General features: G+C 47.1%; 1 protein-coding gene across 3 annotated transcripts; it reads left to right on the plus strand.

Annotated features, from left to right (window-relative positions):
* Positions 1–42,440: 42,440 nt before the first annotated feature.
* RNF170 (ring finger protein 170) lies at positions 42,441–105,648 on the plus strand. Of its 3 annotated transcripts, none has more exons than XM_075338500.1 (7): positions 42,441–42,616; positions 53,178–53,336; positions 64,556–64,631; positions 68,056–68,164; positions 68,267–68,340; positions 104,884–104,991; positions 105,106–105,648. In XM_075338500.1, the coding sequence occupies exons 2-7, from the start codon at positions 53,200–53,202 to the stop codon at positions 105,373–105,375; spliced, it is 774 nt and encodes a 257-aa protein (XP_075194615.1). In that variant the 5' UTR covers positions 42,441–42,616; positions 53,178–53,199; the 3' UTR covers positions 105,376–105,648. The 3 variants fall into 3 exon arrangements, with proteins under 3 accessions (XP_075194615.1, XP_075194609.1, XP_075194624.1); XM_075338494.1 differs by having other exon boundaries at positions 42,441–42,565; XM_075338509.1 differs by lacking the exon at positions 42,441–42,616 and adding an exon at positions 42,625–44,417.
* The last annotated feature ends 38,531 nt before the right edge of the window (positions 105,649–144,179 follow it).

A 144,179-nucleotide genomic window follows, 5' to 3' on the forward strand; every position in this document is an offset into this window, starting at 1 on the left:
GTGGGCCGTGTGTGTGTGTGTGTGTGGGCCGTGTGTGTGTGTGTGTGGGCCGTGTGTGTGTGTGTGGGCCGTGTGTGTGTGTGTGTGGGCCGTGTGTGTGTGTGTGGGCCGTGTGTGTGTGTGTGGGCCGTGTGTGTGTGTGTGGGCCGTGTGTGTGTGTGTGGGCCGTGTGTGTGTGGGCCGTGTGTGTGTGTGTGGGCCGTGTGTGTGTGGGCCGTGTGTGTGGGCCGTGTGTGTGTGTGTGTGGGCCGTGTGTGTGTGGGCCGTGTGTGTGGGCCGTGTGTGTGTGTGTGTGGGCCGTGTGTGTGTGTGTGTGGGCCGTGTGTGTGTGTGGGCCGTGTGTGTGTGTGTCGGCTGTGTGTGTGTGGGCTGTGTGTGTGTGTGTGTGGGCCGTGTGTGTGTGTGTGGGCCGTGTGTGTGTGTGTGGGCCGTGTGTGTGTGTGGGGGCCGTGTGTGTGTGTGTGTGGGGGCCGTGTGTGTGTGTGTGGGGGCCGTGTGTGTGTGTGGGGGCCGTGTGTGTGTGTGTGGGGGCCGTGTGTGTGTGTGTGGGCGGGGGCCGTGTGTGTGTGTGTGGGCCGTGTGTGTGGGCCGTGTGTGTGTGTGTGTGTGTGGGGGGGGGGGCGTGTGTGTGTGGGGGAGGGGGCCGTGTGTGTGTGTGTGGGGGCTGTGTGTGTGTGTGTGGGGGGGCCGTGTCTGTGTGTGTGGGGGCCGTGTGTGTGTGTGTGTGTGGGGCCGTGTCTGTGTGTGTGGGGGCCGTGTCTGTGTGTGTGGGGGCCGTGTGTGTGTGTGTGGGGCCGTGTGTGTGTGTGTGTGTGTGGGGCCGTGTGTGTGTGTGGCCGTGTGTGTGTGTGTGTGGGGCCGTGTGTGTGTGTGGGGCCGTGTGTGTGTGTGGGGCCGTGTGTGTGTGTGTGTGTGTGTGTGGGGCCGTGTGTGTGTGGGGCCGTGTGTGTGTGGGGCCGTGTGTGTGTGTGTGTGTGGGGCCGTGTGTGTGTGTGTGTGTGTGTGTGTGTGTGTGTGTGGGGCCGTGTGTGTGTGTGTGGGGCCGTGTTTGTGTGTGTGTGTGTGTGGGGCCGTGTGTGTGTGTGTGTGTGTGTGTGTGGGGCCGTGTGTGTGTGTGTGTGGGGCCGTGTGTGTGTGTGTGAGGCCGTGTGTGTGTGTGGGGCCGTGTGTGTGTGTGGGGCCGTGTGTGTGTGTGTGGGGCCGTGTGTGTGTTGGGTGGGGCTCGCAGGAAGAGAGGCTGCACGTTGGGAGGGGGGGCTGCACGTTGGGTGGGGGGGAGCTTGCAGGGGGAGAGAGGCTGCACGTTGGGGGTGGGGGGGAGCTTGCAGGGGGAAAGAGGCTGCACATTGGGGGGGGGGAGGATGCAGGGGGAGAGAGGCTGCACGTTGGGGGGGAGCTTGCAGGGGCAAAGAGGCTGCACGTTGGGGGGGTTTGGTTACAGGGGGAAAGAGGCTGCACGTTGTGGGGGGGAGGTTGCAGGGGGAAAGAGGCTGCACGTTGGGGGGGGGGGAGCTTGCAGGGGGAAAGAGGCTGCACGTTGGGGGGGGGAGCTTGCAGGGGGAGAGAGGCTGCATGTTGGGGGGGGGGAGCTTGCAGGGGGAAAGAGGCTGCACGTTGGGGGGGGGGAGCTTGCAGGGGCAAAGAGGCTGCACGTTGGGGGGGGAGCTTGCAGGGGGAAAGAGGCTGCACGTTGGGGGGGGAGCTTGCAGGGGGAGAGAGGCTGCACGTTGGGGGGGGAGCTTGCAGGGGGAAAGAGGCTGCACGTTGGGGGGGGGAGCTTGCAGGGGGAGAGAGTCTGCATGTTGGGGGGGGGAGCTTGCAGGGGGAAAGAGGCTGCACGTTGGGGGGGGAGCTTGCAGGGGCAAAGAGGCTGCACGTTGGGGGGGGGAGCTTGCAGGGGCAAAGAGGCTGCACGTTGGGGGGGGGGAGCTTGCAGGGGGAAAGAGGCTGCACGTTGGGGGGGGGAGCTTGCAGGGGGAGAGAGGCTGCACGTTGGGGGGGGAGCTTGCAGGGGGAGAGAGGCTGCACGTTGGGGGGGGAGCTTGCAGGGGGAGAGAGGCTGCACGTTGGGGGGGGAGCTTGCAGGGGGAGAGAGGCTGCACGTTGGGGGGGGGCAGCTTGCAGGGGGAGAGAGGCTGCACGTTGGGGGGGGAGCTTGCAGGGGGAGAGAGGCTGCACGTTGGGGGGGGGGCAGCTTGCAGGGGGAGAGAGGCTGCACGTTGGGGGGGGGGCTTGCAGGGGGAGAGAGGCTGCACGTTGGGGGGGGGGAGCTTGCAGGGGTAGAGAGGCTGCACGTTGGGGGGGGGGGAGCTTGCAGGGGTAGAGAGGCTGCACGTTGGGGGGGGGGAGCTTGCAGGGGTAGAGATGCTGCACGTTGGGGGGGGAGCTTGCAGGGGGAGAGAGGCTGCACGTTGGGGGGGGGGAGCTTGCAGGGGGAGAGAGGCTGCACGTTGGGGGGGGGGTGCTTGCAGGGGGAGAGAGGCTGCACGTTGGGGGGGGGAGCTTGCAGGGGGAGAGAGGCTGCACGTGGGGGGCTCGTGCTGGGCAGGGGGCCGTGTTGCACTTTGTGGGAGGTGTGCTATTAATCTTCTCCCTTTGTTTTTCTAATACAGTTTGTGACTACTGGCATCTGGGTGTAATTGCCCCCCGTCGTCCCACCTTAGAGACTGAGAGAACAGTGTGGTCTAATGCACATCCTCCTCCTGTGTCCTCCAATGTATTCAACAAGAGGATTTTTATGGTAAATGGAGAAATACAATTTTTACACCTAAAACGCACAGGACTTCGATACAAAAGATTTTTTTTCTTTCATTGTTGCCAATGTCCAACATGGCTTTATTCTACGTATTAATTTGTAAAGTTGATTGTTACAGTATATATTTGTATCCCCGACCTACTGTTTCCCCCTCCCTAATTACCCTGTAGACTGTAAGCCCCCGAGAGCAGGGTCTGCGCCCCTCTGTACCCGTCTGTCAGTGTTATATATTTGCATCCCCGACCTTCTGTCTCCTCCCCTTTACCCTGTAGACTGTGAGCCCCCGAGGGCAGGGTCCGCTCCCCTCTGTACCCGTCTGTCAGTGTTATATATTTGTATCCCTGACCTTCTGTCTCCTCCCCTTTACCCTGTAGACTGTGAGCCCCCGAGGGCAGGGTCCGCTCCCCTCTGTACCCGTCTGTGAGGATTGGTCTATTCACTGTAATTTATATCTGTATTTTGTGTGTTACCCGTTCCCATGTACAGCATGGAATAAATGTTCTCTATAAAAATAAAACTGTATAAATATATTTTTCCTTTTTGTTTTTTTTTTTTTAAATTGATATCCTTATTTTAGTAAAACTGTTCTAGAAGTTTGGGCTGAATGTTCATTTCTATAATGATAAAGCTCGGTGTGACATTAGTGAGCAGTCACTGCCGGTCGGGCTGCGGTCACAGTGTTGTAGGTAGTTTCCAAAACATCTCAGTCCTCACATGTAGACCCACAGTAAACTGATCAGATCTCGCTGACAATTTATTTTCTGTCTTTAGCAGACCCCTGATCCTCTCTCACGCCCCCCATTTATTAGGCCCCAGTCCTGTTTCACAGTGTTTCCCTCCATTGGTGGCAACATAACTCCATGAGGCTCACACCGCCTGATTCCGGTCATATGGGGCGAAACTTTTTTTTTTTATTTTTAATTTAAAGGGACGTAAGTTGCTTTTTGCTGAGCGTCTGAAGCTGTTGCCACCGCTGTTCCATAGGACAGGCTCTGGCAGAGGTGACACTACGTATTTTACAGGGGGTAACAGTACAGTACAGGGGTAACAATACTTCTTAGAAATTTTGAGAAGTATTTTTAGCCGCTGAGGAGAACATCATAATTTGCAGCAACTCAAAATGATAGTACATACAGTAGATGGGTATCTATAAGGCCCCTTTCAGATGTCCGTGTTTAAACAGGTGCAAGCCACACGTACCAGTATGGTTGTCCGTGTGGTACCGGTAAAAAAAAACAAAGTAAGATACTGAAATGAATGTTTTGGTTTGGGTTTTTTTTCTGTTTTTTTTTTTTTTTTTTTCTGTTTAATGTGGAAAGCCTGAAAAATTAAAGATATAGGAAGATAAATAGAGCTTATAGAATAGTGTTCTAGAGATAGTTAGCTTGACCAGCATTTTTACACCATTTTTATTTTTTAATTTAAAAAAAAAAGTGGGGTCCCCCCAACTTTCATGTCCAGCACAGGAACAGCAGCAGCTGTAGGCTGAAATCCTCAGCTCTTTGCAGTACCTTGGCTGGTTATGAAAAATAGAGGGGATCCCACGCTTATTTTTTACATTTTTAGATTAAAAAAAATTACGTGTGGTCCCCTCCATTTTTACTAAAAAAAAAACAGCCATGGTACAGCAGACAACTGGGGGATGATATTCTTAGGGTGGAAAGGGCCATGGTTATTTGGCCCTTTCCAGCCTAACAATAGCAGCCCACAGACGCCCGAGAAGTGGCACATCAATTAGATGCAGCAATTGTGGTGCTGGACCTGGCTCTTCCCATTGCTTTGGTGCAATGGCAAACTGGGTAATATTTGTGGGGTTGATGCCAGCTCCAGCATACACCCCTACTACTAATCCAGTAGATGAAAGGAGAATAACAAACTGTATTTGAACAAAAAACCTTCGACTCAGACCTCATTCACCAATTTATTTGATTTTTATAAATAAAAAACAGTTCTACCGTAATCTATGGTGAGGTCCCACGACATTCCCCAAAAGCAAACCTGGAAAGACATAAGAGAAAATCATTCAATAAATAAAGACAAAAGACATCCTCTTTTCCAATTTATTTCTCTATCAAAGCCCTAATTCTGGTCTGCCGAAAGCCAATTGGGGGCGGTCACGTCAATCCTATACTGCTGTCACACTCAATGGAGAACCGAACATTCCTCATTGGTTGTGAGAGTACACACACACACACACACACACACACACACACACACACTGCTGTGGATGCTTCTGTTTGATGACCTTCATCTCATAAGGTGAGCTCAGGTTATTCAGGTCAGCAGTATGTGTGCAGGCGCGGCAGTGATGTCACAGGTTAATCAGAGTTCACAATGAACTCAGATGAGATCCTGATGACACCCGCGCTACTGTGGGTGTCGCGGCAGTAACGTCATGGGTTTATCGGAGTTCCCAATGAACTTTGAAGAACCCGTGAAGTCACTGTCGCTACACCCGCGGTAGCGCAGGTGTCGTCAGAATATCAGAGTTCCTTGGATACTCACCTGTCCCCAGCGATGCTGTCCCTGGCACTGATGTCTATGGTGCTGCTGCTTCCAGGTCCTCCGTTGAGTGCATATTCATTGAGTATAATGAGCGTGGATCGGAAGCAAGTGACAGCAGGGCTGGAGACAAGTAAGTATAAAAATTCATTTTATTTCAGAGACACGTGTTTTCTCCGGTTCTTGTCACACGGATCACATCAGTGTGACACCCGTGCTGCCTGAGAAAAAAAAACAATGTCTGCGTGCAGGGAAATGTGGGGCAACACGGTCCATGTAAAAACATGCATGTGTGAGGAACACTATAGAATAACATGAGTACGTGTGGCATCCGTGTTAAAAATGGATGTCACACATACTTGAAACATATGGATAAAAATTCCCCGTTTTCCCAATCGGTGCGGGTTCCAGTGATCGGACACTGATCAGCAGGTGATCACCTTGCCCATGGATAGGTGATGACTTGTTTTCACTAAACAATCCCTTTAAGGTGTGTAAACAATCCCTACAATTATTTGTCCAACAGCTCTCTCTTGACTATCACATACAGGAGTGCTCGGCCAAATGTTCGTGTTCTCTCTCTGAGAGCTGATGTCGCCTCCCCTGGGGGTGGATTATCTTTCAAGAGATCAAAAGCATCAACAAGTGGAATTCAAACACGCCGATTCCTTCACTCCCTTTACATCCATTCTTGAGGTAAGGGGTGCTTCACACACAGCGAGCTCGCTGCCGAGATCGCTGCTGAGTCACGGTTTTTGTGACGCAGCAGTGACCTCATTAGCGATCTCGCTGTGTGTGACACTGAGCAGCGATCTGGCCCCTGCTGCGAGATCGCTGCTCGTTACACACAGCCCTGGTTCATTTTCTTCAAAGCCGCTCTCCTGCTGTGACACACAGATCGCTGTGTGTGACAGCAAGAGAGCGACAAATGAAGCGAGCAGGGAGCAGGAGCCGGCGTCTGACAGCTGAGGTAAGCTGTATCCAAGATAAACATCGGGTAACCAAGGTGGTTACCCGATATTTACCTTAGTTACCAGCATCTGCAGCTCTCACGCTGCCTGTGCTGCCGGCTCCGGCTCTCTGCACATGTAGCTGCTGTACACATCGGGTTAATTAACCCGATGTGTACTGTAGCTATGGTAGGAGAGCAAGGAGCCAGCGCTCAGTGTGCGCGGCTCCCTGCTCCCTGCACACACAGCTGTGCGCTGGTAACTAATGTAAACATCGGGTAACCATACCCGATGTTTACCTTAGTTACCAGTCTCCGCAGCTTCCAGACGGCAGCTCCGTGCAAGCGCAGCGTCGCTTGCACGTCGCTGCTGGCTGGGGGCTGTTCACTGGTCGCTGGTGAGATCTGCCTGTTTGACAGCTCACCAGCGACCATGTAGCGATGCAGCAGCGATCCTGACCAGGTCAGATCGCTGGTCGGATCGCTGCTGCATCGCTAAGTGTGAAGGTACCCTTATAGACAGTGCTGTGAGCTCAGAAATCATGAACCTCACTGCAGCAACTCCGATCTAGTCACCTCTAGTGAGATAGAATGGAGTTACTGTACAGGGGACGTTCCTTACAGACAGTGCTGTGAGATCAGAAACCATAAGCCTCACTGCAGCAACTCTGATCTAGTCACCTCTAGTGAGATAGAATGGAGTTACTGTACAGGGGACGTTCCTTACAGACAGTGCTGTGAGATCAGAAATCATGAACCTTAGTGCAACAACTGATCTAGTCATCTCTGTGCTGGGCAGTGTTGTAACTAGAATTTGATGGGCCCCAGTGCAAAATTAGGACCTGCCCCCCCCCAACACAGATACACTGGGTACAGGATAATGACACCGACACTCGGGGCATGGGATAATGACGCTGACACTCAGGGTACGGGATAATGAAGTTAAGGCTATGTGCGCACGTTGCGTAAAAACATGCAGTTACGCTGCGCTTTGTAGCGCAGCGTAACTGCATGCGTCCTGCGGCCCCTGCACAGTCTATGGAGATTGTGCAGGGGCCGTGCGCACGTGGCGTCTAAGAGCGCAGCGCTTCGGCTACTGCCGAAGCGCTGCGCAAAAAGAAGTGACATGTCACTTCTTTCCTGCGCTTTGCCGGCAGCTCCTGCTCTGTCTATGGCAGGAGCTGCAGGCAGAGCGCATGGAATCGGCGCTCACTACGGACATTTCTGCAGCGATCTAAAGCGCACATGTGCTCTTCAGATCGCTGCAGAAATTTCTGCAGGGCTTGTACGCAACGTGCGCACATAGCCTAACACTTGGCTCTTTCCCTCAGCACTCAGGTTTCCCATGATCTGAAATCCCTCTTTCTAGCATCATCCAGCTTTCCTATGTTCTGATATCCATCTTGTCCTCAGCACCCAGCTTCCCTAGGCTCTGCTATACATCTTTCCCTCAGCACCCAGCTTTCCCATATCATAGCATCGTAAAGCTGGGTGCTGCGGGTAAGAGCCTCTTTCCCATAGTCCTCTATGTATAAGGTAGCTCTTATAGCCCTCCAATTATTATACTACAACTCCCATAGTCCTCCATGTATTATAATTCACTCCATAGTCCTCCATATATTATACTGCACCCCATAGTCCTCCATATATTATAATGCACCCCCATAGTCCTCCATGTTTTATAATGCACCCCCATAGTCCATGGATAAGGTAGCCCTCATAGGCCTTCATATATTATAATGCAGCCCCCATAGTCCTGCATGTATTATAATGCACCCCACAGCTCACCATGTATTATAATGCAGATCTCATAGGCCTCCATGTATAATAATGCAGCCCCCATAATCCTCAATATATTATAATAGTAGCTGTCATATACCGTCCCCCAGGCCCACCCACCCAGTTCCTTGACCACTTTTCAGCCTGGCTGCCGCACTTCATGTCCTCAGAATTACCAACCCTCATCCTAGGAGACTTTAACATACCCATGACCAGCCCCTCCTCCCCATCTGCATCCCAGCTTCTATCTCTCACCACCTCCCTTGGCCTCTCACAGCTCTCATCTTCTGAGACACATGAAGATGGTAATACTCTTGACCTGGTCTTTATCTGCCTCTGCTCAATCTCTGACTTTGACAACTCACCTCTTCCCCTCTCTGACCACAACATCCTCTCCTTCAAGCTCACAAACCCTCGTCCACCCCAGTACACTCCCACCTATCACACATTCAGAAACCTATAGGCCATTGACTTTCAGACCCTTACAGACTCTTTACACTCATCACTGTCCCCTATCTCCTCACTTTCCTGTCCTGATCTGGCTGTAAAACATTACAATGACACACTCAGAAATACCCTAGACCAAGTAGCACCCCTCACCCTCAGAACCTCCAAACACAGAGTAAAACAGCCTTGGCTCACTTCCCAAACTCGATTTCTCCAGTGATGCTCTAGGAGTGCCAAACGCATATGGAGGAAAACCCGCACACCAGAAAACTTCATCCACTACAAGTTCATCTTAAGGACCTACAACTCTTCCCTTCACCTCGCCAAACAGACCTACTTCACCACCCTTATTTCCTCACTATCCAACAATCCAAAAAAGCTCTTTGACACCTTTCACTCCCTCCTCAGTCCCAAAGTACATACCCCCATCACAGACCTTCATGCTGATGACCTGGCCTCATATTTCACAGATAAAATAGAAAACATCCGCCAGGAGATCAGCTCCCAGCTACCAAGCGTTGTGAATCCCATCCCTCCATATATCCCATCAAGCTCACTTTCCACATTTGACCCAGTCACAGAGGAGGAAGTCTCCAGGCTCCTCTCTTCTTCTCATCCTACCACTTGCCCTACTGATCCCTTTCCCTCACACCTACTCCAGTCCCTCTCTCTGGTTGTCTCCACTCACCTAACTAAAATCTTCAATCTCTCTCTCTCTTCGGGTATCTTCCCCTCCTCCCTCAAACACTCTATTATTACTCCATTATTAAAAAAAAACCTTCCCTTGATCCGTCCTGCACAAGCAACTACAGACCAGTCTCCAATCTCCCCTTCATCTTCAAACTCTTGAAGAGCCTGGTCTACTCTCGCCTCACCCGCTACCTGTCCTCTCACTCTCCTCTAGATCCTTTACAGTCTGGCTTCCGCCCTTTACACTCAACAGAAACTGCCCTTGTCAAAGTGACCAATGACCTATTGACTGCAAAACGTAATGGTGACCACTCTCTGCTTATCCTTCTTGACCTCTCTGCCGCCTTCGACACTGTTGACCACCATCTCCTTCTCTCTATGCTCCATTCTATCGGCCTAAAGGACACTGTGCTCTCGTGGTTCTCTAACTATCTTTCTCGCCGTTCATTCAATGTATCATTTGCTGGCTCCACATCTTCTCCTCTTCCTCTCACTGTTGGGGTCCCTCAAGGTGCAGTCCTCGGCTCTCTTCTTTTCTCCCTCTACACTGCCCCAATTGGAATGACCATCAGCAGATTTGGTTTTCAGTACCATCTTTATGCTGATGACACACAGCTATACACCTCATCCCCTGAGCTCACCCAAGCTGTACTACAGAACAGAAGTGACTGCCTGACTGCAGTTTGCAATGTCATGTCTGCTCTCTATCTCAAACTTAACCTTTCCAAAACTGCCCGCTCCTGCCGCTTGCACCTCAAGAACATCTCTAGAATCCGCCCCTTTCTCACAATGGAAATGACAAAAACACTCACCGTGGCCCTGATCCACTCTCGCCTTGACTACTGTAACTCTCTATTAATTGGTCTCCCCCTAACTAGACTCTCTCCTCTACAGTCCATCCTTAATGCAGCAGCCAGGGTCACCTATCTGGCTAATCGCTACTCGGATGCCTCTGCTCTGTGCCAGTCATTGCACTGGCTGCCCATATATCACAGGATCCAATTCAAACTGCTTGTTCTCACCCACAAAGCTCTCCATAGTGCGGCACCCCCTACATCTCCACCCTCCTCTCTGTCTATCACCACAAAGCTCTCCACAGTGCGGCACCCCCCTACATCTCCACCCTCCTCTCTGTCTGTCTCTGTCTCACCCCACCCGTTCTCTACGCTCTGAAAACGACTTTCGACTAACATCAACACTAATCCGAACCTCCCACTCCCGGATCCAAGACTTCTTCCGAGCTGCACCAATCCTCTGGAACGCTCTACCCTAAGAAGTTAGGATGAATCATAACTTACTCTGCTTCAGACGCTCCCTAAAAACACATCTTTTTAGGGCGGCCTATCACACTTCCTAATCTAATCCAATTCACACAGTGCCTATACAACTTCTCACAACATAACCCCACGTCAAACTCCATGACACCCAAATGCATCTCAAGATTCAGGCCCACTGGTCCAGGAAGCCATTATCAATCCCCCATTTCCTTGAAATTGCTGGATTCACATTGTAAATAAGCACTTGTACCTTGCCCCCCCATCTCATTGTAGATTGTAAGTTCTCACGAGCAGGGTTGTCTTTTTTTCCCCCTCTAAATATTGTATTTTCTATTACTGTTACTTGTTTGTATATGATCCTCCTGAATTGTAAAGCGCTGCGGAATATGTTGGCGCTATAGAAATAAAGATTATTATTATTATTAATATTATTAATACAGCTCACATAGTACTCCATGTATTACTGTATAATGCACTCCCTATAGTCATTCATGTATTATAATGCAGCCCTCAAAGTCCTCTATATATTATACTGAACCCCATAGTCCTGCATATATTGCACCCCATAGCCATCTATGTAAAATTCACCCCATAGTACTCCATATATTATACTGCACCACATAGTTCTCCATGTATTATACTGCACCACATAGTTCTCCATGTATTATACTGCACCCCATAGTACTACATATATTATACTGCACCTCACAGTCCTGCGTATATTATACTGCACCCCATAGTTTTCCATATATTATAATGCACCCCCATAGTCCTATATGTATTATAATGCAGTCACCATAGTCCTTCATACACTGTGTGCAGAATTATTAGGCAAGTTGTATTTCAGAGGATTTTTTTCATTACTGATCAACAACTGTTCTCAATCACCCAAAAGACTCATAAATATCAAAGCTTAATATTTTTGGCAGTTGGAGTGGGTATTTTTAGATTTGGCTATCTTAGGCTATGTGTCCACGCTGCGGAAAATGCACGGATTTTGCCGCGGATTTCTCGCGGAAAAGCTGCGGATTTCCCGAAAATCTGCAGCACTGGCACTTCCCAGCCATTTCTATGGCATTTTGGAAATGCTGTGTCCATGCTGCGGATTTTTCCACAGCGGATTTCGTGCGGATTTTGGTCCGGAAAAATCTGCAACATGTCAATTATTGTTGCGGATTTTCATCCGGATTTTGGCTTTAGGCTATGTGTCCACGGTAGAATGTACCTGCGGATTTTTCTGCATGAAAATCCGCGACTTTCGCGGCAAATCCGCACCCGCGGATTTGCCGCGGATTTACCGCGGATTTGCCGCGGATTTTGATGCGGATTTTTTTCCCCCATTCTATACCCAAAATCCGCACCAAATCTGCAACAAACAATTGACATGCTGCAGATTTTTCCGGATCAAAATCCGCGGCAAATCCGCAGCGGAAAAATCCGCAGCATGGACACAGCATTTCCAAAATGCCATTGAAATGGCTTGGAAGTGCCGCTGCTGCAGATTTTCGGGAAATCCACGGCAAAGTCCGCGGTAAATCCGCAGCGTGGGCACATAGCCTTAAAATTGTGAAAAAAAAAATCCGCACCAAAATCCGCATCAAATCCGCGGCAATTACGCGGTAAATCCGCGGCAAATACGCACCTTTGAAAAGGTGCGGATTTTGCGGGAAAGCTGCGGATTTTGATGCAGAAAAATCCGCAGCTACATTCTCTCGTGGACACATAGCCTTAGGAGGATATCTGTCTGTGCGGGTAACTATTACTGTGCAGAATTATTAGGCAACTTAATAAAAACCAAATCTATTTCCATCTCACTTGTTTATTTTCACAAGGTAAGCCAATATAACTACACAAAATTTAGAAATAAACATTTCTGACATGCAAAAAAAAACAACACAAAAAATTAGTGACCAATATAGCCCCCTTTCTTTATGATGACACTTAACAGCCTACCATCCATAGATTATGTCATTGCTTGATCTGTTTACACTCAACATTGCGTGCAGCAGCCGCCACAGCCTCCAGACACCACAGCCTCCAGCCACCACAGCCTCCAGACACTGCTCCCAGAGGTGGACTGTTTTCTCTCCCTGTAGATCTCACATTTTATGAGGGACCACAGATTCTCTATGAGGTTCAGATCAGGTGAACAAGGGGGCCATGTCATTATTTTTTCATCTTTTAGACCTTTACTGGCCAGCCACGCTGTGGAGTAGTTGGATGCATGTGATGGAGCATTGTCCTGCATGAAAATCATGTTTTTCTTGAACGATACTGATTTCTTCCTGTACCACTGCTTGAAGAAGTTGTCTTCCAGAAACTGGAGGTAGGTCTGGGAGTTGAGCTTCACTCCATTCTCAACCCGAAAAGGTCACACAAGTTGATCTTTGCTGATCCCACCCCATACCAGTGTCCACCTCCACCTTGCTGGCGTCTGAGTCGGAGTGGAGCTCTCTGCCCTTTACTGATCCAGCCTCTGGCCCATCCATCTGCCCATCAAGAGTCACTCTCATTTCATCAGTCCATAAAACCTTTGAAAAATCAATCTTAAGATATTTCTTGGCCCAGCCTTGACGTTTTATCTTATGTTTCTTGGTCAGAGGTGGTGGTTTTTCAGCCCTCCTTACCTTGGCCATGTCCCTGAGTATGGCACACCTTGTGCTTTTTGATACTCCAGTAACGTTGCAGCTGTGAAATATGGCCAAACTGGTGGCAAATGGCATCTTGGCAGCTTCACGCTTGATTTTCCTCAATTCATGGGCAGTTATTTTGTGCCTTTTTGTCCCGGAACGCTTCTTGCGACCCTGTTGGCTATTTGACATGAAACGCTTGATTGTTCGGTGATCACGCTTCAAAAGGTTTGGCAATTTCAAGACTGCTGCATCCCTCTGCAAGACATTTCACAATTTTAGACTTTTCAGAGCCCGTCAAATATCTCTTCTGACCCATTTTGTCAAAGGAAAGGAAGCTGCCTAATAATTAAGCACACGTTATATAGGGTGTTGATTTCATTACACCACACCTCATTACAGAGATGCACATCACCTCATTTACTTAATTGGCAGTTGGCTTCCACTATACAGCTTGGAGTAGGACAACATGTAGAAAAAGTATCATGTGATCAAAATACTAATTTGCCTAATAATTCTGCACACAGTGTATTGTATTATTCACCCCATAGTCCTTAATGTATTCTAATGCAGCCCTATTGTCCATGTATAAGGTAACGCCATTAGTCCTCATATAATGCAGCCCCCATAATCCTATATCTATTATAACGCATCCCCATAGTCCTTCATATTGTATTATGCAGCCCCATAGTTCTCCATGTATAATGCACCCTCGCATTCCATGTATAAGGTGTCCTTCATATTGTATTATGCAGCCCTATAATCTTCCATATACAGTGCCTACAAGTAGTATTCAACCCCCTGCAGATTTAGCAGGTTTACACATTCGGAATTAACTTGGCATTGTGACATTTGGACTGTAGATCAGCCTGAAAGTGTGAAATGCACTGCAGCAAAAAAGAATGTTATTTCTTTTTTTATTTTTTTTTTTAAATTGTGAAAAGTTTATTCAGAGGGTCATTTATTATTCAACCCCTCAAACCACCAGAATTCTGTTTGGTTCCCCTAAAGTATTAAGAAGTATTTCAGGCACAAAGAACAATGAGCTTCACATGTTTGGATTAATTATCTCTTTTTTCAGCCTTTTTTGACTAATTAAGACCCTCCCCAAACTTGTGAACAGCACTCATACTTGGTCAACATGGGAAAGACAAAGGAGCATTCCAAGGCCATCAGAGACAAGATCGTGGAGGGTCACAAGGCTGGCAAGGGGTACAAAACCCTTTCCAAGGAGTTGGGCCTACCTGTCTCCACTGTTGGGAGCATCATCCGGAAGTGGAAGGCTTATGGAACTACTGTTAGCCTTCCACGGCCTGGACAGCCTTTAAAAGTTTCCACCCGTGCCGAGGCCAGGCTTGTCCGAAGAGTCAAGGCTAACCCAAGGACAACAAGGAAGGAGCTCCGGGAAGATCTCATGGCAATGGGGACATTGGTTTCAGTCAATACATAAGTAACGCACTCCACCGCAATGGTCTCCGTTCCAGACGAGCCCGTAAGGTACCTTTGCATTCAAAGTGTCATGTCAAGGCTCGTCTACAGTTTGCTCATGATCACTTGGAGGACTCTGAGACAGACTGGTTCAAGGTTCTCTGGTCTGATGAGACCAAGATCGAGATCTTTGGTGCCAACCACACACGTGACGTTTGGAGACTGGATGGCACTGCATACGACCCCAAGAATACCATCCCTACAGTCAAGCATGGTGGTGGCAGCATCATGCTGTGGGGCTGTTTCTCAGCCAAGGGGCCTGGCCATCTGGTCCGTATCCATGGGAAGATGGATAGCACGGCCTACCTGGAGATTTTGGCCAAGAACCTCCGCTCCTCCATCAAGGATCTTAAGATGGGTTGTCATTTCATCTTCCAACAAGACAACGACCCAAAGCACACAGCCAAGAAAACCAAGGCCTGGTTCAACAGGGAAAAATCAAGGTGTTGCAGTGGCCTAGTCAGTCTCCTGACCTTAACCCAATTGAAAACTTGTGGAAGGAGCTCAAGATTAAAGTCCACATGAGACACCCAAAGAACCTAGATAACTTGGAGAAGATCTGCATGGAGGAGTGGGCCAAGATAACTCCAGAGACCTGTGCCGGCCTGATCAGGTCTTATAAAAGACGATTATTAGCTGTAATTGCAAACAAGGGTTATTCCACAAAATATTAAACCTAGGGTTTGAATAATAATTGACCCACACTTTTATGTTGAAAATTTATTAAAATTTAACTGAGCAACATAACTTGTTGGTTTGTAAGATTTATGCATCTGTTAATAAATCCTGCTCTTGTTTGAAGTTTGCAGGCTCTAACTTACCGTATATGCCGGCGTATAAGACGACTGGGCGTATAAGACGACCCCCAACTTCTGCCCTAAAAATATAGAATTTGGGATATACTCACTGTATAAGACTACCCCCGTTCAGTATGCTTCAGTATGCTAAGAGCAGGGGGCCGCACTGTGTGAGGAGGTGTTTTTTTTACTGTCCAGTATAACCAATAGGATTAGTGCAGGGGCCAGCATGTAAGCTCTTCATTAATGTCCCTGCATGGATGCGAGGGGAATCTGGCGTTACTGCACTAATCCTTGGTTATACTGGACAGTGAAAAAAAACCCACCTCCTCACACAGTGCGGCCCCCTGCTATATATACGCTATATATCCGCTGTATATATACCAGTATATATGCTGTATGATATACCAGTACGGGGCCGGGCTGTGTATCGCGTTTCCATAACGACGAGGCAGGAACTTCCCTGCTAGAGCGCTGACGTCAAGGCAGAGCTGCTTGCCTCTGATTGGCCAGCGCTCTGCCATTCAGCAGCGGTGACAGGAAGTTCCTCCCTCGTCGCTATGGAGGCAGAATCCAAGCGTGGAACGGAGTGGAGCGGCGCACTACAGCACCCAGGTATATATCCGGCGTATAAGACGACCCCCCACTGTAGTTAAGGGGGTAAAAAGTCGTCTTATACGCCAGTATATACGGTATTTGCATCTTATCAAACCTGCTAAATCTGCAGGGGGTTGAATACTACTTGTAGGCACTGTATAATGCACCCCTAAAGTCCATGTATAAGGTAACCCATTTAGTCCTCCATATAATGCAACCCCCTAAGTCCTATATGTATTAAAATGCACCCCATAGTCCTTCATATTGGATTATGCAGCTCCATAGTCCTCCATGTATAATGCACCCCTATATTCCATGTAAAAGGGATCCTTCATATAGTATTATGCACCCCTTATATTCCTCCATATAGTATTATGCTCCCCTTATATTCCTTCATATAGTTTAGTACACGCCTTATATTCCTCCATATAGTAGTATGCACCCCTTATATTCCGCCATATACTAGTATGCAGCCCCCATATAGTGCACCACCATATTGTGTGCCCCAATATAATATTGTGCGCCAACATATAGTTATATGCAGCCCCATATACTATTTTGCAACCCCCATATATGCTTCCCCATAGTCCTCTGGAATTCCTGATTAAATACACAAATATACTCACTTCTCATTCAGCCACTGCCCCAGTCTCCTCAGCATGTGTCTACTGTTATGCCACTCTGACATTTTAGCACATCAGTGCGCAGTAGTGACGTCACTGCTAGAGATGAGCGATGTTCGAGGTTCGCCAATTTCATGTTCGAGTGATTTTTGCTAAAAGCTCGACAGTTCGAGTTACGTTCGAGAACGGTTCGATCACCAAAAAGCCTAGCTAGTTACTAGCTGGCTTTTCACTGTAATAGTGTGAGTCACTCTGTGATTCACACTATTATCAAATTTCAGCGTATAGTGTGCGGGGGGGACGGGGTTTAGATCTGTGCTGCTGCAAAGTGCTGAGAGAATGCCGATCATCATTTTTTAATTTTTTTTTCCCCTAACCGCGCGTGCAGTGGGGCGTTCCAGGCTGTCAGCAAATCACAGACACACACACAGCTAAGTGGATTTTTGACAGACAAGCAAGGGCATGTGTCATAGGCTGTGCATGTCTGTGCATGTCACATGTCCTTAACCTATAAGATACGGCCATTTTCCCCTTCGCCGCTATTATCTGTCTTCTGCGTGTGGGTGACAGTCACCGCTCACGCTGCTGCTGTGTGCGCTATAGAGATACAGTGCAATCTACACAGCGCTTTAGGGATTAGGGACTGCTGGTTATTTCAGCCCTTTTCACGGCTGATTTACAGGCATTCATAGCCATAGCTGCTAAGCATGTGCGTGCAAATGCGGTGTAGGGCTTTAGATAACAGCGTCTGGCTACCTCAGCTCAGGCAATTCCTTGCTGCATTTTTTCATTAGCGGGGATAGAAAGTGAGGCTTCCTTTGCTGTCCTGCTCCCCAGAGCACCCGTGCATTCTACCCACATGCACATTTTTGCCACGCTATTTTATTTGCCCAAAGAGCTGACACTTTTTGTGCCATCCTAAAAGTGTCTGGAATACTACCTTAGTGTTCCTTTGCTGTCTTGCTACCTACAGCACCCGTGCATTATACCCACCTGCCCATTTTTGCCATGCTATTTTATTTGCCCTAAGAGCTGACACTTTTTGTGACATCCTAAAAGTGTCTGAGATAGTACCTTAGGGCGGCTTTGCACACTACGACATCGCAGGTGCGATGTCGGTGGGGTCAAATTGAAAGTGACGCACATCCGGCATCGCATGCGACATCGTAGTGTGTAAAGCCTAGATGATACGATTAACAAGCGCAAAATCGTCGTAATCGTATCATCGGTGCAGCGTCGGCGTAATCCATAATTACGCAGACGCGACGGTCCGATGTTGTTCCTCGTTCCTGCGGCAGCACACATCGCTGTGTGTGAAGCCGCAGGAGCGAGGAACATCTCCTACCGGCGTCACCGCGGCTTCCGTAGGATATGCGGAAGGAAGGAGGTGGGCAGGATGTTTACATCCTGCTCATCTTCGCCCCTCCGCCACTATTGGCCGCCTGCCGTGTGACGTCGCTATGACGCCGCATGACCTGCCCCCTTAGGAAGGAGGCGGGTCGCCGGCCAGAGCGACGGTCGCAGGGCGGGTGAGTGCGTGTGAAGCTGGCGTAGCGATAATTTTCGCTACGCCAGCTATCACATGATATCGTACCTGCGACGGGGGCGGGGACTATCGCGTGCGACATCGCAGCATCGGCTTGCGATGTCGCAACGTGCAAAGCCCGCCTTAGTGTTCCTTTGCTGTCCTGCTACCCACAGCACCCGTGCATTATACCCACCTGCCCATTTTTGCCACGCTATTTTATTTGACCAAAGAGCTGACACTTTTTGTGCCATCCTAAAAGTGTCTGGAATACTAAGTTAGTGTCCCTTTGCTGTCCTGCTACCCACAGCACCCGGGCATTCTACCCAACTGCCCATTTTTCCCACACAATTCTAATTGCAAACTGTGCTGCCACTGTTAGGGGCATATTAAAATTGTCTGGGATAGTCAGTGTTGGTTTTTCAGCTGTCAATAAAGCTAGACCACCTCTGCAATCTACAGCACCTCTCCATTTTTGCTACCACATTTTAAGTGTCCAATCTTTTCGCTAACAAAATGAGTGGCAAAAGGACAGATGCTGGTGGAAAGGGGAACAGGCGTGTTGGAAAAGGAAAAAAAGTTTTGTGTCCGTGGGGTAGGTGGGAAAGCTACATTAACATCTGCTGAAGAAATGCCATCTTCCAGCAAAAGTAAGATGTCTACTACTTTCCGTGGACAATCAGATGTGCTTCCTTTTTTACGGAACCGAACAACTGTAACAAAGGTAGATGATGCACAAAAAAAGAACAAGCTTGAGTGGATCTCAAGTGCTCCAACAAGTGGCCTCTCCTCCATCTCAACTTCAACATCCAAAAAACAACAGTCCTCTGAGTTGTCATCCCAATCGCACTTGCTTTCTCCCAGCTCTCAAGTCTCCACCCGCCCTGAAGAGTATGGTGTAACAGAGATGGCTGAGTCTGCAGAGCTGTTCAGTCACTCTATAGCCTGGGAATCAGAGGTCTGTTGCCAAGCTACAGTGAGTACAGACCAGGAAATGGTCAAATGGTCTGCAGTGATGCCCAGAAGCTTTGTGAGTCTGATTCAGGCCTTGATGACCAAGTTTCTGAGCATAATGTAGACCCTCATTCCCAAACTGTAACACCTGTTGGTAGAGACAATGAGGAACATACTGATGACGATGAGACGCAGATACCAGATTGGGATGACAACTTAACTTGATAATGAAGTTCTAGATCCCACTTACTGTGAACCCACAGTCAGGCACTCGAGGAGGACACCAGAGGCGGTGGAGGATGCAACTGATGACGAAGTTACCTTGCGCCTTCCTGGACAGAGTCGGAGAACTGGAAGCACGTCAACAACTGCATCCTCAGCCTTCCACCTCTTTAACCGCAACAGCCAGTTTGCTTGGCAGGTTGTCAGTTGGTTTGGAAGGGGAAACAAGTGCTGGTGTAGAGCTCTCTCAGACATCGAGAGCACCAACTTTGGATGAAGGCAACATCATGTCTCCACCTGCACTTTCCTCACAGACCTGCAGTTTTCCAGGGACACCCTACTCACCACCGTCTCCACACAGCAGCCAGATCTCGGTCCCTCAGATGTGGACAAATAAAAGGCCATTTCCTCCGAGCCATGACAAAGCTAAGAGGTTGACTTTCACCCTCTGTAAGCTCTTGGCTACCGAAATGCTGCCTTTCCGCCTAGTGGACACAGAGGATTTTCAAGACCTTATGTCAGTCGCAGTGCCCCAGTGCCAGATGACCAGTCGCCACTACTTCTCCAAGAAAGGTATGCCTGCGCTACACCAGCATGTCGCACACAACATCGCCGCTTCCTTGAGAAACTCTGTGTGTGACAGGGTGCATTTCCCCACCGATACTTGGACCAGTAAGCATGGACAGGGGCGTTACATGTCGCTGACTGGGCACTGGGTAACTATGGTGAGAGATGGTGAGGGGTCTGCTGAACAAGTCTTGCCGTCCTCACGACTTGTGCGTCAATCCTCTATATGTCGAAGTTCCTCCACTGCTTCTGCCTCCTCAACCTCATCTGGGTCCTCCACCTCTGCCCAAAGCCTGTGTGGTCAGGCCACCCGCGTTGTAACTGTGCACAAGGAATCCCACACACCTCCTTACTATGCTGGCAGCAGAGCTCAACGGCATCAGGTGGTCTTTACGTTGAACTGTCTGGGAAATAAGAGTCACACAGCTGAGGAGTTGTGGTCAGCTCTGCACTCCGAGTTTCGTAAATGGTTGTCTCCACTCAACCTGCAGCCAGGTAAGGCCATGTGCGACAATGCTGCAAACCTGGGTGCGGCCCCTCGCCGGGGCAAGGTGACACACGTGCCTTGTATGGCTCACGTTTTGAACCTTGTTGTCCAGCAATTTTTCACCCACTATCCCGACCTAGATGGGCTTCTGCACAGGGCACGGTCACTCTCTGCTCACTTCTGCCGTTCAACCGCCGCAGCTGACCGACTTGCATCGCTGCAGAGGTCTTTCGGCCTGCTGGTTCATCGCCTGAAATGCGATGTGACGACACGCTGGAATTCGACTCTCCATATGTTACAGCGACTGTGGCAGCACCGCCGAGCCCTGGTGCAATACGTTATGACGTATAGCCTGGGCCAACGAGATGCAGAGGTGGGGCAGATCACGCTGATGGAGTGGTCTCAGATCAAGGACGTATGCACCCTTCTGCACAGCTTCGACATGGCGACGAATATGTTTAGCGCTGACAATGCCATTATTAGCATGACAACGGAAGGGCTAACAAGATCTACAAGGACCAGACGTTCATCATCACCAAGGCGGCAGGCATGGGACAGTGGGGGAGAGGGATTAACAAGGGCGCATGGTAGCAGCCAAACTGTTTAGGAAGGGGCAGGAGCCCATGAAGAAATGGAGGACGAACTGTCGATGGGCATGGAAGACTCAGCTGATGAGGGAGACCTTGGTCAAATATCGGTTGTTCGAGGTTGGGAGGATATGTCAGAGGAAGGCAGCATGGTTATCACCTCGCCGCCACCAACACAGCAAGGACTTGGTCCGCAGGGATGCGCAAGACACATGAGTGCCTTCTTGCTGCACTACCTTCAACATGACCCTCGGATTGTCCGAATTAGAAGTAATGATGACTACTGGCTTGCCACACTCTTAGATCCCCGGTACAAGTCCAAGTTTTGCAAAATAATTCCAGCCATAGAAAGGGATGCACGTATGCAGGAGTATCAGCAGAAGCTGTTACTCGATCTTAGCTCGGCTTTTCCACCAAACAACCGAGCAGGTGCAGGGAGTGAATCTCCCAGTTGTAACTTGACAAACATGAGACGGTCTCGTCATCAACAGTCTACCCGTACCAGCAGCACCGTATCTGGTGGTAATAGCAGTTTTATTGAATTGTTTCATAATTTTTTAGACCCTCCTTTGCAAGGCCACCAGAGACAAGAAGTCTGACACATAGTCAACGGCTGGAGAGGATGATACAGGAGTATCTCCAAATGAACATCGATGCCATGACTTTGCAAATGTAGCCTTGCTCATTTTGGGCTTCAAATCTTGAAAAATGGCCAGAGCTCTCCACTTACGCCTTGGAGATCTTGTCGTGTCCCGTGGCCAGCGTTGTCTCTGAATGTGTCTTCAGTGCTGCTGGGTGTGTGCTGACAGATAAGCGCACGCGTCTGTCCAGTGACAATGTGGACAGACTAACGTTCATCAAGATGAACAAGTCATGGATCAGCAAGGACTTTGCTACTCCGGTGTCATCCTGGGGAGAGTAAAGGCTTGTGGATTTGGATTGTGCTTGATGCAAGTCAACATGTGAAGTTTACAACTGGGGCACAAGTGATGCCACTGATGTGGTGTCTGTGGGGCCCAATTTTTGGAAAAAAGGGAGACTCCGCTTGGAGTCCCCTTGCTGTGTTTTTAAAAATGATCCAAGATGAACAAGTCATGGTTCAGCAAGGACTTTGCTACCTACCCCGGTGTCATCCTGAAGACAGTTAAGGCTGGCGTATTTTTGAATGTGCTTGATGCAAATCAACAGGTCAAGTTTGCAACTGGGGCACAAGTGATGCCACTGAAGGGGTGTGTGTGGCCCAATTTTTGGAAAAAAGGGAGACTCTGCTTAGAGTCCCCTTGCTGTGTTTTACATGATTTTAGAAGGGCGTGCCATGCCTATATCTGTGTCTCCTCCTCTTTTTCCTCGTCCAGCTGTTTTGTTTTCGCATGAGTATATGTCCTTGTCACTTTCCCATGTGTTTGTGGTATGTTGTGAGTTGTTTGTCACCTTTTGGACACCTTTGAAGGTGTTTTCTATGTGTTTTTATGTGTTTGCCTCCCATTGTTTTCAATGGGGTTCGAGAGGTTCGTCAAACGGTTCGTCGAACGGCGCCTCGAACGGAGCCTTCAGAGGCTTGCTCATCTCTAGTAACCGCAGTCCTCCATGCTGACACATCAGTGTCTCACAGACACATAGTAGTAGAATGATTAGAAATAGAGTGTTCTGCTCCTCCTCGCATTGTTCCTTTCAATTGTATTGGCATCTGTGATGGTGATGCCGATATAAATGAAAGTACGATCGTCGGCAGGAGGTCCACGGGGCCACAGTGACTCACGGGCCCAATCTAGACAGCTCACTAGTGAATCATCTAGAGTAGAGTGGCAAAAATGAGGTGCTCAAAATATCCACTCTGATCTAGACGGCTCACTGCTGAATCACCTAGAACAGAGTGGCTAAAATGAGGTCCTCAAAAAATCCACTCTGATATAGACGGCTCACTACTGAAGCAGCTAGAACGGAGTGGCTTTTTTGAGGTCCTCAAAAAATCCACTACGACACAATGTGGATATTATGAGGACTTTCAGCTGCGCACTGTTACGCTTTTTGCTTTGAGGCTCCTCCCACTCTTCGAAAAAATCCATTGCAGTCACCTCAGTACCAAATGTACCTAATGTAGTGGCTAAAATGAGGTCCTCAAAAAATCCACTCTGATATAGACGGCTCACTACTGAAGCAGCTAGAACGGAGTGGCTAAAATGAGGTCCTTAAAAAATCCACTACGACACAATGTGGATATTATGAGGACTTTCAGCTGCGCTCTGTTACGCTTTTTGCTTTGAGGCTCCTCCCACTCTTCGAAAAAATCCATTGCAGTCACCTCAGTACCAAATGTACATAATGTAGTGGCTAAAATGAGGTCCTCAAAAAATCCACTCTGATATAGACGGCTCACTACTGAAGCAGCTAGAACGGAGTGGCTTTTTTGAGGTCCTCAAAAAATCCACTACGACACAATGTGGATATTATGAGGACTTTCAGCTGCGCACTGTTACGGTTTTTGCTTTGAGGCTCCTCCCACTCTTCGAAAAAATCCATTGCAGTCACCTCAGTACCAAATGTACCTAATGTAGTGGCTAAAATGAGGTCCTCAAAAAATCCACTCTGATATAGACGGCGCACTACTGAAGCAGCTAGAACGGAGTGGCTTTTTTGAGGTCCTCAAAAAATCCACTACGACACAATGTGGATATTATGAGGACTTTCAGCTGCGCACTGTTACGCTTTTTGCTTTGAGGCTCCTCCCACTCTTTGAAAAAATCCATTGCAGTCACCTCAGTACCAAATGTACATAATGTAGTGGCTAAAATGAGGTCCTCAAAAAATCCACTCTGATATAGACGGCTCACTACTGAAGCAGCTAGAACGGAGTGGCTTTTTTGAGGTCCTCAAAAAATCCACTACGACACAATGTGGATATTATGAGGACTTTCAGCTGCGCACTGTTACGCTTTTTGCTTTGAGGCTCCTCCCACTCTTCGAAAAAATCCATTGCAGTCAACTCAGTACCAAATGTACATAATGTAGTGGCTAAAATGAGGTCCTCAAAAAATCCACTCTTATATAGACGGCTCACTACTGAAGCAGCTAGAACGGAGTGGCTTTTTTGAGGTCCTCAAAAAATCCACTACGACACAATGTGGATATTATGAGGACTTTCAGCTGCGCACTGTTACGCTTTTTGCTTTGAGGCTCCTCCCACTCTTCGAAAAAATCCATTGCAGTCACCTCAGTACCAAATGTACATAATGTAGTGGCTAAAATGAGGTCCTCAAAAAATCCACTCTGATATAGACGGCTCACTACTGAAGCAGCTAGAATGGAGTGGCGAAAATGAGGTCCTCAAAAAATCCACTACGACACAATGTGGATATTATGAGGACTTTCAGCTGCGCACTGTTACGCTTTTTGCTTTGAGGCTCCTCCTACTCTTCGAAAAAATCCATTGCAGTCAACTCAGTACCAAATGTACATAATGTAGTGGCTAAAATGAGGTCCTCAAAAAATCCACTCTGATATAGACGGCTCACTAATGAAGCAGCTAGAACGGAGTGGCTAAAATGAGGTCCTCAAAAAATCCACTCTGATATAGACGGCTCACTACTGAAGCAGCTAGAACGGAGTGGCTAAAATGAGGTCCTCAAAAAATCCACTACGACACAATGTGGATATTATGAGGACTTTCAGCTGCGCACTGTTACGGTTTTTGCTTTGAGGCTCCTCCCACTCTTCGAAAAAATCCATTGCAGTCACCTCAGTACCAAATGTACCTAATGTAGTGGCAAAAATGAGGTCCTCAAAAAATCCACTCTGATATAGACGGCTCACTACTGAAGCAGCTAGAACGGAGTGGCTAAAATGAGGTCCTCAAAAAATCCACTACGACACAATGTGGATATTATGAGGACTTTCAGCTGCGCACTGTTACGCTTTTTGCGTTGAGGCTCCTCCCACTCTTCGAAAAAATCCATTGCAGTCAACTCAGTACCAAATGTACATAATGTAGTGGCTAAAATGAGGTCCTCAAAAAATCCACTCTGATATAGACGGCTCACTACTGAAGCAGCTAGAACGGAGTGGCTAAAATGAGGTCCTCAAAAAATCCACTCTGATATAGACGGCTCACTACTGAAGCAGCTAGAACGGAGTGGCTAAAATGAGGTCCTCAAAAAATCCACTACGACACAATGTGGATATTATGAGGACTTTCAGCTGCACACTGTTACGGTTTTTGCTTTGAGGCTCCTCCCACTCTTCGAAAAAATCCATTGCAGTCACCTCAGTACCAAATGTACCTAATGTAGTGGCAAAAATGAGGTCCTCAAAAAATCCACTCTGATATAGACGGCTCACTACTGAAGCAGCTAGAACGGAGTGGCTAAAATGAGGTCCTCAAAAAATCCACTACGACACAATGTGGATATTATGAGGACTTTCAGCTGCGCACTGTTACGCTTTTTGCTTTGAGGCTCCTCCCACTCTTCGAAAAAATCCATTGCAGTCACCTCAGTACCAAATGTACCTAATGTAGTGGCTAAAATGAGGTCCTCAAAAAATCCACTCTGATATAGACGGCTCACTACTGAAGCAGCTAGAACGGAGTGGCTTTTTTGAGGTCCTCAAAAAATCCACTACGACACAATGTGGATATTATGAGGACTTTCAGCTGCGCTCTGTTACGCTTTTTGCTTTGAGGCTCCTCCCACTCTTCGAAAAAATCCATTGCAGTCACCTCAGTACCAAATGTACCTAATGTAGTGGCTAAAATGAGGTCCTCAAAAAATCCACTCTGATATAGACGTGCTCACTACTGAAGCAGCTAGAACGGAGTGGCTTTTTTGAGGTCCTCAAAAAATCCACTACGACACAATGTGGATATTATGAGGACTTTCAGCTGCGCTCTGTTACGCTTTTTGCTTTGAGGCTCCTCCCACTCTTCGAAAAAATCCATTGCAGTCACCTCAGTACCAAATGTACCTAATGTAGTGGCTAAAATGAGGTCCTCAAAAAATCCACTCTGATATAGACGGCTCACTACTGAAGCAGCTAGAACGGAGTGGCTTTTTTGAGGTCCTCAAAAAATCCACTACGACACAATGTGGATATTATGAGGACTTTCAGCTGCGCTCTGTTACGCTTTTTGCTTTGAGGCTCCTCCCACTCTTCGAAAAAATCCATTGCAGTCACCTCAGTACCAAATGTACATAATGTAGTGGCTAAAATGAGGTCCTCAAAAAATCCACTCTGATATAGACGGCTCACTACTGAAGCAGCTAGAACGGAGTGGCTAAAATGAGGTCCTCAAAAAATCCACTACGACACAATGTGGATATTATGAGGACTTTCAGCTGCGCACTGTTACGCTTTTTGCTTTGAGGCTCCTCCCACTCTTCGAAAAAATCCATTGCAGTCAACTCAGTACCAAATGTACATAATGTAGTGGCTAAAATGAGGTCCTCAAAAAATCCACTCTGATATAGACGGCTCACTACTGAAGCAGCTAGAACGGAGTGGCTTTTTTGAGGTCCTCAAAAAATCCACTACGACACAATGTGGATATTATGAGGACTTTCAGCTGCGCTCTGTTACGCTTTTTGCTTTGAGGCTCCTCCCACTCTTCGAAAAAATCCATTGCAGTCACCTCAGTACCAAATGTACATCATGTAGTGGCTAAAATGAGGTCCTCAAAAAATCCACTCTGATATAGACGGCTCACTACTGAAGCAGCTAGAACGGAGTGGCTTTTTTGAGGTCCTCAAAAAATCCACTACGACACAATGTGGATATTATGAGGACTTTCAGCTGCGCACTGTTACGCTTTTTGCTTTGAGGCTCCTCACACTCTTCGAAAAAATCCATTGCAGTCACCTCAGTACCAAATGTACATAATCTAGTGGCTAAAATGAGGTCCTCAAAAAATCCACTCTGATATAGACGGCTCACTACTGAAGCAGCTAGAACGGAGTGGCTAAAATGAGGTCCTCAAAAAATCCACTACGACACAATGTGGATATTATGAGGGCTTTCAGCTGCGCACTGTTACGCTTTTTGCTTTGAGGCTCCTCCCACTCTTCGAAAAAATCCATTGCAGTCAACTCAGTACCAAATGTACATAATGTAGTGGCTAAAATGAGGTCCTCAAAAAATCCACTCTGATATAGACGGCTCACTACTGAAGCAGCTAGAACGGAGTGGCTTTTTTGAGGTCCTCAAAAAATCCAATACGACACAATGTGGATATTATGAGGACTTTCAGCTGCGCTCTGTTATGCTTTTTGCTTTGAGGCTCCTCCCACTCTTCGAAAAAATCCATTGCAGTCACCTCAGTACCAAATGTACATAATGTAGTGGCTAAAATAAGGTCCTCAAAAAATCCACTCTGATATAGACGGCTCACTACTGAAGCAGCTAGAACGGAGTGGCTAAAATGAGGTCCTCAAAAAATCCACTACGACACAATGTGGATATTATGAGGACTTTCAGCTACGCACTGTTACGCTTTTTGCTTTGAGGCTCCTCCCACTCTTCGAAAAAATCCATTGCAGTCAACTCAGTACCAAATGTACATAATGTAGTGGCTAAAATGAGGTCCTCAAAAAATCCACTCTGATATAGACGGCTCACTACTGAAGCAGCTAGAACGGAGTGGCTAAAATGAGGTCCTCAAAAAATCCACTACGACACAATGTGGATATTATGAGGACTTTCAGCTGCGCTCTGTTACGCTTTTTGCTTTGAGGCTCCTCCCACTCTTCGAAAAAATCCATTGCAGTCACCTCAGTACCAAATGTACATAATGTAGTGGCTAAAATGAGGTCCTCAAAAAATCCACTCTGATATAGACGGCTCACTACTGAAGCAGCTAGAACGGAGTGGCTAAAATGAGGTCCTCAAAAAATCCACTACGACACAATGTGGATATTATGAGGGCTTTCAGCTGCGCACTGTTACGCTTTTTGCTTTTAGGCTCCTCCCACTCTTCGAAAAAATCCATTGCAGTCAACTCAGTACCAAATGTACATAATGTAGTGGCTAAAATGAGGTCCTCAAAAAATCCACTCTGATATAGACGGCTCACTACTGAAGCAGCTAGAACGGAGTGGCTTTTTTGAGGTCCTCAAAAAATCCACTACGACACAATGTGGATATTATGAGGACTTTCAGCTGCGCACTGTTACGCTTTTTGCTTTGAGGCTCCTCCCACTCTTCGAAAAAATCCATTGCAGTCACCTCAGTACCAAATGTACATAATGTAGTGGCTAAAATGAGGTCCTCAAAAAATCCACTCTGATATAGACGGCTCACTACTGAAGCAGCTAGAATGGAGTGGCTAAAATGAGGTCCTCAAAAAATCCACTACGACACAATGTGGATATTATGAGGACTTTCAGCTGCGCACTGTTACGCTTTTTGCTTTGAGGCTCCTCCTACTCTTCGAAAAAATCCATTGCAGTCAACTCAGTACCAAATGTACATAATGTAGTGGCTAAAATGAGGTCCCCAAAAAATCCACTCTGATATAGACGGCTCACTACTGAAGCAGCTAGAACGGAGTGGCTTTTTTGAGGTCCTCAAAAAATCCACTACGACACAATGTGGATATTATGAGGACTTTCAGCTGCGCTCTGTTACGCTTTTTGCTTTGAGGCTCCTCACACTCTTCGAAAAAATCCATTGCAGTCACCTCAGTACCAAATGTACATAATCTAGTGGCTAAAATGAGGTCCTCAAAAAATCCACTCTGATATAGACGGCTCACTACTGAAGCAGCTAGAACGGAGTGGCTAAAATGAGGTCCTCAAAAAATCCACTACGACACAATGTGGATATTATGAGGGCTTTCAGCTGCGCACTGTTACGCTTTTTGCTTTGAGGCTCCTCCCACTCTTCGAAAAAATCCATTGCAGTCAACTCAGTACCAAATGTACATAATGTAGTGGCTAAAATGAGGTCCTCAAAAAATCCACTCTGATATAGACGGCTCACTACTGAAGCAGCTAGAACGGAGTGGCTTTTTTGAGGTCCTCAAAAAATCCACTACGACACAATGTGGATATTATGAGGACTTTCAGCTGCGCACTGTTACGCTTTTTGCTTTGAGGCTCCTCCCACTCTTCGAAAAAATCCATTGCAGTCACCTCAGTACCAAATGTACATAATGTAGTGGCTAAAATGAGGTCCTCAAAAAATCCACTCTGATATAGACGGCTCACTACTGAAGCAGCTAGAATGGAGTGGCTAAAATGAGGTCCTCAAAAAATCCACTACGACACAATGTGGATATTATGAGGACTTTCAGCTGCGCACTGTTACGCTTTTTGCTTTGAGGCTCCTCCTACTCTTCGAAAAAATCCATTGCAGTCAACTCAGTACCAAATGTACATAATGTAGTGGCTAAAATGAGGTCCTCAAAAAATCCACTCTGATATAGACGGCTCACTACTGAAGCAGCTAGAACGGAGTGGCTAAAATGAGGTCCTCAAAAAATCCACTCTGATATAGACGGCTCACTACTGAAGCAGCTAGAACGAAGTGGCTAAAATGAGGTCCTCAAAAAATCCACTACGACACAATGTGGATATTATGAGTACTTTCAGCTGCGCACTGTTACGGTTTTTGCTTTGAGGCTCCTCCCACTCTTCGAAAAAATCCATTGCAGTCACCTCAGTACCAAATGTACCTAATGTAGTGGCAAAAATGAGGTCCTCAAAAAATCCACTCTGATATAGACGGCTCACTACTGAAGCAGCTAGAACGGAGTGGCTAAAATGAGGTCCTCAAAAAATCCACTACGACACAATGTGTGAAATTATAAGCACTTTCTCGGCTGCGCTCTGTTACGTTTTTCGCCGTGAGGCTCCTCCCACTATTCAAAAAACTGAATTTCAGTCACCTCAGTACCAAATGTACATAATGAAGGCTACAGAGAGATCCTCAAAAAATCCACTCTGATCCAATATGGTAAGTTATGAAGACTGTCAGCTGCGCGGTTCCGTTTTTCCTTGTGAGGCTCCGCCCACTCTTTCAATGTCAGTCATGCGGTCACGACTTGTGGAAATACGGTAAAATTAAAATTCCAGCAAAACTGAACAATCAGCGCTGTGTGGAATTATTTATATTGTAAAAAATAATAATAAAATGTAAGTTATAATAATAATGAAAATAAAAATTTGCAATTTGGAAAAAAATAATAAATATAACAGTGTGAGCATCTAATAAATAAAAACATGAAATCATTCCAATTATAAATCTGATTCCACCCCCCGCTGTAGAAACTGAACTGTGCTGTATGGAGAAAAGATCACAGAGATCATCAAAAAATCAACTCTGATCTAGCCACCTCACTGGTGAAGCAGCTAGAACGGAGTGGATAAAGTGAGGTGACCAAAAACATGTGACTACAGCGAGGCCTCAAGAAATCAACTCTGATCTAGTCACTTCAGCAGTGAGCCGGCTAGATCAGAGTGGAAAAAATGAGGCCTCAAAAAATCAACTCCGATATAGCCGGCTCACTACTGAAGCAGCTAGAACGGAGTGGCTAAAATGAGGTCCTTAAAAAATCCACTACGACACAATGTGGATATTATGAGGACTTTCAGCTGCGCTCTGTTACGCTTTTTGCTTTGAGGCTCCTCCCACTCTTCGAAAAAATCCATTGCAGTTACCTCAGTACCAAATGTACATAATGTAGTGGCTAAAATGAGGTCCTCAAAAAATCCACTCTGATATAGACGGCTCACTACTGAAGCAGCTAGAACGGAGTGGCTTTTTTGAGGTCCTCAAAAAATCCACTACGACACAATGTGGATATTATGAGGACTTTCAGCTGCGCACTGTTACGGTTTTTGCTTTGAGGCTCCTCCCACTCTTCGAAAAAATCCATTGCAGTCACCTCAGTACCAAATGTACCTAATGTAGTGGCTAAAATGAGGTCCTCAAAAAATCCACTCTGATATAGACGGCTCACTACTGAAGCAGCTAGAACGGAGTGGCTTTTTTGAGGTCCTCAAAAAATCCACTACGACACAATGTGGATATTATGAGGGCTTTCAGCTGCGCACTGTTACGCTTTTTGCTTTGAGGCTCCTCCCACTCTTCGAAAAAATCCATTGCAGTCAACTCAGTACCAAATGTACATAATGTAGTGGCTAAAATGAGGTCCTCAAAAAATCCACTCTGATATAGACGGCTCACTACTGAAGCAGCTAGAACGGAGTGGCTTTTTTGAGGTCCTCAAAAAATCCACTACGACACAATGTGGATATTATGAGGACTTTCAGCTGCGCATTGTTACGCTTTTTGCTTTGAGGCTCCTCCCACTCTTCGAAAAAATCCATTGCAGTCACCTCAGTACCAAATGTACATAATGTAGTGGCTAAAATGAGGTCCTCAAAAAATCCACTCTGATATAGACGGCTCACTACTGAAGCAGCTAGAACGGAGTGGCTTTTTTGAGGTCCTCAAAAAATCCACTACGACACAATGTGGATATTATGAGGACTTTCAGCTGCGCACTGTTACGGTTTTTGCTTTGAGGCTCCTCCCACTCTTCGAAAAAATCCATTGCAGTCACCTCAGTACCAAATGTACCTAATCTAGTGGCTAAAATGAGGTCCTCAAAAAATCCACTCTGATATAGACGGCTCACTACTGAAGCAGCTAGAACGGAGTGGCTAAAATGAGGTCCTCAAAAAATCCACTACGACACAATGTGGATATTATGAGGGCTTTCAGCTGCGCACTGTTACGCTTTTTGCTTTGAGGCTCCTCCCACTCTTCGAAAAAATCCATTGCAGTCAACTCAGTACCAAATGTACATAATGAAGTGGCTAAAATGAGGTCCCCAAAAAATCCACTCTGATATAGACGGCTCACTACTGAAGCAGCTAGAACGGAGTGGCTTTTTTGAGGTCCTCAAAAAATCCACTACGACACAATGTGGATATTATGAGGACTTTCAGCTGCGCACTGTTACGCTTTTTGCTTTGAGGCTCCTCCCACTCTTCGAAAAAATCCATTGCAGTCACCTCAGTACCAAATGTACATAATGTAGTGGCTAAAATGAGGTCCTCAAAAAATCCACTCTGATATAGACGGCTCACTACTGAAGCAGCTAGAATGGAGTGGCGAAAATGAGGTCCTCAAAAAATCCACTACGACACAATGTGGATATTATGAGGACTTTCAGCTGCGCACTGTTACGCTTTTTGCTTTGAGGCTCCTCCTACTCTTCGAAAAAATCCATTGCAGTCAACTCAGTACCAAATGTACATAATGTAGTGGCTAAAATGAGGTCCTCAAAAACTCCACTCTGATATAGACGGCTCACTAATGAAGCAGCTAGAACGGAGTGGCTAAAATGAGGTCCTCAAAAAATCCACTCTGATATAGACGGCTCACTACTGAAGCAGCTAGAACGGAGTGGCTAAAATGAGGTCCTCAAAAAATCCACTACGACACAATGTGGATATTATGAGGACTTTCAGCTGCGCACTGTTACGGTTTTTGCTTTGAGGCTCCTCCCACTCTTCGAAAAAATCCATTGCAGTCACCTCAGTACCAAATGTACCTAATGTAGTGGCAAAAATGAGGTCCTCAAAAAATCCACTCTGATATAGACGGCTCACTACTGAAGCAGCTAGAACGGAGTGGCTAAAATGAGGTCCTCAAAAAATCCACTACGACACAATGTGGATATTATGAGGACTTTCAGCTGCGCACTGTTACGCTTTTTGCGTTGAGGCTCCTCCCACTCTTCGAAAAAATCCATTGCAGTCAACTCAGTACCAAATGTACATAATGTAGTGGCTAAAATGAGGTCCTCAAAAAATCCACTCTGATATAGACGGCTCACTACTGAAGCAGCTAGAACGGAGTGGCTAAAATGAGGTCCTCAAAAAATCCACTCTGATATAGACGGCTCACTACTGAAGCAGCTAGAACGGAGTGGCTAAAATGAGGTCCTCAAAAAATCCACTACGACACAATGTGGATATTATGAGGACTTTCAGCTGCGCACTGTTACGGTTTTTGCTTTGAGGCTCCTCCCACTCTTCGAAAAAATCCATTGCAGTCACCTCAGTACCAAATGTACCTAATGTAGTGGCAAAAATGAGGTCCTCAAAAAATCCACTCTGATATAGACGGCTCACTACTGAAGCAGCTAGAACGGAGTGGCTAAAATGAGGTCCTCAAAAAATCCACTACGACACAATGTGGATATTATGAGGACTTTCAGCTGCGCACTGTTACGCTTTTTGCTTTGAGGCTCCTCCCACTCTTCGAAAAAATCCATTGCAGTCACCTCAGTACCAAATGTACCTAATGTAGTGGCTAAAATGAGGTCCTCAAAAAATCCACTCTGATATAGACGGCTCACTACTGAAGCAGCTAGAACGGAGTGGCTTTTTTGAGGTCCTCAAAAAATCCACTACGACACAATGTGGATATTATGAGGACTTTCAGCTGCGCTCTGTTACGCTTTTTGCTTTGAGGCTCCTCCCACTCTTCGAAAAAATCCATTGCAGTCACCTCAGTACCAAATGTACCTAATGTAGTGGCTAAAATGAGGTCCTCAAAAAATCCACTCTGATATAGACGTGCTCACTACTGAAGCAGCTAGAACGGAGTGGCTTTTTTGAGGTCCTCAAAAAATCCACTACGACACAATGTGGATATTATGAGGACTTTCAGCTGCGCTCTGTTACGCTTTTTGCTTTGAGGCTCCTCCCACTCTTCGAAAAAATCCATTGCAGTCACCTCAGTACCAAATGTACCTAATGTAGTGGCTAAAATGAGGTCCTCAAAAAATCCACTCTGATATAGACGGCTCACTACTGAAGCAGCTAGAACGGAGTGGCTTTTTTGAGGTCCTCAAAAAATCCACTACGACACAATGTGGATATTATGAGGACTTTCAGCTGCGCTCTGTTACGCTTTTTGCTTTGAGGCTCCTCCCACTCTTCGAAAAAATCCATTGCAGTCACCTCAGTACCAAATGTACATAATGTAGTGGCTAAAATGAGGTCCTCAAAAAATCCACTCTGATATAGACGGCTCATTACTGAAGCAGCTAGAACGGAGTGGCTAAAATGAGGTCCTCAAAAAATCCACTACGACACAATGTGGATATTATGAGGACTTTCAGCTGCGCACTGTTACGCTTTTTGCTTTGAGGCTCCTCCCACTCTTCGAAAAAATCCATTGCAGTCAACTCAGTACCAAATGTACATAATGTAGTGGCTAAAATGAGGTCCTCAAAAAATCCACTCTGATATAGACGGCTCACTACTGAAGCAGCTAGAACGGAGTGGCTTTTTTGAGGTCCTCAAAAAATCCACTACGACACAATGTGGATATTATGAGGACTTTCAGCTGCGCTCTGTTACGCTTTTTGCTTTGAGGCTCCTCCCACTCTTCGAAAAAATCCATTGCAGTCACCTCAGTACCAAATGTACATAATGTAGTGGCTAAAATGAGGTCCTCAAAAAATCCACTCTGATATAGACGGCTCACTACTGAAGCAGCTAGAACGGAGTGGCTTTTTTGAGGTCCTCAAAAAATCCACTACGACACAATGTGGATATTATGAGGACTTTCAGCTGCGCACTGTTACGCTTTTTGCTTTGAGGCTCCTCACACTCTTCGAAAAAATCCATTGCAGTCACCTCAGTACCAAATGTACATAATCTAGTGGCTAAAATGAGGTCCTCAAAAAATCCACTCTGATATAGACGGCTCACTACTGAAGCAGCTAGAACGGAGTGGCTAAAATGAGGTCCTCAAAAAATCCACTACGACACAATGTGGATATTATGAGGGCTTTCAGCTGCGCACTGTTACGCTTTTTGCTTTGAGGCTCCTCCCACTCTTCGAAAAAATCCATTGCAGTCAACTCAGTACCAAATGTACATAATGTAGTGGCTAAAATGAGGTCCTCAAAAAATCCACTCTGATATAGACGGCTCACTACTGAAGCAGCTAGAACGGAGTGGCTTTTTTGAGGTCCTCAAAAAATCCACTACGACACAATGTGGATATTATGAGGACTTTCAGCTGCGCTCTGTTACGCTTTTTGCTTTGAGGCTCCTCCCACTCTTCGAAAAAATCCATTGCAGTCACCTCAGTACCAAATGTACATAATGTAGTGGCTAAAATAAGGTCCTCAAAAAATCCACTCTGATATAGACGGCTCACTACTGAAGCAGCTAGAACGGAGTGGCTAAAATGAGGTCCTCAAAAAATCCACTACGACACAATGTGGATATTATGAGGACTTTCAGCTACGCACTGTTACGCTTTTTGCTTTGAGGCTCCTCCCACTCTTCGAAAAAATCCATTGCAGTCAACTCAGTACCAAATGTACATAATGTAGTGGCTAAAATGAGGTCCTCAAAAAATCCACTCTGATATAGACGGCTCACTACTGAAGCAGCTAGAACGGAGTGGCTAAAATGAGGTCCTCAAAAAATCCACTACGACACAATGTGGATATTATGAGGACTTTCAGCTGCGCTCTGTTACGCTTTTTGCTTTGAGGCTCCTCCCACTCTTCGAAAAAATCCATTGCAGTCACCTCAGTACCAAATGTACATAATGTAGTGGCTAAAATGAGGTCCTCAAAAAATCCACTCTGATATAGACGGCTCACTACTGAAGCAGCTAGAACGGAGTGGCTAAAATGAGGTCCTCAAAAAATCCACTACGACACAATGTGGATATTATGAGGGCTTTCAGCTGCGCACTGTTACGCTTTTTGCTTTGAGGCTCCTCCCACTCTTCGAAAAAATCCATTGCAGTCAACTCAGTACCAAATGTACATAATGTAGTGGCTAAAATGAGGTCCTCAAAAAATCCACTCTGATATAGACGGCTCACTACTGAAGCAGCTAGAACGGAGTGGCTTTTTTGAGGTCCTCAAAAAATCCACTACGACACAATGTGGATATTATGAGGACTTTCAGCTGCGCACTGTTACGCTTTTTGCTTTGAGGCTCCTCCCACTCTTCGAAAAAATCCATTGCAGTCACCTCAGTACCAAATGTACATAATGTAGTGGCTAAAATGAGGTCCTCAAAAAATCCACTCTGATATAGACGGCTCACTACTGAAGCAGCTAGAATGGAGTGGCTAAAATGAGGTCCTCAAAAAATCCACTACGACACAATGTGGATATTATGAGGACTTTCAGCTGCGCACTGTTACGCTTTTTGCTTTGAGGCTCCTCCTACTCTTCGAAAAAATCCATTGCAGTCAACTCAGTACCAAATGTACATAATGTAGTGGCTAAAATGAGGTCCCCAAAAAATCCACTCTGATATAGACGGCTCACTACTGAAGCAGCTAGAACGGAGTGGCTTTTTTGAGGTCCTCAAAAAATCCACTACGACACAATGTGGATATTATGAGGACTTTCAGCTGCGCTCTGTTACGCTTTTTGCTTTGAGGCTCCTCACACTCTTCGAAAAAATCCATTGCAGTCACCTCAGTACCAAATGTACATAATCTAGTGGCTAAAATGAGGTCCTCAAAAAATCCACTCTGATATAGACGGCTCACTACTGAAGCAGCTAGAACGGAGTGGCTAAAATGAGGTCCTCAAAAAATCCACTACGACACAATGTGGATTTTATGAGGGCTTTCAGCTGCGCACTGTTACGCTTTTTGCTTTGAGGCTCCTCCCACTCTTCGAAAAAATCCATTGCAGTCAACTCAGTACCAAATGTACATAATGTAGTGGCTAAAATGAGGTCCTCAAAAAATCCACTCTGATATAGACGGCTCACTACTGAAGCAGCTAGAACGGAGTGGCTTTTTTGAGGTCCTCAAAAAATCCACTACGACACAATGTGGATATTATGAGGACTTTCAGCTGCGCACTGTTACGCTTTTTGCTTTGAGGCTCCTCCCACTCTTCGAAAAAATCCATTGCAGTCACCTCAGTACCAAATGTACATAATGTAGTGGCTAAAATGAGGTCCTCAAAAAATCCACTCTGATATAGACGGCTCACTACTGAAGCAGCTAGAATGGAGTGGCTAAAATGAGGTCCTCAAAAAATCCACTACGACACAATGTGGATATTATGAGGACTTTCAGCTGCGCACTGTTACGCTTTTTGCTTTGAGGCTCCTCCTACTCTTCGAAAAAATCCATTGCAGTCAACTCAGTATCAAATGTACATAATGTAGTGGCTAAAATGAGGTCCTCAAAAAATCCACTCTGATATAGACGGCTCACTACTGAAGCAGCTAGAACGGAGTGGCTAAAATGAGGTCCTCAAAAAATCCACTCTGATATAGACGGCTCACTACTGAAGCAGCTAGAACGAAGTGGCTAAAATGAGGTCCTCAAAAAATCCACTACGACACAATGTGGATATTATGAGGACTTTCAGCTGCGCTCTGTTACGCTTTTTGCTTTGAGGCTCCTCACACTCTTCGAAAAAATCCATTGCAGTCACCTCAGTACCAAATGTACATAATCTAGTGGCTAAAATGAGGTCCTCAAAAAATCCACTCTGATATAGACGGCTCACTACTGAAGCAGCTAGAACGGAGTGGCTAAAATGAGGTCCTCAAAAAATCCACTACGACACAATGTGGATATTATGAGGGCTTTCAGCTGCGCACTGTTACGCTTTTTGCTTTGAGGCTCCTCCCACTCTTCGAAAAAATCCATTGCAGTCAACTCAGTACCAAATGTACATAATGTAGTGGCTAAAATGAGGTCCTCAAAAAATCCACTCTGATATAGACGGCTCACTACTGAAGCAGCTAGAACGGAGTGGCTTTTTTGAGGTCCTCAAAAAATCCACTACGACACAATGTGGATATTATGAGGACTTTCAGCTGCGCACTGTTACGCTTTTTGCTTTGAGGCTCCTCCCACTCTTCGAAAAAATCCATTGCAGTCACCTCAGTACCAAATGTACATAATGTAGTGGCTAAAATGAGGTCCTCAAAAAATCCACTCTGATATAGACGGCTCACTACTGAAGCAGCTAGAATGGAGTGGCTAAAATGAGGTCCTCAAAAAATCCACTACGACACAATGTGGATATTATGAGGACTTTCAGCTGCGCACTGTTACGCTTTTTGCTTTGAGGCTCCTCCTACTCTTCGAAAAAATCCATTGCAGTCAACTCAGTACCAAATGTACATAATGTAGTGGCTAAAATGAGGTCCTCAAAAAATCCACTCTGATATAGACGGCTCACTACTGAAGCAGCTAGAACGGAGTGGCTAAAATGAGGTCCTCAAAAAATCCACTCTGATATAGACGGCTCACTACTGAAGCAGCTAGAACGAAGTGGCTAAAATGAGGTCCTCAAAAAATCCACTACGACACAATGTGGATATTATGAGGACTTTCAGCTGCGCACTGTTACGGTTTTTGCTTTGAGGCTCCTCCCACTCTTCGAAAAAATCCATTGCAGTCACCTCAGTACCAAATGTACCTAATGTAGTGGCAAAAATGAGGTCCTCAAAAAATCCACTCTGATATAGACGGCTCACTACTGAAGCAGCTAGAACGGAGTGGCTAAAATGAGGTCCTCAAAAAATCCACTACGACACAATGTGGATATTATGAGGACTTTCAGCTGCGCACTGTTACGCTTTTTGCTTTGAGGCTCCTCCTACTCTTCGAAAAAATCCATTGCAGTCAACTGAGTACCAAATGTACATAATGTAGTGGCTAAAATGAGGTCCTCAAAAAATCCACTCTGATATAGACGGCTCACTACTGAAGCAGCTAGAACGGAGTGGCTAAAATGAGGTCCTCAAAAAATCCACTCTGATATAGACGGCTCACTACTGAAGCAGCTAGAACGAAGTGGCTAAAATGAGGTCCTCAAAAAATCCACTACGACACAATGTGGATATTATGAGGACTTTCAGCTGCGCACTGTTACGGTTTTTGCTTTGAGGCTCCTCCCACTCTTCGAAAAAATCCATTGCAGTCACCTCAGTACCAAATGTACCTAATGTAGTGGCAAAAATGAGGTCCTCAAAAAATCCACTCTGATATAGACGGCTCACTACTGAAGCAGCTAGAACGGAGTGGCTAAAATGAGGTCCTCAAAAAATCCACTACGACACAATGTGGATATTATGAGGACTTTCAGCTGCGCACTGTTACGCTTTTTGCTTTGAGGCTCCTCCTACTCTTCGAAAAAATCCATTGCAGTCAACTCAGTACCAAATGTACATAATGTAGTGGCTAAAATGAGGTCCTCAAAAAATCCACTCTGATATAGACGGCTCACTACTGAAGCAGCTAGAACGGAGTGGCTAAAATGAGGTCCTCAAAAAATCCACTCTGATATAGACGGCTCACTACTGAAGCAGCTAGAACGAAGTGGCTAAAATGAGGTCCTCAAAAAATCCACTACGACACAATGTGGATATTATGAGGACTTTCAGCTGCGCACTGTTACGGTTTTTGCTTTGAGGCTCCTCCCACTCTTCGAAAAAATCCATTGCAGTCACCTCAGTACCAAATGTACCTAATGTAGTGGCAAAAATGAGGTCCTCAAAAAATCCACTCTGATATAGACGGCTCACTACTGAAGCAGCTAGAACGGAGTGGCTAAAATGAGGTCCTCAAAAAATCCACTACGACACAATGTGGATATTATGAGGACTTTCAGCTGCGCACTGTTACGGTTTTTGCTTTGAGGCTCCTCCCACTCTTCGAAAAAATCCATTGCAGTCACCTCAGTACCAAATGTACCTAATGTAGTGGCAAAAATGAGGTCCTCAAAAAATCCACTCTGATATAGACGGCTCACTACTGAAGCAGCTAGAACGGAGTGGCTAAAATGAGGTCCTCAAAAAATCCACTACGACACAATGTGGATATTATGAGGACTTTCAGCTGCGCACTGTTACGCTTTTTGCTTTGAGGCTCCTCCTACTCTTCGAAAAAATCCATTGCAGTCAACTGAGTACCAAATGTACATAATGTAGTGGCTAAAATGAGGTCCTCAAAAAATCCACTCTGATATAGACGGCTCACTACTGAAGCAGCTAGAACGGAGTGGCTAAAATGAGGTCCTCAAAAAATCCACTCTGATATAGACGGCTCACTACTGAAGCAGCTAGAACGAAGTGGCTAAAATGAGGTCCTCAAAAAATCCACTACGACACAATGTGGATATTATGAGGACTTTCAGCTGCGCACTGTTACGGTTTTTGCTTTGAGGCTCCTCCCACTCTTCGAAAAAATCCATTGCAGTCACCTCAGTACCAAATGTACCTAATGTAGTGGCAAAAATGAGGTCCTCAAAAAATCCACTCTGATATAGACGGCTCACTACTGAAGCAGCTAGAACGGAGTGGCTAAAATGAGGTCCTCAAAAAATCCACTACGACACAATGTGGATATTATGAGGACTTTCAGCTGCGCACTGTTACGCTTTTTGCTTTGAGGCTCCTCCTACTCTTCGAAAAAATCCATTGCAGTCAACTCAGTACCAAATGTACATAATGTAGTGGCTAAAATGAGGTCCTCAAAAAATCCACTCTGATATAGACGGCTCACTACTGAAGCAGCTAGAACGGAGTGGCTAAAATGAGGTCCTCAAAAAATCCACTCTGATATAGACGGCTCACTACTGAAGCAGCTAGAACGAAGTGGCTAAAATGAGGTCCTCAAAAAATCCACTACGACACAATGTGGATATTATGAGGACTTTCAGCTGCGCACTGTTACGGTTTTTGCTTTGAGGCTCCTCCCACTCTTCGAAAAAATCCATTGCAGTCACCTCAGTACCAAATGTACCTAATGTAGTGGCAAAAATGAGGTCCTCAAAAAATCCACTCTGATATAGACGGCTCACTACTGAAGCAGCTAGAACGGAGTGGCTAAAATGAGGTCCTCAAAAAATCCACTACGACACAATGTGGATATTATGAGGACTTTCAGCTGCGCACTGTTACGCTTTTTGCTTTGAGGCTCCTCCTACTCTTCGAAAAAATCCATTGCAGTCACCTCAGTACCAAATGTACATAATGTAGTGGCTAAAATGAGGTCCTCAAAAAATCCACTCTGATATAGACGGCTCACTACTGAAGCAGCTAGAACGGAGTGGCTAAAATGAGGTCCTCAAAAAATCCACTCTGATATAGACGGCTCACTACTGAAGCAGCTAGAACGGAGTGGCTAAAATGAGGTCCTCAAAAAATCCACTACGACACAATGTGGATATTATGAGGACTTTCAGCTGCGCTCTGTTATGCTTTTTGCTTTGAGGCTCCTCCCACTCTTCGAAAAAATCCATTGCAGTCAACTCAGTACCAAATGTACATAATGTAGTGGCTAAAATGAGGTCCTCAAAAAATCCACTCTGATATAGACGGCTCACTACTGAAGCAGCTAGAACGGAGTGGCTAAAATGAGGTCCTCAAAAAATCCACTACGACACAATGTGGATATTATAAGCACTTTCTCGGCTGCGCACTGTTACGTTTTTCGCCGTGAGGCTCCTCCCACTATTCAAAAAACTGAATTTCAGTCACCTCAGTACCAAATGTACATAATGAAGGCTACAGAGAGATCCTCAAAAAATCCACTCTGATCCAATATGGTAAGTTATGAAGACTGTCAGCTGCGCGGTTCCGTTTTTCCTTGTGAGGCTCCGCCCACTCTTTCAATGTCAGTCATGCGGCCACGACTTGTGGAAATACGGTAAAATTAAAATTCCAGCAAAACTGAACAATCAGCGCTGTGTGGAATTATTTATATTGTAAAAAATAATAATAAAATGTAAGTTATAATAATAATGAAAATAAAAATTTGCCCTTTGGAAAAAAATAATAAATATAACAGTGTGAGCATCTAATAAATAAAAACATGAAATCATTCCAATTATAAATCTGATTCCACCCCCCGCTGTAGAAACTGAACTGTGCTGTATGGAGAAAAGATCACAGAGATCATCAAAAAATCAACTCTGATCTAGCCACCTCACTGGTGAAGCAGCTAGAACGGAGTGGATAAAGTGAGGTGACCAAAAACATGTGACTGCAGCGAGGCCTCAAGAAATCAACTCTGATCTAGTCACTTCAGCAGTGAGCCGGCTAGATCAGAGTGGAAAAAATGAGGACCACAAAAAACCCACTCTGATCTAGACACTTCAGCAGTGAGCCGGCTAGATCAGAGTGGAAAAAATGAGGACCACAAAAAACCCACTCTGATCTAGACACTTCAGCAGTGAGCCGGCTAGATCAGAGTGGAAAAAATGAGGACCACAAAAAACCCACTCTGATCTAGACACTTCAGCAGTGAGCCGGCTAGATCAGAGTGGAAAAAATGAGGACCACAAAAAACCCACTCTGATCTAGACACTTCAGCAGTGAGCCGGCTAGATCAGAGTGGAAAAAATGAGGACCACAAAAAACCCACTCTGATCTAGACACTTCAGCAGTGAGCCGGCTAGATCAGAGTGGAAAAAATGAGGACCACAAAAAACCCACTCTGATCTAGACGCAACCCTGTAGCGCGCGCCGGCCAGGACCGTGCAGGCTGCCGCAGGAAGTGATGGCGTGGTGCTTCCTGCTCGGGACCCTCCTCCAGGAAGTCAGGCGTCTGTGCCAGTAACTGAAAAATGGGGACGTGAGCGCTGCTGCTGCTGCCGCCAGTGCCGAGTGGTTTCCCGACCATTTCCCTGACTCCGGGGCGCGCTCCTGCAGTTCTCTCAGCAGGTACCCCACAGTGACAGCCCCTGCTGGACTGTGTCCATGAGACGTGTGCAGGTAATGGCATGGCTGCTGTGTGCTCCATGCCGCTCCACATACACAGAAGTATGGACCGTACCACAGAAGCATCTGCTGCCATTTGTTTTCCTCATGTCTAATGGATTCCCCCCCATAGCCTCACTGTAAAATTGCAACATAAGCTTTACTCAGTCTCACAGGTCCAGCACCACTGCTCTGGTTTTATCAGCAGGTTACAATGGTAGCAGTATGAATGACTGCAACACGTGACCGCTGCAGCCGATCACTGGCTCCTACATTGGCATCCCAGCAGGAGCTGTTGATAATTTGATTTCATAAGTGAATAGCGCACATGACAATAAGCAGCTTTGTGATATATCTTATCAGAGAATCTGCTTTCTCGGCCAGAATTGATCAGCCATTACCAATATTCTTACTTCTGAGGTAAAATCTGTATTCAGTGCAGACTTTCCCATTACTGAGCGGAGATGGTGCCAGAAGCAGCACACACATGCGGCTAGTGCCCCTGCAATGATGGCCCCAGAGCTCTATACAACTTCATAAGCACCAGCTGTCGGCTCCTATCTCCAGAATGGGAGAATCTGCTATTTACTGACGAGTTTACCTGGGAATTGGGAATGATGAGTCTTGGAGGAGAAATTGGATTCTTTATATATCTTACAAAGTTTCTTATTTTCACATGTGCTATTGATTTTTGACATAAAAATTAAATGTTGATTACTCTTTAACCTGGCATACATTATATCATATCAAATTTAATAGAACTCTGTAACCCCCCAAACTCTCAATACTGTGAAATTGCACACTTTAGAGTGGCCTTTTACTGTGGCCAGCCTAAGGCACACCTGTGCAATATCATTCTGTCTAATCAGCTTCCTGATATGCCACACCTGTGGCAAAGAAGTGCTCCATAAGGCCTCTTTCACGCGTCCGTGAAAAATATCCACGTTTTGTGCGCACATGTAAAAGGTGCGTATGGCCCTTCGTGTGCCGTGATTTTGGCACATGAGTGTTCTCCGTGTGCTATCCGTGATAATACACGGAGAAGAGGAACTTTCTGCTCACCTGTCCCTGGCGCTGCTGTCCGTGGTGCTGATGTCTTCTGCTCTGCGGTCTCCGGACCTGCTGACTCCCCGCTGCTGCTGCTTCCAGTCTTCAGTGCAGTGAATATGCGTTGAGTATAATGATCAGGGGTCGGAAGCAAGTGGCCGCAGAGACCGCAGCGCTGGAGAAGGTGAACAAACGTGGTTTTCTCCAGTATGTGTCACGCTGATGTCACACGGATCACAACATAAAAAAATGGGGCTTTAAGTGTAGGTCTGATACTTAAAATGTCCTTTATAAATACCGTGTTTTTCCAAAAATAAGATAGTCTTATAATTTTTTTGCCCCCCAAAAAAGCACTAGGGCTTATTTTTGGAGGAGGTCTTATTCTTGGAGAAACACGGTTGGGGGTAAGTCTAAACCCCCCCCCCCCACTTCCCAGGAGACTCATACTCACCAGACCAAGACTTCTGCGTGCCTCCCAGGTCCTCCTTGTGATCTCCGGTCGGTGCTGCACACCATCCTACCCTGCTGCTAGCTGACATACTGACACACACTCACACACACACACACACACACCCCCCCACACACACACACACACACACACACAGCCGATCGCAGACACACACAGCCAATCGCACACATCACATCCAGCGCTTACGGCCGCAGGGAATGAAGCAAGTCACGTGTCCGGCCGCAGGTCCTGTTCGTCGTGCTGCACCGCACTGCCTCTCAGGATTCTGCCGGCGAGAAGAGATCGGTGTCGCTGGATGAGGTGAGTGTGTGTGCAATCCTGTGTGTGTGTGTGCGATCCGATGTGTGTGTGTTCTGATTGTGTGTGTGGGAGAGATGATGTGTGTGATCACTGCAGGTCCTGCTACTCAGTGTCGGGTGAGTGTAATTGCCGGATGCCGTTTGCCGCTGTCTATAATGAAGTGTCCTGCAGTATCTGTAACCTTTTTAGCTGCACGGACACTTCATTATTGATCCGGGACTAGGGCTTATTTTCGGGGGAGGGCTTATATTTAAGCCTTTCTCCGAAAATGCTGAAAATCCCTGCTAGGGCTTATTTTTGGGGGAGGTCTTATTTCTTTGTCGCTCTATTGGGAGACCCAGACAATTGGGGTGTATAGGCTATGCCTCCGGAGGCCGCACAAAGTATTACACTTAAAAGTGTTAAGCCCCTCCCCTTCTGCCTATACACCCCCCGTGCTCCCACGGGCTCCTCAGTTTTTTGCTTTGTGCGAAGGAGGTCAGACACGCACGCACAGCTCCACAGATTGGTCAGCAGCAGCTGCTGACCATGTCGGATGGAAGAAAAGTGGGCCCATATAGGGCCCCCAGCATGCTCCCTTCTCACCCCACTCTTGTCGGCGGTGTTGTAAGGTTGAGGTATCCATTGCGGGTACGGAGGCTGGAGCCCACATGCTGTTTTCCTTCCCCATCCCCCTCAGGGCTCTGGTGGAAGTGGGATCCTATCGGTCTCCAGGCACTGAGACCGTGCTTCATCCACAACTCCTGTGGAGCCTGCTGGATAGGAGCCGGGTATCGTTCAGGGACATGGCCCTGCTACTTGGAGGTACTCTGTATCCCGGTGGGGACCGCGCACAGCAACACTCCAGCTTTGCTGGGTGTGCTAGTGCACCGGGGACCGCGGCGCTGACCGGGTTAATATGTGCCATTACACACTCAGCGTTGCTGAGTGTGTTTATGTATAGGGACTGCCGCACTGACCGCCGCGGCCATGGAAACACTGCGGCGCGGCTGGGACTTGTAGTGCGCCGGGGACTTCCACGCTGGCCGCGCTTTTACGGCGGCCGCGTTTATTACTAGAGTCCCCGGCTTTTTGCGGCCTAGTTCCTTTCCTCCCGCCCACAGCCCTGACAGGCAGGGGAAGGGCGGGACGCTGCTCAGAACGAGCAGCACTGAGGGCTGGAGCATGCTTTGCATACTCCACTCCCCTCACTGTGCACAGTGCAGGCACCAGTTCCCGCTCTTTCTAGGTCATGCCCACGGCTCCCTCCTCTCCTCAGGACGCATTCCTGTCAGCTCCTCGGACGCAGCAGAGGGGGACAAAGTCTGGGAGACCCAGGCAGGGACTCTGGTGGCCTCACAACCGCTTTAAGCGGGTGGTAAGCAGCACCTGTGGTGCTAGCCCCATTGTGCAGTAGTGTAACATTATATGTTTAGTTTACACTGTATAGTGCACAGTTGATTTCTGGCTATATACCCTATTGTGTTGCTCAGGGAAGATAATAGCATGGCGCCCACGAAAGGCAGGGGTGCCAAAACACAGGCTTATTATGTTGCCTGCGCCGCATGTACGACCCCGCTACCGACAGGTTCCACTGACCCTCATTGTGTGCACTGTTCGGCCCCTGTGGCTCTTGCTCAGCCAGAGCCTCTGCTAGGGGGGGCCCAGGGGGAGCCACCTGCTAACACTGTTCAGGTGACAGGGACGGAGTTTGCAAAACTCTGAGACTATGGCTAAGATACTAGAAGCCTTGCAGTCCAGGCCGGTATCTCAGCACAGGGACTCTGTTGAATCTTTGTTCCCTGGCCCACCTCAGCTGGACCAACAATGTCCTCCCGGGGTATCTCATGGATCCCAAGCTGAGGGTTCTGACACAGACCCCAGCCCCAGACCGACTAAGCGAGCTCGCTTAGATTTTCCCTCGACATCATCATATTGTGCAGGGTCTCAGAGGGGGGAAGCTCTGGTTGATGATGCGGAGACAGCTGATCAGGATTCTGATCTTGAGGCCGCTCTCAATCTTGATACTCCGGACGGGGACGCCATAGTGAACGACCTTATTGCGTCCATCAATCGTATGTTGGATATTTCTCCCTCAGCTCCTCCGGTGGAGGAGTCAGCTTCCCAGCAGGAGAAATTCCGTTTCAGGTTTCCCAAGCGTACACCGAGTATGTTTCTGGACCACTCTGATTTCAGAGAGGCAGTCCAGAATCACCATGCTTGTCCAGATAAGCGTTTTTCTAAGCGCCTTAAGGATACACGTTATCCCTTTCCCCCTGACGTGGTCAAAAGTTAGGCTCAGTGTCCCAAAGTGGATCCTCCAATCTCCAGACTGGCAGCTAGATCCATACTTGCAGTGGAAGATGGGGCTTCACTCAAAGACGCCACTGACAGGCAGATGGAGCTCTGGTTGAAATCCATCTATGAAGCTATCGGCGCTTCTTTTGCCCCAGCATTCGCAGCCGTATGGGCGCTACAAGCTATCTCAGCAGGTCAAGCGCAAATTGACGCAGCCACACGCACGTCCGCGCCACAGGTAGCGTCCATAACCTCTCAGACGTCGGCATTTGCGTCTTACGCTATTAATGCTGTCCTGGACTCTGCGAGCCGTACGGCGGTTGCAGCCGCCAATTCGGTGGTACTCCGCAGGGCCTTGTGGCTACGGGAATGGAAGGCAGATTCTGTTTCCAAAAAGCGCTTAACCAGTTTGCCAATTTCTGGCGACCGATTGTTTGGCGAGCGTTTGGATGAAATCATCAAACAATCCAAGGGAAAGGATACATCCTTACCCCAGCCCAAACCGAACATACCCCAACAGAGGAAGGGGCAGTCGAGGTTTCGGTCCTTTCGGGGCGCGGGCAGGTCCCAATTCTCCTCGTCCAAAAGGCCTCAGAAAGATCAAAGGAACTCTGATGCAGGGCGGTCTAAGTCACGTCCTAAAAAGACCACCGGAGGTGCCCCTACCAAAGCGGCTTCCTCATGACTTTCGGCATCCTCACTCCGCATCCTCGGTCGGTGGCAGGCTCTCCCGCTTTTGCGACACCTGGCTGCCACGGGTAAAAGACCGTTGGGTGAGAGACATTCTGTCTCAAGGTTACAAGATAGAGTTCACCTCTCGTCCCCCGACTCGATTCTTCAGGTCATCCCCGCCTCCCGAGCGAGCCGAGGCTCTTCTGCAGGCGCTAGGCATTCTGAAGGCAGAAGGAGTGGTGGTCCCTGTTCCTCTTCAGCAACAGGGCCACGGTTTTTTACTCCAACTTGTTTGTGGTCCCAAAGAAGGACGGGTCTTTCCGACCTGTCCTGGACCTGAAACTTCTCAACAAACACGTAAAGACCAGGCGGTTCCGGATGGAATCCCTCCGCTCCGTCATCGCCTCAATGTCCCAGGGAGATTTCCTTGCATCGATCGATATCAAAGATGCTTATCTCCACGTACCGATTGCTCCAGAGCACCAGCGCTTCTTGCGCTTCGCCATAGGAAACGAACACCTGCAGTTCGTGGCACTGCCGTTCGGCCTGGCAACAGCCCCACGGGTTTTCACCAAGGTTATGGCTACTGTAGTAGCGGTCCTCCACTCTCAGGGTCACTCGGTGATCTCGTACTTGGACGATCTGTTGATCAAGGCACCCTCTCTAGAGGCATGCCAACACAGCCTCGACGCTACCCTGGAGACTCTCCAGAGTTTCGGGTGGATCATCAATTTTCCAAAGTCAAATCTGACACCGGCCCAATCGCTGACATACCTTGGCATGGAGTTTCATACCCTCTCAGCGATAGTGAAGCTTCCGCTGATCAAGCAGCGGTCACTACAGACAGGGGTACAATCTCTCCTTCAAGGTCGGTCACACACCTTGAGGCGCCTCATGCACTTCCTGGGGAAGATGGTGGCAGCAATGGAGGCAGTTCCTTTCGCGCAGTTTCACCTGCGTCCTCTTCAATGGGACATCCTACGCAAATGGGACAGGAAGCCGACGTCCCTCGACAGGAACGTCTCCCTCTCGCAGGCGACCAAAGCTTCCCTTCGGTGGTGGCTTCTTCCCACTTCATTATCGAAAGGGAAATCCTTCCTACCCCCATCCTGGGAGGTGGTCACGACGGACGCGAGTCTGTCAGGGTGGGGAGCGGTTTTTCTCCACCACAGGGCTCAGGGTACGTGGACCCAGCAAGAGTCCTCGCTTCAGATCAATGTTCTGGAAATACGGGCAGTGTATCTTGCCCTGAAAGCGTTCCAGCAGTGGCTGGAAGGCAAGCAGATCAGAATTCAGTCGGACAATTCCACAGCGGTGGCATACATCAACCACCAAGGCGGCACACGCAGTCGGCAAGCCTTCCAGGAAGTCCGGCGGATTTTGATGTGGGTGGAAGCCACGGCCTCCACCATCTCTGCAGTTCACATTCCAGGCGTGGAAAACTGGGAAGCAGATTATCTCAGTCGCCAGGGCATGGACGCAGGGGAATGGTCCCTTCACCCGGACGTGTTTCAGGAGATCTGTTGCCGCTGGGGGGTGCCGGACGTCGACCTCATGGCGTCCCGGCACAACAACAAAGTACCGGCGTTCATGGCACGGTCTCAAGATCCCAGAGCTCTGGCGGCAGACGCCTTAGTTCAGGATTGGTCGCAGTTTCAGCTCCCTTATGTGTTTCCTCCGCTGGCACTGTTGCCCAGAGTGTTACGCAAGATCAGGGCCGACTGCCGCCGCGTCATCCTCGTCGCTCCAGACTGGCCGAGGCGGTCGTGGTACCCGGATCTGTGGCATCTCACAGTCGGCCAACCGTGGGCACTACCAGACCGACCAGACTTGCTATCTCAAGGGCCGTTTTTCCATCTGAATTCTGCGGCCCTCAACCTGACTGTGTGGCCATTGAGTCCTGGATCCTAGCGTCCTCAGGGTTATCTCAAGACGTCATTGCCACTATGAGACAAGCTAGGAAACCAACGTCCGCCAAGATCTACCACAGGGCGTGGAAAATTTTCCTGTCGTGGTGCTCTGCTCAGGGTATTTCTCCCTGGCCTTTTGCCTTGCCCACTTTTCTGTCCTTCCTTCAATCTGGACTGGAAAAGGGTTTGTCGCTCGGCTCCCTTAAGGGACAAGTCTCAGCGCTCTCTGTGTTTTTCCAGAAGCGCCTAGCCAGACTTCCACAGGTACGCACATTCCTGCAGGGGGTTTGTCACATCGTCCCTCCTTACAAGCGGCCGTTAGAACCCTGGGATCTGAACAGGGTGCTGATGGTTCTTCAGAAACCACCATTCGAGCCAATGAGGGATATTTCTCTCTCACGCCTTTCGCAGAAAGTGGTTTTTCTAGTAGCAGTCACTTCACTTCGCAGAGTGTCTGAGCTAGCTGCACTGTCATGCAAAGCTCCCTTCCTGGTGTTTCACCAGGACAAGGTGGTTCTGCGTCCGGTTCCGGAATTTCTCCCTAAGGTGGTATCCCCCTTTCATCTCAATCAGGATATCTCCTTACCTTCTTTTTGTCCTCATCCAGTTCACCAATGTGAAAAGGATTTGCACTTGTTAGATCTGGTGAGAGCACTCAGACTCTACATTTCTCGTACGGCGCCCCTGCGCCGCTCGGATGCACTCTTTGTCCTTGTCGCTGGCCAGCGTAAAGGGTCACAGGCTTCCAAATCAACCCTGGCTCGGTGGATCAAGGAGCCAATTATCGAAGCTTACCGTTCGGCTGGGCTTCCGGTTCCCTCAGGGCTGAAGGCCCATTCTACCAGAGCCGTGGGCGCGTCCTGGGCTTTGAGGCACCAGGCTACGGCTCAGCAGGTGTGTCAGGCGGCTACCTGGTCGAGCCTGCACACTTTCACGAAGCACTATCAGGTGCATACCTATGCTTCGGCGGATGCCAGCCTAGGTAGACGAGTCCTTCAGGCGGCGGTTGCCCACCTGTAGGAAGAGGCCGTTTTACGGCTCTCTTACGAGGTATTATTTTACCCACCCAGGGACTGCTTTTGGATGTCCCAATTGTCTGGGTCTCCCAATAGAGCGACAAAGAAGAAGGGAATTTTGTTTACTTACCGTAAATTCCTTTTCTTCTAGCTCTAATTGGGAGACCCAGCACCCGCCCCTGTTTTTTTGTGTACACATGTTGTTCATGTTGAATGGTTTCAGTTCTCCGATATTCTTTCGGATTGAAGTTACTTTAAACCAGTTTATAATTCTTTTTCCTCCTTCTTGCTTTTGCACCAAAACTGAGGAGCCCGTGGGAGCACGGGGGGTGTATAGGCAGAAGGGGAGGGGCTTAACACTTTTGAGTGTAATACTTTGTGCGGCCTCCGGAGGCATAGCCTATACACCCAATTGTCTGGGTCTCCCAATTAGAGCTAGAAGAAAAGGAATTTACGGTAAGTAAACAAAATTCCCTTCTTTTGGAAAAACACGTTATGCTTTAGAGTAGGTCTGATACTTACAATGTGCTTTATAAATATGTTTTTCTATGTTTTTATGCCCTATGCACTTTTTTCTCTCTCTCTCTCTTTCCCGCTATTCCCTTATGGGTTTTTTTTTCCTTTTTACTGCACTTGCTGTCATACTTCACTTCAGAGGAGTCTATCGCCCCTTCTGGAACAAGACATCCTGAAGGAGCGGCACTGCAGTCACTTACCTGTTTCTTTCACCACCACCCTCTGAAGAATTCCTGAATCCAAAGCTCTGATAGAAGCTATGGGAGACGTGACCGAGCGCTGGGACTCTGCTTCTCTCCCCATCCCCGCAGCTTCTATCTGAGAAATGAGACATCAGGGGCATTGATAGAATAGAAGCAGGGTGAGTGACACCAGTGCTGCTCCACAGCTTCCCTCACCCCTACTTAAAGGGACCCTGTCTTGTCTTTTGTTACTAAACCACCCTAAATGTGTTTTACATGATGCAATGCGCATCACTACCATGGTTTTCAAAAATAAATAAAATCCCACGTTTTCATCTTAAAAAGACTTTATATGCTAAAGTGAATGCAGTACATACCTTTTTGTTTCAGTCATAAGCGTGGCGCTTTTGTTTGGTTCAGTCACTGTCACTCAAAGTTTTTTTTTAACTTAGTTACACCCCTCATATTGTATTTGGTTGCCATCACCACAGGTCCTCCACACCCACCACATATGCAATGCTGAGCTCTGCTCATTACTGTCACATGGTCGTAACATCACTACAGGGCCTTCACAACCACTTCTCCACTGCTGAGCTTCGCCCATTATGGTCGCATTGTCACGGCCCTGAGAGGTTACAGGTCTTCTTGGGAGCTCTGTGACCATAATGAGCGACGCTCAGCATTGGAGAAGTGGTTGTGAAGGACCTGTGGTGATGTCACAACCATATGACCGTAATGGGCGAAGCTCAACATTGCAGATGTGGTGGTTGTGAAGCACCTGTAGTGATGGCAATCAATTACAATGTACTGCATTCACCTCGGCATATAAGTATTTTTTTATTTTTTTTTTTTTAATTTTATTTTAGAAAACCATGTTAGTGATGCACATTGCCTTTTTTTTTTTTTTTTTGAAACACATTGGGGGCGGTTTAATATCACAAAACGACATGACAGGTTCCCTTTAAGCAAATCGTCATCAAGAGGCAGTGATGGAAGCAGGGTGAGTGACACAGCATTTGATGATATTAAGTTTTAGGAGGCAATGATAGAAGCTGTGGTGTGGAGCTGATGTCACTCACCCTCCTTCTTTCACCGTCCCCTGTTAACTTCTTGTTTCATAGTAAGAAGCTGCGGCAGTGGAGACAGAAACAAAGTGCTGGGGCCTCAGTCACCTCTCCCACCGCTTTTATCAGCACCATAGATTCAGGATATCTTCAGAGGGTGGTGACTAAAGGAACTGTGGTAAGTGACCGCAGCTCTGCCCCTTGATACTTTTTATTCTGGGAGGGGTTATAGATGCAGCGGGGAAGTGAGTGCAGCCCCAACCTCCTTCGTTAAGACTCCTCTGAAATGAAACATCACAGGAAGCGAAGTTAAAACAAAAACACATTTAGGGATTATTTATGTACAATCTGTGTTCTTTTTACCATCAGGGTATAATCGGTGTTTTTCACGGATGGATCATTAAGTACTTTGCAATATTAAAGGGAACCTGTCAGAGGCAATATGCACCCAGTACCATGAGCAGTTCTGGGTGTATATTGCTAATCCCTGCCTAACAGTCCCTGTATACACTAGCATAGATAAAGGGAGCTTTAGAAAAAGTATTTCTAAAGTTCCTTTATGATATGCTAATGAGCGCAGGGACTAGTCACAAAGGCATTCGTTCCCCAGACTAATCCGCACAGGGGTGTGCTAACGTGCTATTCAATGCTCATTGCCCAGCGTCATCAGCGCTTCAGAATGCCGGGATTAGGGTCAGTACCCATGATCAGAAGTCTGGGCACTTCCGGTCATGAGCAGTATACCTCTCTGAAGCCGGGACGTGTACACCCGGCTTCATACTGCGCATGACCGGAAGTGCCAAGACTTCTGATCATGCGCACTGACCCTAATCCCGGCTCTCTGTGCTGCCAGAAAAAACTGACATGTGAATAGCACCCTAGATTATAATGGTTATGTGCTATATACGTAAAAAACGGATACAACAAGTGCATGTCGCACGGATGTCTGAAAGATTGTATCACTTACCGTTTAATCTGGCTTAATGGTTTTAGTTTTGCAGTGGATCCTAATGTTGAAAAGTAATGAAATCCCTTTGTGACTTATCAGATTTTCAAATCTATTGAAATGTGGGATAAAACTGTCGGTGTATGTATTTTACCGGATAAAAATTGTGTCTTTCAGAAATTAATGTCTGTGTTTTGGGATGGCTGAAAACCATCAAGAGATTTTACACCCTCCGTTACATGATGGGTCGTTAATCGAAGGTGTAAGCAACCAAGTGGTTGTGGCAGTAGTCATCAGTTTAGTCTTCATCGCTGCTCTTACATATTTTATGTTACGGTAGGTTTTGTCAGAAGTTTTTTGTTTTATTGTTTGGACTATGAAACTTCTAAATTTACAGAGAGAATATTATTTTATTTTTAAAGGTCTACTCTCAACATTCTAATGTGGATTGGTTTAGTAATCGGATTGTACAATTGTATCACTCTATGGCTATGTTCACATGTAGCGTGTTTGCAACTTGTTTTTTTTTAAAATGAAAATAAGATGACACGTGCGCACGCTGCGGATTTTACCGCGGATTTGCTGCAGGAAATATGTCTAACATTGCTGCAGTCATTCTTCAGCAAATCCTATGGGTTTTAAAAAATGCTGTGCGCACACTGCGTTTTTTTCTACCCGCGGATTTTCCACTGCGGAATTAATGAGCATGTCACTTGTTTTCCGCAGGTACCTGCGTTTTTTACCATTAGATAATGGTAAAAATCCGCGGGAATCAACTTGCGGCAAACCGCAATAAAACTGCATGCGGATTTCGTTGCGGTTTTGGTGCGTTTTTTTACCGTGGGTGCGGGATTTTTTAAGAGGGTCTGTTTTTTTCTTACGAAAAGGCACTTTCTAGTGAGCACATAGCCTAACAGTACCAGCAAAAGTTCTGAGGTTTCAGAAACCTCATGCATTTGTTTTTTTTTTCCTAACTGAATGTGAGAACTGCAGCATTTTTTTTTTTATCTGCATCATGTCGATTCTTTTGTCTTTTTGCAAATTTTTTTCACCAATAGAAGCAATGAGAAAGTGAAAAAAAACTCTGTAAAACAAAAAAAAACGCAGCGATGAAAAATAACAGCAGAAACACTGCGCAAGGTTATTTCACACTTTACGTTCTAAAATACCAGCAAAAGCTATGAGGTTTCAGGAATCTCATGAACACACTTTTTCTTTGTCGCTCTATTGGGAGACCCAGACAATTGGGTGTATAGGCTATGCCTCCGGAGGCCGCACAAAGTATTACACTCAAAAGTGTTAAGCCCCTCCCCTTCTGCCTATACACCCCCCGTGCTCCCACGGGCTCCTCAGTTTTTTGCTTTGTGCGAAGGAGGCAGACACGCACAGCACAGCTCCACAGATTAGTCAGCAGCAGCTGCTGACTATGTCGGTTGGAAGAAAAGTGGGCCCATATAGGGCCCCCAGCATGCTCCCTTCTCTCCCCACTCTTGTCGGCGGTGTTGTTAAGGTTGAGGTATCCATTGCGGGTACGGAGGCTGGAGCCCACATGCTGCTTTCCTTCCCCATCCCCCTCAGGGCTCTGGGTGAAGTGGGATCCTATCGGTCTCCAGGCACTGAGACCGTGCTTCATCCACAACTCCTGTGGAGACTGCTGGATAGGAGCCGGGTACCGTTCAGGGACATGGCCCTGCTACGTGAAGGTACTCTGTATCCCTGTGGGGACCGCGCACGGCAACACCTCAGCTTTGCTGGGTGTGCTAGTGCACCGGGGGACCGGGTTAAACTGTGCCATTACACACTCAGCGTCGCTGAGTGTGTTTATATGTAGGGGCTACCGCGCTAACCGCCGCTGCCATGGGAAACTGCGGCGCAGCTGGGACTTGTAGTTCGCCGGGGACTTCGCCGTTGGCCGCGCTTTTACGGCGGCCACGCTTATACTCGAGTCCCCGGCTTGGCTTGCGGCCTAGTTTCCCTTTCTCCCGCCCTCAGCCCTGACAGGCAGGGGAAGGGCGGGACGCTGCACGGAAGAGCAGCACTGAGGGCTGGAATATGATTTCCATACTCCACCCCCCTCACTGTGCACAGTGTGAGCACCTCGGCTACGCCCACGGCTCCCTCCTCTCGTCAGGACGCCGCAGCCATTTCCTGTCAGCTCCTACGACGCTGCAGAGAGGGACAAATCCTGAGAGACCCAGACACGGTCTCTGGTGGCCTCATAACCGCTTTAGGCGGATGGTAAGCAGCACCTGTGGTGCTAGCCTCATGGTGCTGTAGTGTACTGATACATTATTTGTTTTTAGTATATATTTTACACTGTATGAGCACAGTTCATTCTGGCTATATACCCTAGTGTGTTACTCAGGGAAAACAATAGCATGGCGCCCACAAAAGGCAGGGGTGCCAAAAACACAGGCTTATTATGCTGCCTGCGGCGCTTGTACGACCCAGCTGCCGGCAGGTTCCATTGACCCTCATTGTGTGCATGTTCGGCCCCGGTGACACTTCTTTAGCCAGGGCCTCTGCTAAGAGGGGCCCAGGGGGAGCCACCTGTTGACACTAGACGGGGACGGAGTTTGCAAAACTCTCTGAGACTATGGCTAAGATACTAGAAGCCTTGCAGTCCAGGCCGGTATCTCAGCAAAGGGACTCTGTTGAATCATTGTTCCCTGGCCCCCCTCAGTTGGACCAACAATGTCCTCCCGGGGTATCTCATACATCCCAGGCTGAGGGTTCTGACTTAAACCCCAGCCCCAGACCGACTAAGCGGGCTCGCTTAGAATTTCCCTCGACATCATATTGTTCAGGGTCTCAGCGGGGGGAATCTCTGGTGATAATGCGGAGACAGCTGATCACGATTCTGATCCTGAGGGCGCTCTCAATCTTAATACTCCAGACGGGGACGCCATACTGAACGTTCTTATTGCGTCCATCGATCAAATGCTGGATATTTCTCCCTCAGCTCCTCCGGCGGAGGAGTCAGCTTCTCTTACACCGAGTATGTTTCTAGACCACTCTGATTTCAGAGAGGCAGTCCAGAATCACCATGCTTGTCCAGATAAGCGTTTTTTCTAAGCGCCTTAAGGATACACGTTATCTTTTTTCCCCCTGACGTGGTTAAAGGTTGGACTCAGTGTCCCAAAGTGGATCCTCCAATCTCCAGACTGGCGGCTAGATCCATTCTTGCAGTGGACGACGGGGCCTCGCTCAAGGATGCCACTGACAGGCAGATGGAGCTCTGGTTGAAATCCATCTATGAAGCTATCGGAGCTTCTTTTGCCCCAGCATTCGCAGCTGTATGGGCGCTACAAGCTATCTCAGCAGGTCAAGCACAAATTGAAGCAGCCACAGGCACGGCCGCGCCACAAGTGGCATCCATTACCACCCAGACCTCGGCAATTGCGTCTTACGCTATTATTGCTGTCCTGGACTCTGCGAGCCGTACGGCGGTCGCGGCCGCCAATTCGGTGGTACTCCGCAGGGCCTTGTGGCTACGGGAATGGAAGGCAGATTCTGCTTCCAAAAAGCGCTTAACCAGTTTGCCAATTTCTGGCGACAGGCTGTTTGGCGAGCGTCTGGATGAAATCATCAAACAATCCAAGGGAAAGGATACATCCTTACCCCAGTCCAAACAGGACATACTCCAACGGAGGAGAGGGCAGTCGAGGTTTCGGTCCTTTCAGGGCGCGGGCAGGTCCCAATTCTCCTCGTCTAAAAGGTCTCAGAAAGTACAAAGGAACTCTGATGCATGGCGGTCTAAGTCACGTCCTTAAAAGGCCACTGGAGGCGCCGCTAACAAAGCGGCTTCCTCATGACTTTCGACCTCCTCTAGTAGCATCCTCGGTCGGTGGCAGGCTTTCCCGCTTTTGCGACACCTGGCTACCACAAATAAAAGACCGCTGGGTGAGAGACATTCTGTCTCACGGTTACAAGATAGAGTTCACCTCTCGTCCCCCGACTCGATTCTTCAGGTCATCCCCGCCTCACTAGCGAGCCGAGGCTCTTCTGCAGGCGCTGCGCACTCTGAAGGCAGAAGGAGTGGTGATCCCGGTTCCTCTTCAGCAACTGAGCCACGGTTTTTACTCCAACTTGTTTGTGGTCCCAAAGGAGGACGGGTCTTTCCGCCCGGTCCTGGACCTGAAACTGCTCAACAAACATGTAAAAACCAGACGGTTCAGGATGGAATCCCCCCGCTCCGTCATCGCCTCAATGTCCCAAGGAGATTTCCTTGCGTCGATCGATATCAAAGATGCTTATCTCCACGTACCGATTGCTCCAGAGCACCAGCGCTTCTTGCGCTTCGCCATAGGAAATGAACACCTGCAGTTCGTGGCACTGCCGTTCGGCCTGGCAACAGCCCCACGGGTTTTTACCAAGGTTATGGCTACTGTAGTAGCGGTCCTCCACTCTCAGGGTCACTCGGTGATCCCGTACTTGGATACTGACCAAGGCACCCTCTCAAGAGGCATGCCAACGCAGCCTCGACGCTTCCCTGGAGACTCTCCAGGGTGTCGGGTGGATCATCAATTTTACAAAGTCAAATCTGACACCGGCCCAATCGCTGACATATCTTGGCATGGAGTTTCATACCCTCTCAGCGATAGTGAAGCTTCCGCTGATCAAGCAGTAGTCACTACAGAAAGGGGTACAATCTCTCCTTCAAGGCCAGTCGCACTCCTTGAGGCGCCTCATGCACTTCCTGGGGAAGATGGTGGCAGCAATGGAGGCAGTCCCTTTCGCGCAGTTTCACCTGCGTCCCCTTCAATGGGACATCCTACGCAAATGGGACAGGAAGCCGACGTCCCTCGACAGGACCGTCTCCCTCTCTCAGGCGACCAAAGCTTCCCTTCGGTGGTGGCTCCTTCCCACTTCATTATCGAAGGGGATATCCTTCCTACCCCCATCCTGGGAAGTAGTCACGACAGACGCGAGTCTGTCAGGGTGGGGAGCGGTTTTTCTCCACCACAGGGCTCAGGGTACGTGGACCCAGCAAGAGTCCTCACTTCAGATCAATGTTCTGGAAATACGGGCAGTGTATCTTGCCCAGAAAGCGTTCCAGCAGTGGCTGGAGGGCAAGCAGATCCGAATTCAGTCGGACAATTCCACAGCGGTCGCATACTTCAACCACCAAGGCGACACACGCAGCCGGCAAGCCTTCCAGGAAGTCCGGCGGATTTTGATGTGGGTGGAAGCCACGGCATCCACCATATCCGCAGTTCACATCCCAGGCGTGGAAAACTGGGAAGCAGATTATTTCAGTTGCCAGGGCATGGACGCAGGGGAATGGTCCCTTCACCCGGACGTGTTTCAGGAGATCTGTTGCTGCTGGGGGGTGCCGGACGTCGACCTCATGGCGTCCCGGCACAACAACAAGGTACCAATGTTCATGGCACGGTCTCAAGATCCCAGAGCTATGGCGGCAGACGCCTTAGTTCAGGATTGGTCGCAGTTTCAGCTCCCTTATGTGTTTCCTCCGCTGGCACTGTTGCCCAGAGTGTTACGCAAGATCAGGACCGACTGCCGCCGCGCCATCCTCGTCGCTCCAGACTGGCCAAGGTGGTCGTGGTACCCGGATCTGTGGCATCTCACGGTCGGCCGACCGTGGACACTACCAGACCAAACAGACTGGCTATCTCGAGGGCCGTTTTTTCCATCTGAATTCTGCGGCCCTCAACCTGACTGTGTGGCCATTGAGTCCTGGACCCTAGCGTCTTCAGGGTTATCTCAAGACGTCTTTGCCACTATGAGACAGGCTAGGAAACCAGCGTCCGCCAAGATCTACCACAGGACGTGGAAAATTTTCCTGTCGTGGTGCTCTGCTCAGGGTTTTTTCTCCCTGGCCTTTTGCCTTGCCCACTTTTCTGTCCTTCTTTCAATCTGGACTGGAAAAGGGTTTGTCGCTCGGCTCCCTTAAGGGACAAGTCTCAGCGCTCTCTGTGTTTTTCCAGAAGCGCCTAGCCAGGCTTCCACAGGTACGCACGTTCCTGCAGGGGGTTTGTCACATCGTTCCACCTTACAAGAGGCTGTTAGAACCCTGGGATCTAAACAGGGTTCTGATGGTTCTTCAGAAACCACCATTCGAGCCAATGAGAGATATTTCCCTCTCACAACTTTCGCAGAAAGTGGTTTTTTCTAGTAGCAGTCACTTCTCTTCGGAGAGTGTCTGAGCTAGCAGCATTGTCGTGCAAAGCCCCTTTCCTGGTGTTTCACCAGGACAAGGTGGTTCTACGTCCGGTTCCGGATTTTCTCCCTAAGGTGGTATCCTCCTTTCATCTCAATCAGGATATCTCCTTACCTTCTTTTTATCCTCATCCAGTTCACCAATGTGAAAAGGATTTGCACTTGTTAGATTTGGTGAGAGCACTCAGACTCTACATTTCTCGTACGGCGCCCTTGCGCCGCTCGGATGCACTCTTTGTCCTTGTCGCTGGCCAGCGTAAAGGGTCACAGGTTTCCAAATCAACCCTGGCTCGGTGGATCAAGGAGCCAATTATCGAAGCTTACCGTTCGGCTGGGCTTCCGGTTCCATCAAGGTTGAGGGCCCATTCTACCAGAGCCGTGGGCGCGTCCTGGGCTTTGAGACACCAGGCTGCGGCTCAGCAGGTGTGTCAGGCGGCTACCTGGTCGAGCCTGCACACTTTCACGAAACACTATCAGGTGCATACCTATGCTTCGGCGGATGCCAGCCTAGGTAGACGAGTCCTTCAGGCGGCGGTTGCCCACCTGTAGGAAAGGGCCGTTTTACGGCTCTCTTACGAGGTATTATTTTACCCACCCAGGGACTGCTTTTGGACGTCCCAATTGTCTGGGTCTCCCAATAGAGCGACAAAGAAGGGAATTTTGTTTACTTACCGTAAATTCCTTTTCTTCTAGCTCTAATTGGGAGACCCAGCACCCGCCCCTGTTTTTTTGTGTACACATGTTGTTCATGTTGAATGGTTTCAGTTCTCCGATATTCCTTCGGATTGAAGTTACTTTAAACCAGTTTATAATTCTTTTTCCTCCTTCTTGCTTTTGCACCAAAACTGAGGAGCCCGTGGGAGCACGGGGGGTGTATAGGCAGAAGGGGAGGGGCTTAACACTTTTGAGTGTAATACTTTGTGCGGCCTCCGGAGGCATAGCCTATACACCCAATTGTCTGGGTCTCCCAATTAGAGCTAGAAGAAAAGGAATTTACGGTAAGTAAACAAAATTCCCTTCTTTCCTGACTGAATTGGAGATTCAGATTTGAGATCTGCAGCATGTAAATCATTTCCGCATTTTTTCACCCATAAAAGCAACAAGAATGCAAAAAACTTACTGTAGACCAATGACACACATGATCCACACCCAAAAAATGCAGCAAAACCTGTTTTAGTAAGCAGCTTCTTTACTGCCCAGAGATCAGGTTTAACCGCTGCGAAAATGCATCATGTGAACATAGCCTAAATCGGTCCATACAATGGACAGTTCGGTCCAGAAATATTTAAACAGGGACTGAATCCTGAACTCTGCATTCCACTATTTTTATTTAAAGGGAACCAATCATCAGGTTTTTCGTCTATAAGGTGCAGCCAGTGCAGTACTGGCACTATCATGCACAGTGTGTACATACCATCATGGGGCAGCTCGGGTGTTTAGGCAGTGAAATACAACTTTATAAAGTTTGAAATTTCGTGCACTTTTTGATTGACGTGTGCACCTCTGCAGATAATGTCCGGGCGGGTTATGCAGGAGTTCCCCGCCCCCCCACCAGCCTGTTCCTCCCTCTCTCCTGATGTCCGGGCGGGTTATGCACGTGTTCCCCGCCCCCCCCGCGCCGCCTGTTCCTCCCTCCCTCCTTCTGGCTGTATGTAAATATCTAATCTTCAGAAACATGGCGCCGGAGTGGGCCTCTGCGCATAGCGCTTATCTCCGGCGCCATGTTTCTGAAGCCCCCGCATTACACAACTTGGTGTCTGAGAGGGCGGCGCATGCGCCCTCGTTTCTTCACAGCTCGTTGTGACCGCGGGAGCGCGCGCGATTAGAACAGGACAGAACAGCTGACCGGAGGACGTGATTACCTGCTGCTTCTGTATCGTGCCGCTTCAGGACACCGGGCCAACACACCAGCCGGTGTGACATCGCTGTGGCGCCGCCCTCTGACACCAAGTTGTGTAATGCGGGGGCTTCAGAAACATGGCGCCGGAGATGAGCGCTATGCGCAGAGGCCCACTCCGGCGCCATGTTTCTGAAGATTAGATATTTACATACAGCCAGAGGGAGGGAGGAACAGGCGGCGTGGGGGGGCAGGGAACACGTGCATAACCCGCCCGGACATCAGGAGAGAGGGAGGAACAGGCTGGTGGGGGGGCGGGGAACTCCTGCATAACCCGCCCGGACATTATCTGCAGAGGTGCACACGTCAATCAAAAAGTGCACGAAATTTCAAACTTTATAAAGTTGTATTTCACTGCCTAAACACCCGAGCTGCCCCCTGATGGTATGTACACACTGTGCATGATAGTGCCAGTACTGCACTGGCTGCACCTTATAGACGAAAAACCTGATGTTTGGTTCCCTTTAAGATGTCACAGCTGAGATGCAACTGAAGTGTTGACTTTCTGGGTTAATTAAAGGAGTTGTACAAAAATATTATGTGAAATGTTTAGGAATTGCAACCATTTTTTCTACAGACTCCTCATTTCAGGGTCTGAAAAGTAATTGGACAAATTTTTTTTTTTTTACCGTAAATAAAATTTTCATTTTTAATACTTTGTAGTACCCTTTACAGGCAATCACTGCCTGACGTCTGGAAGCCATAGTTGTCACCAAATGCTGGATTTCCTCCCTGGTGATGCATTGCCAGTCTTTACAGCAGCTGACTGCAGTCGTTACTTTTTTGTGGGTCTTTCTACCTTAAAGGGAACCGGTCACAAGATTTGGTGACTATAATCTGTGGCCACCACCAGTGGGCTCTTATGTTCAGCATTCTAACATGCTGTATATATAAGAGCCCATGCCGTTGTGTAGAACGTTAAAATCACTTTATAATACTCACCTAAGGAGAAATGCGATGCACACTGGTCAGATGGGTGTATCCGTTCTCCGGGTCCGACACCTCCTCTTTCGGCCATCTTTGTCCTTCTGAAGTCTGGGTGCAGGACGAGTCCTACGAGAGAAGACCAGAGACAGCCATCCGACTAGTCTGCACCGCACTGATCGTTTAGATGAATATTATAAAGTGTTTTTTATGTTCTACACAGCGGCCTGGGCTCTTATATACAGCATTCTAACATACTGTATATAAGAGCCCACTGGTGGTGGCGGCAGTTTATAGGCCCCAAATCCAATGACCGGTTCCCTTTTTAAGTTTTGTGTTAAGCATGTGAAATACAGCTCGATGAACGTCCTGGTCTTTTGGAGTTTCGAAGCTTTTCAGTACACTCCAGACTTTTTACCTGCGTAATTGGTGATGGATTAACAAACCAATAGTCCATGCAGCCCATTCAAGAGCTTTTGAGATACAGTGGAACCTTGGTTAACAAGAACAATCCGTTCTGGGAGTGTGCTTGTTAACTAAGTTACTCGTTCAGCAAAGCAAGATTTCCCATAGGAAATCATTGCAATGCAGTCAATTTGTTCCACAACTTGTTAAATGTCCCATTCAGGTCCCCTATTGTCTTTCCACACATGCACAAACACGCACACACTCACATATTATGCTCACCTTACCTTCCATTCCATCGCCGGTCTCCTGGGACTTGCTGTTCTCCGGTACGGGCTGTGTATCGGGTTACCATATCGACGAGGGAGGAACATCCGGTGCCAGAGCGCTGACGTCAAAGGCAGGAGCCGCTTGCCTCTGATTGGCCAGCACGCTGCCTTTGAGTAGCGGGTGACAGGGTAACTTTCTGCTTCGTCGCTATGGTTGCAGATGCACAGCCTGGAGTGTAGCGGCGAACTACAGGACCCAGGAGGCCGGCGATGGAACTGAAGGTACACATTATGCTCACCTTACCTTCCGATCTATCGCCGGCCTCCTGGGTCTTGTAGTTCACCGCGAGGACGTCGCAATGAGCCGGCGGACTAGAAGAACCATGAGGCCGGCGGTGGAATGGAAGGAAAGGTGAGCATAATACTGTATGTGTGTGCGTGTGTTTGTGCATGCTTGTGTGTGTTTGTGTGAACTGCAAGAGCGGGTCAGAGTGCGGTGGATGTATGGAACCGGAAGTGTGTGCGGTGATGATTTTGCTCGTACAGCAAAGCTTTCTCGTAAACAGAGTAACAAATTTTACAGAAAGCTTTGCTTGTTAAGCGAAATTCTCCTTAAGTGGGTTACTCGTTAAGCGAGGTTCCACTGTAATTGTCCAATTACTTTTGGTCCCTTGAAAAGAGGCAGCTACATATTAAAGAGCTGTGATTCTGAAACCCTTACCCCAATTAGAATGCTTCAAATTAAAGCTGAGAGTCTACACTTTAAGCCCATATTGATTACCAAAACACATTCAACATATAGTTTTATAAATAGCTAAAATGCCAAAACTTGTCACCATTGAAATATTTCTGGACCTAACTGTACATAGAAGAGTACTTAGTCGTTACCAGTCCTTCCTGATGACACCTAACCATTCATGCCTCTGTTGGTAGCTTGTCTTCTATTAAGAAGTAAAGTTAGAATGCAACATGCCAAACACTTCTCACCCTGACATCTGGGGTGAGAGTTGTGGGTCCCCCTATACAAATTAGATGGTTAGCTAGTTCTGCCAACATAAGAGGGTACTGCAGACATTCATCTGAGTATGGCCACTTTAGAGCTAACTGATGTCCATAAGATACGGTAGGTGTTGACTGAATGCTTGACTGTCCATGTTTCATAAGTTATAATCCTGACCAGCTGCTTTAAAGCAGGGGTTCACCCATATTCATTATTGTCTAGATCGATATAAATTTGAGATACTGTTCTCTCAAATACCTTGCGTTCGCAATATTGCCTGTGAGTGGCGCTATTGCAGTCCGCTCTTCCACATCATGTGATTCCCGAGCTCCGTGACCTCGGGGATCCGGTGATGTCACGTCAACTTCCTGTTCACCTGACATCACCGCGGACGACCCCCGTTTCTGTGAGTCACTGGGCTGTGGGTGGAGTTTCACCGCTCGATACAGGTCAGCATTCCTCCTGCTTGTGCACTCTGCAGTTAAGGAGGAGGGAGTAGGGAGATGCTGCGCTGTGCTGAGCTGTGAAACACCGCCCCCAGCCCAATCACTCACGGAGACTGGCCAGCCTCAGTTGATGTGACATCACCGGATCCCAGAGGTCATGGAGCCCGGGGGGTCACGCAATGGGGGTGAGCGGACCACAATAGCACCGCTCATAAGCACTATTGACAACACAAGGTATTTGAGAGAAAAATTGAAACTCAATGTAATATCTATGTGGCCAATAATGAAAAGGGGTGAACCACCTCTTTAAGAAATTCTTGGAATTTACTAACTTCATGACAAAACACATTTTATAAAAAAAAAAATGGATCTGGCCTATTTTTTTTCCGTGTTGCAAACTTAATGTTATCTTTTCATTAAAATAAAAAATACAGAAATGAGCAGCAAAACATTCACCCAGAAAATCAAGAACGAGTACAGGCCGTTAGAGAGCAGCTACAAAATGAACAGGTATGTTATCTCTTGTATATTGTTTTTCTTGTTTCTGTCTAAAATGAGTCCGACCCTAAACTGAAACACACACACAGGCTGTTTATTTTCTGTATTATCGAAATACATTAGCATAGACATTCCAATAATTCAATGTGTTGTCTGTACAAGTCAGAGAAAGTGATATCTGGGTGAATACATTAATCTTTTGGAAATAATTCCTGACTGATATTTTTCATATTTTAGTTGTCGATAAAAATATATTCTTTATGTAAAGAGCTTTAAATCCCCTATATAGACACAGATTTTAAAGTGATGTCTGCAGCCACCAGTAGACCACCCATACTGGTATCCTGTATACCACTATGCATCTGTATGCAGTGAATTCCTTCTACCCCCCCGCACCATGTTACTTATAATTTTATATTTTTTCCCGGAGATTTTGTGCTCAGAACAAAATTTCGGATTTGATGTGGACATCATCCTTCTTTTAAATTGATTTATTTCTGGGTGGATCTGCCATTGCGAAGTCTTATGGCAGTAGATGTCAGGGAACTGTTGTAGAATGGTTAGAAACTGGAAAGCTAAAGAATTTATATGAAATTGTGTGCGGTATATTTTGTTTTGTTTACTATAGAAGAATTGCTATTACATGTTTCAAAAATGCCAAAGCTACAAATAAAATGAACAAGGAATGCATTGGAAACTTCACATAATTTTATTGAATCAAAAATAGCTAAAATTAGATATTAAAGGGAACCTGTCAGGTGTAATAAGCACCCAGTACCACGAGTAGATCTGGCTGTATTTTGCTAATCTCTGCCTAACCGTCCCTGTATACACTAGCATAGATAAAGAGATCTTTAGAAAAAGTATTTCTAAAGGTCTTTTAGCTTATGCTAATGAGACGGGGACTAGTCCCAAGGGCGTTTCATCCCCCATCTAGTCCGCCCTCTTAGCATGTTACTACGCCCACAGTGGCATGCTATTCAATGCAGCATCACGAGCGGTGCCGCGCGTACCAATGTTTGCTGTGAATGCCAGGCATTCTGGTCATGTGCAGTATGAACCTGGGTGTACACGTCCCGACCTCAGAGAGATCTACTGCACATGACTGAAAGTGCCGGGCATTGAAAAGAGCGGTCACAGCAAACACAGATATGGACTGCACCGCTGGTGATGCTGCATTGAATAGTATGTTAGTATACCCCTGTGGGCATAGTAACATGCTAAGAAGGTGGACTTGTCAAGATATAATGCCCTTGAGACTAGTCCCTGCACTCATTAGCATAAGATAAAAGATATTTAGAAATACTTTTTCTAAAGATCTCTCTATCTATGCTAGTGTATACAGGGACAGTTAGGCAGGGTTTAGCAAAATGCACCCAGGACTGCCCGTGGTTCTGGGTACATATTACACCTGACAGGTTCCCTTTAAGAAGATTTAATCGGAAAGCATATACGTGTGAAAACGTTCCCTGGGGTAAAACCCGTATAAACTTAGGGGTGCTTCACACACAGCGAGCTCGCTGCCGAGATCGCTGCTGAGTCACGGTTTTTGTGACGCAGCAGTGACCTCATTAGCGATCTCGCTGTGTGTGACACTGAGCAGCGATCTGGCCCCTGCTGCGAGATCGCTGCTCGTTACACACAGCCCTGGTTCGTTTTCTTCAAAGGCGCTCTCCCGCTGTGACACACAGATCGCTGTGTGTGACAGCGAGAGAGCGACAAATGAAGCGAGCAGGGAGCAGGAGCCGGCGTCTGACAGCTGAGGTAAGCTTGTAACCAAGATAAACATCGGGTAACCAAGGTGGTTACCCGATATTTACCTTAGTTACCAGCCTCTGCAGCTCTCACGCTGCCTGTGCTGCCGGCTCCGGCTCTCTGCACATGTAGCTGCTGTACACATCGGGTTAATTAACCCGATGTGTGCAGCAGCTAGGAGAGCAAGGAGCCAGCGCTCAGTGTGCGCGGCTCCCTGCTCCCTGCACACACAGCTAAGCGGTGTGCACTGGTAACTAATGTAAACATTGGGTAACCATACCCAATGTTTACCTTAGTTACCAGTCTCCGCAGCTTCCAGACGGCGGCTCCGTGCAAGCGCAGCGTCGCTTGCACGTCGCTGCTGGCTGGGGGCTGTTCACTGGTCGCTGGTGAGATCTGCCTGTTTGACAGCTCACCAGCGACCATGTAGCGATGCAGCAGCGATCCTGACCAGGTCAGATCGCTGGTCGGATCGCTGCTGCATCGCTAAGTGTGAAGGTACCCTTAGTCACACTATCAAAATGATGCTTAATCATATGCTAACAGATTCAACCCTGTTGGGAATTTCATATACAAAATTCCAGGTAACATAAAAATAAAGTGCTATAATGCATATAGTATCAGTATACAATGTTTAGCCTGACAATGACCCACAGGAAAAATGCTTGAAAAGTGGCCATGAAAACAAGCTTAATCCAATATTAATATTACTTAGGGGTACTTTGCACGCTGCGACATCGCTAGCCGATGGTAGCGATGCCGAGCGCGATATTACCCGCCCCCGTCACACATGTGATATCCTGTGATAGCTGCCGTAGCGAACATTATCGCTACGGCAGCTTCACACGCACATACCTGCCCTGCGACGTCGCTCTGGCCGGCGACCCACCTCCTTCCTAAGGGGGCGGGTCGTGCGGCGTCACAGCGACGTTACACGGCAGGCGGCCAATAGAAGCGGAGGGGCGGAGATGAGTGGGACATAAACATCCCGCCCACCTTCTTTCTTCCGCATAGCTGGTGGAGGCAGGTAAGGAGAAGTTCCTCGCTCCTGCGGCTTCATACACAGCGATATGTGCTGCCGCAGGAACGAGGAATATCATCGTACCTGTCACTGCAGCGAAATTATGAAAATGATCAACACTACACAGATCACCGATTTACGATTTACGATCGTTTATCGGTGCATCTAGGCTTTACACGTTGCGATGTCGTTACTGGCGCCAGATGTGCGTCACTTTCGATTTGACCCCGACGACATCGCAGTAGCGATGTCGCAACGTGCAAAGTACCCCTAAGGCACATCAACACCATCATATATAGAGTAAAGAATTAAGGTCCACCTATAATGAATGAACTTATGCAATAAATGTACAATATATGTATGTCATCGCGAATATTTACCTAAATCAGGTATAAAGTGCAGAAAAGGCCAGTGAGGGAGTGTAAGTACACCTACTATGGTATAACCTTAGAATGTATGCAATGGAGATGGTATTAGCTCAAAAGCATAGTAATCTGTTAGTATGAGTATAATAGCACCTACCAGGGACCCCAGGGGTGCTCCCAATACGCGTTCTGCCATCTCTCCTTTGAGAAACGCATTTTCTAAAAAAAAAAGTGTTTCAAAAATGCATTGAATCCTGCAAAATAGTCATCAGTGCTCGCTGTTTTGTATTTACAGGAGACACCTGTCCAACCGCGACATCAATTCTATTCTGATATGTCTTGCCCAGTATGTTTGCAGCAAGCTACGTTTCCAGTGGAAACAAACTGTGGACATCTTTTTTGTGGTAATTAAAATTTTTGAATTGTTAGATTTTTGTGTTTTTTCTAAATGTCTTTCTTATTGGTACTTAGATGTACTAAATGAACAAATTGTCGTCCCTGAATAGGTCCTTGCATTGTGGCGTACTGGAGATACGGGTCATGGCTTGGTGCCATCAGCTGCCCTATTTGCCGACAGACAGTAAGAACCAATGTTTTTGTAGTTACAAGTTGCAGTTCTTTTTGCTATGAATAGATGTGAGTTCAGAACAAGATTTTTAGTTTAGCATCTTAGAACATTTTTCCTTTTACTGGTTCTAGATCTGCTAGCGAAACATCTATGACTTCTCATGGTTTCATCTGCTATATTATTTGCTATAGATATTATAATCACTACAAATCCAATATGCTAAGGAAAAACTTCTTTTGTTTTTTGTTTTTTTTTAAATCTTAATTTGCATTATACACATGCGAATATTACACCGATATGGTGTGCACATTTACAATTCAGTATATTAGTTGAGTAAAGAGTTGGTGGGAACTTTACAATAATATCTACCTTCTCTATCTAACATAGTAGTATTGTTTTAGGTCATTCAGAGTTCCAAAGAGTTGAAAATCACGTCATTGGCCAACACATCTAAGGGGTACTTCTCACATAGCGATCTCGCTGTGTGTGACACTGAGCAGCGATCTGGCCCCTGCTGTGAGATCGCTGCTCGTTACACACAGTGCTGGTTCATTTTTTGGACATTGCTCTCCCGCTGTGAAGCACACATCGCTGTGTTTGACAGCGGGAGATAACGATCTGAATGTGCAGGGAGCAGGGAGCTGGCGTCTGGCAGCCTGCGGTAAGCTGTAACCAAGGTAAATATCTGGTACCGAAGCGAAGCCCTTTGCTTAGTTACCCGATATTTACCTTGGTTACTAGCGTCCGCCGCTCTTAGGCTGTCATTGCCGGCTCCCTGCTATCTGCACAAGTAGCCGGAGTACACATCGGGTAAATAAGTAAAGCGGTTTGCTTATTAACCCGATGTGTACTCTGGCTAGGAGTGCAGGGAGCCAGCGCTAAGCGGTGTGCGCTGGTAACCAAGGTAAATATCGGGTAACCAAGCGCTTGGTTACCTGATATTTACCTTAATGACCAAGCGCAGCATCGCTTCCACACGTCGCAGGTGGCTGGGGGCTAGTCACTGGTCGCTAGTGAGATCTGCCTGATTGACAGCTCACCAGCGACCATGTAGCGACGCACCAGCGATCCTGACCAGGTCAGATCGCTGGTGGAATCGCTGGAGCGTTGCTAAAGTGTGACGGTACCCTAAGGGGCACTTTGCACACTACGACATCGCAAGCTGATGCTGCGATGCCGAGCGCGATAGTCCCCGCCCCCGTCGCAACTGCGATATCCTTGTGATAGCTGCCGTAGCGAACATTATCGCTACGGCAGCTTCACATGGACTCACCTGTCCTGCGACCGTCGCTCTGGCCGGCGACCCGCCTCCTTATTAAGGGGGCGGGTCGTGCGGCGTCACTGCGACGTCACACGGCAGGCAGCCAATCGGAGCGAAGGGGCGGAGATGAGTGGGATGTAAACATCCCGCCCACCTCCTTCCTTCCGCATATTCTACGGAAGCCGCGGTGACGCCGGTAGGAGATGTTCCTCGCTCCTGCGGCTTCACACACAGCGATGTGTGCTGCCGCAGGAGCGAGGAACAACACCGGACCGTCGCGTCAGCGTAATTAAGGATTACGCCGACGCTGCACCGATGATACGATTACGACGCTTTTGCGCTCGTTAATCATATCATCGAGCCTTTACACACTACGATGTCTCATGCGATGCCGGAAGTACGTCATTTTCAATTTGACCCCACCGACATCGCACCTGCGATGTCGTAGTGTGCAAAGCCCGCCTAAGACTACCACCGGACATCTTATCCAGTCCCTCCATTGCTTTCCAAATTTATATTTCTTTGTCGCTCCATTGGGAGACCCAGACAATTGGGTGTATAGCTTCTGCCTCTGGAGGCCACACAAAGTATTACACTTTAAAAGTGTAACCCCTCCCCTCTGCCTATACACCCTCCTGTGCATCACGGGCTCCTCAGTTTTATGCTTTGTGTGGAAGGAGGCACACATCCACTCATGCATTCTCAGATTAGTTATATCGGTTGGAAGAAAAGAGGACCCCCACGGGGCCCCCGGCATGTTCCCTTCTCACCCCACTATGTCGGCGGTGCTGTTAAGGTTGAGGTACCCATTGCGGGTACAAAGGCCGGAGCCTCATGCTGTTTTCCTTCACCATCCCTTAGTGGCTCTGGGAGAAGTGGGATCCTGACCGGTCATCCATTCACTGGGACCGGGCTCCCTCCGCAGCCCCTGTGGGAATCTGCCGGACAGGAGTCTATTCATCCTCAGGGACCGGGCCCTGCATCTCTAAGGTACTCTGTGTCCCCATGGGGACTGTGCATGGAGCGCCTTCTTCCCGGACGCTGCAGCAGCTGCTGATTTGTGAAGACCGGCGGACTTCCGCGCCGACCGCGCCTGCTTGTCGGCCGCAGTCTTAAATTTAGTCCCCGGCTTCATCGCGGCCTAGTAGCCCCCGGGCCTGCCTGTCAGGGGTAAGGGCGGGACTGCCGACCTGACGTCGGATGTGAGGGCAGGAGCATCCTGTATGTTTCCTCCCCCCTCACTGATCACTGTGGGGACCCCAGATTCCCGCACTTTTTCTAGCACCGCCCACGGCTCCACTCCTCCCCTGAGAGCTCCGGCAGCCATGTTTTTGGCATTCTGCCGGTGGAGGATTATCAGGGAAGAGCTCTGCAGCTCTGGGAGACCTAAGGCAGGGAATCTGGAGGACACACACTCCGCTTTTTAGCGGTCGGTAAGCCACACCGGTCACCCGGTGCTGGTCCCCCATAGGGTGCCGGAATAGATATATATATTTTTCTGTTCGGTCGGGCTGTATACCCTTTCCCATATACCCTCAGTGATCACTCTCCTAGGAGACAACAGCATGTCGTCCACAAGAAGCAAAGGGTTTTTTCTTTGTCGCTCCTAATTGGGAGACCCAGACAATTGGGTGTATAGCTACTGCCTCCGGAGGCCACACAAAGTACTACACTTAAAAGTGTAAGGCCCCTCCCCTTCTGGCTATACACCCCCCCGTGGGATCACGGGCTCCTCAGTTTTATGCTTTGTGCGAAGGAGGCCAGACATCCACGCATAGCTCCACTGTTTAGTCAGCAGCAGCTGCTGACTATGTCGGATGGAAGAAAAGAGGGCCCATACGAGGGCCCCCAGCATGCTCCCTTCTCACCCCACTTTCTGTCGGCGGTGTTTGTTAAGGTTGAGGTACCCATTGCGGGTACGGAGGCTGGAGCCCACATGCTGATTCCTTTCCCATCCCCATTAGGGCTCTGGGTGAAGTGGGACTTTACCGGTCTCCGGGCACTGAGGCCGTGCTCCATCCACAGCCCCTGGAGGATCTGCTGGATTCTCACACCACTTCCTCAGCTCGCCCCCTATCTGTCGGTGTCCCTCAAGGCTCAGTTCTTGGACCCCTGCTGTTCTCCATCTATACCTTCGGCTTGGGACAGCTCATAGAGTCCCACGGCTTCCAGTATCATCTCTATGCCGATGACACACAGATCTACCTCTCTGGACCTGACATTACCTCTCTACTAACCAAAATACCACAATGTTTGTCTGCTATTTCATCCTTCTTCTCTGCACGATTCCTAAAACTTAACATGGACAAAACAGAGTTTATTGTCTTTCCTCCTCCTCACTCACCTCCTCCAACAAGCCTTTCCATCAAACTTGATGGTTGCTCACTCACCCCAGTCTCACAAGCTCGTTGCCTTGGAGTAACCCTCGACTCTGCTCTATCCTTCAAGCCACACATCCAAGCCCTCTTCAACACATGCCGATTACAACTCAAAAATATCTCCCGGATCCGTGCTTTTCTTAACCAAGAATCTTCAAAAACATTAGTGCATGCCCTCATCATCTCCCGCCTCGACTACTGCAACCTCCTGCTCTCTGGCCTCCCTTCCTACACTCTTGCACCCCTCCAATCTATCCTAAACTCTGCAGCCCGCTTAATCCACCTCTCCCCTCGCTACTCCCCAGCCTCGCCACTCTGCCAATCCCTTCACTGGCTTCCCATCGCCCAACGACTCCAGTTCAAAACATTAACCATGACATACAAAGCCATGCACAACCTGTCTCCTCCCTACATCTGTGACCTAGTCTCCCAGTACCTACCTGCACGCAACCTTAGATCCTCACAAGATCTCCTTCTCTGCTCCTCTCTTATTTCCTCTTCCCACAATCGTGTACAAGATTTCTCCCGTGCATCCCCCATACTCTGGAACGCTCTACCTCAGCACATCAGACTCTCCCCTACCGTGGAAAGCTTCAAGAGGAACCTCAAGACCCACCTCTTCCAACAAGCCTACAACCTACAATAGCCCTCAGCCCAGTAGACCACTGTGCAACCAGCTCTGTCCTCACCTATTGTACCATCACCCATTCCCTGTAGACTGTGAGCCCTCGCGGGCAGGGTCCTCTCTCCTCCTATACCAGTCTGTCTTGTACTGTTAATGATTGTTGTACGTATACCCTCTTTCACTTGTAAAGCGCCATGGAATAAATGGCGCTATAATAATAAATAATAATAATAATAATAATAATACGGAGCGGAGTTTTCTCAGGGACAGGACCCTGCTCCATCAAGGTACTCCGTGTCCCCGTGCTTATCGCACGCACACTGCAGCATTGCTGGGTGTGTTAGTGCGCCGGGGTAAACAGCGCTGCTGCGCTTGTGCCGTTACTCACTACAGCTCTGCTGAGTGAGGTGACTTAGTACGATCGGCCGATCCGGCCGCGGGGGTCAGTTTTTACTGCGTCGCGGCTGGGATTTGTGGTGCGCCGGGGACTTCCGCGCTGGCCGTGCATATATGACGGCCGCGCTAGATTACTACAGTCCCCGGCTTTTGCGGCCTAGTTTGTATCGTTCCCGCCCCCAGACCTGACAGTCAGGAGGAGGGCGGGACGCTGTACAGACCAGCAGCGCTAAGAGCTGGAGTCTGTTTTACATACTCCAGCCCTCACACTAGGCACAGTGGGACGCAGTTTCCCGCACTTTTGTTTGTGACGCCCACGGTCCGCCCCTCTTCACAGGACGCCGGCAGCCATTCCTGCCTGCACGCTGAGCTGCAGAGGGGAGACGGGGAGACTCAGACAAGGGATTCTACGACCTCACACCCGCTTTTCAGCGGGCGGTAAGCAGCCCTCAAGGGCTCTCCCCCACTTGTGCCATAGTGTACTTTGTATTTTGTGCTGGCAATACTTTGCACTGTACAGTCGCTGGTGATTTTCTGCTATATACCCTCCTTAGATTTCTCAAGGAGACAACAGCATGTCGTCCGCAAAAAGCAAAAGTGCCAAGGCACGGACTTTATATGCTGCTTGTACCGCATGTGGGGCTACTCTACCGGCAGGTTCCACTGACCCCCATTGTGTGCAGTGCTCGGCCCCTGTGGCAATTGCTCAGCCGGGGCCGCTGCTAGAGGTGACCCAGGGAGAACCACCTGTGAATGCTGTCCAGGTGACAGGGACGGAGTTTGCAGCTTTTGCTGACAGATTGTCTATGACTATGTCTAAAATTCTTGAAACATTGCAGTCTAGACCAGTAACTCAGACCATGGGCACTGTGGAATCATTGCCCCCTGGTCCCCCTCAGCTGGACCACTTCCTAGCTCCGGGGGTGTCACATGCACCCCAGGGTGACGGGTCTGACTCGGACGACAGTCCCAGACAACCTAAGCGGGCTCGCTATGAGCGACCCTCAACTTCATCACACTGGTCAGGGTCCCAGCGGGACGACTCTCTGTGTGATGAGGCGGATGTAACTGATCAGGAGTCTGATGCTGGGGCCGCTCTCAATCTAGATACCCCGGATGGTGACGCCATAGTGAATGATCTTATAGCGTCCATCAATAAGATGTTAGATATTTCTCCACCAGCCCCTCCTGCGGAGGAGGCAGCTTCACAGCAGGAGAAATTCCATTTCAGGTATCCCAAGCGTAAATTAAGCACTTTTCTGGACCACTCTGACTTTAGAGACGCAATTCAGAAACACCACGCTTATCCAGATAAGCGTTTTTCCAAACGGCTTAAAGATACACGCTATCCTTTTCCCCCTGACGTGGTCAAGGGCTGGACACAGTGTCCCAAGGTGGACCCTCCAATCTCCAGGCTTGCAGCCAGATCTCTAGTTGCAGTGGAAGATGGGGCGGCACTTAAAGATGCCACTGACAGACAGATGGAGCTCTGGTTAAAATCCATCTATGAAGCGATTGGAGCGTCGTTGGCGCCAGCATTCGCAGCCGTATGGGCACTCCAAGCTATTTCAGCTGGCCTTACACAGGTCGACACGGTCACACGTACATCTGCTCCGCAGGTGGCACCCTTGACCTCTCAAATGTCTGCATTCGCGTCTTACGCGATTAATGCTGTCCTAGACTCTACGAGCCGTACGGCGGTGGCGTCAGCCAACTCTGTGGTTTTACGCAGAGCCCTGTGGTTGAGAGAATGGAAGGCAGATTCTTCTTCCAAGAAGTGCTTAACCAGTTTGCCTTTTTCTCGTGACCGATTGTTTGGTGAGCGTTTGGATGAAATCATTAAACACTCCAAGGGTAAGGATTCATCCTTACCTCAGCCCAGACAAAACAAACCCCAACAGAGGAGGGGACAGTCTGGTTTTCGGTCCTTTCGAGGCTCAGGCAGGTCCCAATTCTACTCGTCCAAAAGGACTCAAAAGGATCAGAGGGGCTCAGATTCTTGGCGGACTCAATCACGCCCAAAAAAGCCAGCCGGAAGAACCGTTACCAAGACGGCTTCCTCATGACTCTCAGCCTCCTCTCTCCGCATCCTTGGTCGGTGGCAGGCTCTCCCGCTTTGGAGACATTCTGTCTCACGGGTACAGGATAGAGTTCAGCTCTCGTCCTCCAACTCGCTTCTTCAGAACTTCTCCACCGCCCGACCGAGCCGATGCTCTGCTACAAGCGGTGTCCGCTCTAAAGGCGGAAGGAGTGGTGACTTCTGTTCCTCTTCAGGAACAAGGTCACGGTTTTTACTCCAATTTGTTTGTGGTGCCAAAGAAAGACGGGTCGTTCCGTCCCGTCCTGGATCTAAAGCTGCTCAACAAACACGTAAAAACCAGGAGGTTCCGGATGGAATCTCTCCGCTCCGTTATCGCCTCAATGTCTCAAGGAGATTTCCTAGCATCAATAGACATCAAGGATGCTTATCTCCACGTGCCAATTGCGCCAGAGCATCAGCGTTTTCTACGCTTCGTTATAGGAAGCGAACACCTGCAGTTCGTAGCTCTACCTTTCGGGCTGGCGACAGCCCCTCGGGTCTTCACCAAGGTCATGGCAGCAGTAGTAGCAGTCCTGCACTCGCAAGGTCACTCCGTGATCCCGTATTTGGACGATCTACTTATCAAGGCACCCTCTCAAGAGGCATGCCAACACAGCCTGAACGTGGCACTGAAGACTCTCCAGAGTTTTGGGTGGATTATCAACTTTTCAAAGTCAAATCTAACCCCGACCCAATCACTAACATATCTTGGCATGGAGTTTCATACTCTCTCAGCGATAGTGAAACTTCCACTGGACAAACAGTGTTCACTACAGACAGGGGTGCAATCTCTCCTTCAGGGCCAGTCGCACCCCTTGAGGCGCCTCATGCACTTCCTAGGGAAGATGGTAGCAGCAATGGAAGCAGTTCCTTTTGCGCAGTTTCATCTGCGTCCACTACAATGGGACATTCTCCGCCAATGGGACGGGAAGTCGACGTCCCTCGACAGGGAGGTCTCCCTCTCTCAGGCAGCCAAGGAATCTCTCCGGTGGTGGCTTCTTCCCACCTCATTGTCAAAAGGAAAGTCGTTCCTACCCCCATCCTGGGCGGTGGTCACGACAGATGCGAGTCTATCAGGGTGGGGAGCAGTGTTTCTCCACCACAGGGCTCAAGGTACGTGGACTCGGAAAGAGTCCACCCTTCAGATCAATGTTCTGGAGATCAGAGCAGTCTATCTTGCCCTACAAGCCTTCCAACAGTGGCTGGAAGGCAACCAGATCCGAATTCAGTCGGACAACTCCACAGCGGTGGCATACATCAACCACCAAGGGGGAACACGCAGTCGGCAAGCCTTCCAGGAAGTCCGGCGGATTCTGACGTGGGTGGAAGACACGGCATCCACCATATCCGCAGTTCACATCCCAGGCGTAGAAAACTGGGAAGCAGACTTTCTCAGTCGCCAGGGCATGGACGCAGGGGAATGGTCTCTTCACCCGGACGTGTTTCAGGAGATCTGTCGCCGCTGGGGGATGCCGGACGTCGACCTGATGGCGTCACGGCACAACAACAAGGTCCCGGTTTTCATGGCACGGTCTCACGATCACCGAGCTCTGGCGGCAGACGCCTTAGTTCAAGATTGGTCGCAGTTCCGGCTACCGTATGTGTTCCCACCTCTGGCATTGTTGCCCAGAGTGCTCCGCAAAATCAGGTCCGACTGCCGCCGCGCCATTCTCGTCGTTCCAGACTGGCCAAGGAGGTCGTGGTACCCGGATCTGTGGCACCTCACGGTAGGCCATCCGTGGGCACTACCAGACCGTCCAGACTTGCTGTCTCAAGGGCCGTTTTTCCATCTGAATTCTGCGGCCCTGAACCTGACTGTGTGGCCATTGAGTCCTGGATCCTAGCGGCCTCAGGTTTATCTCATGAAGTGGTTGCCACCATGAGACAGGCTAGGAAGCCATCCTCCGCCAAGATCTACCACAGGACGTGGAGGATATTCCTATCTTGGTGCTCTGCTCAGGGAGTTTCTCCCTGGCCTTTTGCATTGCCTACTTTTCTTTCCTTCCTGCAGTCTGGGTTGGAAAAAGGTTTGTCGCTTGGCTCCCTTAAGGGTCAAGTCTCCGCGCTATCCGTATTTTTTCAGAAACGCCTGGCGCGACTTCCTCAGGTACGCATGTTCCTACAAGGGGTTTGTCATATCGTCCCCCCTTACAAGCGGCCGTTGGAGCCCTGGGACCTGAACAAGGTTCTAATTGCTCTCCAAAAGCCGCCTTTCGAGCCTATGAAGGAGGTTTCCCTTTCTCGTCTTTCACAGAAAGTGGCCTTTCTAGTGGCGGTCACGTCTCTTCGGAGAGTGTCCGAGCTGGCGGCGTTATCATGCAGATCTCCATTCCTGGTGTTTCACCAGGACAAGGTAGTTCTGCGTCCAATTCCAGAATTTCTTCCCAAGGTGGTATCTTCCTTTCATCTCAATCAAGATATCACTTTACAGTCTTTGTGTCCGCATCCAGTTCACCAATTTGAAAAAGGTTTGCATTCATTGGATCTGGTGAGAGCACTCAGGATCTACATTTCCCGCACGGCGCCTCTGCGCCGCTCGGATGCACTCTTTGTCCTTGTCGCTGGTCAGCGTAAAGGGTCGCAAGCTTCCAAATCCACCCTTGCGCGTTGGATCAAGGAACCAATTCTTCACACCTACCGTTCTGCTGGGCTTCCGATTCCATCAGGACTGAAGGCCCATTCTACCAGAGCCGTGGGTGCGTCCTGGGCATTACGGCACCAGGCTACGGCTCAGCAGGTGTGCCAGGCGGCTACCTGGTCGAGTCTGCACACTTTTACCAAGCATTATCAGGTGCATACCTACGCTTCGGCGGATGCCGGCCTAGGTAGACAAGTCCTTCAGGCGGCGGTGGCTCACCTGTAGGAAAGGGCTGTTTGACGGCCCTATCACGAGGTATTCTTTTACCCACCCAGGGACTGCTTTTGGACGTCCCAATTGTCTGGGTCTCCCAATTAGGAGCGACAAAGAAGAAGGGAATTTTGTTTACTTACCGTAAATTCCTTTTCTTCTAGCTCCAATTGGGAGACCCAGCACCCGCCCTGTTTTCTTAGGAAGTTTGTTTTTTTCGGGTGCACATGTTGTTCATGTTGAACAGTTCAGTTCTCCGAGGTTGTTTCTCGGGTTGAATTTGTATTTAAAACAGTTATTGGCTTTCCTCCTTCTTGCTTTTGCACTAAAACTGAGGAGCCCGTGATCCCACGGGGGGGTGTATAGCCAGAAGGGGAGGGGCCTTACACTTTTAAGTGTAGTACTTTGTGTGGCCTCCGGAGGCAGTAGCTATACACCCAATTGTCTGGGTCTCCCAATTGGAGCTAGAAGAAAAGGAATTTACGGTAAGTAAACAAAATTCCCTTCTTTGCGACCTGTACCTCTTGTGGGGCTATGTTACCTGCGGGTTCCACCTACCCTCACTGTGAGCAATGCTCGGCCCCTGTTTCGCTTGCTCAGCCGGAGCCTCGGTCACTAGTGGGCCCCTCGGCTCAGGTAGACCCCCCTGCTCCCCCTGTCCAGGCGGCAGGGACAGAGTTTGCTGCTTTTGCTGAGAAACTCTCTGAGTCACTTTCACAATCCATGGCTCAGTCTATGGACAAATGGTCTGCCAAGCTGCTAGAACCTTTGCAGTCCAGACCGGTCCTTACACAGGCCCCGGTCCCTGTTGGATCGTCGCCTCCAGGCCCCTCTCGGTCCGCGCCGCAGCGCGCTCCCAGGTTGGGCCCTAGGTCCCACGCGGAGGACTCCTGCCCGGACCACAGTCCCAGACCGGCTAAGCGGGCTCGCTGGGAATCTTCCCCGACTTCTTCACGCTGCTCGGGTTCCCAGCTTGAGGACTCTCTGGAGGACGAGGCGGACGTCGCAGCTCAGGGCTCTGAACCTGACGTCTTAGTAAATGATCTTATCTCGTCCATCAACCAGGTGTTGGATCTGTCTCCCCCGCCTCCACCTGTAGAGGAGTCGGCTTCTCAACAGGAGAAACACCAGTTTCGGTTCCCCAAATGTACACGGAGTGCTTTTTTCGATCACTCTAACTTCAGAGATGCTGTCCAGAAGCCCAGAGCGGTTCCGGACAAGCGCTTTACTAAGCGCCTTACTGACACATGTTACCCCTTCCCCTCTGACGTAGTTAAGGGTTGGGCTCAATGTCCCAAGGTGGATCCTCCAGTCTCTAGATTGGCGGCTAGATCTGTGGTCTCGGTTGCAGATGGTTCATCGCTAAAATATGCCACTGACAGGCAGATAGAGCTCCTGGTGAAATCCATCTATGAAGCCACGGGCGCGTCTTTTGCCCCGGCCTTTGCAGCCGTGTGGGCACTCCAAGCTATCTCAGCTTGTCTGGCTGAGATTAATGCAGTCACACGTAATTCTGCTCCGCAGGTTGCGTCTGACTTCTCAAGTCCTAGACTCTGCTAGCCGTACAGCGGTGGCATCCGCTAATTCTGTGGCAGTCCGCAGGGCCATGTGGCTGCGCGAATGGAAGGCAGACTCGGCCTCCAAGAGGTTCTTAACCGGTTTGCCGTTTTCTGGCGACCGATTGTTTGGCGAACGATTGGATGAGATTATTAAGGAATCCAAGGGAAAGGACTCCGCCTTACCCCAGTCCAAACCTAAGAGACCTCAGCAACAGAAAATTCAATCGAGGTTTCGGTCCTTTCGTCCCTCCGCCAAGTCCCAATCCTCTTCGTCCAGCAGGCCGGAGAAAGGCCAGAGGAACTCCTATGCGTGGCGGTCTAAGTCACGCCCCCAAAAGGCCGCCGGAGGCACTGCCTCCAAGGCGGCCTCCTCATGACTCTCGGCATCCCCGAACCGCATCCTCGGTCGGTGGCAGGCTCTCCCACTTTTCCGACGCCTGGTGGCCACATGTTCAAGACCGATGGGTGAGAGACATTCTGTCTCACGGTTACAGGATAGAGTTCAGCTCTCGTCCTCCGACTCGTTTCTTCAGAACCTCTCCGCCCCCCGCTCGGGCCGACGCACTTTTTCAGGCAGTGGACGCTCTGAAGACAGGAGTTGTGATCCCTGTTCCCCCTCAGGAACATGGTTGCGGCTTTTACTCCAACTTGTTCGTGGTGCCAAAGAAGGACGTATCATTCCGTCCCGTTCTGAACCTCAAACTACTCAACAGACATGTGAGCACCAGACGGTTTCGGATGGAATCTCTCCGCTCGGTCATCGCCTCGATGTCACAAGGAGACTTCCTAGCATCGATCGACATCAAAGATGCTTATCTCCATGTGCCGATCGCACCCGAACATCAACGCTTCTTGCGTTTCGCCATCGGGGACGAACACCTTCAGTTCGTGGCATTGCCTTTCGGCCTGGCGACAGCCCCACGGGTGTTCACCAAAGTCATGGCATCCGTTGTGGCGGTCCTACACTCTCTCAGGGCCACTCGGTGCTTCCCTACTTAGACGATCTCCTAGTCAGGGCACCTTCTCGGGTGGCGTGTCAACACAGCCTTACCGTCGCTCTGGCGACTCTCCAGTTCGGGTGGATAATCAACTTCCCAAAATCCAAGTTGACACCGACCCAATCACTGACTTACCTCGGGATGGAGTTTCATACACAGTCAGCGGTAGTCAAGCTACCGCTGGACAAACAGCTTTCTCTGCAGGCAGGGGTGCATTCTCTTCTTTGGGGTCAGTCACACCCCTTGAGGCGCCTCATGCACTTCCTGGGGAAGATGGTGGCAGCGATGGGGGCAGTGCCGTTCGCGCAATTCCATCTGCAGCCACTCCAATGGGACATTCTCCGCAAATGGGACAGGAGGTCGACTTCCCTCGACAGGCACGTCTCTCTGTCCCTTGCAACCAAGACGTCTCTTCAGTGGTGGCTCCTTCCCAATTCTCTTTCGCAAGGAAAATCCTTCCTACCCCCAACCTGGGCTGTGGTCACCAGGGACGCGAGCCTGTCAGGGTGGGGAGCGGTTTTCCTCCACCACAGGGCTCAGGGAACCTGGACTCCGGTAGAGTCTTCCCTTCAGATCAATGTTCTGGAGATAAGGGCAGTGTATCTAGCCCTATTGGCTTTCCATCGGTGGCTGGAGGGCAGACAGATCCGTATACAGTCGGACAACGCCACTGCCGTCGCATACATCAACCAGCAGGGCGGCACGCGCAGTCGTCAGGCCTTCCAGGAAGTCAGGTGGATTCTGCAGTGGGTGGAAGCCACAGCCTCCACGATCTCCGCAGTTTACATCCCGGGCGTAGAAAACTGGGAAGCAGATTTTCTCAGTCGTCAGGGCATGGACGCGGGGGAATGGTCTCTTCACCCAGACGTGTTTCGAGAGATCTGTCGCCGCTGGGGAACGCCGGACGTCGATCTCATGGCGTCACGGCACAACAACAAAGTCCCGGCATTCATGGCACGGTCTCAGGATCACAGAGCTCTGGCGGCGGACGCGTTAGTTCAGGACTGGTCGCAGTTCCGACTGCCTTATGTGTTTCCTCCTCTGGCGATGCTGCCCAGAGTGTTACGCAAGATCAGGTCCGACTGTCGTCGCGCCATTCTCGTCGCTTCAGATTGGCCGAGGCGATCGTGGTACCCGGATCTGTGGCATCTCACGGTGGGTCAACCCTGGGCGCTTCCAGACCGCCCAGACTTGCTGTCACAAGGGCCGTTTTTCCATCTGAATTCTGTGGCCCTCAACCTGACTGTGTGGCCATTGAGTCCTGGCTCCTAGCGTCTTCAGGATTATCTCAGGATGTCATTGTCACTATGAGACAGGCCAGGAAACCAACGTCCGCCAAGATCTATTATAGATCTTGGCGGATCTTCTTATCCTGGTGCTCTGATAATGGGTTTACTCCCTGGCCGTTTGCCTTACCCACTTTTCTTTCATTCCTTCAATCCGGAATGGACAAGGGTTTGTCACTCGGCTCTCTCAAGGGACAAGTATCTGCGCTCTCCGTATTTTTCAAAAGCGCCTGGCCAGGCTTCTGCAGGTCCGCACGTTCCTGCAGGGAGTTTGCCACATAGTCCCACCTTACAAGCGTCCGCTGGAACCCTGGGACCTTAACAGGGTGCTAACGGCTCTTCAGAAACCACCTTTCGAGCTGCTGCGGGATGTTTCTTTATCACGTCTTTCGCAGAAGGTGGCATTTCTAGTGGCAGTTACATCACTCCGAAGAGTGTCGGAGCTTGCAGCGCTGTCATGCAAAGCCCCCTTCCTGGTTTTTCACCAGGATAAGGTGGTTCTGCGTCCTGTCCCGGAATTTCTCCCTAAGGTGGTATCCCCTTTTCATCTCAATCAGGATATCTCCTTACCTTCATTTTGCCCTAATCCAATTCACCAATGTGAAAAGGATTTGCACTCATTAGATCTAGTGAGGGCACTCCGGTTCTACGTGTCTCGCACGGCGCCCCTGCGCCGTTCAGATGCGCTCTTTGTCCTTGTCGCTGGCCAGCGTAAGGGTTCGCAGGCTTCCAAGTCAACCTTGGCTCGGTGGATCAAGGAACCGATTCTTGAAGCCTACCGTTCTTCTGGGCTTCCGATTCCTTCAGGGCTGAAAGCCCATTCTACCAGAGCCGTGGGTGCGTCCTGGGCATTGCGGCACCGGGCTACGGCTCAGCAGGTGTGTCAGGCAGCTACCTGGTCTAGTGTGCACACTTTCACGAAACACTATCAGGTGCATACCTATGCTTCGGCAGACGCCAGTCTAGGTAGGCGAGTCCTCCAGGCGGCTGTTGCCCACCTGTAAGAGGGGGTCGTTTTTCGGCTCTTTTTATCGAGGTATTCTTTTACCCACCCAGGGACTGCTTTTGGACGTCCCAATTGTCTGGGTCTCCCAATGGAGCGACAAAGAAGAAGGGAATTTTGTTTACTTACCGTAAATTCCTTTTCTTTGTCGCTCCATTGGGAGACCCAGACAATTGGGTGTATAGGCTATGCCTCCGGAGGCCGCACAAAGTATTACACTAAAAGTGTAAAGCCCCTCCCCTTCTGCCTATACACCCCCCGTGCTCCCACGGGCTCCTCAGTTTTTTGCTTTGTGCGAAGGAGGCAGACATGCACGCATAGCTCCACAGATTAGTCAGCAGCAGCTGCTGACTATGTCGGATGGAAGAAAAGTGGGCCCATATAGGGCCCCCAGCATGCTCCCTTCTCACCCCACTCTTGTCGGCGGTGTTGTTAAGGTTGAGGTATCCATTGCGGGTACGGAGGCTGGAGCCCACATGCTGTTTTCCTTCCCCATCCCCCTTAGGGCTCTGGGTGAAGTGGGATCCTAACGGTCTCCAGGCACTGAGACCGTGCTCCATCCACAGCTCCTGAGGACCCTGCTGGATAGGAGCCGAGTATCGTTCAGGGACATGGCCCTGCTACTTTGAGGTACTCTGTGTCCCCGTGGGGACCGCGCACAGCAACACTCCAGCATTGCTGGGTGTGCTAGTGCACCGGGGACCGCGGCGCTGACCGCGTTTGTGCCATTATACACTGCAGCGTCGCTGAGTGTGTTTGTGTATGGGGACTACCGCACTGACCGCCGCTGCCATTGTTATTACTGAGGCGCGGCTGGGACTGTTGGTGCGCCGGGGACTCTGCGCCGGCCGCGCTTATACGGCGGCCGCGCTTATAACTCGAGTCCCCGGCTTTTGGGCCTAGTCTCTTTTTCTTCCCGCCCCCAGCCCTGCCAGTCAGGGGAAGGGCGGGACGCTGTACAGCACGGCAGCACTGAGGGCTGGAGCATGCTTTGCATACTTCACCCCCTCACTGTGCACAGTGGGGCACCAGTTCCCGCACTTTCTGGGTCACGCCCACGGCTCCCTCCTCTCCTCAGGACGCCGGCAGCCATTCCTGTCAGCTCCTCGGACGCTGCAGAGGGGAGACAAACTCTGGGGGACCCAGGCAGGGATTCTGATGGCCACACAACCGCTTTAAGCGGGCGGTAAGCAGCACCTGAGGTGCTGGCCCCACTTGTGCAGAAGTGTAATTATAGTTTATATGTTTACAGGCTATACTTTACACTGTATGGTGCACAGTTGATTCTGGCTATATACCCTGTTGTGTTGCTCAAAGGAGACAACAACATGGCGCCCACAAGAAGCAGGGGTGCCAAAACACAGGCTTACTATGCTGCCTGCGCCGCATGTACAACCTCGCTACCGGCAGGTTCCACTGACCCTCATTGTGTGCACTGCTCGGCCCCTGTGGCACTTACTCAGCCGGAGCCTCTGCTAAGGGGGGCCCAGGGGGAACAACCAGCTAACACTGTCCAGGTGACAGGGACGGAGTTTGCAGTTTTTACTGACAGACTTTCTGAGACTATGGCTAAGATTCTAGAAGCCTTGCAGTCCAGACCGGTATCTCAGACCATGGGCACTGTGGAATCACTGCCCCCTGGTTCCCCTCAGTTGGAACAACAATGTTCCCCCGGGGTGTCTCATAGATCCCAGGGTGAGGTCTCTAACACGGACCGCAGTCCCAGACCGCCTAAGCGAGCTCGCTGGGAAATCCCCTCGACCTCATCACATTGTTCAGGGTCTCAGAGGGATGACTCTCTGTATGATGAAGCGGAGGTAGCTGATCAGGATTCTGATCCTGAGGCCGCTCTGAACCTTGATACTCCTGATGGTGACGCCATAGTGAATGATCTTATCGCGTCCATACATCAAATGCTGGATATTTCTCCCTCGGCTCCTTCAGCGGAGGAGTCAGCCTCTCAGCAGGAGAAATTCCGTTTCAGGTTCCCCAAGCGTACAACGAGTATGTTTCTGGATCACTCCGATTTCAGAGAGGCAGTCCAGAAACACCGAGTTTGTCCAGATAAGCGTTTTTCCAAGCGCCTTAAGGATACACGTTATCCCTTCCCCCCTGACGTGGTCAAGGGCTGGACTCAGTGTCCCAAGGTGGATCCTCCAATCTCCAGACTGGCGGCTAGATCCTTAGTTGCAGTTGAAGATGGGGCTTCGCTCAAGGATGCCACTGACAGACAGATGGAGCTCTGGTTGAAATCCATCTATGAGGCTATCGGCGCGTCTTTTGCTCCAGCATTCGCAGCCGTATGGGCACTCCAAGCTATCTCAGCGGGTCAAGCGCAAATTGACGCACTCACACGTACGTCTGCGCCGCAAGTGGCGTGAATAACTTCTCAAACGTCGGCATTTGCGTCCTACGCTATTAATGCTGTCCTGGACTCTGCGAGCCGTACGGCGGTTGCAGCCGACAATTCGGTGGCAATACGCAGGGCCTTGTGGCTACGGGAATGGAAGGCAGATTCGGCTTCCAAAAAGTCCTTAACCGGTTTGCCATTTTCTGGCGACCGTTTGTTTGGTGAGAGACTGGATGAGATCATCAAACAATCCAAGGGAAAGGAAACATCCTTACCCCAGGCCAAACCAAAATTAGGTCCCAATTCTCCTCGTACAAAAGGCCTCAGAAGGATCAGAGGAACTTCGATCCATGGCGGTCTAAGTCACGCCCTAAAAAGACCGCTGGAGGTGCCGCTACCAAGGCGGCTTCCTCATGACTTACGGCCTCCTCACACCGCATCCTCGGTCGGTGGCAGGCTCTCCCGCTTTTCCGACATTTGGCTGCCACAGGTAAAAGACCGTTGGGTGAGAGACATCCTGTCTCACGGTTACAGGATAGAGTTCAGCTCTCGTCCTCCGACTCGATTTTTCAGAACATCTCCGCCTCCCGAGCGAGCCGATGCTCTTCGGCAGGCGCTGGGCACTCTGAAGGCAGAAGGAGTGGTGGTCCCCGTTCCTCTTCAGCAACAGGGTCACGGTTTTTACTCCAACCTGTTTGTGGTTCCAAAGAAGGACGGGTCTTTCCGTCCTGTCCTGGACCTAAAACTGCTCAACAAACACGTAAAGACCAGGCGGTTCCGGATGGAATCCCTCCGCTCCGTCATCGCCTCAATGTCCCAAGGAGATTTCCTTGCATCGATCGATATCAAAGATGCTTATCTCCACGTACCGATTGCTCCAGAGCATCAGCGCTTCCTGCGCTTCGCCATAGGAGACGAACACCTTCAGTTCGTGGCACTGCCGTTCGGCCTGGCGACAGCCCCACGGGTTTTCACCAAGGTCATGGCTGCAGTAGTGGCGGTCCTCCACTCTCAGGGTCACTCGGTGATCCCTTACTTAGACGATCTGCTGGTCAAGGCTCCCTCTCAAGAGGCATGCCAGCACAGCCTCACCGCTACTCTGGAGACTCTCCAGAGTTTCGGGTGGATCATCAATTTTCCAAAGTCAAATCTGACACCGGCCCAATCGCTGACATATCTTGGCATGGAGTTTCATACCCTCTCAGCGATAGTGAAGCTTCCGCTGAACAAGCAGCGTTCACTACAGACGGGGGTGCAATCTCTCCTTCAGGGTCAGTCGCACCCCTTGAGGCGCCTCATGCACTTCCTGGGGAAGATGGTGGCAGCAATGGAGGCAGTCCCTTTCGCGCAGTTTCACCTGCGTCCTCTTCAATGGGACATCCTACGCAAATGGGACAGGAAGCCGACGTCCCTCGACAGGAACGTCTCCCTCTCTCAGGCAACCAAAGCTTCCCTTCGGTGGTGGCTTCTTCCCACTTCATTATCGAAGGGGAAATCCTTCCTACCCCCATCCTGGGCGGTGGTCACGACGGACGCGAGTCTGTCAGGGTGAGGAGCAGTCTTTCTCCACCACAGGGCTCAGGGTACGTGGACTCAGCAAGAGTCCTCACTTCAGATCAATGTTCTGGAGATCAGGGCAGTGTATCTTGCCCTAAAAGCGTTCCAGCAGTGGCTGGAAGGCAAGCAGATCCGAATTCAGTCGGACAACTCTACAGCGGTGGCTTACATCAACCACCAAGGAGGAACACGCAGTCGGCAAGCCTTCCAGGAAGTCCGGCGGATTTTGATGTGGGTGGAAGCCACGGCCTCCACCATCTCCGCTGTTCACATCCCGGGCGTGGAAAACTGGGAAGCAGACTTTCTCAGTCGCCAGGGCATGGACGCAGGGAAATGGTCCCTTCACCCGGACGTGTTTCAGGAGATCTGTTGCCGCTGGGGGATGCCGGACGTCGACCTAATGGCGTCCCGGCACAACAACAAGGTCACGGCATTCATGGCACGATCTCACGATCACAGAGCTCTGGCGGCAGACGCCTTAGTTCAGGATTGGTCGCAGTTTCAACTCCCTTATGTGTTTCCTCCTCTGGCACTGTTGCCCAGAGTGTTACGCAAGATCAGGGCCGACTGCCGCCGCGCCATCCTCGTCGCTCCAGACTGGCCGAGGAGGTCGTGGTACCCGGATCTGTGGCATCTCACGGTCGGCCAACCGTGGGCACTACCAGACCGACCAGACTTGCTGTCTCAAGGGCCGTTTTTTCCATCTGAATTCTGCGGCCCTCAACCTGACTGTGTGGCCATTGAGTCCTGGATCTTAGCGTCTTCAGGATTATCTCAAGAGGTCATTGCCACTATGAGACAGGCTAGGAAACCAACGTCCGCCAAGATCTACCACAGGACGTGGAAAATATTCCTGTCGTGGTGCTCTGCTCAGGGTTTTTCTCCCTGGCCATTTGCCTTGCCCACTTTTCTGTCCTTTCTTCAATCCGGATTGGAAAAGGGTTTGTCGCTCGGCTCCCTTAAGGGACAAGTCTCTGCGCTCTCTGTGTTTTTTCAGAAGCGCCTGGCCAGACTTCCACAAGTACGCACGTTCCTGCAGGGGGTTTGTCACATCGTCCCTCCTTACAAACGTCCGTTAGAACCCTGGGATCTGAACAGGGTGCTGATGGTTCTTCAGAAACCACCGTTCGAGCCAATGAGGGATATGTCTCTCGCACGCCTTTCGCAGAAAGTGGTTTTCCTAGTTGCAGTCACTTCACTTCGGAGAGTGTCTGAGCTAGCAGCGTTGTCATGCAAAGCCCCTTTCCTGGTGTTTCACCAGGACAAGGTGGTCCTGCGTCCGGTTCCGGAATTTCTCCCTAAGGTGGTATCCCCCTTTCATCTCAATCAGGATATCTCCTTACCCTCTTTTTGTCCTCATCCAGTTCACCAATGTGAAAAGGATTTGCACTTGTTAGATCTGGTGAGAGCACTCAGATTCTACATTTCTCGTACGGCGCCCCTGCGCCGCTCGGATGCACTCTTTGTCCTTGTCGCTGGCCAGCGTAAAGGGACACAAGCTTCCAAATCAACCCTGGCTCGGTGGATCAAGGAACCAATTCTCGAAGCTTATCGTTCCTCGGGGCTTCCGGTTCCCTCAGGGCTGAAGGCCCATTCTACCAGGGCCGTGGGAGCGTCCTGGGCCTTGCGGCACCAGGCTACGGCTCAGCAGGTGTGTCAGGCAGCTACCTGGTCGAGCCTGCACACTTTCACGAAACACTATCAGGTGCATACCTATGCTTCGGCGGATGCCAGCCTAGGTAGGCGAGTCCTTCAGGCGGCGGTTGCCCACCTGTAGGACGGAGCCGTTATGGCTCTATTATGAGGTATTATTTACCCACCCAGGGACTGCTTTTGGACGTCCCAATTGTCTGGGTCTCCCAATGGAGCGACAAAGAAGAAGGGAATTTTGTTTACTTACCGTAAATTCCTTTTCTTCTAGCTCCAATTGGGAGACCCAGCACCCGCCCCTGTTTTTTTGTGTACACATGTTGTTCATGTTGAATGGTTTCAGTTCTCCGATTATTCCTTCGGATTGAATTTACTTTAAACCAGTTTATAATTTCTTTCCTCCTTCTTGCTTTTGCACCAAAACTGAGGAGCCCGTGGGAGCACGGGGGGTGTATAGGCAGAAGGGGAGGGGCTTTACACTTTTAGTGTAATACTTTGTGCGGCCTCCGGAGGCATAGCCTATACACCCAATTGTCTGGGTCTCCCAATTGGAGCTAGAAGAAAAGGAATTTACGGTAAGTAAACAAAATTCCCTTCTTCTTCTAGCTCCTATTGGGAGACCCAGCACCCACCCCTGTGCCCTTCGGGCTGGTTGTTCTTTTGTGTATACATGTTGTTCATGTTGAATTGTTCTTTTGGTTCATGGTTTTCAGTTCTCCGAACATCCTTCGGATTGAATTTACCTTAGACCAATTTATAAGTTTCCTCCTTCCTGCTTTTGCACCAAAACTGAGGAGCCCGTGATGCACGGGAGGGTGTAAAGGCAGAGGGGAGGGGTTACACTTTTAAAGTGTAATACTTTGTGTGGCCTCCGGACGCAGAAGCTATACACCCAATTGTCTGGGTCTCCCAATAGGAGCTAGAAGAAAAGGAATTTACGGTAAGTAAACAAAATTCCCTTCATTGCTCCCCATTTGATATAAATCTACCTCGTCCACTGCCGCTGGACTACTCGCCTACCATTGTTTAGCAACAGTTTTCCTGGCTTGGTAAAATAATTTAGATATGTCCAGCTATACTGGGGAAGAGCCCAGTCTGCCAATACCCTTCCACAATCCGTTTAACTGAGAACAAAATTAAAATATTTGAAAGAAATCTGCACCCCCCCCCACCTTCCCACATCGTGGACAATGGTCATCTGGTCTAAGACCCATCTTCCAAAGCTTTTTTGGAGTCCTATATACCTTATATCCAAAAACAATTGGGGTCTTCTTTGAGTTGTATTAATAGAGATTACCCTTGCAGATTTAAAAATATCCTCCCAATCGTCCTTGGAAATATGTTGGGATAGATATGGGTCCTATCTTAATTTTAGCCATTGGATCAAGAAGGATATTTAACAAGGAATTGTACATTAACCCCTTCACCCTCAGCCGATTTTTTTTTTTTTTTTTTTTTTTTTTTTTTTTGCTTCACTTCTGAGAACCACAATATTTTTCCGTCAATCTTGCCATGTGAGGGCTTGTTTTTTTCAGGTTGTACTTTCAAACGAAATCATGAGTTTTACCATATAGTGTACAGAAAAATTTACAAAAAAAAGCGCAATTGCTCAATTGCGTATTTGAGATTTTATTCACTGTGTTCACTATATGGTACAACTGATGTGTCGCTGTGATGCCTCTGGTCAGTATGAGTTCGTAGACCCAAACCTGTATAGGTTTACTTTTATCTAAGGGGTTAAAAAAAATCTGACATTTGTCCAAAAAAAAGTGGCACACTTTTTGTACCAATTTCCATAACCCGTAGTGTTCTCATTTTTCGAGATCTATGGCTCAGAGACAACTTATTTCTAGTGCAATAAATAGCTCCTGTCCATGAAGCCTGAAAGTGTACTTAGCATTATGCTTAGTTTAGCGGGAAAAGGTGCATACCATGTATATGCGTATATTAGCCAATGTTTTCCTACTTACACTAATGCTGAAAGAGAGAGATCAGCCAGGTCTGGTAGTGTCCTCACCCCCTACTCCGGTTTGCTTCTCGCTTCTTCCCCCAGAGAGAGTTTATTGGGTACAGTGGTTCTGTCACACTCCGTTTTTAGATTTGGCAATGCAGCAGGGCGGAGAAAGGTAACCCCGCCCACACCAGGCTCTCTCTCTACACTGTCTATAGACAGAGAGGTGCTAATCAAAGCAGAGGTTGAAGTTTGATGAGTGTTAGCTAGTCATAGCAATGATCATCACTAGGTGATAAAGCCTTTAGTTTAAATAAAAAGCTGTACACAGTGATTTCTGTGCTTTAACCCCTACCTCCTGCTGTCCTCAGATTACTTAGAAAAACCCTGCTGACAGATTCCCTTTAAATAGGATGCATCAGAAACAAAGTACATTTTAATCAATAAATATTAGGGTATGTGCGCACACTACAATTTTGTTTCTTCAGCTAAAAACGCACCTCTGGCCAAAAAAAACACATACAAAAGCATGCGTTTTCAGTGCGTCTTTGCCTAAGTTTTTGCCCTTACGTTTTTTTTAACAATCAATGGAAAAATGCAGAAAAGGAGTAACATGCTGTTGCTTTTTTCTGCAACTAAAACTGCAAGCAAAAAAGAAGCAGCCTTTCAGATCTCTCTCATAGACTTTGCTGGGGAAGGTCATACATGCAGTTTAGCACCACAAACTGCAGAAAAAAACTGCACCAAAAAAGAACCATGCACACAAGGCCTTAGAATATCAATTGATAAAAGCACTACTGATTTTTTTTTTTTTTTCTTTTTTTTTTTTTTTTTATTGTTGCACTGCTGAAGTGATACTTTAAATCTAAGTACCTTGACCCCTGTCATATAATCCTTCCAGCATCTTCACCTTCTATCGCTGCCGCTCCGGTCAGTCTCGGTGATTTTATGACATGCCAAGCGTGCTTCAGTGTTTTGTGGAGCATGCTGGAGGTCACAAATCAATGCATCTCTGAGAGCTTCGCTATAGCATGGTTTGTTAAAGGGTCAGTTGACTTGGAGGATTGCTGCTTCCAATTGGTGGTACAAGAGTTCCAATCCTCTTCCTCCCTGAAGAGGCAATTTGCATATTTAATTTCCCAGAGGAGCATGCAAGGCATTTAAGTCTCCTCATACTGGCATAACAGACTTGTCATGTTACTTTCGACAGGGAGAAAACTTACTGTTTAATCCCAGTCTTAGCCTCTCACCTTACCAAATCTCATACTTTGCACTGATGAGGGACAATGCCCCCGAAACACGGTGTCTGAAAATTGAGATCTTGGTTTGGTTTATATCCTCAGTCATATGGTAAGACTCGTTAAAGGGTTGATATTGACTTTTAGGATTGCTACTCCCAATAGGTGGCACTATAGTTCAAGTCCTCTTCGGCTGCTTTCACACCTCCGGTTTTAGCAGAGCCGGCCAATCCGGCTCTAAAACCTATGCAACGGATGCGGCGACAAAACCGCATCCTTTGCATAAGTTTTTTACATGCGGCCCGTCCGTTTTTTGCCGCTTGCGGCAGGCTACTGAGCATGCGCAGTGGAAAAAAACGCATGCGTTTTTTGCCGCGGGATGCCGCATGCGGCGTCCATAGGCATGCATTGCAAATCGCGCCGCATCGGCCGGATGCGGCACAATGCGGTTTTTTTTTGCCGGACAAAAAAAATGTGCCAGGCAGCGTTCCATCCGGCCGCCGCATCAGCTAAATCTGCCGCATCCGGCAAAACTCGGACGGAACGCAAGCCCATGCGGAACAATACGGCACTAATGTAACGTAATGTAATGTAACGCAACCAGCGGAAAAAAAAAAAATGTTGCGTTTTTTCTGCAAAGCGCCGGATTGTGCCGCACAGGAAAAAACGGATGTGTGAAAGCAGCCTTCTTTGAAAAGGCAATTTTTCTAGAGATTTAGATGGACACCCAGATGTAAGTGCAGAACATAGAGCAAAGGATAAATGTGAACTGATCTAAAATGTTCTCTACCCCTAAATCTTAACAATAAAAGCGTTGACTCACAAAAAACAAGGCCCCACTCGGATTGTCATCTGTTAATGGAAATATAGGGAACTTCCACATACTAGTACCGTGTTTTTCCAAAAATAAGACCCTGTCTTATATTTTTATTTTTTTTGGTTTTTTTTTGTCCCCCAAAAAAACACTAGGGCATATTTTTGGAGGAGGTCTTATATTTGGAGAAACATGGTTGGGTGTAACTTTACCCCCCAAAAATGCAGACCCCCTGCTTCCCAGGAGACTCATACTTACCAAACCCGGACGTCTGCATGGCTCCCAGGTCCTAACTGTGATCTCCGGTGGGTGTTGCACGCCATTCTCCCCTGCTGACACTGACACACACACTGACTGACACACTGGCTGTCGCTGACACACACACACACACACACACACACACACACACACACACACACACACACACACACACACACACACACACACACACACTGGCTACCGCTGACAGATACACACACACACACACACACACACACACACACTGGCTACCGCTGACAGATACACACACACACACACACACACACACACACACACACACACACACACACACACACACACTGGCTGCCGCTGACAGACACACACACACACTGGCTGCCGCTAACACACAAACACACTATGTCCAGCGTTGCAGAATACTTCTGGAGGCAGGGTATGATGGGAGGAAGTCATGTGTCCGGCCCGCAGTTTCTGTAAGCAAGCATTCTTGCGCTCCACTGCACTGCCTCCCAGGATGCTGCCAGCTAGAAAAAAATCTGTGTCCCTGGATGTGGTAAGTATGTGTATGATGCGATGTGTCTGTGAGATCCGATGTTTGTGTGTGTGCGATCTGATTGTGTGAGATCGGATGTGTGTGTGAGAGCTGATGTGTGTGGGTGTGCGATCACTGCAGCACCTCCCATTCGGCGTCTGGGGAGTGTGATTACGGGGTGCCCGCTGTGTATAATTAAGTGTCCTTCAGTGTCTGTATCTTTGTAGCTGCACGGACACTTCAATATTGAACCGCGACTGGGGCTTATTTTCGGGGGAGGGCTTATATTTAAGCCTTGCTCCGAAAATGCTGAAAATCGCTACTAGGGCTTATTTTTGGAAAAACACGGTAGCACTAGGGTTGTTTAAAAGTGACATGGCTCCCACTAAAAGAAATCCAGTGATCTCTGGGTTTCCAAATCCAAATTCCATCTTCGCTTCAGAGTCCCACAGTGTACCTAAATCGCATTTAGCACCACCATGTTTGACATTACTGTAGTTAGGAGAGCCCTCTTAATTTATGGAGTACGTGTCTCCAGAAGCAAAAGCTTGGGTACACTGCATTGGGCCATACAATATATTGGGCATTACAATGGCATATTTGCTTTTTCACAACTCCCTCTGCATGTTTGTTTCTGGAAATTACCCATGTAGTCAAATTAGTCAGTCACTAGACCTGTAGATGGGTTTCCAGAGGGGTTAAATTCCAATAAGGGGTCACTTGAGGGGGATTGCTGCTGTTCTGGCACTTGGGAGATCTGCAAATGGAGTCCGCAAACTATTCTATGAAAATCTGCGCTGCAAAAATCAAATAGTGTTTTTTCGCTCCCGAGCCCTGTCATGTGGCCAAACAGGGCTATCAGTACTATACAGCCACAGGTGAGGTACAGCCACATTCAGGAGAAATTGTGTAATGAATTATGGAGCCAATTTTACCTTTCTCTTTTTGTGAAAATGAATTTTCTGAAGCTAAAACAGTATTAGTGATGAAAATGTAATTACTATTTCTTCACCGCCCAATAGTGTAAAATTCTGTCCCACATCTGTTGTGTCAATATCCTCACTGCACCGCTAGATTTTTTTCACTGAGGGGTGTAGCTTTTTAAATGGGGTCACGTATGGGGGGGTTCAGCTGTTCTGGCACCTCAGTGCCTCCGCCAATGTGACATGGCACCTCCAAACCATTCCAGAAGGTTTTTCATTTCAATATGTCTCTGCTTCCCTTCTGAGCTTTACATTGTGCCTAATGTTTCCAACAACATTATGCTGCCCATTTTCTCGTATTAGCCCTTTTCAAAATTAAAATATTGGGGCTGAAACAACATTAGTGTTTAAAAATGTAATTTTTCATTTCCACAACCCAATGTTACACAATTCTGTGAATCGACTGTGGATTTAAAATTCTCATTACATTTCTAGATTTCTTAAAATGTGTAGTTTCCAAAATGGGGTCACCTGTGGGGATTTCTGCTGTTTTGTCACCTCAGCGGCTCTTCTAAAGAGACCTAGTGCGCACAGTCTAGTCCTGTCAAATCTATGCTCTAAAAGAAAAACCCATATATGGGGTGTCATCATACTCAGAAGAAATTGCACAGCACATTGGGGGGTTCTTCAAATGCAAATATAGTGTCTGAAGATTATTCCGGCAAAATTTGGACTTGAAAAGTCAAATAATGCTCCTTTCCTTCCGAGCCCTGCTATGTGCCTTAACTGTAGATTCCAGCCACATATGGGGTATTAGCATACTCAGAGACATTGGACAACAAATTGGGTCATCCATTTTCCCTGGTTCCCTGAGGGGTGTAGTTTCCTAAATGGGATCAAATTTGGGAGTTTTCTGCTGTTTTGGCACTTCAGGGGTTCTTAAAATGCGAAATGGCTCCTGCAATGTATTCAGTCCAAATCTGTACTCAAAGTCAAATAGCACTCCTTCCCTTTCCAGCCCTATCATGTGCTTAAACAGTAGTTTTTCCTCACATATGGGGTATCAGTGTACTTCGGTTAAAGTGCACAATAAATTGGGTGCTCCATTTTCTCCTGTTTAAAGCGAATATGTCAGCAGGTTTTTGCTATGTAAGCTGAAGCCAGCATTCTGCAAAGGTTAACACAGGTCAGGCATGCCTGTCTTGTGACAATCCAATCTTTTGTTTATTTGCTGTTTGTGTAAGCAGCAGGACTCTTATCATTACAGAACTAGAAACTCATGTGTGCCACAGTCTGACACGCCCCCTGCTGTGATTGGCACCTCACTGTCAATGTACAATCCCTATGCAGAGCCCTACATGACTAAAGCTAAAAATTCTGATTTTGTGAGAATGGCTGCACCCAGTAATCTGTGATACACTGTTGGATTCAGAATCTCTTTGCCTACATCATGCTGCTCTCATTTGAGGTAGCAAAACCTTACTGTCAAATTCCCTTTAACCTTATAAAAAAAAAAAGAGGCAACATTTTTTTTTAATTTTTCTTCAAGTTTTTGATTATTCCTGTGAAGCATCTTTGAAGAATCTGAAGGGTTAAGAAACTGCCGTTTTTACATTGGGGTCTTGTTTGAGTGTTTTCTGACATATCGTGTGCCCTCCCTGAGTCACTTTAAAATGATGTCCCTAAAAAAAGTAGTATTTGTAAATTTTGTTGGGAAAAATTACTAATTTTTAACTCTTCTAATTTCCTAACTAAAAAAAAAAATAAGTTTCAAAAATGATGCACCGATAAAGTAGACGTGGTAAATATCCTTTAGTGCTTTATTTAGGGCATAAAAATTCAGAGTTCCAAAGCTGCAACATTTTGTACATTTTTGTCCAATTTTTGTATATTTTCATAAAAAGTATAAATCAAATTTACCTAAATATACAGTGGAACTTGGTTAACGAGAACAATCCGTTCTGGGAGTGTGCTTGTTAACCAAGTTACTCGTTCAGCAAAGCAAGATTTCCCATAGCAAATCATTGCAATGCAGACAATTCGTTCCACAACTTGTTCAATGTCCCATCCTGGTCCCCTATTGTGCCATTCCACACTTGTACAAACACACACGCACACATATTATGCTGACCTTACCTTCCGTTCCATTGCCGGCCTCCTGGATCTTGCAGTTCGCCAGTACAAGATGTGTATCGTGTAACCATCGCGACGAGGGAGGACGTTCTGCTGTCAGAGCGCTGACGTCAAAGGCAGGAGCCGCTTGCCTCTGATTGGTCAGCGCGCTGCCTTTGCATAGCGGCTGACAGCGGAAGGTTCTCCATCATCGTGCTGGTTACCTCCTGTAGTGGCGAACTACAAGAACCATGAGGCCGGCGATGGAACGGAAGGTAAGGTGAGCATAATGTGTGTGTGCGTGCATGTTTGTGCGGACTGCAAGAGCGGGTCAGATTGCGGTTAATGTATGGAACCGGAAGTGTGTGCGGTGAGTATTTTGCTCATACGGCAAAGCTTGCTCGTAAAGTGAGTTACAAATTTACAGAAAGCTTTGCTCGTATAGCGAAATACTCGATAACTGGGTTACTTGTTAAGCGAGGTTCCACTGTACTACAATGTGTCACTGAAAAACAATCTCCAAATCACTGGGATATGTTGAAGCATGAAAGAGGTATTCCCGCATAAATTGACAATAGTCAGAATTGAAAAATTTGGCCTGGTATGGAAGGTGAAAGGCTGTGGTGTGAAGGGGTTAAAGGCAGTAATTGGTTGCACAATCTTTGGCAACAATAGCTTTTTGTAGCCATCTGTGACCACCCATCTCCATTCTCTCAAGCTCTTAAAGGTTTTGCAGGGTTTTTTTTTTATCTGTGGAAGGCGGGTGTTTGAGGAGGACAATTGCACTACAAAAAAAATACTGTTAGGGAATAAAAAAAAAAAATTACATGCGGTCCGTCCTATTTTCAATAATCAAGATAAAGCATACAGCTGTTTGCTTTACCTTGGCCGTTTATCTAAAGTAGAGGGGACCCCAAGCTGTTTTTTTTAAATTATTTATACGTCAATGCATTTTTCTTCATTTTGTCATAAAAAAAATAAAAATCTTTATTTTTATACAAATTGTCTCTCCAGGAAAGGAGACAAACTCTAGCGCCACCTATTGGAAGTATCAATCCTAAAAGTCAAAATTGGCCTTTTAACAAGCCTTTTCATATGACCTAAGATATATACCAGATCAGAATCCCAATTTGCAGACACGGTGTTTCGGGGTGATTGCCCCTCGCCAGTGCAAAGTGTGGGTATCTGATCTGGCTATATGAGAAGCTATATGGGGACCACGGGGGAAGACTATTCTCCTTTAGGAGACCTGACAAACCAGTCTGGCTGTCAGTGGTAAGGGGACTTATAGCTGCAATGCCCCTCTGGGAATTATTCAAAATGTCTCTTTTTATGTAGCGCTAACATATTCCGCAGTGCTTTATGTACATCAGGAACACTGTCCCCATTGGGGCTCACAATCTAGAGTCCCTATTTGTATGTTTTTGGAGTGTGGGAGAAAACCAGAGTACCCAGAGGAAACCCACGCAAACACGGGGAGAACATACAAACTCCTTGCAGATGTTGTCCTTGGTCAGATTTGAACCCAGGACTGCAAGACTGCAGTGCTAACCACTGAGCCACCGTAACGCCATCTATAAACATAACTCTGGTATGCATTGCTGATGAGCTCCACTTTGGTTACCCATTTTCACATGATATTTGCATTTCTTTTATCAGTTGGGTCCACCTTGACCTTTGCCTCTGGTTTGCATGGGGTAAGGATATTTGATGCCATCACTCCAGCTTTGTCTAGCTCGCCTTTTTTGGATGCTGTGTTTTGTTTGTTTTTTTTTTTTTTTTTGTTTTTTTTCCTCTTGCCGTATTTGGAAACAGCGTTGTTCATTTCCCTCATCGTTTTTACTCTTTCTTCCATATTCTGGATCTTTTTTAATTGCTACTTCTGGAACAAACAATACATTACAAACTTTTAAAGCTAGGATGTCATGGTCTTTGGAGATACTTTGTTTTACCTTTTTAGACAACTTGAGAGTGGTGATATTAACATTTCTCATCTGCTCAGACAGCTCTTTTGTCATTGCTCTTTGCCATTGTGAATAGGGAACATATGCTAGTTGTCCCGGCACTAGTGCCAGACCTTGTTCCCTTCTTCTATGGCTGCCTTTGTTTGCAGTAGTCTACACTGGAGTACTCAGACCAGTGACCTCTTCTGTTATAATTACCCAAGACATTTAAAGCCAGCTTAGACAGAGGCCAGGTGCCGGTATTATAAATTAGCATTGCTTCAGTTGCCCTAAGTTGACTGGAGACTTTATGTACTTCACTTATCTGAGCTTCAGCCAAGAGTCTATTCATCCACCTATTCTACTACTGAATTCCATGCTACAAACAGAGATTTTCCCAGATCTACACCAACCTCTCAGGAAGTTACTAACTTCTCACAACTTTTCATATCTGGATGTTGCAATTAAGGTAACGCATCTCTTCAAGCGTAGCTTCAGTTTGCAATTACTTCATTGAATTTACTTCTTTGTTGCATTGCTGCAGTTAACCATTGTCCTGCTGGAAGATACCGGACTGGATTCCTGTTATTAAATGCTTCCCTGCCAGAAGCTTTCAGTTTCCTAAAATACTACTGTTACTATGGGTATCCACATTATCTGGTTCCTTTCATTTGTACTATCTGCTCCATTTGCTTGTCAGCAGTCCCTCATACACTGCTGTCCTGGTTCTCGCTGATCCACATGTCATCTGTTCACACCTGCTCCACTGCACTGTCGCCTGTAGTTTGCACTGCCCACCCAGGCCTACGGCTGTGATAATCTACCCCAACGGGGGAGCCCATAATAATGTGGACTAAAACTTTATTTTTTAAGCATCAAAGCAGCCTCTCGTTATAGGCTAAGGAAAGTCATTTGACTGACAAGGTGGCGACAGGTGAGTCTAATTTCTAAGTAAATACAAGTTTAGATTTTTGTCCTTTTCTTCAAACTGAATAAAATGTGCCATTAATTGTGTCCTGGCATTGTTTTCAATGTTGTACTTTTTTATTCTGCCAGGTTGTATTTTTTTTTTTCTTTTGTGCTTTCCCGTCTCTGAAATTTATATATGTATGGGTTACATACAGGACTTTTTTTTTTTTTTTGTAGTAGCGACATGGTGCTCACAATCAATTCTAACCACATTTGCAGCCAAAAAGACAAATGGCACTACTTCCCTGCCGTTAGTACAGACATGGGGTATTGCCATATTTTAGAAAAATTGCATAAAAAAGTTTGCTTTCCTTTTTCTCTAGTTACTCCTTGCAAGATTGAGAAAATAAAACAAACTTTTTAGTGTTTAAAAAAAAAAAATAAAAAGTACAAATTTGTGAAAAGTGAAATGGTTCCAAAAAATTAAAATCTGCTGCAAAATTTTTAAACTGGTGCTGACTAAAGTAGACGTTTGGTAAATGTTATGTTACCTATTTTGTGTGGAATGACTCTAGTTAGGGGCATACAAATTGCAAATTTAAAAACTGCTTTTTTTTATATTTCATAAGAAAATCTGATATTTTCATAATAAATGCAAATCATATGGACCGAAATGTTCTCACTAACAGTATATATAATGTGTCACGATATAAAGTTTTCAGCATTACTAGGATATGTAAAAGCATTCTTGCCTCATAAAGTGACATATGAGATTGGAAAAATGGGACACCCGTCAGGATGGTGAAAATTAGTTAAAGGGAACCTGTCAGGACCAATATGTACCCAGAACCATGAGCAGTTCTGGGTGCATATTGCGAATCCCTGTCCAACTGTCCCTGTATACACTAGTATAGCTAAAGGGATATTTAGAAAAAGTATTACTAAAGATCTTTTATCTTTTGCTAATGAGTGTGGGGACTAGTCCCAAGGGCATTATATCCCCTGACTAGTCCGCCCTCTTAGCATGTTACTACGCCCATAGGGGCGTACTAACATGCAAATGGGGGCGACTGGCCAGGGGAACGAACACCCAGGGGACTAGTCCCCGCGCTGATTAGCATACGGTAAAAGATCTTTAGTAATACTTTTTCTAAATATCTCTTTATCTATGCTAGTGTATAGAGGGACGGTTAGGCAGGGATTAGCAATATGTATCCAGAACTGCTCGTGGTCCTGGGTGCATATTGTACCTGACAGGTTTCCTTTAAACTTAGATACTGCCCAATAAAGGGATTGAACCTTAGTACTACCCAATGCTGAGATATATGTGGTTCTTTCCAGTCAGCCAAGAGCATCTGGGCAGCATGGTTCTTTTATCCCATCTCAATGTGCGAATATGGATGTTTTTAATGCTTTTTTTCTATGGGAAGATATGGTTGGTTGACATTAAATGTGCACGTGCCTAAAAACACATTGTCATGGGCAACATTAAGGTCTTGGGAGACCTTATATGAATGCAAATTCATTGATGTCCCTACATCAAACTACGAGTATTTAAGACCTTTAAATGTAGATGTTAATATGGTTTCTGCATTTGATTTACACCATATCTATAAGTAAACATAAGCGGGCTTTACACGCTACGATATATGTAACGAGATGTCGGCGGTGTCACGTCGTAAGTGACGCACATCTGGCATCGTTAGTGATATCGTACTGTGTGACCGCTATGAACGAGCAGAAATACTCACCTTCTCGTTCATCGTTGACACGTTGCTCATTTTCTAAAAAATCGAACGTCCGGTTGTTCATTGTTCCCGAGGCAGCACACATTGCTCCGTGTGAGACCCCGGGAACGATAAACACAGCTTACCTGCGTCCCGCCGGAAATTATGAAGGAAGGAGGAGGGCGGGATGTTTACATCCCACTCATCTCCGCCCCTCCGCTTCTATTGGCCGGCTGCTGTGTGACATCGCTGTGACGCCGAACGTCCCTCCCCCTTCAGGAAGTGGATGTTCGCCGCCCACAGCGAGGTCGCTCAGTAGGTAAGTATGTGTGACGGGGCGCTACAGCATTGTGCGACACGGGCAAGAAATTGCCCATGCCGCACAAATAATGGGGGCAGGTATGATCACAAATGCGATCGCACGACATATTGAAACGTGTAAAGCAGGCTATAATGTCATCTGAATTTGGGAATACAGAAAAATTTAGGCTTTCGGCCTTTCAGAGTTTTGGTATAATATCTGTGTTTCTGTGTATATCTGCATCCTGTCATCAGAGAAGAACATAAAAAGGAGTGAATCAGCTCACCACCATGTAGTCATTCCAGGAAGGAAAATCCGTACGGTGCTCGTGGGTCAAGAAGGCTGTAGTCAACCAAAAAAAAACGGATTCCCAGCACAAAGAACGTCCATAGAAACTTGAAATAAAGTTAATATTTCATTTTATTTCAAGAATAAATGGAGTAAAATGAAATTTTAACTTTATTTCAAGCTTCTATGGATATTCTTTGTGCTGGGGATCCGCCTTTTTTTGAACAGAGAAGAACTTTTTGATTGGCATTCTCATTTGAACAGCTATTTGGTGTTCGTACAATGGTAAAGTAGCACCAGGTTCTTTAAATATATAATCTGACAGTAGGTTTTTGCTATTTAATCGAAGAGCAGCATAATGTAGTTTCAAAATACTCAGTGTTTTATCAGCTGGAGATTGTCACTGCAGGAGTTCTATGGCATGCCTTTTGGTCAACTTGTTCTGTGTAACTCTACCTCAAGCTGATTGGCAGCTTCTGTATACACAGTACATGGTCAGCCAGCTGCAAATCAGTGGTGTGGGCTCTTGGAAGCACATGAGCAATACTCGCACTCTGTCTTGGCTTGCTGCTTAAATGTAGCAAGCCAACAAAAAAGATTTTTCAATTCAATGACACAGTAGCTGAGTCCCTTTTATGGCATAACAGTGTTATTCCCAAATTGCTGCATTCCCGTGGTACTCAGTTTTGGTCGAACTTTTAGGGGTCAAGACACTGGCACAGGTATATGTGGGGTGTTCTTGTTTCTTTTGTTGAATGTCAACAACTCTATCAAGTTCCCAGACACCCTTTCATTAGGCATGCCCTAAATACCCAGCTCGCAGACACTGGAAATTCTCTCATATCATTATACCCCCAGATTGGGATTCTAAGGAGCCAGAACCCAAGGGGTTCATCTCCTTTTCATATACCCAGTTACTAAGCAGGAGATGCGCCTCATCGCCATATTTGGTTTAGGCCAAATGAAGGGCAGTAACACTCTCCCTATCTGAGAAGGATTGGAGCAAGGCCTTGATCTCTCCGCAGTATGTTTCACCGGCAATTAATAACAGCTAGTCCAAATGTATATTGTCCATCAATGCTACCTGGCCCCTAGCAGTTTATATGTAATGGGTAGCTCTATCGCTCCAGTTTGCCATAGGTATGGGGAAGAAGTGGCAGATTTTATACACCTGATGTGATAGTGCAGACTTTTGGAAAGATGTCATAGCTATCTTCATTGAGATCATACAACCCCTTGAATTGCTCTGCCCTAAGGTGTGTTTATTAGGAATCCTTCATGAGGAGACCTGGCCTCCCTACACTCCCTTTCTTCCTAGGGAAACACTGTTTTTGGCTACTGCTTTTTCCTATAAGTGGGATATATAAAAATAGACATTGTCCTCAAATTTTAAAAGCAATGGAAGCCTTAGGCTACTTTCACACTTGCATTGTGCGACATCCGTCACAATGCGTGGTGTGACGCATGTGACTGATGCGTTGTAAATAGTGTAATAAGGCAACAGATTCCTGTGAAATACCGTGTTGCATTCTTTTAGTTTTCTTTAGCCGAGAGAGAGCCCCCATCATCACCGCACACATACCGGCACTACCGCACCCATCATCATTGCACACGCAGGCACTACCTCACCCATCATCACTGCACACACGCAGGCACTACCGCACCCATCATCACCGCACACATGCAGGCACTATAGCCCCCATCATCACCGCACACACGCAGGCACTACTGCCCCCATCACTGCACATACACCGGCACTACCGCATCCATCATCACCACACACACACCGACACTACCTGAGTGACGGCACCGCTGACAGCGCGATTCACTTCAGTTTCTGCGTGGAGCTCACAGAGTGGTGGTGTTCTACGGCCGCTCCTGTCAGCTTCCAGTGTAGCAGAACTGAAAACGTCGTGGGACCTCATGTGGATTATGTCGGACCTGGAGGGGTATTTAGGGATTAATAAAGTGGTGAAAGAGGGTGTTTTTTTTGTCTTTTATTTCAAATAAAGGATTTTTCGTTGTTTGTGTTTATTTACTTTCACTACAGATTAATCATGAGGGGTGTCTCATAGATGCCTGCCATGATTAACCTAGGACTTAAGGGCAGCTATGGGCTGCTATTAACTCCTTATTACCCCGATTGCCACCGCACCAGGGCAATTTGGGATGAGCCGGGTAGAGTCCAGAGACTGTCGCATCTAATGGATGCAGCAATTCCGGGCGGCTGCTAGCTGATATTTTTAGGCTGGGGGCTCCCCATAATGTGGGGCTCCCTATCCTGAGAATACCAGTCATCAGCCGTGTGGCTTTATCTTGGCTGGTATCAAAATTGGGGGGGACCGCACGCAGTTTTTTTAAAATTATTTATTTATTGTACTGCACGATATAGACCCACCGGCGGCTGTGATTGGTTGCCATGCGACAGCTGTCACTGAGCGTCTGACTGCAACCAATCATAGGCACCGATGGGCGGGGGAAGCAGTGAATACGAGATGGAATAATGAGCGGCCGGCATTTTCAAAAGCAGGAGAAGCCGCCAGAGCAGTGTGACAGCTGTGCAGTGCCGCGCTGGGGATTGGTGAGTATGAGAGAGTAGGTGAGAGGGCGAGACTGATCAACAGAGAGAGAGACCAACAGAAAGAGAGAGAGACCAGCAGTGATTTTAAACGATTTAGAACGTTCTGCTGGACATGCTGAGCATGCTCAGTAGAACGTGACGGACTCCTGCACTGGAATCCGTCGCCAAACGCATGGCGATGGAATTCAGCACCATAGTCATTCATTATGCCTTTTAACGGATCCCTACGGAATCCTGCCGAGTGCGTTTTTTTACACAAACAAAAAACGTTACATTGCGCGTTCCTTCTGCCCGACGGTCACTTACGGTCACTGACAAAGCGACTGGTGCGCCGTTGGCGGATGCAACGTAACACCATCCGTTGCAATCCGCCCTTAATAGAAGTCTATGAGGAATAAACTGATTCCTGCAACGGTGTAATTCATCAAGGCGGCGTATTGCAACAGATGCCACACAACGCAAATGTGAAAGTAGCCTAAGTTTGATTTTTCTTTGACTCTCATTAGTCCCCACGCAATGAGGAGTATTCTCTCATGATTAAAGTATGTAATATTTTGTGCATGATATGGGTGGTTTATACTTTTAGTTAAGATATTAGACTCATGGTATGGTTAACTTTGCCAGACAGTATTATTGAGAAATTCTGTTTGTTCTTTTTGTTCTATGATGTAACCTCATGTTGTATAATCTTCAATAAAATAAGTTTAAAGAAAAAAATCAGCGATGGAGTAGAGATATACCCAACTCAGCAATCCTAGCATTGCTACATCTACAGCTGGGAAAATGGGGATTTTCTCAAAACTGCACCAAGCAGCCCAGTCAGTGACACATCACTGAAATCAGTGTATATGTCCCTATCATGCTGCTCTCAGATTCCATAGACAAACCTGCTGACAGATTCCTTTTAGTTTTTACAGCATTTATGTTTTTAAAATTCTTCCTTTATATTGGTCATTTGCTGCAGGTTTACCTTTGTGCAGTAAATTAACATTATTCTTTATATCCTAGGTAACGTTATTATTTCCAGTGTTTCAAGCCAGTGAGCAACAAGATGCTCAAGAAATATTGCAGGAAGTTAATAGTTATAATAGAAGATTTTCTGGTCAGCCCCGATCAGTAAGTGGAATGAAATATCACTTTTATACTTTTTTAATAAATCTTTATACAGAGATCAGGTCTGTAGATGAAAGCATATGAAATAACAGTTCTTTTATTTTTCCACTATTTTAGCTCATGGATAGAATCATGGACTTACCAACACTTCTACGCCATGCGTTCCGTGAAATGTTTTCCGTTGGTGGCTTATTTCGGATGTTTCGAATAAGGATTGTACTCTGCCTGCTTGGAGCATTGTTCTACCTGGTTTCACCCTTGGACATTATTCCCGAAGCTCTGTTTGGCATCTTAGGCTTCATGGATGACTTATTTGTCATATTTTTACTACTTATATACATATCAATCATGTATCGGGAAGTAGTGACGCAAAGATTACATAGGTGAAAGATGGTATGAGTAGTTCTGCATTATACGAGCCTTTAATTTACTATGCAGGTTTAAATTTACTGAACTACTATCTTCCTAACTGGAATTTTCTGTCATGGCGTTCTCCAATATGGTTCTAATGTTCTGTCCACCAGGATAACAAGGCTTTACCTCTTCATAGAGCTCCAGTTGCTCTTGTTTTACTGTCATGTGAAACGTGGTAAAAATTCCAGCTGATCTTCTGGTCCTCCATGATAGCACCTCGGCAATTAAATGTTGCCTTTCTACTTGTGTGAGTTTATTTTTACCTGACCTTAGAGTTTACATTTTTACTCTGTGGATCTCTTCAGTGTTGACGATATTGTGACAGTTTCATATGTCTAAGGGTTACCTTTGTTGCAGTAAGAAGGGCCCTTAAAGTTTGACATGCAACTAGCCTTATCCCACTATAAGGATGTGCACCACAAGTCTAACCACAAAGCTAATTTTGACCAAGTTCATACATTGCAGATTCAAAAAAAGGTGAAACGTGGAAATCTTTTATGCTTTTCATCACTTTAGGATCCCTCCCTGGCCTTCGCTTTTATTTAAAAATCACACACAAAAACTAAATTGCACAGAGCTTTAAAGGGAACCTGTCGCCACTTTTTCAGCTTATAAGCTGTGGCCACCACCACCGGGCTCTTATATACAGCATTCTAACATGCTGTATATAAGAGCCCAGGCCGGGGGTATAACATAAAAAACACTTTATAATACTTACCTAACGGTCGCGCGATGGGTCTAATGGGCGTTTCAGTTGTCTGGTGCCGCTTCTTTTGGCCATCTTTGTTCTCCTTCTTCTCTAGCTACGGTGCATGACGGGTCCCACGTCAGCCACACTCACCGACATTCAGGTCCTGAGCAGGCGTACTTTGATCTGCCCTGAGCAGGGCAGATCAAAGTATTGTAGTGCGCCTGCGCAGGATCGGCGAGTGTATGACGTAGACGCGTCATGCACCGTGGCTTCCGAAAGAGGATGAAGATGGCCTAAAGAGGAGGCACCGGACAACGGAGACTCCCTATTAGGCCCACTTCGCGACCGTTAGGTAAGTATTATAAAGTGTTTTTTATGTTATACCCCCGGCCTGGGATCTTATATACAGCATGTTAGAATGCTGTATATAAGAGCCCGGTGGTGGTGGCCGCAGCTTATAGGCCAAAAAAGTGGTGACAGATTCACTTTAACATATCAATTGACCTGAAGTAACCCATTTTGTTTCCAGTTTATTTTGTCAGTGTTAGTATTTTGGTGAATTCTGTACCACATCTGGTTCACAGCTTATACTTTTCAAACACCTTGTATTTTTTTCCCTATCAAATTGGAAAACAAAAGCACCAGGGAAAAAAATAAATGCATTTTTAAGACCCTGGATTTTTATAAAAAACTTAACTAAGAATTGCTGACAGTCATTTCTGTATAGGCCCCTTTACACACTGAAACTTTCTAGCGATCCCACCAGCGATCCCAACCTGGCCAGGATCGCTACAAAGTCTCTGGTGAGCTGTCAAACAGGCAAACCTGGCCAACGACGCAACAGCGATCCGGACCTGCAGAACGACCTAGCTAGTCATTGGGGACGTTGTAAAGCAGCTTTTTGAAAGGGAAGTCGCTGTAAAGTCCCCTTTACACACTAAAACATTGCTGCACAGCGGGAAACAAAGGACCAAAGAATGGTCCTGAACGATTTGTAGCGATCACAACTTCACAGCAGGGGCCAGGTCGCTGATGTGTTTCACATACTGCAATGTCGCTGGGGAGGTCGCTATAACGTCACAAAACCGGTGACGTTACAGCGATGTCGTTTGCGATGTTGCAGTGTGTAAAGCCACCTTATGATTCACATGAAAAGCTTACTTTCTGTTGAAGTGTGAAAAGTCTACAAATCTTTAACACTAGAAGTCCCAGAGACGGGTCATTTAACACTTCTACCTTTTGGAACCCAGACTTGGGTCGAATGACCTGAAGGATTTTAGCGAACATCCTATAATCACCGTCTTTTGTTCTGTAATTAAGGCCATTACTGTCGCACCACAGGAGGTTGTTGTTTCCCATTGAGTTTAGCCATTTAGTTTGTAGTTAGTTCTATTCAGTTTGGACTAAGGGTCATTTGACCCTCTTTCGGGACTTCAGGGGGGAGCTCGAAATTTCTGGGACTTCTAGTGTTAAAGGTGTTGTCCACTACTCGGACAACCACTTCTCATTCTCCATAAGCGCCCCCATAAAAACAACAGAGCCTGTAATCTCCTCCAGTGCTGGTAGTTCCAGCTTTGTAGTAACTTACGTTGCCAAACTCACGTGACATTATGACGAGCCGTTGTACAATCACGCCTGGCTTCTGTCTCCATGCCTTCGAACAATAAAGCAATCAACACTAAGTGAGCAGCAGCCGCAGTGCTCACTTCTTGTTAATTACTTAACCGTCTGAAGGTGGGGAGAGATTGGATGTTGGGCTCACATATCGACAGAACGATGATTCAGACAACAACCATCTTGTTTTGCTGAGCGCGTCTTTGTTCTCTATAAGAAACCCTCCAAATGACTTGTTGGTTGGTGACTTAACTTATTAAGAAGAATGCGATCTTTACAGCCAAATCGGACATCTGCGATCAACATCTCCAACCATCAACTGGCCGGTATCGCATACTCATTAGTCTATTTGCGTAACCCAGGGGTGGGGAACCTTTTTACTGCCAAAGGCTATTTAGAAATTTCTACCATCATTAGGGGGCTGCACAAGATTATCAACTTGTTAATTAAGTGTTTGTTCAAACATCACAAATTTTCAACTCAACCTCTCCTGTGGTGGCTGGAGCTGCTTCTCTTTGGTGCTGCTGTGATGTTCGGTGATATTGATCATGTTGCTTCTCACAACTGCTTTTCCATGTTTGTCTTCGTCTTGAGCGCAGTCAACTCTTTGATAATAAGTTTCTTAATCATATACATCAAATAGGGGATGCTAGGACTGCATTACAGGAGACATGGAGGCTGCAATATATACATTACAGGAGACACTTTGGGCATATACATCACAGGAGGGACTTTCGGCATATACATCACAGGAGGGACATTTGGCATATACATCACAGGAGCGCCTGGCAGCAAATACATCACAGGAGGGGCTGGGGCACAGACATGGCAGCGGGGGCACAGGCCGCACTGGAGACAGTGGGGCTGGGGCATATGCATCACAGGAGGAGCTGGGACAAAGACGTCGCAGGGGGGTATATACATTAATGGGGGGTATAGAACGGAGGGGCAGGTGGCATATACATCACAGGAGGGCCTGGCAGCATATACATCACAAGAGGCGCTGGAGCACAGAAATAGCTGGAGTGGCACATACAGCACTGTGGACGGTGGGGCGGCCTCTCTTCTTCTGTGGGACAGGAGTGAATTGCGCAATAAACCCCATCCACAAAGTACATCCTCGCACTGGCAATATGAGAACCTAATCCTTCAGGGTATGCGCATGCAGCATTCAGTAGCAAATGCTGCATGCATGTGCTCGTGGCGCGCGCGGAGGTTTAAAGGTTCAGCAGCCAGCAAAACGCAGTTGCCCTTGGGCACTGCAGTCCCTGGGAATCTGCCCGGGGGCTGCAAAAAAGATGGTTCCCCACCCCTGGCCTAACCTGTCAATTTTGGAATGTTCAGCCAACATTAGTCTGTGTATTGGGGCCTTTAGAATTGCATCCAAACCAATCAAATATTGACTCCTAGAACATATGCTGGAATGAAGTGCTGTAGCAACTTAGAAAGAGAAGCATTCCTCTCATTTTTTACTCAGGAACAGTCCCATACATGCGATTTTGCTAGACACTGCAGCTCAGTTCTATTTACTTGCTGCAACCCATTCATGCAGATGATCAGTTAGGATGCTGAAATTCAGATATCAATCCCCTATCCTAAGTATTCAAGAAAAATAACGTTAACCAGATAAAGTTTATAGGCACAGCCAAAAAATAGATAACATCTTCAAATTGTATTCCATAATTATCAGAGAAGTGAAATCCACATGCTGATAATAGAAAAAATGTGTCTGGCCCTGGGTGCACCCTTAGGGGGGCTTTACACGCAGCGACATCACTAGCAATGTCGCTGCTGAAAGCACCTGCCCCCGTCGTTTGTGGGTCACTGGCAAATCGCTGCCCGTGGCACACAATATCGTTAGTCCCCGTCACACATACCTGCCTAGTGATGTCTCTGCGGCCGGCAAACCACCTCCTTTCTAAGGGGGCGGTTCGTGCGGCGTCACTAAGCGGCCGCCCAATAGAAGCGGAGGGGCGGAGATGAGCAGCCGTAATATCCCTCTCACCTCCTTCCTTCCTCATTGCCGGCGGCCGCAGGTAAGCTGTTTTCGTCGTTCCCGAGGTGTAACACACAGCGATGTGTGCTGCCTCGGGAACGACAACCTGTGTCCTCAACAATCAACGATTTTTTGAAAATGAACGACATGCCAACGATGGACGATATGGTGAGTATTTTCCATTGTTAGCGGCCGCTCATTGGTGTCTCACGCAACAACGTCACTAACGATGCCGGATGTGCGTCATGGAATCTGTGACCCCGGCGATATGTATCGTTAGATACGTCGCTGCGTGTATTGGGGCCTTTAGTCCTAGAGAATGACTATATATACTTTTATCCTAAGTATTGTTAAAGGTCTGTAAAACCCATTTCACAGGTTGGATGAAAGGATGAAACTATTTTACAATACTGAATTGTTCTCTTTCCCTATGTACAAAATCAAGATATTTTAAGATTTGGTTATTAAGTAAGATAGTTTTGTAACATTAGATGAATGTTTATCAACCATAATTGTGTAATGCAGTCAATAAAATTGTACGTTTGGGCGAAATTTTTTTTGGTGGGAGGGGAGGCCCAATATTATTTGTCATGTAACTGAAGTCTTAATGAGTAACTATATAGTATAAATTTCACCGCACTCTCTAGGAATTTTTCATGCAAAACGTGAATTTTATTTAGACAAATGGTGGACAGTAGAAGGCAAGGCAAGGGGAATAGCGATAACCAATCAATTGACGTTTCGACCGGTAGGGTCTTTGTCGCAAAATATCGCTTATCTGAATGCAGTAAGGGCGCTCCCGCGCCTGTGTCCCTGCTGGTCTATCTGACACTCTTCCTATACTGTATTCAAATAGTCTCTGTAAGGGACTTTACCTGACTGAGCCTCTGTGCTTCCAACTCCAATACTCAGACAGGGAAAGCCCCTTACACAGACTATTTGAATGTAGTATGCAGATTATTGCTAAGCAGCAGTTGAAAGCAGCCTTTTAAGTATTTGGGAGTTGAGGAAAGCAAAGCCTGGAAGGTAGTATAAAACAAAAACAAGTTTGGTCTCTATTCAAGTAATCTGAAACTTAACATTTGCTACTAAGAACATTATAGGAATTCTGATGACACTATTCAAAAAAGCTTTAGCTGTTTTCCTCTGATTGCCGTTGTACTGACAGCCAACAAGCAAAGTGCTGGAGACATCTTTACATACATGGGAAATTTTCTATTAGACGTTATTCAAAATATCTATACATTAAGACCTTCATACACTTTAGCTAGCCCATCTCTCAATCACAGGAGCCTTTGTTCTGCTGAGTGCTCCTGTGTTGTCTATTAGACAGAAAACTCTGCAGGTGGCTTATCTCTTAAGGTCGCTTTACACACTGCGATATCGGTAACGATATCGCCAGCGTGTGCGTACCCGCCCCCATCGCTTGTGGTACATGGGCAAATCTCTGCTTGTGTCGCACATCACCCGGACCCGTCACACGGACTTACCTTCCCTGCGACGTCGCTGTGACCGGCGAACCGCCTCCTTTCTAAGGGGGCGGTTCATTCAGCGTCACAGCAACGTCACAGCAGCGTCACTGAACCGCCACCCAATAGAAGCAGAGGGGCGGAGATGAGCGGGACGTAACATCCCGCCTACCTCCTTCCTTCCGCATTGTGTCCGGGACGCAGGTAAGGTGAGGTTCCTCGTTCCTGCGGTGTCACACGGAGCGATGTGTGCTGCCGCAGGAACGAGGAACAACTTCGTTACTGCTGCAGTAACGATATTTGAGAATGGACCCCCATGTCACCGATGAGCGATTTTGGACGTTTTTGCGACGATGCAAAATAGCTCATAGGTGTCACACGCAACGGCATCGCTAAAGCGACCGGATGTGCGTCACAAATTCCGTGACCCCCCAAAGAGATCACTTGAGCGATGTCGTAGCATTTAAAGCCCGCTTTAGAGGGAAAAACAATCGGCATTTGAAAAGCTGATACGCTGGATTCTTATCGCTCTGAACATAATTTGTCAGCCGAACCCATTGATATTGGCAGACTCAGCTTATAATACTCTGTGTATGCGGGCCATTATGCATAAAAAAAATGTATTGCCTTCTGCACTCCAAAAGTAGTTCTGCTTCTGCACACTAAATGTTTGCTCTTGATTACGTTTACTGTACTAATGTTAACTTCAGGTTTAGTGTTTGATCATTAGAAAAATATATAACTTTATAGCCGTTGGAAAATTATAGCTAGTTTTCCTAACATTGGCTGTTTCTTGGCTGATTCTGCCTATATTATTGCAGCTTCCAAAGAAGGATGCAAATCACAATAGTTTTGGCCATCACAAGGATGAGTGAGTACTAGTCTTCTATGATTAGTACACCTATGTTTACATAGTCTACTACTTCACGTTAAATGGCTGCAGTATTGTACAATACAATTTTAAATTAGCTGAATGATTACGAGGCATTTGCTTATAATCCTTTTCCATGCTAAACATACATTTTTTTAGTTAATCTATCTGAATTCTAACAGTGTGCCATATACACACATGCAGCATTAGGCCAGTGTCACACTTGCGAGTGCCTCGCGTGTATATATCCCGCGAGTCTCGCGTTGCATCACCCAGCACGGACTCACTCTCCTCACAGGAGCGGGTCGGTTGCATAGAGATGCATGCATCTGACCCGCTCCTGTGAGGAGAGTATGAGTCCGTGCCGGGTGATGCAATGCGAGACTCGTGCGAAATGCACGTAAGGCACTCAAGTCTGACACCGGCCTTACTCTGCTACCTGCTCGAGCAGTCGTCCCGTCAGGCAATTTGCATACTGATGTTCAAGTGCAGACTAGTAACTTTTCCTGTTTCTCTCAATTGAAGATTGAGAGAAGCAGGAAGACTTGCAACTTGACATGTTACAGCCAGTGTGCAAATTACATATCAGTGATCATGGGACAACACTCAAGCGGGTAGCAGAGAGGAATATTTAATGTGTGTATATGGCACACTGTTAGGATTCAGCAATCTCATATTGACTGCAGAAATGTATGTTTGGCCTGGAAAACGCCCCGTAATAACACCTGTAGATTTGTAACAGTTTCCTACATCTGGAAAAAAAAACAACTTACCTTTACAGAAATAAGGTCCATTTATTCGAAAATGTAAAAGGGAACAACTCTTGTGCTGTTGTGTCTCTCTTCAGAACTCTGTTCATTAGAATCCTGCTTTGCAAACAGACGATCAAACATTACAAATATTTCAGCTCTAAATTTCATTAGTACGGACAGTGAGGTGAAAAAAAATGTACTTGATATCAGCCATGCTATGCTATTCATTATCTAAAGTTGGCTTATGTCCACCATCATCTCAGTCAACTCTCCCATTCACGAGAGCGGTCACTCAGTGTTCTTTGTCAGAAAGCACCAATCAACATGTTAGCCAGTGGCTTATCTCAAAGAGAACAATGCGATTGGCCGTACAAAATCTGATATGTCCGATCAACATCAATCCCGACCATCAATATGCTGGCTCCCCTACACACATTAGACCATCAGCTGTACCCTTCGATATTGGTGTCTTCAGATGACATTGGTCTAATGTATGTGGGGTTGAGCTGTGCCTCTCTTTTGTGCAGTCAGACAATGGACTCAGGGACACACTGCTGCATGCTGGGGAACACTGGTAGAGGTAATCATCCGCACCCAGTAACTATCATGTCCTTTCCTGATTAGTAGGACATGAATGATCTTTGTTGGGTGACAAATGCTTGCCTTGACAATTGTCCTTTCTGGTATGCAGGAACTGATAGATCGAGTGGAGTGAGCGGTTCCTGCACCAATTCTTATGTTCAGGTAGAGACCTGATTGCTTCCAACAACTTTTTCTAAATATGGTTTTGGCACTAAATATTTTTTGCATATCTACCTCTTCTGCTATAGTCATCTGAAGCAGGTCTCAGGAATTTCTAGACACAGAAACCTATATGCACACACTGACAATTTAATAGCTGACCATTCTACCCAATAAATTTAATGAGCAATGTGGCTGCAATAGACATTTTGGGTGCTAGTGCTCATTAAGTGTTCTAGTATTTCTAAATTCATGCTAGTTTGGGAGTATTTCCCAATAGCCTTTATAACTCATGAGGCATGGCGTACTCTTTTATTACTATAGCTCTCCCATTAAATGGATTTTCCAATATTGGATAACCCCTATTTAATCACTTCAGGGCCCCATTGAAATGAAAAACAAAGGATACTCCCCTCCTGCCAAAGTGATTGCCGCTTATATTCATGATGGGTCATGTTAAACTGTTGTTACATGCCCACTACAGCCAATTAGCTTTCTGCCAAAATAGTAAAGGCTGCAGCCATCCAGTGGCCACTGAATGTTTTGTCACTGGACTACTGAAGTGACCTGCTGGGAATAGTATCTCAAAAAGTTGCACTCAAGTAACGGGAAGGAGAAAAATCAAGAATGTAGATTGTGAATATTGGAATGTGGACACTTATTACTGCTAAGAACATGAAAACCATTTTTTTTTTTTTAAAATATGAGTTACTTAGGAAATAAAGGTGGCCAAATTTACTTGTGCCCAGACACCACGTCAAGGTGTAACTCTCATCTGGGTCCTACTCTAATTGCTATGCCTCTCTTGTCCAAACTGACCTTTTATATGGGCTAGAATAGAACCTGCAAATGGTATCTATGACATTACTGGAATAGCGCCTCTGTAGGAGGGGGAGTATGCATTGTTTTGTTTTTTTTTTATTTTATTTTAAATAGGGTCTGAAGTGGTACAGCAAATTATACTAATGACAAAATTATTGAGCTCATCTCTAGTTAATTAATGTTTACTAAAATTAGAAAAACTGAGAGGTATTTTAAGTGGGTAGTCTATCCTTTAAAGGGTTTGGCATTAGTATTCGCGTTCTTAAAATATAAGAACTGGAGTGCAGGTGAAGCCATGAGGGCTTGTGCAGATGATATTTTCGGCCCCACTGCGATACAACAAAACATCGGATCGCACACAGACTAGTGTTCCTCAGTGAGTCTGTGCATGTCCTATCTTTTTTTTTTTCTTTGGCTCGGGCCGATGGAAAAAAGTGCAGATACATGATTTTTCTCTGTGACTTGGCTGACACTTGGCCATTCGAGTCTATGGGTCTGATGACATCCAAGTGCGGTCCAATTTTCAGGCACCAACAGAATGAAAAAGATGGAGAAAGTTTTATTCTCCACATCTAAGAAAAACGGATCTCACTTTGAGCACACTCTGATCAAAGTCGAATTAGCGTAATCGGACCATTTTTCTCGGTTGGAGAAAATACGGTGGTGTTTCGCTAGCCTTAGGGTGTATGTGGCACTATTGATAGTAGCTTGCCATTATTTATAATGTAATATTCCACTGAAGTATTGTTGTCCTCCAGTCATGTTTTAGAAGCGAGGTGGTATCTCCAAGGAACAGAGGTACGTCTGCAGTGTGGCACTGTTGATAACATGTAAGAACACTAAGTAATCACTAAGTAATACAGAGCAGCTTTATTTCTTCAAACACTCCCTATAGTATTGGTGATGGGTTCAGACTTGTATAATGACCTTTTCAGTGTTGTGGAAACTGAACTATACGCTTACATAGAAATGTTTTTATAACTGGCAATAATACAGATATCGCTAATGTTGTAATTATTGGAAATAAACTATTTGATATATGCCAAAAATGTTAGTGGAATGTATTTTTGATATTGTTCACATTTCCACAGTAAAAGTATTGACTTTAGAACGGCTTCCAGTTCTGTTCTTGTTTTTCTATTTTGCATGTAGCGGATACTCATTTAGGACAATGTTGTCCTCTCATAGTACTTGTGTTCGTGGACCTGCATAGATCTTCCATGTTCTTTTGTCTGATAAGGGGAAGGGGAATCTATAAATGAATCTGTTTACTTCATATAAACTATGTACTGTGAAAAGAATGTACAATTGGCTCCATGTAACATCCGACTGGACAGTCTTGTTCTCATTTGTGTATTAATCGCTAACTATCTTGTATAAAGGGCTATCTTAGTGAAGCAAAATGATATCGTGTCAGTGTTTTGTTTTATCATGGATAGTTGGTTTATTCATAATGGGTTTCTACTGGAGTAACATGATTTTGGCTGCACTAAATATTAAATGGGAAATAACTGTGCTTTACTCTAAGAAATTTGGCTCCTGGACCACTATCTCAGGACTCGGGACAACATGAACACTGACTGTATTTGCTATACACATAGCTCAGGAACAAATTTGTGTCAATCACATATTTCCTCCCATAGAAAATGATTACACACAAACCATTAATTTTAATCATGTTTATAAATTATGAACCGGTCGCATGTAATACTACTGTCCCTGTATTTCGGGATAGCTTAAAGCTCTGTCATTGTATAACTGTACAGAATGTCTTGTGTCTATGGGTCACCTGGATAAACTGGTGTAAATGGTCAAGTAACAATGAAGATGAGGATCATTGCTGACAAATGTAATAAAATACAGTAAATATAAGTAAATATTGTACTTTTAAACCATATAAAATACTGATGAAACACTCAAGGATAATATGATGTATCAAAAACCAAGAAAATACTTTGGTTCATTAAAAAGACATGGCTTCTAGATAGAGTTGAGCGAGTTACCTAACTAGTCATACTATACCCATAATGAGTAGTGTCTAATACTCGCGTATTCATTCCGAATAGCATTTGCAATGCAAGTCAATGGGGAAAACTCGCAAAGTAAGAAGTAACCCAAATGCAGTACTATTTGTGCGAGTAGCAAATAGTGCGCCATTCGGGTTACTCATTACTTTGCGAGTTTTCCCCGTTGACTTGAATTGCACATGCTCTTTGGAAGGAATATGCGAGTATTAGACAGTACTTCTTTATAAGTACTCGTTCAATTCTACTTCTAGAGAAAAGAAGTATTTTTCACATCTGGCATATACAGTGTGTCCACCCATATCCTGTCCACTGCCATTAACTTGAGAACGGCGGCAGCTATAGGAATAGAAGTGGTGTCTAGGTATAGTAAAGTAGCCATGTGCTACGCAATGAAACCACCTATAGCGCCACCTGGTGGAAAACAACGGAGTTAGCATTTTTATTTCGAAAACGGAACGAGATAAAGGGTGTCATCAATTCACCGCTCTCCGTGGTGCTGAATGCTCCTGCGGTGCAGCATGCGGCCGGCGCTGACCCCCGCAGCAGCTGCTTCCGGGTTGGCTGTGTGGTGCATTCATGAATATGCATGACAGTAATGAGCCAGCTCAGAAGCAGCGGACAGCACAGGCTGCACAGCACCGCTGGAGCCGGGTGAGTAAAAATGACTTTTATTTTATATGCACGTTTTTTTCTGGCACGTATTTCGCAGATCACACACGGATCACACCATAGTGTGAGCTGGAATTTTTCTTCTTTTCTGTAGTAATGTCTTGTGGCCGCAGATGTGCTGAAGTCATTCAAAGCAAAGACCTGTACATGTCCTACTGATTGGTGACTTGTTACCTTCAGAAAATTTACTTATAATCTTTCTCTGCTACAGTCATTGTTCTCTAATTAATCATTTTGGGCAAAATAAATGGTTTTGTGTTGATAAACTTCGGATCTTTTGTAAAACACTGTTCTAGTTGCATGGAGTACCATATGAGGATATGTAACTCTCAGTCATAACTATAAGGTTGATCCTTTATGAATCGATGTATACCTTGTGGGATATTAACTATTTAAGATAACAGTATTTGTCTGAGGAAAAAAAGGGGTTGAAGTAATTACTATAGAAAACAACATAAGTCAATTGTTTGTTACTCCTTGGGTTGAAGGGACTGGAAGCGATAGATCTATTTACTCTCCTTTTGAAGTAAAAGCTTGTTCCAATCCCCCCTCCTAGGAGAAGGGGGTATTTATTCAATGGCCCTAAACTTAATGCTCTCTAAATTGCCTCTATGCATAGTTCTTACATATTTAGACACTGAGCTCCTCCATAAAAGGGTGGGTGAGTGGTGCTCACCCACACTTTTACGGAGCTCTCTTTTAGACTTGTCTATGTAGTTCGAGGAACAAGTACAAGTAATTACCCAATTTTTCGGATTATAAGACACATTTTTTCTCCCAAAAATTTGTAAAGATAATGAGGGTTACGTGTTAAAATCTGAATGTAGCTTACTACGGGGGTCGTAGAGGATTCACAGGAAGCAGGACAATGCTGTGCTGCTCTCTGCAGCAGGCAGCGAGGCTCTGTGTGGCAGGAGGGCAGCAAAGCTCTGTGCAGTAGACAGGCAACGAAGCACGGCCATTATGAAGATGTCGGCGGTAAATTTTTCAAATAATGGCGCCCAGAATCGGCGCTTGTGCAGATGGAGCGCTCGGCTCAAGGTCTCATCTGCGCACACGTCGACTCCAGCTGACATTTCTTTGAAGCTTGCACCGCCAACATCTTCAGAATGGCCAGTGCCTGGCCATCTGCAGCAAGCACCAGCACAGAGCAGTGCCGGCCGCCCCAGCACAGAGCACCATCTGCCGCCAAAGCACAGAGCAGTCCCCGCTGCCGCAGCACAGCACCGCAGTAAGCATCTGAGCACCCCTCTGCACCACCCTGCTTCACCATCATCCCTGCCTCCTGTGACCGCCGCTCCACCACCACTGCCACCCCCCTCCGGTAAGACACCACCGGATTATAAAATGGACTCCATATTTTTTTACCTATTTTTATCTCTAAATTTGGGGTGCGACTTATAATCCGGTGCGTCTAATAAAACAAAAAAACATGGTAAATAGTACCCTCTGAACCACAATTTGCAAATTCATGCGTCTGGTAGATATTTCCAGTGGTGACACTAATGACACTCTTACTGGGAATAACCCACTTGCAAAACTCGCAATGTCAACTTTTCAAGGTCCTTATGATTTTCCTGTGTAGCCAGGTACCCGGGGATATTGGGGAAAGAAGGTGATCCAGCTTGTCTGTGGTAAGGTCCGGCATGCAAGGATAACATTCTGGTAGTGCAGGGATTCAATAGAAGAAAAAAATAATCCAGCTTCCGGAATAATGTTAAATCTTGTGCAAGCTTTATTTTAAAGGACGTAAAAAATACTAGGGAGCCCATGTGTGACTAAGCGTTTCGAACGCTACCTGCGTTCTTTGTCAAACTTTGGGATATTGGTGCACGATACAAACTGCTACAATCAATCACTTATTGCCCTACCCTTCCTGAAGGTTATTGAAGGGTTAGATGTACTACACCCCTGAAGACTTGGGTCAGCTCTCATAATTCCCCAATGTTGTTTTAAAATTGATAAAACTTGGTGACATCAGTTGTCAAAAGTATCTATGATGCTTGTAATTAGCTCCGCATAATCCTTATTTTTTTGGTATCAGAAGAGCCTCCCTTTCAGCCTCAGTTGCATGCTTGTATGCATCAGTTAATATATGGGAGGTGTACCCCCTGTCAGAGAATCTCTGACTGAGGTCCCTGGCTTGGAATTTATGGCTTTATAGGGAAATGAATTCATATATGTTCTATTATTTGATCTGCCTTCCCTAGGTATACCCGTGACTCTAGTGATGGTGATTATCATATCAGTTTGTATCTTTTCTCTTCTATTTATGATGGATTTTCTTGGTATTTTATTAGTTATACAATAAAAACATATCTTTTTTTTTTTTAAAAGAAGGGGGAGGTTTTGTTTGTTGGACATTTTGCTTGAATCCTTTAATACAACTTTTCTTGTTAGACTATTACAAAAAAATATGATCAAACACATTTCAAAATTCAAATTAAAGTACCTTTGTAACGGCAGCTATGGGGACCAGCGCCGTACAGTGATCCGCTTCATGTCACAGATGAATGCCATCGATGGAGGGAATAAGGTCACACACACCATCAGAGTTCTAAGTATGACAAGATTTCCCGTTTATTAGAGGAAGTAATACATATTTATATAATTACATTTATGGGCGTGAATACATTGAGTGCTGGGAAGAAGCAATGGGCATGGCGTAGTAGGGGCGAGTGGTATCACTGGCTGACATTGCTCCCCTGTGTGCCGTGGCCATCACGGTGCTGAATGCCTGCAGACGGAGGAAAGTGACAGGCAGCCTCAGAATGTTTTTGTTTTTTTTTTTTACCCTGAAATGCGCCCCCTTTGGGTGGCAAGAGGTAGTGCCCTAGGCAAGTGTCTATTCTGCCTACCCCTTGTCCTGACCCTGCAGATGGCAGTCTGCAATCTGGCTAAGGTGCATATGACTGGTTTGCCAACAAGTACCCATCAGTATGCATTCGACCCACAAACAAATATACAATGAGAACATAAAGAAGTACTCCGCTAGTCATCCTTGGTGAGGTACAGGGTGACTTTCTTGCAAAGACTGGCATGTATCCAAACCGGTCTTCCTTCAAGTTTGACTGCTGTAAGTGTGGTCAACTGGACTTGAAAGGGCCCATCAAACCTTGGTTCGAGTGGTCTCACGTGTTTCTTTACGACTACCCAGTCTCCAGAGAACAGGATATGGGTAACTTCTAAGGCATTAGGGTCTTGTATGGAAGAAAACACATGTGAATGTACTTTTACAGCTTCATATATCAAGAAACAAAACAATACCAGCTGCATACAGGTGTGTGTTATACCTGAACATCACCCACTTAAACCCTTGAACGAATTTCCTGGTTCAGTAAAGAGAATGTTTATTCCACCATGAGGCCTTGTTTGTACCGTGTTCTTGTAATCATCACTCCCTTATTTTGGTTATTTACTGAATATCAACCCCAACATGGAGATTTCAAATATAGTTATATGTGAGATAGTCCAACACTATGGTGTGTGGAGACCCTAATTCTGCTGGCAGTGTGACTCTTTACAGCTGCTGCTATGTATCCAAAGCGGGTTTCTCTCAAACTTCTTCTAAATTGCTGTGGTTAGCAGAAGCTGGATTGGCACATCTAATCTTGCCTTATGGCTCTCAATTGTCTTTTTAGGATCTGGAATTCAAGTACAGTATACACCTGTTTAACACATTTTTTAGTCAATTAAATAACTCTAGTCTTGCTGGTCAGGCTATCATTTTGTAACTGAAGTATCTTTGGGAAATATAATCCTGTTCTACATGCTAAATAAAAAAATATCTTATATGGCGACCTACTTATTAAGAAAAAACAAAAGCAAGCATTCGGTCCATGACTTACCAGTCTCCACCTTTACCTTCTGAATGTTCCATTCAGCCTTTCCATTTTTTACGGCTCTGTGGATGGTAAGGAGTGTGGAAAGCCTGCTAATTCAAAGATACTGTAAAATCTTGATGACCTCTTCTATAAAATATGTATTTTTACCACTTCAGGAACACCAGTTTAACTTACATATCACCTCGATCATAGGTTTTTCATCAGTAATGTAATTTTCCGCACTAGATATGCCTTAGATCAATCCTGGAAAGAAGTTAACACAAGTACAAACTTATATAAACCTACTCGTTGTAGATATTGTGATATTGCACATAGTATTTGTGACGAGGTTACTCACTTGGCCGCGTCTTTACACTGTGTTCCAAATTATTATGCAAAAAATATTTTTTCATATTTTCCAAAATTACCTTTATGAATTGCAGTCATTGTTATTTTCCAGTCATCTACTATTTGAGTATAGTTGAAATGTTTTTGATCAAAATGCCTATGAAAACAGTATGTTTTTAAAAATAATAAACACTCAAAATGCACTCAAAATGCATGTTCCAAATTATTATGCACAGCAGAGTTTTCAACCTTTTTATTTTTATTTTGAAAAACAAAATGGTCAATTGTGAAATTATAAGCATTATCAGCTTATTACAAAATGAAATCAATCAGTTTTCAAGGTATATAGCTACTGGGTAATAATCCACTGAAGTATAAACGAAAATAGCAAAGTGAATAATAATAATTACGCCTAAAAAACAATTTTATTGTAAACAAGATAGTAAAAGGTCAGAAAGGACCTGGTTTAAAATGGACAAGCCAGAAGAAAACATAGGACAGAGCCAGAGACTAATTCACATGATCCCCATTCGGATCAGCTGGCTACTACTAAGACACCCTATAGTACAAGTGTGAAGGATGTATCAATTGTCAATTATCACAAACAAGAGCTGCTGTATCGATGAAAAAAAGGGAAAGGAACGGTCTTACCCCATCTGCCGTAAACCTATTTCCCTGATTAAGTGTAGACACCTAATGCTGGAAGGTAATGGTTACCACACGCAGGATAGCCTGGTCTTCGGACCTCTGACTCAGGATCCCCAAAGGCAAACAACCACACGTCCAGCGGTGTAAAAAGCTTCTCCCAACGCGTTATCTACTCATATCATCAGGGGAGTCCGGTCAACAAATGACCCACACAATATAGCACAGCATAGCATCGCACAAAATTATTCCATCAGGAATACACGAGTCCTGGGCAGCGCGCGCTGCCCAGGACTCGTGTATTCCTGATGGAATAATTTTGTGCGATGCTATGCTGTGCTATATTGTGTGGGTCATTTGTTGACCGAACTCCCCTGATGATATGAGTAGATAACGCGTTGGGAGAAGCTTTTTACACCGCTGGACGTGTGGTTGTTTGCCTTTGGGGATCCTGAGTCAGAGGTCTGAAGACCAGGCTATCCTGCGTGTGGTAACCATTACCTTCCAGCATTAGGTGTCTACACTTAATCAGGGAAATAGGTTTACGGCAGATGGGGTAAGACCGTTCCTTTCCCTTTTTTTCATCGATACAGCAGCTCTTGTTTGTGATAATTGACAATTGATACATCCTTCACACTTGTACTATAGGGTGTCTTAGTAGTAGCCAGCTGATCCGAATGGGGATCATGTGAATTAGTCTCTGGCTCTGTCCTATGTTTTCTTCTGGCTTGTCCATTTTAAACCAGGTCCTTTCTGACCTTTTTACTATCTTGTTTACAATAAAATTGTTTTTTAGGCGTAATTATTATTATTCACTTTGCTATTTTCGTCAATCAGTTTTCAAGTCAAAACTTAATTCTAGCTGATGTTACATTTGCACATAGGACCCCTTGTTTGAAAGAAGCTTCTGAACTCTCTCGTCCATTGAATTTGTCAGTTTTTGGATGGTTTGTGCTTCAATTGTTTTGCATGTGGACAGAATACCCTCCCAGAGCTGTTTCTTAGATGTGAACTGCCTCCCACCATCATAGACACTCCTTTTGATGATGCTCCAGAGGTTCTCAATGGGGTTGAGGTCAGGGGAAGATGATGGCCACACCATAAGTTTGCCCTCTTTTATGCCCATAATAGCCAGAGATGCAGATGTGTTATTTGCAGCATGAGACGGTGCATTATCATGCATGAAAATGATCTTGCTGAGGAATGTACGGTTCTTCCTCTTGAACCATGGCAGGAAGTGCTGTTTTAGAAACTCCACATAGATTATGGAGTTCATCTTTACCCCTTCAGGGATCCTAAAGGGGCCGACAATCTCTCTCCCCATGATTCCAGCCCAAAACATTACTCCACCTCCTTGTTGGTGCCTTAGCCGTGTTTTAATGGGGTGTCCATCAACCAGCCATCCTCCACTTCATCCATCTGGACCATCGAGCGTTGCACGGCACTCATCGGTGAACAAAGCAGTTTGGAAGTCAGTCTTCATGTGTCGTTTGGCCCACTGGAGCCATTTCTGCTTGTGTGCAGTGGATAGAGGTGGTCGACAGGATGGCTTACGCACAGCTGCAAACCTCTGAAGGACCCTGCATCTTGTTGTTCGGGGACGTTGGAGGCACCAGCAGCTTCAAAAACTTGTCTGCTGCTATGACTAGGCATTTTAGCAGCTGTTCTTTTAACCTGACGCAATTGTCTGTTGGAAAGAGTCCTCAATTTTTCCTTATCAGCACGCACACGTGTATGCTGTGAATCAGCTACATACTTCTTGATTGTGTGATGATCACGATGAAGTGTCTTGGCAATGTTGATTGTAGTCATGCCTTGACCTAAATACTACACAATTTGTTGCTTCTCAGCAGCCGTCACATCCTTTCTTTCCCATTTTGGCAAAAAATGTAGGCTGCTTAATAATGTGGAACAGCCTTCTTAAGTAGTCTTGCCTTTATTTAGACACACCTTCCAAACTAATTTGCACAGGTATCTGCAATTGCTTTCAGTGATATAAAGAGCACTGACATATCACCATCAATGAGTTTAAATGACAAACAAAAAATTTCTAACCTTATCACTCCTAAACTCTTTTTGCATAATAATTTGGAACACAGTGTAGAGGTAAATCATAAGAATATTTCCATTAAGAAGTCCAGTTGATTTATTTAACACTGCATAAACCACACTCTTGGAAACATCACAAAGCCTTTTCCAGCTTAAATGCACACAACATGGTTTTCAAGTCAGTTTAACTCACATGTACACCCACAGGTTCGGATCCACTTCTCTATAGTAGTATTTTCAGCTTCAGTTCAAACGGACTGTGGTCAATTGACACAACCCCTTTCACTGAGGTTACCTAGAAGGTTTAGCAGTCTACACACACTGACTCCAGTCAATCTCGTCGAGCCCCGTTTCACTCAGTTTCCTTCATGAAGTGTAACACCTTACTCACACAGACTCCTGTCAGTCCACACACATCTCCCACAGGCTACTCATCACAGACTGATGTGTTCCAATCAACAGTCTCCATTTTACAAAGCATGAGACACACCTATGGGAGGGGGTAGATAGCCAGTCCCACCCATCTCTTCAGCTGTCTGTAAATCTGGCACTTTGAATGCCTTAACAAAACTTGTGGCACTATAGGTACCAACATAGATATTGAAGGTTTACATCCCAGAAAAAACACCTGGGATACATACCGGCCATTTACAATGTAGCCAGTCACTATCTCACAATGTATATAATCAGTCTGCAATATCTGAAATGGGTAGAGCGGATGAGGGATGTGTTTTTGAGGGGACTTTACAGTTTTTCCTACATTTTATCAGGCACACATCATACAAGACTGGGTGTGTGTGACCACCTGCGTACTGAACCCTGGTGCCACCCATACCTTGGCACCAAAGAACACACAACTATCTTTGATAGATGTGTTAGTCCATGGGTTACCTGGGTCATCATTGAGTATAGAGCTCATGGTAGAGAAGGCTTACTGCCTTTTTGCCACAGACCTTCCTCAACCAACTAACTCTCTGCATTTCACACTCCTTTTCCTGCTGAAACATTTGTTTCTCTAGGGATTTAAGAATATCAGAAGTGACAGGTGCCACTGAGGCCCTGGTTTGCATTGGTTCCAGACTCTCAACTCTAGGCCTCTTCACTGCGTCCTAGTCGGCTGCATCTGTGCAAGCATTCCCTTTCCTCTGACTTATTTGATAACAGGGGGGGAGCTGAATCTGGGCTTGTATGTCTCTGCTGTCTTTATAGGTTTCTCATGTAACATTAGGAAATATCTGCTGCCATATACACATTTGGCCATGTTACTCTTTGCCGCTCTACATGCTTCAGTGATTAAGTTCCTTCATATCTGCCTCTTATGCTAATAGTAGAGGAGGGAGTGTTTCTGTTTTTATTACCTCATGTTGTGTAACAACAGCATATCCAGTGTAGAATCAGCCAGCATCTTAGTATTTTGGTCACCTATATAAAACTGAAAAGCTGCGTTAGCAATGGGCTTATCTGAGACATGTTCAATCCCTGCCATTTCTTGTTGCATCAGAGCCATGCAATCATGAGGTGTATGTACAGTTAGGTCCAGAAATATTTGGACAGTGACCAAATCTTTGTGATTTGGTCTCTACATGCCATTATTTTTTATTTAAAATGAAACAACTGAGACACAATTGAAGTGGAGACTTTCAGGTTTAATTAAAGGAGTTGAACAAAAATATCTTGTTTAAAGCCTGCTTTACACGTTGCAATTTGTTGTGCAATCACGTTTGCGATGTGACACGCCCAGATCGCATATGTGATCTAAGGAGATCGCACGTAGGTCGTTCATTTGCTGTCACACGTGTATTAGTAGCCTATGTTAAATTGATCAATTTTGTGTGCGATCCTTTAGATCATGTGCTCTGTGACGTATGCATTGGGCACCCTTTTTTTTTTCTTTTTTTTTTTTTATTTATTGACTTGCCAAGCGTGTGTAATGTGTAGGGATGCGTTTTTACTATGTCATCTGCCATTGAGTTCTGCTACATGGCCGCTAACAGCAGACACAGACAGCCATGTAGCAGAGCTGAATGGCCGATGACAGCAGACACAGAAAGAGCCGCACGATCAGAATGAACTCGGGTTAACTTAACCCGACTTCATTGTCATGCTGCGGCTCTGTCTGTGTCGCGTCCTGATTAGCGGTCACCAGTGAAGAACTCACCGGTGACCGCTAAACTCCTGAGTAACTGAATTGAGCAGCCCTCTCTCATATACTCACCGATCCCCGAGCTCCGGCGCAGCGCTGCACGGCATTCACACTGCTCCGGCGGCTTTTACTATTTTGAAAAAGCCGGCCGCTCATTAAACAATCTCGTATTCCCTGCTTTCCCCGGCCACCGGCGCCTATGATTGGTTGCAGTGAGACATGCCCCCACGCTAAGTGACAGGTGTCTCACTGCACCCTATCACAGCAGCCGGTGGGCGTGTCTATACTGTGCAGATGGTAACCTCAGTGACAGCTCAGCTGATCGCGCGGCTGTCTTCAGTTGCTGCGTGGAGCTGACAGGAGCGGCTGTGTCTTCTGCAGCTCCAGTCACCTCCATGCAGCAGAGCTGGAAGCGACGCTGGACCATCCTGGATTACGCCGGACATGGAGGGCTTTTTCGAGCTTATTGCCAATAACTCCTTATTACCCTGATTGCCAACGCACCAGGGCAAATCAGGAGGAGCCGGGTACCGTCCCAGAACTGTCGCATCTAATGTATGCGGCAATTCTGGGCAGCTGCTGGCTGATATTGTTAGGCTGGGGGGCTCCCCATAACGTGGAGCTCCCCATCCTGAGAATACCAGCCTTCAGCCGTATGGCTTTATCTGGCTGGTTTTAAAATTGGGGGGGACCACACGCCGTTTTTTTAAATTATTTAATTATTTATTTCACTTCACAGTATAGACACGCCCACCAGCTGCTGTGATTGGGTGCAGTGAGACACCTGTCACTCAGCGTGGGGGCGTGTCTCACTGCAACCAATCATAGGCGCCGGTGGGCGTGGAAAGCAGGGAATACGAGATTGTTTAATGAGCGGCCGGCTTTTTCAAAATAGTAAAAGCCGCCGGAGCAGTGGGAATGCCGTGCAGCACTGCGCCAGTGATCGGGGATCGGTGAGTATAAGAGAGGGGGTAAGAGGGATAGACTGACATGGACAGAGAGAGAGGGACAGAGATAGTGACCGACTGACAGAGATTAGTGAATGACAGACATTGTGAGGCACTTCAGAACGCAGCTTTTCAGCTGCTCTCTGAAGCGGACCTTTTTTAAGCTGCGGTGCAGAGCGCACACCTGCGCACATAGCCTCAGACATCAAAATCGTATGAGGGATGTCACACGTTTCAATTGACTAGGTTCGTGCAACAAAACGTTCAATTCTAGACAAAGATACGATGTGTTTGCGATCAACGGTTTTGCGTTCAATCCTGATCGCACGTAGGTGTCACACGCAGATACCTCACAAACGATGCCGGATGTGCGTCACTTACAACTTGACCCCAACGACGGATTGTGAGATATATTGAAGCGTGTAAAGCGGGATTAATATTTAGGAATTGCAACCATTTTTCTACAAAACGTCCGTCCTCATTTCATGGGCTCAAATCTAATTGGACAAATTTACTTTACCATAAATAAAATGTTCATTTTTAATACTTTATAGAGAATTCTTGGCAAGCAATTACTGCCTGAAATCTGGAAACCATGGACATCACCAAACGGTGGGTATACTATTTTGTGATGCTTTGTCAGGGTCATTGTTCATCTGTATGGTGAAGCACCATCTAATCTACCTTGCTGCATTTGGTTGAATCTCAACAGAAAGTATAACTGTTCACTTCAGAATTTATCCGGCTGCTTCTGTCTTCAGTCACATCATCAATAACACTAGTGACCCAGTGTTATCGGAAGCCATGCATCCCCAAGCCATTACACTGTATCCACCATATTTTACAGAGGATTTTGTGTGCTTTCAATTAAGAGCCATTCCAAGCCTTCCCCATACTTTATTCTTCCCATCAATCTGGTACAAGTTTATCTTTGTTTTATCTGTGAAAAGAATGCTTTTCCAGAACTGGGCTGGCTTCTTTAGAGGTTTTTTTTTAGTAAAGTCTAATCTGGCTTTTCAATTTTTAAGACTGATTAATGGTTTGCACCTTGTAATGAACCCTCTATTTGCTCTCATGAAGTCTTCTCTTTATGGAAGATTTAGATACTGAAATGCCTACTTCCTTGAGGGGATATTGAAGGGAGTTTTCTTCACCATGTAAAGGATTCTGCAATCCTCCATCAATGTTGTCTTCTGTGGATATACAGGCTTTTTTGCATTCCCAAGCTCACCGGTGTGCTCTTTTTTTGGAGAATATGTCAAGTTATTGATTTGGTCACTACTAGAGATGAGCGGTGTTCGAATCGAACTGTTCGCCAATCTCAAATTCGACCTGTTTTAGCCAATGTTCGAGTCGTTCGACGAACGTGAACAATTAACTTCAAGTTCGACAGTTCGAGGTTATGTTTGATAACGGTTCGATCACCAAAAGCATAACTGGCTTTTCACAGTAATACTGTCATTCAATGCTAATACAGTGGAACCTTGGTTAACGAGAACAATCCGTTGTGGGAGTGTGCTTGTTAACCAAGTTACTCATTCAGCAAAGCAAGATTTCCCATAGGAAATCATTGCAATGCAGACAATTCATTCCATAACTTGTTAAATGTCCCATCCTGGTCCTCTATTGTGCCATTCCACACATGCACAAACACACACAAACATGTGCAAACACACACAAACATACACAAACATACACGCGCACACACATATTATGCTCACCTTACCTTCCGTTCCTGTAATGCTGCCACCAGGGGGAGCCAGAGCTCTGCAGCAGACGACACTACACAGAGCAATGAGAACCAGGAAGGAAATGCACAGCGTTCTCATGCACTGCCTAATCAGCACAGCTGAGAAGCAGAGCTGCAGAGCATGCAAGGAATAGTCAGACAGGCTGGGTCAGACACCGTACGGGCAGAAGCAAGACAGGAGGAGCAAGCAGAAGCGAAGTCAAAGTCAGGCTAAGGTCAGTACCGAGGAAGCAACCGAGTGGGGAATAGGAGGGGGGGACACAGGACAGGAGGGATGACCAGGGGACAGAACACAGACAAGGGCACGGGGGAACAGGAACAGACAGATCAGGATATCACTCACAGGACCAGCAATCACAGGCAAAGCAGAGCTAAGCTTATAGCTGGCGCTGGTTCACTGGAAGTGTCAGCTTTTAAGGCATGCAGGGGCCGGAAGTGAGGCCTGAGAGATGGCTCCGCCCCCTAGCCATGTGGATAGGGAGGCGAATCATGACAGTACCCCCTCCTCAAGGGGGGGCCACCGGACCCCCAGGCTTCCCAGGATACTTACGGTGGAAAGCCGCAATTAACCGGTCGGCCCGCACAGAGCGAGCCGGCACCCATGACCTGTCCTCCGGACCGTAACCTTTCCAATGAATCAGATACTGGAGGGAACTACGAACCCAACGAGAGTCGATAATACGCTGAATTTCGTACTCCTCCTCGCCGTCCACCAGTATCGGAGCCGGAGGGGTCTGAGAATCCACCACCGAAGGAACAAATGGCTTAAGCAAGGAGGTATGAAACACATTGGGAATTCGCAAGGTCTGGGGCAGTTGCAACCGAAAGGCCACCGGGTTGATCACTTCGATGATCTCATAGGGCCCTATAAACTTAGGACCCAACTTAGCAGACGGAACCCTGAGCCTGATATTCCTAGTGGACAGCCACACTTTGTCCCCCACCTGAACGGAGGGTCCCAGAGAACGCTTGGTGTTTCTGGGACTGTTGAGCCGTCACGATGCACCGCCGTACCTTCTTCCACACCTCCCCCAGATGCTGAACGATGGAGTCAGCCCCTGGACACCCCGAATCTACTCTAGAGAAGGTCCCGAAGTGAGGGTGAAACCCGTAATTACAGAAGAAGGGAGAAGTTCCCGTAGACTGATGGACTCTGCTATTGAATACAAACTCTGCAAGGGGCAAAAACGTACACCAATCCTCCTGCTGAGCAGAAACCAAGCACCGCAGGATTTGCTCAAGGGTCTGATTCGTCCTTTCCGTCTGCCCATTAGACTCGGGATGATAGGCGGACGAGAAGGACAACTCAATTCCCAACCGCCTGCACAAGGCCCTCCAAAACCGAGAAATGAATTGTACCCCCCTGTCAGACACAATATTCAGGGGCAAACCATGTAACCGAACCACCTGGTCAATGAAGTGGTTGGCAAGGGCCGCAGCAGAAGGTAGACCGGAGATGGGAACAAAATGTGCCTGTTTACTAAAACGATCCACCACCACCCAGATCACAGTCATACCATTTGAGACAGAGAGGTCCGTAATGAAATCCATGGACAAGTGGGTCCATGGTCTTTCAGGAACAGGTAATGGAACCAGTTCCCCGGCCGGCCGGTTACGACATACCTTAGCACGGGCACATGTAGCACAGTCAGACACAAACCGAACAACATCTGAGTGAAGAGACGGCCACCAAAACAGTCGAGCAACAGCTCTGCGAGTGGCTGTAACTCCAGGATGGCCACTAAGTACGGACTCATGGAACTCTTGAAGTACCCTTAACCGGAGGTGCAAAGGGACAAACAGTTTAGTGTCTGGAGCGGAAGATGGCGCTGAGGACTGGGCCTCCCTGACCTCAGCCTCTAACTCGGACGACAAGGCAGCGACCACCACCCCTCGTGGAAGAATAGAGGAAGGAGGCTCTGGAGGTAACACCGGGTCCAAACTACGAGACAGTGCATCTGCCCTCACGTTTTTAGACCCCGGCCGAAAAGTAATACAAAAATGAAATCTAGAAAAGAAAAGAGCCCACCTCGCTTGTCGAGGCGTCAATCTCTTGGCGGACTCGATATACGCAAGGTTTTTATGATCAGTGATGACAGTAATACGGTGAACAGCACCCTCCAAAAAATGCCTCCATTCTTCGAATGCCAACTTTACTGCCAATAATTCACGGTTACCCACATCATAGTTCCTCTCAGCTGGAGTGAATTTCTTGGAGAAGAACGCACATGGTCGCAGATTAGTCAGAGTAGCAGGGCCCTGAGAGAGAACAGCTCCCACCCCCACCTCTGAGGCATCCACCTCAACAACAAACGGCGCCTCGAGGGCAGGCTGTACCAGGACTGGGGTGGACATGAACTGGTCCTTTAACTCAAGAAAGGCCTGGACAGCCATTTGCGACCAGTTCTGCAGATCCGCCCCTTTCCATGTAAGGTCAGTCAATGGCTTGGCAATTTGAGAAAACCCCTTAATGAACCTTCGATAATAATTTGCGAAACCCAAAAAGCGTTGTAGCGCCTTGATATCCCTGGGTTGCACCCAATCCACGATAGCCTGCACCTTTCTTGGGTCCATTTTAAACCCATCACGAGAAAGGAGTAACCCAAGAAAGGCTATTTCCTGAACAGAGAAAACACATTTTTCAAGCTTGGCAAACAGATGGTTATCACGTAATCTCTTTAATACTGAGCGAACATGCATAATATGCGTATCTCTATCGGCAGAATAAATCAAAATGTCATCGAGATAGATGACCACAAAACGACCAAGAAAATCAGAGAAGATATCGTTGATGAAATTTTGAAACACCGCAGGGGCATTTGTTAGACCAAAAGGCATCACCAAATTCTCGAATAACCCCCCTGACGTCAGAAAGGCTGTTTTCCACTCATCCCCTTCTCTAATACGGATAAGATTATAGGCCCCCCTGAGATCTAGTTTGGTAAACCACCGGGCTTCAGAGAGTTGGTTGTAGAGATCAGGGATGAGTGGAAGCGGATACGTGTTTTTCACAGTAATTTTGTTTAATTCTCGGAAATCGAGACATGGCCTTAATCCTCCGTCCTTCTTCTTTACAAAAAAGAACCCAGCGGCCACAGGGGAAGAAGAAGGACGGATATGCCCTTTACGTATACTCTCAGATATGTACGATTTCATAGCAGCCCTTTCTGGACCCGAGAGGTGATATAAACGGGCCTTGGGCAATTTGGTATTGGGAAGTAAATCGATGGCACAGTCATATGGGCGATGAGGCGGCAAAACCTCGGCCTCTGTTTCCGAGAATACGTCTCCGTAGTCCCTCAGGTATTCCGGAAGACCCTCAGGACTTACGGAGAACACAGGTACAGATTGTAAACACCTTTTATGACAAGCAGGACTCCATTTGACTATGGTACGACACTCCCAATCAATAACGGGATTATGTAACCTTAACCATGGATACCCCAACACTAATCCAGCAGGGAGATTGGCCATTACAAAACAAGAAATAGTTTCAGAATGCAGAGACCCGATCACCAGAGTAAATTTTTCAGTAGCAAACTGAATGAGGTTTTGAGGCAGCGGTGTTTTATCAATTGCCAGGAGTTGAATGGGTCCTTCTAACCTCACTGTCCCTAACGCTAATCTTTGGACCAACTCAGAGTCAATGAAGTTCATAGCGGACCCACAGTCAACAAAGGCAGTAGCAGACCAGACCGACTCCTTGACCCGGAGGTCGACATTCAGAAGTATCTTATTGGAGGAGAGGAAAGGTACCTGATAGTCTGGGCAACCTTCTCGACCGTTACCCAGACTTAGAAGTTTCCCGACGACTGTTTAGCGGAGGGGCAAGCCGGACAGTCTTTCCTCCAGTGTCCATGGTGTCCACAATAGAAGCACAGCTTGAGATACCGGCGTCTTCTCCTCTCCTTCTCATCCGGACTGATGGCTCCAACTTCCATCTGTTCCATAGCCGGCAAAGAAGGTGCCCTAGGTAGAGGGGGCAGAGTCTCACGCATGGTTCCCCTTCTTTCCCGTAATCTGCGATCCATACGAACTGCCTCCGTCATCGCATCATCCAAGGTGCTGGGAGGTGGGTGCAGAGCCAAAGCGTCTTTCAGGGAGTCCGAAAGACCTCTCCGGAATTGGCACCTAAGTGCAGAATCATTCCACCATACCTCAGTGGACCACTGCCGAAACTCGGAAAACAATATAGCTCAGCAGTGTGGTTTCCCTGAATGAGACACATGATCCTGTCCTCAGCCACCCGTACACGGTCTGGTTCGTCATATATCACCCCGAGGGAGTCAAAGAAGAGGTCAACCGAATGCCGTTCCGGGGCCGAAGGGGGTAGGGAAAACGCCCAGGTCTGGGGACCCCCTCTAAGTAACGACATGATGATCCCCACCCGCTGGGTCTCATTCCCCGAGGACCGAGGCCGGAGAGTGAGAAGAAGCCTGCAACTCTCCCTAAATGTCCGAAATAGGTTTTTCTCCCCAGAGAATGTATCGGGGAGCATCACCGTGGGTTCGGGGGAGGTCAGTTGGACATCAGTGGGACTATGCTGTCCTACGGTTTGTGAGGTAGCTGCCACTGAGGTGGCCCTCGCAGAAGCGGAGACCTCACTCTGCAGCATATTGTGTGAAGCTACCAGGGTGCGATGCTCTGCAGCCAAATCCTGCACCAGCTGCGTAAGGTTGGCTACTTGCTCGCACAAAGTACTGAGTGGATCCATTACAGTTTGTTATCCTGCAAGGTTGCATCCCACTACCAAGAATTAAATGGCTTTTTTTTTTTTTTCCTATGGGAGATAAAGCCTATTGAGGCCGACTATACTGTAATGCTGCCACCAGGGGGAGCCAGGGCTCTGCAGCAGACGACACTACACAGAGCAATGAGAACCAGGAAGGAAATGCACAGCGTTCTCATGCACTGCCTAATCAGCACAGCTGAGAAGCAGAGCTGCAGAGCATGCAAGGAATAGTTAGACAGGCTGGGTCAGACACCGTACGGGCAGAAGCAAGACCGGAGGAGCAAGCAGAAGCGAAGTCAAAGTCAGGCTAAGGTCAGTACCGAGGAAGCAACCGAGTGGGGAATAGGAGGGGGGGACACAGGGCAGGAGGGATGATCAGGGGACAGAACACAGACAAGGGCACGGGGGCACAGGAACAGACAGATCAGGATATCACTCACAGGACCAGCAATCACAGGCAAAGCAGAGCTAAGCTTATAGCTGGCGCTGGTTCACTGGAAGTGTCAGCTTTTAAGGCATCTAGGGGCCGGAAGTGAGGCCTGAGAGATGGCTCCGCCCCTAGCCATGTGGATAGGGAGGCGAATCATGACAGTTTCATTGCCGGCCTTCTGGGACTTGCAGTTCACCGGTACAGGATGTGTATCGGGTAACCATGCGACTGATGCCCCGGAGCTTCCGCTGCCAGCGCGCTGACGTCAAAGGCAGGAGCCACTTGCCTCTGATTGGCCAGCGCGCTGCCTTTGAGTAGTGTCTGATAGAGGAAGTTCCTCCCTCATTGCGATGGTTACCCAATACACATCCTAGAGCGGCGAACTACGTGTATCGGGTAACCATCGCAACGAGGGAGGAACTTCCTCTGTCAGATGCTACTGAAAGGGAGCATGCTGGCCAATCAGAGGCAAGCGGCTTCTGCCTTTGACGTCAGCGTGCTGGCAGCGGATGCTCTGAGGCATTGGTCGCATGGTTACCCGATACACATCTTGTACCAGTGAACTGCAAGTCCCAGGAGGCCGGCGATGGAACAGAAGGTAAGGTGAGCATAATATGTGTTTGTGCGTTCGTGTTTTTATGTGTTTGTGTTTACCTGCCATTGTTTTCATTGGTATTCGAAAGTGTTCAACGAATGTTCGTCGAACGTTCGACAAACACACCCGCGTTCGACGAACCGAACTCGAACACTAGAGTGGTGGCTCTTCTCTAGTCACTACTAAGATTTCTGCTATCTTTCTGATGAATTTCTTATTTTTTTCAGCTTTCTGATTGTTTGTTTCTCTACTATTGAGAGCTCCTTTGACCACATGTTGTGGGTTCACAGCAACAGCTTCCAAATGCAAATGTTACATCTAGAATCAGGTTCAGACCTTATAATTGCTTAATTTATTATGGATTAACGAGGGAATAGACAATGCAGCCCATTAAAGAGCTTTTGATATACCTGCCCAATTACTTTTGGTCACTTGAAAAGAGGCAGCTAAATATTAAGGCTGGGTACCGATATCTGGCTTTTCACCGGTTTGACGTATACGGCGCACGCCAGTACAGTATGATACAGTACAGTGGCAGCGCCGCAACTTCCGGGTCACATGCTACGGTCACATGACAGCATGTGACCAGCGCTTGCTGCGCTGCTAGTGTATTGTATACACTGTACTGGCGTGCGGCGCATCCGTCAAACCGGCGAAAAGCCAGATATGTGTACCCGGCCTAAAGAGCTGTTATTCCTAACCCCTTACTCCAATGGGGATACCCTCAAATAAAACCTGACAGTCTGCACTTTAACACTAGAAGTCCCAGAGAGGGGTCATTTAACATTTCTACCATTGGAACCCTATGGAGCTCAACATTTCTGGGACTTCTAGTGTTAAGCCCATATTTATTATCTAATTGTATCTTTAATATGTTTTGGTAAAGAGCTAAAATGACAAAACTTGTGTCACTGTCCAAATATTTCTGGACCTAACTGTATGTGTCCTCCACTGTTAGATAATATCTTTCCCACCTTTTTGAATCCAGTATCCAAAATATAGCTGGACTTATTTATGGCATAAGAAAAGCACATTGTGTCTAGATTGCACCTAAATGAGAACACCAATAAATAGGGTGTAATTGTAACTTTGCAATCAATAAACATTTCTGTGGCCTTTTCAACCATGGCTTGAATCATAGAAATGGCTTTGATACATGAGATCGCTACACAATTTAAACAATAATCTCCACCATAGATTCTGCAGCATACATACTGTACATGCCCGTCAATCTGTTACATTATAAGGAGAAGGTACTAATCAGTGGTGTAACTAGAGTTTGATGGGCCCCGGTGCAAAGTTGAGACCTGGGCCCCCCCTCCACATACACCGACACTTGGGGTACGGGATGATGACACTGACAGTCGGGGTACAGGATAATGATGCTGACACTCGGCTCTTACCCTCAGCACCCAGATTTCCCATGATCTGAAATCCCTCTATCAGCACCCAACTTTCCTATGTTCTGATATGCATCTTGTCCTCGACACCCAGTTCCCCATGCTCTGCTATACATCTTTCCCTCAGCACCCAGCTCTCCCATATCAGAGAATGGGAAAGCTGGGTGCTGAGAGAAAATGTATAGCAGAGCATGGGAAAGCTATAGCACAAAACGTTCCCATCCCCTGATTGTACCTTTGTCCCCCCTTGTATATAGTTCTCCAAGTACAATAATGGTCCCAACATTGCCTTCCAAATAGTATAAAGGGTCCCACTTAACCCTTCATATATTAGAATACACTTCCATAGTCCTCCATGTATTATAATGCATTTCCCATAGTTCTCCATGCATTATAATTCACCCCATAGTTCTCCATATATTATACTGCACCACATAGTCCTCCATATATTATAATGCACCCCCATAATCCTCCATGTATAAAATAGCCCTTCAATTATCATCATGAATTTCTCATAGTTCTCCATGTATTATAATTCACCCCATAGTTCTCCATATATTATAATTCACCCCATAGTTCTCCATATATTATACTGCACCATATAGTCCTCCATATATTATAATGCAGCCCTATAGTCCTCCATGTATAAAGTAGCCCTCATAGCCCTCCAATTATAATGAATTTCACATAGTTCTCCATATATTATAATTCACCCCATAGTACTCCATATATTATACTGCACCACATAGTCCCCAATGTTTTATAATGCACCCCCATAGTCCATGTAGAAGGTAGGTTCCATAGTCCTCCATATATTATAATGTAGACCCCATAGTCCTATATGTATTATAACGCAACCCCATTAAACTTAATATTTTATTATGCAGCCCCATGCTCCTCCATGCATAATGCACCCCTATATTCCATGTATAAGGTGTCCTTCATTTTGTATTATGCAGCCCCCCAGACCTCCATATATAATAATGCAGCCAGCCTCCCTAGTCCTCCATGTATAATAATGCAGCAAGCCTCTCCAGGCCTCTATGTATAATGTAGCAGTCAGCCTCTCTAGGCCTCCATGTATAACAATGCACCCAACCTCCCCAGGCCTCCATGTATAATAATGCATCCAGCCTCCCCATTCCTCCATGTATAATAATACAGCCAGCCTCCCCAGGCGTCCATGCATAAAATAGCAGCCAGCCACTCCAGGCCTCCATGTATAATACAGCCTCTCCAGGCCTCCATGTATAATATAGCAGCCAGCCTCTCCAGGCCTCCATGTAGAATATAGCAGCCAGCCTCCCCAGGCCTCCATGTATAATGCAGCCTCTCCAGGCCTCCATGTATAATGCAGCCTCTCCAGGCCTCCATGTGTAATGCAGCCTTCCCAAGTCTCTGGCCACCGTGTACTCACTAATTTATATTAAAAAAAAAACAAAAAAAAAAAAACAAGTACTCACCGCTCTCTCTTCCTTCCATCGCTGCTGTCCTCACCTCTCTCCTCGTTCCCCAGCCGCTGCTCTGTCCTCACCGCTTTCCTCATCCACCGCTGCTCGTCCTCCCCTCTCCTCGTTCTCCCAGTGCTCCGGTCGGCGTCCTCCCGTCCTGTGCTCTGTGCACTCAGCACAGCAGTCGCACGGGAGTGACGTCACCGCGCAGGCACAGGGGGAGAATGATGATGCATAGCGCGCTTCATCATTACTGTGCGCGGTGACGGGGGAGCCGCCTAAGCCACTGACACCAGGCAGGGGGCCCCGGTGCTGCCGCTGACACCAGGTAGGGGGGCACGGAGTCGGCAGCGGCACCGGGTCATATAGCGGCCGCGTGGTCTGTGACAGATCAGCGCAGCTCCTCTCTCACTGAAAGGAGCTGGCTGCTGATCTGCCTGGCAGCCGCCGGGTCCCTGGCCTCCCGGGCCCAGTCGCAATGGCGACCGCTGCGACCGCGGTAGTTACGCCCCTTGTACTAATGATTCTATGTCTGTCCAGTCCATTGTCAAAACATTTGGTTTCTCTACACCTCTTCTTAGTCACATTATTTCAGTGTTCTTTGTGTACATGCTCCCACTCTCTTAAGTAATAATTTACTACTTTTAGTGGCAGAACTTCCCTTCACGCTTCCCACAATGTCTAGGGCGGTGACCCATGATTCGGGGTCATTCCTGGAGGACCCTTGGCTCTGTTTAGCTCCCACATCTAATAGGCAGCTGGACACCCGTCCAGATATACAAGCACTGTTATATGTATGTTATGGAGGGTCAGGATCCCTAGTCTGGAGACCCAAGAGTAGACACCTCTAGCTGTACTGCACTGCAAGGCAGACTCAAAGCTACTGGAAATTCCCTGAACTAGCTACAACCCAGAGTTAGCAATGATAATCAACATTAAAAATATATTATCCCAGATATTTTGAAAAATAAAACTTACGCTGGGGTGAAGCAAAAAATTATATATCTATTAAGTATAGTTAAGCCTCATGCCACTTGCACTAATCTTGACACCAAAAGGTATCTTATTATCCACCAGTCTAATTAACTAGGGAGTGTCAAAACAGCAGCTACTAAATATAGCTATTATCAAATTCAATGATAATACTAATCAATAGCCTTATTTTATCTCTACTGGCTAACACGGTACAAAGATATATTTTACCTGAATCATTAGCCTATAAGCCATAGTTAAAATGGTGTAGAATAGACTCCACTGATCTAAAGAACAACTTAAAAATGTCTCAGTTAGGGTAATAATCACCTGTATGGACAGCTGACAGGCTCAAGGAGTTGGCAGGGAGGCAAGACAGCAACCCGACGGCCGTTTCGGAGATCTTCATCAGGGAGAGGTCTTAGGATGAGAGGGGATGGGGTTTATAAATGGCCACCAACCAATCAGGAGCAGACCACAATAATGACGTGTGCGTCACCATGCGGATGAGTCAGATGACTCAGATATCACATGACTTATATAGATGCGACAGGCCGGCCGGCAGCCCACAGCCACAGCGGCGCAAACGTGCAGCGGTCCTCTACAGATGGTAAGTATATATACAGATATTAAATAAATGATTGCAAAGCCACAATAGGTAGGATAAATGCAAAAAGAAAGAAAAGGAAGCCATTAAATACAATAAATGATCACCCCAATTGTTACGGGGGGCTGTCTGATAATAAAACCCAAAGGAATATCAGACAGTCAGGGTCCACCGTGCAAACACTCTGCTGCAGACTATGGCAGAGGATAAGGGGTATATAAGTGTGCCACTGTAAATAGTAATAGCACAAGTGCAGAGTGCAATACCTCTGTTAAACTCACAGAGGAATATAATTAGGAAATAAAGCAATTCCTCCCTTACCTGGAGGGTGTGTGGTATGGTCTCTGTTAATGGTCACAGAGACAAAAGCAGTGAGTGTGAAATGGCACCTACCTAGGTCCGTTCCTCTAGCGGTGCCAGGAGATGGACAGCAGCGTAAGCCGCACAAAGCTCCTACCTGCGTTTGCTCCACTATTGTGCGAGGACACGAACCACTAGATATGGCACCTGCCTGGGTCCGCTCCACTAGTGGTGCAAAAGAGACGGACAGCAGCATAAGCCGCACAAAGCTCCTACCTATGTTCGCTCCCCTAGTGTGCGAGGATACGAACAACTGCCAGACGCAGTATAAGAAACGTTACCCTAGCGGCAACGTCCACCTACGAGTAGAATCACAAGTCCCAGCTGGATCATGTGCCTCAGGCACCTGCCTATGTCCGCTCCACTAAGATGTAAGCATACGGACTGCAGCCAAAGCTGTAAGGTATAAGAACGCTACCCTGCCGGTAGCGCTCACCTAGCATAGACAGAGAGATGCCTAGAGGGACTTGCACAGAGCATCTACTCTCATGCATGAACCAAGAGGACTGAGCGCCGGGCGGCGTGCGTCAGGGTCTTATATAGACTTTGTGCCTCATCCAAGATGGAGGACACCAGAGCCAATCCGCTGCCAGAACGACAGGAATGACGTCACGCTGGCCTATCACCGAGCAAAGCGTCACAAGCACATGACCAGCGACCAATCGGTATAGAAGGTGTCAGAGACATGTGACCACATGTCACAAGCACATGACTAGTGGCCAATCAGCTTAGAAGGTGTCAGAGACATGTGACCTTGTGTCAGCGATGATGTCACCCGCACATGTGCAATGGCTCCAAGATAGGACTTAGTCTCCAGTGCTCGCACATGTGCAGTAGCAAGAAATCCGAACATAGTCTCCAGTGCCACAGCAACCGTAACAGTACCTCCCCCTCAAGGGCCCCCCTCCCGACGACGCAGGTAATCGGCAACTAAGTCGAGAGCATGGACAGCCTCCTCAGGCTCCCAAGAGCGATGTTCCGGGCCGTAGCCCTCCCAATCTATCAAGAAGAACCTGCGCCCTCTAACCATCTTAGAACCAACTATGGCTCGTACCTCATAGCTAGAGCGAGAGGAATCAGAGGCAGGAGAGTGCACTTCACGAGCGTGAGGTAAAATAGCCGGCTTTAGCAGTGAGACATGGAATTTGTCATGGATCCTAAGATGGACGGGTAACTTCAATTGGTACACTACAGGATTTACCTGTCGAAGAACCTCATAAGGACCCAGGAAGCGAGGAGCAAATTTGACAGAGCTCACTCTAAGTTTCACGTGTTTTGCAGAGAGCCACACAAAGTCCCCCGGAGAAAAGACAGGAGCCGGGTGACGAAACTGATCGGACACCGTCTTCATGCGGTCCTTAGCTGTTGGATCGACTCTTGAGTCCGATCCCAAACCTCTCTGACATTAATTGCCCAGTCAGCCACAAAAGGAGGAGGTGCAGCAGCAGGAAACGGTACCTGTACCCTAGGGTGTTGCCCATTATTGAGTACGAACGGTGTCTGCCCAGTGGCCTCAGCCAGCGAATTGTTAAGAGCAAATTCTGCCCAGGGTAGGAGGGAGGACCAGTTATCGTGGTTCTCAGCAACAAAGTGTCGAGGTATATAATCATGGATTGATTGGTACGCTCAACCAAACCACTGGTCTCCGGATGGTATGCCAAAGAGAGATTCAACTCAATTTACAGAAAGCTAGAAAGATCTCACCAGAAACGGGAAGCAAATTGCGGGTCTCTATCACAAATGATACGATCTGGCATCCCGTGAAGCCTAAAGACATGCTTGAGGAATAGTTTGGCTAGTACCCTGGAAGATGGGATTCTCGATAACGGTAGGAGATGAACCATCCGGGAGAAATGGTCCGTAATGACCCACACAAATCTATGTCCCTGTGAACACGGAAGATCACCCACAAAGTCCATGCCTACCACCTTCCATGGTCTATCTGGCACTGGTAAAGGATGCAAGAGCCCAGCCGGTCTCTGCCGTAATGGACGGTTGCGAGCACATGAGTAGCAGGAACCGACATGTCTCTTGACGTGCCTGGCTAAGTGTGGCCACCAATACCACCTCTCGAGTAACTCTCATGTCCGTCTAATAACAAAATGCCCACCCACCTTTGAAGTGTGGGCCCACGACAGTATATCATTCTGTCGATCCGGCGTAACAAAGGTCTTGCCCGGTGGGATTTGGTCTAACGTCACAGTGGAGAGCGTATGAAAAACCCTGGAAGGAAGGATAAGACGAGGTTCGCACAATCTCTTCCTGGGTAGAAACCATAGAGCGAGACAGGGCGTCTGCCTTGTTATACTTACTCCCAGACAGATAGTTGATGGAGAAGTGAAAGCGGGAGAATAACAAGGACCAGCGGGCTTGGCGAGGATTCAGACGCTGAGCGGTTTGTAAGTACATCAGATTCTTATGGTCTGTATAGACCTGGAAAGGATGTTTCGCTCCTTCTAGCAAGTGACGCCACTCCTCCAAGGCTAATCTCAGGGCGAGCAGTTCCCTATCCCCAATGGTATAGTTTCTCTCTGCCGGTGAAAAGGTTTTAGCAAAGAAGAAACATGGCCTTTTTCTACCTACACCATTCTTTTGATACAAGACCGCACCAGCACCCACTGAAGAGGCATCAACCTCCAAGAGGAAGGGCTTATTCTCATCAGGTCTTTGAAGAACGGGAGCAGTTGAAAAGTGTCTTTTTACTGCCTCAAAAGCCTGGGATGTCTCAGTAGACCAGACTTTTGGATTAGCACCTTTCTTAGTCAAGGCCACCAAAGCGGCCAAAAAAAGTGGAGAAATGGTGTATGAACTGCCGGTAATAATTTATGAAACCTAAGAAGCGTTGCACTGCCTTCAAGGAATGAGGTTCGGACCATTCCAGGACAGCAGAGAGCTTCGCAGGATCCATAGCCAGACCCTCTTGTGAGATAATGTAACCCAAAAAAGGCAAGGATGACTGCTCGAATACACACTTTTCGAGTTTAGCAAACAATGAGTGCTCCCTTAACCCCTTAACGACCGCGGGCCGTAAAATTACGTCCCTGAGGTCATAATCTTACTGCCCGCGGTCTGCCGGCAGCATCATGCTGCGATCGGCACACATCTCAGCTGATTTTCACAGCTGAGATGTGTGCCTGCTAGGCACGAGCAGAATCGTTATCTGCTTGTGCCGTTTAACCCCTTATATGGCGCTGTCAATATGTAACAGCGCCATTATAATCGCGATCTCGGTAAAAATTTACTTACCGCCCGATACCGGAAGTCACGTGACGTGATCACATGACTCCCGATAGTTGTCATGGTAGCACAGGGTCATGTGATGACTCCTGTACTACACCTGACTTGCTTTCACTTTCGCTGTGCCAGCGGTACAGCAAAAGAGAAAAAGAGCGTTTCTGCTGTTTACAGCCTTGTAGCTGTGATCAGCAGATGCTGCAGAGCGATCGGAATGCTGATCGCAATAGCCCCCTAGGGGAACTAGTAAAATGAAAAAAAAAAAGTTAAAAAAAAAAGTTTTAAAAAATTAAATCAAAAAAACCTAAAAGTTCAAATCACCCCCCATTCGCCCCATTGAAAATGAAAGGGTTAAAAAAATAAAAAATATACACACATTTGGTATCGCTGCGTTCAGAAACGCCCGATCTATCAAAATATAAAATCAATTAATCTGATCAATATACGGCGTAGCGGCAAAAAAATTCCAAACGCCAAAACGATGTTTTTTTGTCGCCACAACATTTGCGCAAAATGCAATAAGAGGCGATCAAAACGTAGCATCTGCGCAAAAATGGTACCGTTAAAAACATCAGCTCGAGACGCAAAAAATAAGCTGTCATTGAGCCATAGATCCCGAAAAATGAGAACGCTACGGGTCACGGAATATGGCGTAAAACGTGCGCCACTTTTTTCGGACAAACTTCCGATTTTTTTTAACCCTTTATATAAAAGTAAACCTAAACATGTTTGGTGTCTACGAACTCGCACTGACCTGGGGCATCACACCCACACATCAGTTTTACCATATAGTGAACACAGTGAATAAAATATCTCAAAAACCATAGTGCTATCTCACTTTTTTTGCAATTTTTCTGCATTTGGAATTTTTTTGCCGTTTTCTAGTACACTATATGGTAAAACTGATGATTTCATTTAAAATTACAGCTCGTTCCGCAAAAAATGAGCCCTCACATGACCATATTGACTGAAAAATAAAAAAGTTACGTCTCTCAGAAAAAGAATGCCGAAAAAAAAAAAACAGAAAGCGAAAAATCGGCCGGTCGTGAAGGGGTTAAACGGGAAAGGAACACGAACGACATTCTGACGATGAGTCTCCAGATCAGGAGAAAAAATCAGGATGTCGTCCAGATACACCACGACGGAGGACAACAGTAAATCCCTGAACACATCGTTTACGAAGTCCTGAAATACTGCGGGTGCATTACATAAACCAAAAGGCATGACGAGGTATTCATAGTGACCGTCTAGGGTGTTAAAAGCGGTCTTCCATTCGTCACCTTCTCGAATTCGTACCAAGTTATACGCACCCCGCAGATCCAACTTCGTAAAAACCTGAGCTCCCCTCAGTCTGTCAAAGAGCTCTGAAATTAAAGGTAACGGGTATTTGTTCTTTATTGTGATTGCGTTGAGACCCCTGTAATCTATGCAGGGACGCAAATCACCCTCTTCCTTCCGAACAAAGAAATACCCAGCTCCCGCGGGAGAGACAGACTTACGAATGAACCCCTTATCTAAACTCTCTCTTATATAGGTCGACATGGCCTCCAACTCAGGTATTGACAGGGGGTAAACCCTGCCCTTAGGTGGAACCGAACCTGGGATAAGGTCTATGGTGCAGTCATATGGCCTATGGGG

The sequence above is a fragment of the Anomaloglossus baeobatrachus genome, chromosome 1 (assembly GCF_048569485.1).
Source record: "Anomaloglossus baeobatrachus isolate aAnoBae1 chromosome 1, aAnoBae1.hap1, whole genome shotgun sequence".
Classification (NCBI taxonomy): domain Eukaryota; kingdom Metazoa; phylum Chordata; class Amphibia; order Anura; family Aromobatidae; genus Anomaloglossus; species Anomaloglossus baeobatrachus.

What these genes read in the sequence shown, in the direction of transcription:
- RNF170 (XM_075338500.1), top strand. Translation starts at nt 53,200, where the DNA reads ATGGCTGAAAACCATCAAGAGATTTTACACCCTCCGTTACATGATGGG. An exon ending in AGCAGCTACAAAATGAACAG is followed by an intron (nt 64,632 to 68,055) that starts GTATGTTATCTC and finishes TTGTATTTACAG; the next exon opens with GAGACACCTGTCCAACCGCG. An exon ending in GCCCTATTTGCCGACAGACA is followed by an intron (nt 68,341 to 104,883) that starts GTAAGAACCAAT and finishes TTTATATCCTAG; the next exon opens with GTAACGTTATTATTTCCAGT.